The sequence below is a fragment of the Tachypleus tridentatus genome, chromosome 9, assembly GCF_004210375.1.
Source record: "Tachypleus tridentatus isolate NWPU-2018 chromosome 9, ASM421037v1, whole genome shotgun sequence".
Taxonomy (NCBI): Eukaryota; Metazoa; Arthropoda; class Merostomata; order Xiphosura; family Limulidae; genus Tachypleus; species Tachypleus tridentatus.
This window is the reverse complement of record NC_134833.1, coordinates 73852100-73970254: the sequence shown is the minus strand read 5'-3', so window position 1 is coordinate 73970254 and position 118155 is coordinate 73852100. Positions and strand designations below refer to the sequence as shown.

General features: G+C 32.4%; 1 protein-coding gene across 6 annotated transcripts; it reads right to left on the bottom strand.

The window, feature by feature from the left end:
- Positions 1–263: 263 nt before the first annotated feature.
- On the bottom strand, positions 264–82414 carry LOC143225503 (tyrosine-protein phosphatase 10D-like). Of its 6 annotated transcripts, XM_076455062.1 has the most exons (25): positions 81766–82414; positions 62358–63288; positions 59839–60168; positions 57188–57475; positions 56335–56631; positions 52235–52522; positions 49260–49577; positions 46387–46517; positions 43453–43675; positions 41147–41305; positions 37211–37327; positions 36622–36781; positions 32217–32281; positions 30981–31095; positions 29967–30113; positions 29248–29322; positions 27472–27553; positions 26866–26956; positions 24328–24404; positions 23971–24105; positions 19901–20023; positions 13561–13712; positions 8651–8786; positions 5161–5245; positions 264–2132 (listed from the first exon to the last, which is right to left on the bottom strand). In XM_076455062.1, exons 1-25 carry the CDS (start codon positions 81868–81870, stop codon positions 2080–2082), a joined length of 4683 nt encoding a protein of 1560 aa, XP_076311177.1. In that variant the 5' UTR covers positions 81871–82414; the 3' UTR covers positions 264–2079. The 6 variants fall into 6 exon arrangements, 4 of the variants coding, with proteins under 4 accessions (XP_076311177.1, XP_076311179.1, XP_076311180.1 ...); XR_013013885.1 differs by lacking the exon at positions 8651–8786; XR_013013886.1 differs by lacking the exon at positions 13561–13712.
- Between the last annotated feature and the right edge of the window lie 35741 nt (positions 82415–118155).

Here is a 118155-nt window from a genome sequence, read left to right as displayed (position 1 = left end):
TAAGTCAATTCTATTGCTGCAGAATTGTAAATTAAATCTTAACTCAAATATAATTTTATATTATTTAGTTCATGACGATTTGTTCGAACAGCTTCAAGTAAGATTAACGTCAGGTTTTTACAAATTTTCAGAAAGAGTTAAAAATATAAAGATTTACGTACTACATTTGGGTTCAACTAAGATGTATGACAGTGGCACGAAACGACTTAAACCTTAAAAACAAGTGCTCGATAGTATTCAAAATACACATGACTCACGAAACATTTAAGTATAAATAATCTTTATTATTAAACGTGTTTTAATCACTCATTTAAATCAACTATATAAATACTTCATTATATCACTGAAAGCTTGTTATTCATTTTAAAAAAGACTATATATATTTTACAATTTTACCCCATTTTAAAATAACCATTTTAATTCAAATATAAATATTTTAGATTATTGCTAACTCCAATACTTTAAATTTTAAAAGTCATTATTAAATATATTTTTGTCGAGCCTAGGAACAAGTGGGGCGTAACGTGAACAGCGGTACCATTTTTACACCTTTAGATGATTTGAAATATTACCATATACAGTCTTTTAAAAATTCCATTTTTGATTAATGTACAAAAGATGGGACTAAATATATAATATTTGGAAAGAAACTGGCCAAAAGTATCACTATCATAAGATGTATAAAACGTACTGGTGAACATGAAATGTCATAATAAAGTACTTTTAGTGAAAATGACCAAACAAAATGTCATAATGTAACACTTAATAAAATCGACTAATAACAAATAACATAAGGTAACATTTTCTGTGAAAAATACCAATAACAAATGTGCCATATGCTTGTTGTCCCAAATTTAATTTATGACTCAACAATAAGTTATATCATAACTACTGCAAACAAAATTTCCAAAATTAAAATATTTAAAATATATATTTCACCAACATAATTTTATTTTGAAATGTATGTATAGATTATTCTAGATGATATACGTGCAGTTCAGAAAGCACATTTAAAGTAATTTTGTAAAAATAACTATTTTTATCCAAAATACTAACTTTTTCTAATAAAATATTCCAAGTGATATTTATCTGGTAAGAATAGTTAATTATTTAATTGTAATTAATAATTAACGTTATAAAAAAATAATTAGCATGACGTACTGAAATTTTTGCTAATTTTATAGATTTTTAAAGAAAAAAGATATAATTTAGGAATTTTGAAGTTTCTTTCCTAATATATTTTTCAATATATGAAGCTTCAAAACTGAATGCATAGTTGTTGTTACTTCGTTATTATAATGCAGTTAGATCCTCGCACTTGGGTTTATAGCATAACTTTTTACATGTTTTAGCCTAACTTTCATTGTCACAGCTTTCACGCTATTTAGCATAATTCCATGTTGTGTTATGACTTTCATTATCTTCTTTACTCTTTAGATTGTAAAATATCATTTTACGTTATAGCGTAACATTCTTATTTAACTTATTTCATGTTATAGTATCACACTCTTCTGTAAAAGACATCACGTCGTAGTATTATATCCTTTCGTAATATATTTTATGTTGTAGCATTATTTTCTTATATCTTCGTCACGTTGTAGCATAATCTTCTTATACTATAATACACGTTTTTACATCATAGCTTTCCACACGGTGAAATAACCCTCTTGTGTCATAGCTTTTCCCATTGTAGTGTAAACCTTACATCTTGTGTCATAAGTGTTCACATGGCTTTTTACTGAAGCAACGCCGTTATTTCTTCAGATGAATTTCATTTTGAAGCTTGTCCCACATCTATATTCACATTGTGGCCTAACTCTTCCATAACATGAACTACATTTATGAATATTAAGGTTTCCTAGAGATAAAAATCGAATTTAAAATGCAACGGTTGTGTTCTAGTTAGTTTAGTCCCGTTTTATCACATGTTATTAAAGAAAATATATATATACACACAACACTCAGTTGTTTCTTTTTTTTTGGTGAAGCTATTGTTCCATCTACTGAGGTCAAACATGATGACTAGAATGGAGCACCTACTATTGCATCAAAGTAATTTCACTGCATATATATTCTTTCTTACTGCCTCGATTCAGACCCGTAGATGATATTAGAGTAGAGTTCTTCAGACTCTGAAATACAAGAAAAACAGCATGAACCATAAAACAGACATGCAATGTAAATATTTCACTACTGATTTAAAAAATGTGCTTCTTTTAAAGTCAGTAAATAGTTTTAGAGTATGACTACCATCTGAAAAATAATTATTATGTTGAACGTTAGAATTATATACACAGAAACAAAGTCAACAGTACTGTGTAAATAAAGTCGTTGCTAAAGTAAAATTTTCAATAGATGTTAATCTCTACTGTTACATATTTCATAAAATATGAAAGTTTATAAAATAAAAAGCGCTAATCAAAACAACGATTAAGTAAAATTTCATTTTTTGCTTAAACAAGCTGTATCATTTTTAACCGCAAATAGTAAACGTCTTCTCCACATAACATTTTTAGTTTTTTGCCCCGTGTTCTTATCCGTGTAAGTTTCCAGTGTATTGACGTCTCAGACTTAAAGTATCAGGTCATCCCATAAGTGATGTCCGAAAATTTAATACAGAAAGTGCATCATCATTTCTGTTTTTGTAGAAGACTTTAATGACTGAAATGTGTAGTAGCACGTGTATAAAAATGTTCAGACAAATAAAATAAACTAATTCAACTCCACTTTTTCAGATCATTAATCAAATAAACCCTTAAGAAGATGGATGTGTCTGAGGAGAACATTAGGCATATAATGCTTTATGATATTGAAAAGGCAATAGTGCAGCAGAAACTACACCAAACATTCAAGGTGTTTATGGTGCAGAGTCTCTCAATGAAATAAAAAGTCGAAGGTGGTTTTAGAAGTTCAGATCAGGTGACTACAGCGTAAGTTAAGGTCGCCCTGTTGAGTTTAATGATAACTTGCTGCTGGCTGCACTTGTGAAGGTTGTGCTGTAACAATTGAAGAACTTGCACAGAAGCTAAATTCAACCCATTCAATATTCACCGTCATCTGCAACAGCTTCGAAAGGTGTTAAAACTTGGAAAATGGGCTTCCCTATGATATGACAGAAGCTAACCTTAGAGCAAGAGTGGACATTTGCACTTCTCTGTACCCTCGTGAACGTAACTCACCTATTTTGGACAGGTTAGTGACCGAAAATGAAAATATATATATTATAAAAATGTTAAGCGCCGCAGACAACCTCTCAATGCAGGTAAACAGGCTAAAGCACAGCCTGTTCGGCTATGCCGAACCATTACACAGAACTGTTGGTTAATAAACACCTCTGACAAGAAGGGCCCGGTATGGCCAAGCGTGTTAAGGCGTGCGACTTGTAATCTGAGGGTCGCGGGTTCGCATCCCCATCGCGCCAAACATGTTCGCCCTTTCAGCCGTGGGGGCGTTATAATGTTACGGTCAATCCCACTATTTGTTGGTAAAAGAGTAGCCAAAGAGTTGGCTGTGGGTGGTGATGACTAGCTGCCTTCCCTCTAGTCTTACACTGCTAAATTAGGGACGGCTAGCACAGATAGCCCTCGAGTAGCTTTGTGCGAAATTCAAAAACAAACAAATCTCTGACAAGATATCTAATTCTTAAATGTTTTTGTCACACGCTCATAAACATTACTAACAATATAAAGTGTCTGACAGGGTGTATACGTCTGTCGGAACGATGATATTTGATGATTAAATTTATTGTTTGTGTTCCTAGTGCAAATGTACACAATGGGCTCGTTCATCGCGCGCAACCATCTCCGGAATTTTGAGTTGTTAGTCCGTAAACTTACCGTTGCCGACGGAGAGATAATAAGTAAAAATATATCTATTTAGCAGCAAAGTGATATTTGTCATGACTTTATTTCCATCATATATGCTAAAAAAATTCCAATTATTATAACATGTTGTTCAAGAAACGTGGTATTCTTAAGACTCTTAGGCCCGGCATGATCAGGTGGGTTAAGACGTGCGACTCGTAATCTGAGGGTCGCGGCTTCGAATCCTCGTCACACCAAACATGCTTGCCTTTTCAGTCGTGGGGGCGTTATAATGTATCGGTCAATCCCACTCTTCGTTGATAAAAGTGTAGCCCAAAAGCTGGCGGTGGGTGGTGATGACTAGTTGCCTTCCCTCTAGTCTTACACTGCTAAATTAGGGACGGCTAGCGCAGATAGCCCTCGAGTAGCTTTGTGCGAAATTCAAAAAACAAACTTAAGACTGTCGACTACTTACATATTTGTGTTTTGCATGTATTATATAAGCTGGACTTATTTTTAACATTTTGTGAAGAAAGAAAATAATAAAGAAGTGCTAGGATCTTTGTTGTGGAATTTCGCACAAAGCTACTCGAGGGCTATCTGTGCTAGCCGTCCCTAATTTAGCAGTGTAAGACTAGAGGGAAGGCAGCTAGTCATCACCACCCACCGCCAACTCTTGGGCTACTTTTTTAACCAACGAAAAGTGGGATTGACCGTCACATTATACACCCCACGGCTGGGAGGGCGAGCATGTTTAGCGCGACGCGGGCGCGAACCCGCGACCCTCGGATTATGAGTCGCACGCCTTACGCGCTCGGCCATGCCAAGCCCCACTAGGATCTTTAGTAGGTTTTCCATCCAAGTGTCTTTTATATTTCATTTTCTCTTATTAAGGAGTCAATGTTTACGATTTTCGTTTTTTTCACGATTCAAACTGCCCAAGAAATATTGATTACCAACACTAGAAACATTCATTTTATAAGTAAGTCGGTAATTTTTGTCTCACTAAGCATTCATCTTTGTTTGTCTTTTCAATTATTTTACATGTATTTTATAACTGAAAACAAATTAGATTTTATTTTGTAAACTGTTCTTCATCACTGGTGTAACGTTTCATTCGATATGATTATGTCATTGCACGTTATACGAAATAGTGATTCACTTACCTTATGACATGTTCATTGGATAATACACAGTGTACGGATTCATCAAAACTAATTTATCCACTATATGTTTTCATCACTCCACATTATATGGCATATTAATGCACTCAGCACAACACAAGAAACAGAAAGTTCATAAATATTTATATTTCCTTTCAGGATGTTGGTTTTCATTTAATGGCTTCAAAACTTACCCATATCACTTCCAAACGTCTGTTTCTCCTTCAACTGCTCAGAAATGAGGTCTTTCAAACAATCATGAATATAAATGTATTGGTCCTGCGTGGAACAAAGAGAAATGAAACTTTTATAAATGTGTTTGTTTGTAATTAGGTACAAAGCTACGGAATGAACTATCGTGGGAATCAAAATCTAATTTTTAGTCTTGAATTTTAGAACTAAATCTAAAAAACTTCAAAAATACGAAACTGTTTTTGCATTATTTTACATCCTAAAGTTGTTAAAACAGTTTTTTGGCATAGCAGTCCTATTGCTCTTCTCTGTGCTGCGACTGTCTTTATTTTAGTAAAACTACGTAATAAACTATCTGCAATGTACCCCTTAAGCATCAAAACCAAATGATAAGGTTGTAAGCCCACGTATATTGCTGAGTCACTGGAGAAATGTGTGATGAGACTGACATTAAAAGTTAACAGTTTCTCTAAAAGCTGTATCAACAGACAAAGAAAATAATACTGCTATCTTATATCGAGTTTCTCGATGGGACACCAGTACGTCTACGAACTTAAACTGCTACAATATGAGTTTTGATTCATAGAAGATAGCCCAACATGGCTTTAGTCTAAACAAACAAACACTATATATATGCAAAAACGGCTCGTTTGGGTTGAGAAAATATTTTACGTAGAAGAGCGAACAACGTTTCGACCTTCTTCGGTCATCGTCAGGTTCACAAAGAAAGAGGTAACTGACCGGAAGCTGACCACATGTTTGAAAGGGGTTGTGTAACTGAGTGTCGGAATGTAGAGGGCGGTGTTAGATGTTTGAATATATAATTTTATTTATTTTATTATATTAATGTAGGTATAAAGGCGTTCCTTTATATTGGTTTATTTTGGGTTTAAGTTGTTGTATAAGTAAGGCTTCTTTGATTTTGCGTTTGTTTATGTTTGTTTCTTTATTTAGTATTTGAGTGTTTTCTATGGTTATGTTGTGTTTATTTGACTTGCAGTGTTCGAAAACGTGTGAAGGTGACTTTTTTATGTTCTTTGACTCTGGTTTCTCTACAAGTGGGTTTCTCGACATCACTGAAACAAACACTATATTGAAATAATAATAATATTTTTAAAACATGAAACCCTTTTTTGACAAATTATGTTTCAGGAGTGGTGATACTTCGATTTTCAGTTTGGAGCATTCACTCAAGTGTTGAATTTTTCTGAAGGAAATAAATTCTCATATTACCGTTTATAGGTTTGTTTGTCTGAAAAGCACCTTCGATTTTTTTTTCATATTTAAAAGTTAAAGCGTTACTATGTCTAAGCGTAAATATATCCAAATTAAAACTGGTTCAAGTTGTTTCACTCATCACTCGACCTTGACATTTATGGGTCAAGGCAGCTAAATTAAAAAATAACCCACGTGCATTCCACGTCTCGCTTAAATGTGATTAATTTTTTCTTCTGATATAAAGAAGATACTATTGTGATTTTTACATATTTTATTTACTGTTATCAAAACTTAAAAATGTTTTTATATAATATTTAAACTTTTTGTTCAAAACGGTTTAATTCTATAAAACAATGTTTGAATAAACGTAGGATACGACTTGAATAGGTAATGAACGAAAGCGTATTAAAAGTACAGTTTCTTTCATTAACAATTCAATCGCCTCCAAACTTTATTTTCTAAAAGTGAGTTATTCATCACAACAAATGTTTGAGACAATTCACAATAAAATACAGATGGATTAAAAACACAAGTCTAGCGAACCTTGATTTTTTGGGAATAAATATTCTGTCAAGAAATTATCACGTATTTTTCAACAGTTCAACGGAAGTCAAAAGTAAAAAAATATGACATTTCAGGTGCAAACTAACATGTTTTTACGTTAGTTTGTCTTTTATTTAAAAATGTATCATAGATAATTTGTATTATTACAATAATAACTGAGTGTCATACATAGAGACTCAAAGAAAACTTTATCCAGTAAAAGTGTACTTTTAACAAACTTAAAGTTATCGATTTCTTGTCGTCCCGGCATGGCCAGGTGGGTTAAGGCGCTCGACTCGTAATCTGAGGGTCGCGGGTTTAAATCCCCGTCGCACCAAAGATGTTCGCTCTTTCAGTCGTGGAGGCGTTATATGCAATGGTTAATCCCACTATTTGTTGGTAAAAGATTAGCCCAAGAGTTGGAGGTAAGTGGTAATGACTAGCTGCCTTCCCTCTAGTCTTACATTGCTAAATTAGGATCGGCTAGCGCAGATAGCCCTCGTGTAGCTAGCTTTGCGCGAAATTCAAAAACAAACAAACAACTTCTTGTCACGTGATAATTTTTCGTGAGTGTTACTATGTGAGTAAGTATGTCTGAGTTTGATAGACGTGGCGTGATCATCATACGAAGACTTTAAACCATTAAAAACGCAATTCGGGACATCTCAGAAGGATATCTTGCAACATGTTTTGAGAAATGTTCACGTTTCATCATGTTTGGATTAATGGTTAAAATATTAGCTTTTTAAGCCAATATGTGCCCGAAATCTGATTATGAAGTACGTGTAAGAGTATTAAAGATTCTATGCTACATTTGTATTTGAGATTGCAATGTATTTTCTTTTAGAAAACATCCTCTAATTATATGTATATATATATATCGCATAACCAAGGTTGTCATTATGTTATACTACTGATTCTAGATAATTATGGTATTTCTAACGATCTGGATTTTTTCTACTGATACTGTCTTTGTTAACAGTATTTTTCTTTAATGAAAACAGGCACTGATATTTTAAAAGCATGTTCACAAGTCTACAATTTATTTGTTACTTATGTTTCTTAGAAATTAGCAATTTCTTTTTCTGTACTCAAATTTTTGTTTGAAGAATCCATCTTCCTAAGAAGAGTTAAGTTGAGTATGTCGAAACCTTAAAGACGTAAGGCACTCAGCTGATTAAACTAATGATGCAGTAAATTATTAATTATTGTTTTAAAGGTTAAATCTGTGACCCCAAACTCAACTTAATAGGCTTAACATGTATAGCAAATCGTATTACTAGTTTATTTCATTGAATTTTTATTATTTCAGTGGTCTGTAAAAATAGTGTTGGTCAAGAAAACCCTTGAAACTGTTTGTCACTAATGGAACTTATCATCTGTAAAGTAAAATTGAAATTTAATACGTGTTTTGAATAATTGACCACCAAACACGCTTAGTGAATGAATGATTAAAGGCACAAGATTTACATTAGGCAGTTTAACACCTAACTATTGTTTTGAATAAGTAAACACTTGATACTTGATTGGATCAGCTAAACACCGAACACTTTTAATTTACTTACAAAAACAACATGATACAAACAAAGTTTAAGATTTTTGCGTTTAATATTTCAAAATTAAATATCTCTTCTTTTTTAACCAAAAATTGAAAATGAACATGGATGTCTCTGTACTGCGCTAGTAATGTTTTCTTTACAATAAGATATAGAGAATAATACGCATACTTACTTCAGTCTGTACCAAGTTAGACCGATATTCGCGCATTTCCAGCACTGTCCAGAATACGTCGACGTAATCATGTACCCGGATGTGCTGCATCAGGCGATCCAGAGCTAAGAACGTTCCCGTCCGCCCTACTCCAGCACTAGACATCAGTGTATTAAGTATGTGTTAAACACATGATAACACTATTAAATATACTTAATACACGATTTTCATTTACGATTACTTGTCTAACCAACATTTCTTATATAATAATCTGTATCCATATAAACATAGTCATTATTTTTGCCTTGTATTGAGATGAATATGAAATTATGTAATATGTATTCATGATACTTAAAATATGAATAAATATTTGCCCACTAATTTGTATCATAATTGTAACTTCGGTTGTAAAAGAAATGAAATCGCAAAGTTAAGCTATTTTCTTTATTTTTTTAAATCTATTTTTTTATCCTTGTGAAACAAAGTAGCTTGAAAGCTTCATATTCATAAGTAGACATTTTAAATCAGTGATACCTACATATACTTCTGTTTACACAACTGTATACTACGTTAAAAATATTCATACTGTTTCTGTGTTACAACTGTATAGTATATTCAATTATTTGTAATTTTATCTATATCCATAATTAAGCACTGTATTATCTTTCTGTATCCTTCTGCTAATTCATAACTTAACGCAGATATCAGTACCTATCAGACTTTGTAATTATAAATAAATACTACTAATTGGCCACCAGTTTTTGTGCCCCTAACTAGACAGTAGACTACATAGCCCACCAGTTTTTGTGCCCCTAACTAGACAGTAGACTACACTGCCCACCAGTTTTTGTGCCCTTAATTAAACAGAAAACTAGACTGTCTACCGTTTTCAGTTTTCACAAACTATAAATATTCAAGAGTTTCCACTAGTTATTGTACCAAAGAGAAAATCTTGTGGTCAAGATGCCCACCAAAGATGTCGATCAAGACTTTTCACAATATCTTATATTTATAACAGAATCAGAGCCGTGAACACAACCTATTGTACAGATAGTCTCTCGTACAATTTTCTGCTAACATAAACAGGAAACTTTTAAAACTGAAAATCCACTTCACCTATAAAACTAAAGCTACGTAAAAATAAATCAGATAAAACAGGACCTTCACATATTTGATAATAAATGAAGCATGAGCAAAAAAATAAATTAATTGAAAAATATAAAATATTCAGGTCATGTAGTGACCATATTGAAATCGAGCGAATATAGTTTGGTTTGTTTGTTTTGAATTTCGCGCAAAGCTACTTTAGGGATATCTGCGCTAGCCATCCCTAATTTAGCAGTATAAGACTATATGGAAGGCAGCTAGTCATTACCACCCACCGCCAACTCTTGGGCTATTCTTTTACCAATGGATAGTGGGCTTGACCGTCACATTATAACGCCCTCACGGCTGAAGGAGTGAGCATATGTGGTGTAACGGGGATTGAAACCTGCGACCGTCGGATTACTGAGCGGATATAGAAGAAATATTTATCGAATCATCCAAAAATTAATTACGTTCTGAAGAACAACGCTTTCTCAAGTATACCTGTAAGCAGTACATTTCTTCTATATCTGGCAGATCGGGGGTGGCCTAGCGGTTAGCATGCCGCAAAAGTGAGCTCCAGCCATGAGTGCGTATAAGAGTAGCGGTTAAAACCCGCTATTGAATCAATGTATTTCAAGAGCGGGTGATGTATGTTGACTAGCTGCCTATCTTCTACTGTCTGTTCAAAACTATGGATAGCAAGCAAGACACTGTTTTGCTTTGCACGAATATTCGAAACAAAGTATTACTACCATCTTATCCTAACCCCTGTATAATTCTGAAAATTTCGTTTCCTTTTAGAGAATAAAAAATGACAAAATTGTGTGTTTGTTGTCTGTGTGTGTTTTCTTATATCAAAGCCACATTGGGCTATCTGCTGAGTCCAGCGAAGGGAATCGAACTCCTGATTTTAGCGTTGTTGACAAAATTAAATCAACCTTCCATACTGTTACACGAAGATTGGATCACAGTTTCTTATTGTAACTTGTACCAACAATTCTTGAGCGGTCAATTTCGATATAGTGTAAAAGACACCTTCATATACATACAGCTGTTGTATGATTTGAATATTCATTATCACTGAGAATTAATATAATTTTATTCGTTAACAGGCGTTGGTTTCTCGTTAAAGAACTAAAAAAGCGAGCTTATCCTGTTGTTAAAATGTTAATAAATTAAATTCTTAACCTGTTAAGAGTGATTTAAACTTTTTACTTGACCAAGCCCTCTTCAAACTGTTTTAGAGATTGTAGAACAGTATTTCATTTGAAATAATCAACAGTGAAATCACCAACGCTAGCATTTCTGATAAGCAGTACTTCAACTCTGAATACCCTCTCGATCACGTGCACTCGAAATGAGTGATAATTAAAGTCGCAAACTACATAAAGACAGTTTTTAACATGCATAAAGCTTTGGTTAATTTACTTGTTTCATCACATATCGAGAAATTTCATTTCATTGACATAATCATTGTAGAGTAATTTATTTGCTACTTATAGTTCAATATAAACCTTCCCTAGATTTAATTCAATTTACAAGCACACAATAATAAGTTAATATTTTCTGTCACATTTAACGTAGTTATTTTACTCTAATATATATCACAAAACCCGGCTCACTCATAAGACAAGCACGTGTCTGATATGTGATTTACTGAAGCATAGATTCGGTTTAATTATCGATGATGTAATAGATTATACAGAGTTGAAATAAGTGAATTATCGATTATTTTTTAATTAAATAAGCAAAGTAACGTGAAATACAGCTCTGGAAAATTCTCTTGTGCGTTATTCAAGAGGTATATAGAAATAGATCAAAGGTGAATTTAACTTACTTAAAGGACAAAGTTTTGTGGATGTTAGAGCAGCCTCAATGATCGTTACAGTGTTTATATGTATACGTTACATGCACGTGAAGTTATTACCATATGCTCAAATTCACATATCAAACACGTGTTTAAAAGTTTGTTTGTAATAGATTATAAGGTGATTTATACTATGGTTATGGTGGACATTGTGGCCGATTCTTCTTCTGAAATCTTCTTGATGACTAGCTAAAATGTAATTGAGAAACTTAAGACATCATAATAAAGCTGTGTTTCCTGTGATAAACTATTATTTATATTTTGTCTTTTAATTTTTAACTAATTCCTAAATAATCTCCTTTTAACTTAAACACCTACCTGTATCTTATGTACAATATACATATAAACGTTAAATGTAGCAAAAATATGCTCACTGATTTGAAAGTTAATGTAGTACATAAAATATCTATTCACAAAATAACTCTTCAATAATACACTTTAAAATTCCCATTTTTGACATTTATAGAAAAATGAGAATCATTCAAGTAGATATCAAAAAACAGAACTTTTCATGGAAAACTGTTAGCCTCGGCATAACGGTTCATAGATTAGTATGTTTTGAAATTCTCGTAGAGCTGTACTTAGGCAGTGAAAGACTAGAGACAAGGCAGTTATTCATCACCACCCACCGTCAGCTCTTGGGCTACTTATTTACCAACGAATGGTGAGAATGGTCGTCACATTACAGCGCTCTACGGGGGAAAGGGCGAGAATGTTTGGCGTGACGAGGATTCGAACCTGCGACACTCATATTACGAGTTGAGCACCCAAACTACCTGGCCATGCCAGGTCAGCAGTTCATGTAATGACTATGAGTTGTTTTTAAGTACAAACATTTAGCTCTTAGCTCTGTGATCTCTTGATCAATTTGAGATATAACATTTTTTTATTAAGAAGGTCAAACCCTTTCGATGATGTACTTGATCACGCCCAAGGTGTCATAGATTAATGTACTCTAACTCTGAGGGCAGGCTAGTGGAGATAATGATAAGTAATAAAATCGGGTATATGCGCGCCCCAGCCTTGATATTACTGGCGCACCAAAATATGTTTGTTTATTGTAGTTCAGCACAATTGTACACAAAGAGCTATCTGTGTTCTGGCAACCACATGTATTGGAATCTGGTTTCTAGCGTTGTAAGTACGCAGACATGCTGTTGTGCCACTAGGAAAGGAGGCACAAAAATATAACTGAAAAGAAAGGTAAAGAAGGTATCATAGAGTAGTTTACACTATCCTGTCTGAAATAATTTCAAGTGCTACGGCTAATAGGTATTCCCTCTTGTTTATATACATAGTGAATAAAAAAAAAATTAGGGTTAAATTGAGAAATACTTTCATATGTCGACTAGAAAATATCTTAAGATATACTTTTTTCACTAATATTAACTACTGATCAAATACTGAAAATAGCATGGTGTATGTACAGAATCAAAGTTACAAGTTTTTGTTGGTTTTTCAGTCGTCCACTGAATAATAGTTCACTCTGTTTTGGAAATATTCGTGTTTCAGCATTCTTAGAAACAATATACAAAATACATAATATCAATAACGGTTTAATTGACTAAAGGAAATAGTAGAAACTGCTAAAGTGATTTTTTGGAACAACGACTCATTCCCACGAATTCTCTCAGGAAACATTAAAAATCACAAACAACATATTTTGATTTTAGTACAACACGTCATCGGAACAGACCGTTATGCGCACATCAGCAAAACGACTACGTCTGTGATTCATAACACAACTGACAGAAATTCCCGCCGCTGCAAGGACTTTGAATAGAGTAACTGTCACTTATACAATATCCCCACGTCTCCCTCTGATATAGTGGTAAGTCTATGGATTTACAACGATAAAATCAGGGGTTCGATTCCCCTCGGTGGACTCAGTAGATAGCTTGATGTGGCTTTGCTATAATAATAATTAAAAAACACAATATTCCCACAAGCGATCCGCATCAGACGCAATACGTACCTACAGTGTACGATCAAAGGACCAGGACTGACGTGAGGGATGTGATCTCGGACAGCTCGAACGAAATTGATCATGACTTCGGTGTTTTCGGGACATCCAAAGTCTGGCCATCTTGTAAAATGCATCTGTTTCACCATTCTCTGACGATTACCCTAAATTTGTCAAAAGCAAATTATTTCGTTCGACAAATGCAATTTGCACACACGCTTAAGAACATATTTTCATGACGACGTTTAAAACTTTACATTGTTTTCAAATAAAATATTCATTTGAAGATCAGTTTTACACCCTGGAAGTCATAATTTTATTTAAACTAAAAAAACATTGTATTTAAACACTTTTATTTCTTTTATTTTTCTACAAATAAATGTAAGAGTTGGCGGTGGGTGGTGATCATTAGCTGGTTTCTCTTATTACATTGCTAAATTAGGGGCGATTAGTGAAGATATCCCTCGTGTACCTTTGCGCGAAATTCAAGAACAAACAAAAATAGTTATTCCTAAATAATAAAGCATATTTTTCTAATGCAACTACTCTCATTTATTGACTTACTTCCACGTAAACTAGAAACACATTTCTGTTATATATCAACAAAAGGGTCCACAGTGCAATACCGAATGTTAACAATCTCTATCGTTTTGAAACTATTGTTATAATTATAACCTTACAAGAAGTTGCAGTGAAATTATTACATTTTAATCTACGCTACACTACAGAGTGTCCAAAAGTAGGGTTTGTTTTGAAATTCGCGCAAAGCTATACGACGGAATATCTGCGCTAGCCGTCCCTAATTTAGCAATGTAAGACTAGAGGGAAAACAGCTAGCCATCACTACCCACTGCCAACGAATAGTTGGATTGACTGTACCATATGATGCCCCCACGGCTGAAAGGGCAAGCATGTTTGGTGTGACGGTAATTCGAACCGACGACCCTTGGATTGCGAGTCGAGTGCTTTAACCACCTGGTTATACCGACGTCCCAAAAACATAACCAACAGTAATTATTCACCTGTTTACTCAAAAATTACATTAGGAGGGATTTTTTCTACTAAATTCAACGTATAGAGATACTTGTTATTTCTTATTCATTCTTTGTTTCAATTTATTAGTAACTCACTTATTTATTTTCAATTTCACACACTTTCTTTATATATATATAACATGCTGTGGAAGAGAATTAAATATATATGGCATCTGTTAACCTTTCATTTGCTTTAAGTAAGTATTGTTAAATAATCGTATTTTTATTTATGGCGAAGCTATGGCTGTTTGTCGCTGTCCCTAATTTTGAACTACTAACCAAAGGAGTTCTTTGTTTTGAATTTCGCGCAAAGTTAGGGACGGCTGGTGTAGATAGCCCTTGTGTAACTCCCTAACCACCTGATCAAAAGAGAGGCAAACAGCCAATAGTACATTACCACATAATATCCACGTAAAGGATTGATTGTTATTTTTATGACGCTCCTACAGCTTCGAAATCCACAGCTTTATCAAATGACTAATCTACACTTATCTAATAAACTTTTAGCACATATATTGTCTCAAATGATTTAACGAAATTTCTGAATAATGCACCAGTAAACTTACTGGCTTCGACTTGTTTTGATCTCAAAAGTCTTTTAATGGCTGTGTTCTGCTATTATTTTTTTCTGGATTCTATATTAATTGAATATAATTATATTATATTTATTCAAATATGACCAAGATTTATTTTTACGTACTTTACAGTTAAGCGTAATAGTTTAAAAATAGAATACTATACTTTGTCTTATTTTAAAATATGTTGTTTTCGAACATAATTTATTGATGTTATCATTATTTTAGCACAAAAATATTCAATGTGTAACATTCGCTTTGTCCACCGCAAAACCTCGAGCCCCGGAATTTAGCTCTGTAAGCCTATGAATTTACTTCCGACCAGCCAAGGGACGTTTACTTTGTAGTACATAAATCTAAGTTTATTGATAAAATTAAAATTTTATTTTGAATAAAATTTCAGTTCAATTTTGAACTGGTATACTAGAGTGAAGGTTAATCAGTAGCATTGACCAACAACTTTTGCTACACTCGCCTGGCCGAATAGTGGAATTTGGCCGTAAACTTGTACGACACATCTATTGCTCAAAATGAGGAATGCGTTTTCATGCGGCAATGGATCGCGAACTATTAATCCTTGGTGTCAAAATCCTGGCACACTAGGTACACTCGACCAATGGTGGCAAGATTAAACAAGAATAAGTGGAATAGAACAATGTAACTAATTTTTTTAGATTTAGAAAATTTGCTGTATATTCGCTAGTAGACTCCTAAGTACTCAGCGATACAACAAATTTATCTCTTTTAGTATTTTAGAAACTAACAATTTTAATAACTAAATATCAAATACACGCTACAGTGTATTTCGATTATTTAATTATAAAGAGAAATGTGATGAAGTCTAAAAGACGTTTAATTGGTGATGTATGTTGATTAATTAAAGTTTTTTCTTTTTTTTTCAATTTGCGCAAATCTACAGAAGGGCTATCTACACTAGCTGTTCCTAATTTAGCAGTTTAAGACTAGAGGAAAGGCAGCTAGTCATCACTACCCACCGCCAACTCTTGCACTACTCTTTTAACAACGATTAGTGGGATTGACCGTCACATTATAACACCCCACGGCTGAAAGGGCAAGCATGTTTGGTGTGACGAGGATTCGAAGCCGCGACCATTAGATTACGAGTCGAATGCCTTAACCACCTAGCCATGCCGGGCCTTAAATAAAGATAATTTTAATTGTAAGTGAACTGTCATTGGGTCCAAGGTTTCACTCGATTTTTCAAGGAAATTTATTAGAAAAACTTCTGGGTGCGCACTAAGTTCGAAACATGCATGGTCGCAGAATTTATTTCAACAAAGTTTTATGAAACTGACAAATTCTCGTTTTTATGATAGTGTGAAGGACATAGAAATATTAAAAATATTTCTTTCATAATAAAACTTCTAACCTTCCATTTCAAGTTAATAGTTTTCAAAACTCCAATTTGCTATATTGAATAGTTTATACATAATAAGAAAGATAGTGTTTTTCAGTTACAGAAGCCACTTTTGTTTCTACTTTGCTGTACCAATTATAAATAAGGTAAACAAATAAATTTAACTTGTTAATCATCTGCGACAGAAACAACGCGAACGAAAAACTCATTATTTCGGTCATCATAAGTAATGAACTCTGCTTCAGTCATTATAACTGTCTCGGATGCTTTTTAATCAAGCACTCCTACGTTGCTGTGAAGCTACGACGTTCAGGAGTACAAAGAAACAAAGAACACTTACATGATGCTTTACAGTATCTAATTACTTTGAAATGTGATTTTTTTTCTCAGAAATAATTTTCACAGTAAACTCTACACTTTAATTTCTTCCATGCTCTTTCTTCCTGTTTAGCTGTTTCTTGTTATATCTTAACCATTCCAGTGATATAATATCACGTTCATTGTAAATTGAAGACGAAATACAAGGCGTGAAAATAAACGCATAAATTATTTCATGAAAATAATTTTATTTTAGCTGTTAAGTGATAAATATACAGCTAGGTTGTTGTTCTGTCCGTCGTGCAAAGCTACACAATATTACTCTCTCCAAATCGAGGAATCGGACCCCACATTTTAGTGTTGCAAGTCCGTAACCTTGCAACACTAAATCTCAAGGAAACTGACTATACAACCAACGGACATCAATGTACATATATGTATAAACTGTCAACTGTTATGGCTCACGAACAACCCAATGAATTTATTTTTCCAAATTTGAAAAATATAAATCATATATGAAAATATTTCATAAACTTTTCGCTGGAGCAGTAGGTCGACATGCAAACTGTGTTATACCCGTGATGGTAAAATAAAACACTTATTGAATCATTAAATATGAGGTGTGGGACACTATAGTGGTGTTTTAACGTACCGATAGAAACGCTGTATTTAAATACCTTGATATTAGTTGGTTAACCCAAGCATATTTGGGACAAACGATTCCACATAATTCCGTTTTATATTAATTCCACATTTTGCCGCCAGATAGCAGGGCATTATAGGTGTTTTCTTTTTAATATCGAATGTGATGTACCACTATGTGTAACACCTAGCTTCCACATCTACCATACTACAACAAAGATCTTGTTGAATATGTTATAGACTATATACTTTTCTGTTTGGTTGTTTTAATTACTTTTATAGCTGTATAATAATACTCTACAGATATAAGGTATTTCATTCAAATAAAACTTGATATAATGTAAATAATAATAATAGATATAGGTTTATTTTGCATAAAATTTCCTAGATATGATTAATTTTTTTTTAATTTTTCTTATGCTTCTTGAGATGTTCCAGATATATAATTAAATCTTTATTACACTTTTGTTGTTGTTTTGTTTATAATATAATTGATACCAAAATGTGACAAAACATTTTGTATTTCATTTCGCCTGTATACATGCATTCAAAAAAATGAAATATAAACATGATGTTTTTATGGCACTCTTAAGGAAAAAAAAGGTAAAGGAAGTGGTTAAAACGTTATCGTCACTACCCACCGCCAGGTGGTTAGGACGCTTGAGTCGCATTTCAAGGATGGCGGTTTCGAATCCTATTACGCCAAACATGCTCGCCCTTTCAGCCTTCGGAGCATTATAATGTGATAGTCTACCCCACTATTCGTTGGTAAAAGAGTAATCGAAAAGTTGGCAGTGTGTGGTTATGACTAACTGCCTTCCCTCTAGTCTTACACTGCTAAATTAGGGACGGCTAGCGAAGATATCCCTCATGTAACTTTGCGCGAAATTTAAAAAAAAAGATAATAAAACAGTTAATGAAATTGGAAACCGACTACAGTTATAACTCGTAAAAATATTATCAAAGATGATTTTTTTTCTTGTTTCTTCATTGGTTTAGCGGTAAATTTGTAGGTTTACAACGCTAAATAATGAGTTTCGATTGCCATAATGAGGATAGTCCAGGTAACCAATGGTATAGTTCAGTGTTCATAACAAACAAACTAATTTTTCTCGCGAATAATTTTATACATAATTCTTCCCATCTAGAAATATTCGCCACAAAGGTTGACCTAAATTTACTCGTTTGGTGCTTGAAACAATAAAGAAAACACAAATGTGAGACAAATATAAATAAATGTTTCAATGATATATAACAGTTAAACTGGAAAAGCTGCCAATAAATATTAGTAAGAAATTTATCCTTTTTTACTGCTAGTGCACATAATGTTAAGTGTAGGTTTCAACTAGAACCTACAGTATTATCTGCCCAACATTACTGTAAGCTAGCTGCACTGAAAGAGGTAGAGAACCATTTTTGATCAAGGTAATAAGAATTATCACACTGATACCAAGGCCAAGGTATTCGTAAACAAAGAATAATAACGGGAAAAAATAGACAAGAACACAAAAAACTATGCTTGATCGTAGCTAAGAGGCCTAGCGGGTAACTCAACAACACAACACGTACATTTTCTAAGTTTACTGCTGTGTATTATGGGAGTTAAACATTTGTGATAACGTCACTACATCTGCGATTTTTTCCGGAATGATGTTATATACTAAGATTTGTCATACAGCTCAAATCCTAGGTGCCTAGCCCGTGGAAGCACTGTAAACACGTTATGAAAATATAAAGGCTATTTGAGGTGAACTACCTACGATGGTCAGTTAGTTCTACGCTTACCTTCAGTTTATTAGCACACTTTCTGCACCTCTGCATCTTTCTCGCCTTGGTTTGTTTGTTTGTAGTTAAGCAGAAAGCTACACTATGGGCTGTCTGTGTTCTGTCCATCAAGGGTATCAAAACCCGGTTTCTAGAGTTGTGATTCAACAGACTGTGCCATTGTGGGGCACTATCCCTTGGACACGCTACACTACAAAATGATGCGATGTCTTCTGACAAATCATGACCTTATTTCTGATTTCGTGACCAGAAATAACACAGAAGTGTAGGCTACTAATACAGGCATGACTTTTAATAGTTCCCTGCAAGGAGAAGGTCAAGGTAGTTTTATTCAAAGAGAGGATTTTTGCGTTTATTTGTGAGTTGACGGCTTCAGAGGTTCAAGGTGAAGAGTATTATAACGTCTTCTAAGTTAAGGAACAGTTTGGCTTCTTCTTACGTGAAGATCATTATTATGAGCTTGACTTATACGATATCAAAACTGACTAAACTGATAACCATGAGATCAGATCCTTCGAAACCAGACTGTAAACAGCGTATGAATTTTGAAAGAATGAGTTTATAGTTTTTCTGTAGATAGAAAATTATATAATTCTTTATATAATAGATTAATCACTTACCAATTGTACATGAAATATTCTAATAACATATTCAGCTAAAATCGACTCCGACGTCATCTGTACTTCAAGGTCACCATATAGTTGAGTTTCTGTATCAGTTGGCCAATACACCTCACATTTGGTCTGAAGTTACAAAACATGGGATTAAAAAAATTAGATTTTTTATAATAATATATGCAACTTGACTATTTTTTGAAAAATCAGATTATAAATCTCATGGTTAATTTAATATTATATAATATACAAAAAATTACACATCGGTCAACACTATCAACAATTTTGATAGTAACTAAATTTAGTTAATATCAAAATTTAAGACATTTATACACAATTCTTAACATAGCACTGGTGCAAATCCGACTCTTAGGCCAATTTAAAGTGTTAGGAAAAGTCTGTTTGAAATTTAGCACAAAGATACATAAAGAGCTATCTGTGTTATACCCATCATGGTTACCGAAACCCGGGTTCCAGCCTTGCAAGTTTACATACATACCGCCATGCCAGACTTACTTGCTGGTACATCGCACATTAATGTGACTTGATCTACATACCTAACATTTAAGGTGACTGTACAAAAACAAGTTATATTTCGTACCCCGTTTACAATTCGTTTAACATGAAACTTCAAAGTCAATCATATCACCCCATATACTTCATATTTAACACGACACTAGCAAAACAAATTCAACATATTTGTCGGCACACTTCGCTAAAATATAAGAAAAATAAAATCCTAAATATTTAAATGAGTATACGTAACATTTAATGTAGTAGAAAAAATCTGACTGATTCTGACCGGTAAACTTATATTTCATATTACACTGAAATAACAAATGTCACTTAATTTTGCTATTTTTATTGAAGTAGTAAAAAAAACAAATCGACATTTTTAATTATAGAATTGTTTTAATTGCAAATACAAAAATGTTTGAAATACAGATACACTTAGCTCTGTTAAACTGAGATATACATGTTATATTAAACACTTATGTATGCAATTTGTATAGTGGGACAGATTCTGTTAAAATTGTAAACGATTTATTAGAAAAGTAAATAATTTTATCACACAGCTGGAGAAAAGGTAGAAATTCAGCATTTCATCTCTCACAACAAAACGTTACAAAATGTACATGATATAATATAACATTAAATTATTATAAATGGCGTCTGTAACCTTATATCAGTTTTATTAAACATTCAGTATTTGGTTGATCTTTCTCGTACCCCATTAGCCTCCACAAGGAGCCGTGGCATGCTGTCAATGAGTTTATTGATATAATCCGTCATTATTTCTTCTGAACTTGTCAGTAGAAGGCGCTGCAACTCAACTACAGTAGCTGATATAGGGTAGTGGTTAGAAATTTTCTGGCTAAGTTCTGTCCAACAGTTCTTAAGGGATTACAATCTAAGACTTTGTTACCACGACAATCTTGTTACGTTCTTCTGATCAAGATAATCCTGTCCAATACGTGCACTGTGTACAGTGGCATTGCCATTCATAAACTTTGCCAAACTTTGCCCTAGCATATGGCAGAAACACTATCTTATGTAATGCCTTTAAGATGCGCCACTGACATTTCTTTGGAGAGTATAAAAAAACTTTTTTCTTCACAATGAATAGCTGCGTAAACAGCTCCTGTGGGAAAGATAGTTGTTTCTCATCCGTTCTCCAGGCAAACGACTAACAAATATCCTACCATCAGTTTTAACAAGTCGGAATCAAGAATAATCTGAAAAAAAATTGACATGACACCATTATTTAACTATAAGTTGGCATGCTGGCTCCCTCAAGTAACACGGTGATGGTGGTGAATTCTGGTTAATATCGGTTAGCAAATAAGCTTCTTTAGTCAGTCTCGTATTCACTGTTCTTCTAGATGCCCTGGAATGAATGTGGTCGTGTCATCCTTGTCATAAGGTGTTATGACTTCTTTCGATCTTGACGTGTTAAACTAATTAAAACACAGTCATCTCAAGCAGTAGTTTTTGGTGTCTACCATTAGGCTTTTTTTAAAAAAGTTTTCTGTAATCCGATGACATATCAAGATCTAGAAGATACAGTAAATTTGTGGTATTCTACTATTCTGGCAAAGTCCATTTGTTCATGCCATTTTCGAACAACATAGTCGAACAAGTTGATTTTCTATAACTTCTGGCACATGACGAGGCATGACTCTATAAAAAGTACAGATAAATCGTATCAACAAAATATTGAACTGTTTCTGAAAAGAATTACACCAAATTCACGCCCTTTTATACAAAACAGGCGTGTATGTATGTTTTGACGAACAAATCCTCAAACCAACATATTATGACCTGATTAACAAGCCGTACCTGTTTGTCTGATCATACACTACTTTCTCTGTTACTACTTGAACATTTTCTGAATAACTACTCCATACGTGTAGACTACAACATTAGTATATAACAGTATACAAACATTTTACTCAGTAATGTATTAGACAACTTCTTTGATCAATTTTTAGATTCCTTGTTTTAAAGACAACTTTGCCGATGTTTAACATTATAAGTCCAGAAACTTGTTGCTCAGTCATCGAGAGACAATCCTTTTTCAGACATAAGTACAATGATAAAATATTATCTTTAGTATGAAATAATATCAAGATTAAACACAGTACATAGGTACTAGATATCCAAAAATATAGTGTTCAAGGATATAGAACATGGAAAATTGTGGTTGTTGTTTTAAACTGACTATCTTTGCTCTGCTCAAAATGTCTATCGAAACCTGATTTTTAGTGTGGTATGTCCGCAGACATGCCACTGTGTCACTGGAGGGGGAATACATGGAAAGACAGGTGCAGTAATTTCTTACATGCTGTTGAAAATAAAGTAACTTAAAAATAGATTAAAGTAACAAACCGACTGTCACGTGGTAAGACTATTGTGACTGAAATTTACACGAATGATTAAGTAATGTCAAGCAATTACGTGATCAGCAACTGCGACGGGTAAGACAACGACGACACTTCGCTTGCACTCATTGGCTCTTTCTCATCAGACATAAACTATATTTCACAAAAGTCGGAACAAAGCTGTCTCACATTCCTCAAAAGTCATAACGTTCTAAAGACAGATATTATAAGAATTGTTTGATCAGTTTTCAACGTACGAAGGGACATTTACCAAATACACACTCCCACTGTATTTGAGCAGTCAAGAAAAGACTCTGGACTGTGGAACTACATTTTCTTCATGTGTCGTTCGTGATGTAGCCCTCTATAGATAAAATGAAGTAGGATATAAATCAACTATCACACGTAGTTGGTGGACACCTTGAAACACAAGGAGAAATGCCTCAGCCTGAATTTATGACATGGCTCCAGCTGCCCTCTTCCAACATGTTTTGGATGCAATATGTATACTGTAGGTTTGGTTTGTTTTGAATTTCGCGCAAAGCTACATGAAGATCATCTGTATTAGCTGTCCCTAACTTACCAGTGTAAGACTAGAGAGAAGGCAGCTAGTCATCACCACCAACCGCCAACTTTTGGGCTACTCTTTTACCAACGAATAGTGGGATTGGCCTAACATTATAACGCCCCCACGGCTGAAAAGGCGAACATATTTGGTGTGACGTTGATTCGAACCCGTGATCCTCGGATTACGAGTCGAGTGCCTTAACCACCTGGTCATGCCGGGCCCGTATACTGTAGGAGAATTAGTATTTTGTAAAATATATTTATACTCTTTAGTTCTGGCTTATGCAGCTAATTTTCTTTTAGTTAGAAGTACTTAATTTGATATATAGTTAAACTACTATTGGTTAGAATAACTTATAAGGACTATAGAAAACCAGTTATATGATGCTTAATGTTTTAAAATAAAATTGTATGAATATAATTTGTTCATGAAAAAATGAACATTTTCTAGACTGATTTTAGCCAATCAAAAGGGTCATTAAAATATCTTTATTAAAACTTTAGATCGTCAGAAGTCCTAGTAAACTTTGTTTTTTTTTCTATCATTATTAACGAATTACTTGGTTAAACAAAAATATATTAATTATTAACAAAACCAGAAAAAAAAATTTCTGTGTAGAATCATACCTTCCCTCGTTCGACACATTGGGTAACCATTACAATTGTTTTTACATTCTGTTCCCAAACCATTCTCCAGAAATCATCTATAGTACCCGGAAGAGGCCCTTGGGTGGCGATGTATTCTCGAGGTGAATAGAATCCCTAGTAAAATAGTAAAATTTCAAAGTTGAAAAAAAAATTAAGTAAAATTAAATTAATTAAATACAGCTTAAAATTAAAAGGGTTGAAGATTATACATTTGCATTATTCTTTTAATTATGTAATTACTATTTATGGACTTGATGTGTAATAGTGTAATATTCTGTTAGAATGCAGGAACATTCTAATATTATTCAATTGTATTGATAACCACATAAGCCTTACAGGAATATAATTAGCGTTGATGTAATCCGAGCTGGGTTCGTCATCAATCGGAAGAAGTTTCACTCGAGAATGATCAACTGAAAGGAATAAAGTAAAACTTAGTTTTCTTGTAAAATTATGCGATTAATATATTTATTATATTTATCAAAAATATAACCAATATATCTAATACTTTTACAAGTTTTTGTTTTATTTTATTTTTTTGCAAATAAGGCAGTGTGATAATGAAATCACTTTGTGGATTATTATTTGAAATAATTAAACATCTTGAGCACTCACTTGTTTATCGTTCGATGTGTAACAACATTACACCAGTAAATAAAATGGTGTATATTGTCGTTGTGTTTGTATTTATTTTTACGTAGTTTCCATATTAGAAGAAAACGAAATTTCATGGGTGACGTCAGTTAAGTCATGTGTTTACTGATGTTGTGTTTCTGTAAAGCTAAATCAGTAACTTGGTTTACCTCTATTTGTTTAATACCAAATTTCAATACTTCTTTGACGAGAGAACAGGTAACATTATGGTACACTGAATTCAGTGCCGAGCCTTCAGGTGGTAAAGTGGTTTGACTCGTAATCTGGGGTCAGGAGTTCGAATTCCCGTCGCATCAGACATACTCGCCCTTTCAGCCGTGGGGGCGTTATAATGTGTCAGTTATTCGCTTGTAAGAGAGTAGCTCAAAAGTTACTAGTGGGTGGTGATGAATAGTTGCCTTCCTTCTAGTCTTACACTGCAAAATTAGGGACGGCTAGCGCAGATAGCTCTCGTGTAGCTTTGCGCGGATTTCAAACAATTAACCTGAAATATTCTAAATATCGAGATTGCTTAGAATTAGAATAATATGCTGAATTTAGTAAATTAGTAATATTATCTTTTTTGCAATTTTAATATTTGTGAATTGTGAAGTTTTAGAAACAGCATGCAACACTGTTATTTCCTGGATATTCAAGGCAGTGTAGATATGTTAGTGATTTGGTTTAAATTGGCTTCAACTGCATAGACCTCAGTACATATCTCGAAACGTCATTCTTCTCTACTATACATAGGCAGAAGCAGTCTATTTAAACCAAATCTCTACCATTATATGACACTGTTAGTTGTTATTTCAACTCTTGGAAAATAAGTAGTTGAAATTTCCTAAATAACATGAATAAATGGAAAACTACTTGTATTGAGGTCATGTTGATTTGTTGAAGTGGTGGTTATAAAAGTACAGCCTACTTATATTTGTTTCTATTGAGAATAATTACAGAAAAGGTCAACAGGAGTCAGAAGAAAACTAATACAGTGATGCATTTTTTTCTGACAGTTAATAAATATTCTAGTGTTAAAAACTTAGCAAGCTAGTTAAATTGAGACAAACAGAGGTAGAATTTACTACGTCTACTGATTAAAGTTTTATTATTATACTGCCTTTCAGTGTCATTAAATCTATTTAATGAGGTCAGTTGGATATTTGACTGATCATAAGTAATTACGCAAGCTGAATTTTAATGGTAGTCAGAGAGAATTCCTAGTAGTTACTTCTGTCATGAATTAAAAGTTAAATAGCTAATTGTGTGAAAAATGAAACTTTACAAGACCTTTTTCCTCCTAGTGAGACATTCGTCTATTGAATAAAATGGTATTTTTCATTTATTTCACAAAGTTGGAAAATGGTCTTAGAAGTAGCAATTAACTTGACAATCGTTTAGTTGTTGTGAAGTACGAAGCTGCAGAATAGGCGGTTTATGCTAAGCCTACTGAAGTTCGATGTTTAACGTTATAAGCTATCAGATATGCTGCTGATCCATCTGGGGACAATTTTATAATTAATGAAATACACCCCACTAGCATGTGAAATATAACTACGGCCTATCATGCCATTTAGTCATTTCTAGAAAAGATGTACAAAAAGAAGTTAGAAAGAGTAGAGCACTGATGCACATTTATCAACTGAAGTAGTCATGCAAAGATATTTTTGATCATGATAATTTACTGTGCTATTTTATAAGGACGAAACTATTATTAAATTTAAGTACTGTATGATATTTCTGGTAATATGGCTTTTGCTAAAGAAAATAAAATTATAGCACTATACTCGTGTTCTACTCACAATCGCATGTCACTTCCAATTTATGCATCGTAAGCTACTCGATCATAAATGAATTGTATACTTTTGTTTGCATGCTAAATTAATTACAGTTAAGTTTAAATCAATGAATCAGAGTAGAAATACATAACAGAGTTTTATGCTGTTTTCTTTTTACATAACCATTTTCTCGAACGAAGGAAGTGGTACGCTGACATTTCAATTACACAAGAAACAGTGGAGGAGTTTTGGGATATCATAAGTCCATCACAGAGAATGTATTATCAAGCTAATGCTACCATTCTCAATCATTTCTAGAAACAAAGAAAAAAAGTATTTATTTGTACATCTAAATTACAGTACAACAGAAAGAAAGAGAGAGAGAAGTGGAAGATAATTACTCTGTATCCTTACAATATTGATCTCAAAATAATTTAAAGTCAAGGGTGTTCAAGAAACTCACATGGAAGGATGTTAATCCACCGGTTCTTAGATCGATTTTCTTGTAACTCAGCTGCAGTCTGAGAATATTTTTTGCTTTTGTGATTCAGCTCCTGTGGAAAATATATTGATTCATAAGACTTCATTTTATACGTTAGATTTTAATTTGTTTTTAAAAGCTAACTTAATATATACATTTTTTTTTCAATTTTGGAGAATTGTAATTTACATTTTCTAGCATCTGATTTAATTCAGTTGATGTTTTGTGGGCGAATTTGCCTTTGAACCTTCTAATTTTAAAGCGTTTTCGTTAGAATGTTGTACTTATTGTAAAATGCAAAATTGTACATTTATAAAAAATAAATAAATACAACAAACAATTCTACATATTAATAACTCTGGCAATGTTAGCAATAGTTTTAAATAAGTGCTTAAAGCATCAACATTCTTTATTAGGTGTTTGCTTAAAGACTTAGTAGACATAACCAACAATTGTTTTCTATTTAATAAATCAGTTGAAAAATCAAAGCAAAACATAATGATAATTTTTACATGTAAAATCCACTTTGACTCTGTGTGTTTTTATCAAACAATAAAATATTGTGAAAAACAATGCTGAAATACGTACATCAAATTCTTTGGAGAATTTGAGAGCTGAATCAGAGATCATTTCTTCATAATGTTTATTAAAGTCTGCTAAATTCACTGACCTGAAAAAAGAAACAGGATTTTATTTAATCTTAGAAACAACTATTACAATTGTTATATATTGCTACAAACTGTTATACGATATACACGAAACTGTTACGTAAATTGCTTAAATATAAGCTATATGTCTCCGAAGCATAAGATCGGCTGAAATTTTGTTATATCTTAAAAGACGAATTATTTCAGTTCATATTGTATATTCTTTGTTTTACCGATGAAGTTCTCGTACCTAGAAGATTTAAATTAAAATCAAACTATTTCGTTATAAAGTTGTTAATTTTTGTGTAATCTGTTTGACGTTCTAAACTGAGCTGTATAAGGCAACCTTCAGATTTATTTCAAAAGGAAAACTGAATAATAAAATTATTCTGAAGAAACTGAAGCTGACAACCATCAGGTACAACACCCCCCCCCTCCCTGAAAGAGATAATTTGGGCCACATCTGATTTCATAAGTTGAACTTTTATAGAAGCAGTTGTGGTAAGTAAAATCATTACACTGATAAGTGTGTGTTTTCCTTATAGCAAAACCACATCTACGGAGTTCACCGCGAGAAATCGAGCCCCTGATTTTAGCGTTATAAATCCGTAGACTTACCTCTGCACCAGAGGGAGATCGCGGATAAGTTCATAAACGACAACAAGTAAAGTGTACTGTGAAAGTAACATTTCCGACCTTTCAAAGAGTTAGAGATTTACAATATTACTATTATTAACTTATATGACAATAGCTCAACAAGAAAAACGTATTCATATCGCACCTCCTGTATTCTTGAAAACTTGCTTTACATTAAAACTAAAATATCTTCCAAACAGTACAACAATTTTATCCAGAATGTTTAGGCGAAACAATTTTATTATTGTTTTAAATCAGAAGCTCAACTACTACGAATACCTTTATATACTAAACACATCGAAACAAAAATAATTTTTTAAACTATCTGTGATTTATATATCAAATACAAATAGCACATTCAACCAAAATTTATAAACAATTACTTGTTATGTTTGTAATTAATATTTCATACAACTGAGGAAAGCATTTAAAACTGGAATTTTATACATATCTATATATTTCTTCTCTTATTAGTAAACATAAAGAACCAGATATTAGTTTAAAATTTATGTTAAACCATTTATTTTTTGTAGCTCATGTTTTGCGTAGTCATGTTTTTATTGGTTATTATTAGCCAGTATTCGTTAGGGAAACGACCCGGCACGGCCAGGTGGGTTAAGGCGTTTAACTTGTAATCTGAGGGTCGCGGTTTCGAATTCCCGTCGTACCAAACATGCTCTCTTTTACAGCCGTGGAGACGTTGTAATGTTATGGTCAATCCCACTATTCGTTTGTAAAAGAGTAGCCCAAGAGTTGGCGGTGGGTGATGATGACTAGCTGCCTTCTCTCTAGTCTTACATTGCTAAATTAGGGACGGCTAGCGCAGACAGCCGTCGTATAGCTTTGCGCGAAATTCAAAACAAACAAACAAAAAATAGTCGTTAGGGAACCGTATTGGGAAGAATTATGTGGCTGTGTACTTAACACGATTAATTTATATTTATTGTTCTCTTTTAACGATATTCAGCAGTAAGACTGAAGGCTTATAACTTCAAAAATTGGGTTTTGGCGCTCGCAGTGGATGTATTACAGATAGCTCATTACTTAGCTTTCCTCTTAACAATAAACAGAACTTAATCACCTTGTTTTCAGTTCAAACGTCAGAGCAATTGAGTTCGCAGCGGATTGTTGCTTTTCCTTCCATGGTGGTGAGAGACTGCAAAACAAGAAAGAGCAAGATTTCGACAGAAGTTACGAAATACTAATAAACATATTTATTTCAATTAATAAATGAAAGATAAATGCTTTTTGTATTGACATGTATTTAAAAAGATAGAAAATAAAATACGTTCTTGGAACATATATAATGAAAATAAAGCAGAGTATGTTTAACCTATTAGAATGTTGTACAGAGCAAATTTGAACTCAACTTTTCTTGCGGGTTTTTAATGTATGTTTCCTGCAGTGAATCTGAAAACCCAAGCGTACACAGACAACGTATGTAGCCTAAAAAGCGTGGAGAATAAGCTACAATCGATAATCATTTGTGCTACAAATATTTTTTTCCTTTTCGTATGTTGGAATGGTACTGATACTTCAGATCATAAGATGTGTTGAGGAATAGGAAGTTTACAGTAACTCACTGGCCAGCAGACACGATTAAGAAATGCAGCTGATGTAATGAAGTGCTAGCGATTTTCTTAGTTTATTATGTTGTGTAGTGTAAGTCTTGCGAAGGTGAAACAGCAACAAAGAAACACCGATAAACAGGTTTATAAAACTTAGTACTTTATTGTTTCCTAGAAGCTATGCTTTGTCCCTAACGTTGTGAAGCTTTAACAACGAAACTGAAAATCTTACTTTTTATTATTTGTAATTGCACGGCTAAGTAGCTCCAAATCTCTTGGTGTTTCTTGAACCACTCGAAAGAGCCTCCTAAGCCTAGTATTGGCAGTAAAGGTTACTGTAGTTATCCCTGTTGCTAAGCGATGAACTTTCGTGGGATACCTGATAAAGAGATCTTCTAAGCTCTTGAAATAAAATTTTGTGAAAACTGTTGTTTTTATTTACTTAAATCAAGTTTCAGGACTAAAAAAATTGAATATTTCATACTATTAATAAATATATTTATATAAATATATACAGACATACAGGGAGAGGTCGAATGTCTTAAATTCTGATGCATTGAATCGCAAAATAAGACTTACTGATTCAATATCATGGCTTTTGAAAGGCGTCTAAGTGTTCGATTTTCATAGAATAATAACACGCAGACATATGAGAATCTATTTATACACTGAGCCACTTTGCTACTGCAACCCGTTAAAACTAACAAGTAAAAGTCACCGTAAAGTGTCAAGTATAGGTATGTTATTTGTAGACTTATTCAGGAATAAAATAGTTGTATTCAATGATTTTCAGTGCTTTACGATGTGTAAATAAATGCATGTACTACGCATATTTTTATCAGGTAGTACTTATTACTTCAGCAACATTTTTATCTATACCAGATGTTTGTGTATTCTTATGTATAAACGTATCAACAACTAAATTTTCCATGCTTCAAATGTTACTGTGAAACAAACTCTACTTCTTCAAAAATAAAGATTAGTTTTCTAATTCTAGCAGTAATAAGTATGATTTACTTCAAATATTTGTTCACATCATATTTTATTTTCATAAGGAGCTTATATTTACAGATCAGTTGTACATTTTGTTTTTCTTTAAATCATTGAGACGACTAGTCTAGCATTAATGTGCATGACGTTACTTCAGTGTTTGTTCACATCGTATTTTATTTTAGTAAGTAGCTTATTTTTACAGATCACTTGTAGTTTTTCTCTGTAAATCCTTGAGGCAACTAGTCCTACTTACAAGTATCCTTTTCTGTACAACAGAAACAACCCAGCACCGAGGAACACAATGAAGACCATGAGAGTCAGACCTATTGCAGCAGCATTAGACTTTTTATTTTCTGCTTTAGTTGATGCTATGCCAAAGAAATCAAGAAGCACATTAGCTATTTACATGTGGCATAACAATCAAATTCATATTGGTAGGAAGTTGTAAGAGTACGAATGAAAACAAAGGATATTTTAAGTAGAAAGATAAAAAATATGAACAGCTTTTATATATTTATATATATACATACATTGACATTAACTGTGAAATAATAATACATACACTTTTTATTGTTGAAGGTAAAACTATAAATAAGAACATGTGAATTCAAGTGTAATTACCAGAATTTTGAGCATTTTTCCTCATCTTCACATTATTTTAGGTGAATTTTATTCTTTTTTATGTTTAGAGTGTAATTTCTATTTTAAGATTTTATTATAAAAACTAACAATAAATAATAATAATGTCCAATCAGTGTAAGCTATATATTAAAAGCGAAACTGAAATCAACTATGCTGTTCTTACTTATCAACTTCTGAAAATTATTTCAATTCCTGGATATTCTCAGTGCTAATGACATTTTCGACCATAAACTAAACAATATCTACTAGGGTTCGGTTAATTAGTCCTAATTGTAAAAATCTAAGCTAAAAATGCAAATCAATATTTAAGATATAAATTTAATAATTAATGATAATCTAAAAATGGAATAAAAGTAAGTAATAATTAATATAGTCTATTTCATTAATGAAAGAAACAATAAAGTTAGAGCTTTGTTAATTCTCTCACATTAATATTTAAGTAGTGAAGACTAAAATGTGGTTTTATCCCAAATTATTTAGTAATTTACTTAATAAATATATATATCTTATAAACAATTAGAATACTAACATTTTGTTAGATTACAATATTAAAGAAGTAAAATAAGTATAATGAATAAATAAGTTGTCGAAAAAGTTATTATTCTATTTATTTTACACGTTGCTACAGTTTTGGAAAAGAGAAAGTATTATTCTTGTGCTTAGAGCACCTATTAAACATAATGTTGTACGCAAATGCCTACAAATCACTGAAAAACATGATGATTTTAATCTAAAATTTCGCTGATTTAATAGGCAAGTCTTTTCAATCGTTTCAGCTATATGTTTTATATTATCAATAAATTAAATCTTTATGCGACAGACCAAAGTATCCTCAAATATAACTCACCTGTTTGAATAAAAATAGGATATGTCTCAGAGTATCCCTTCCGAGTATAACCTCTTAATTTGATTCTGTAATAATATAGATGTTTTTATGTTGTTGACATGAGAAAAACATCCATTAAAGATTTCCTAAAAAAATTCGTTTCTGTATTTAATAATAGATTTGTAAGCAAAAAAAAATGTTTATTAGGCCTTACTTTTTGAAAATAGATGTAATAAAATATTTACATATGCGTTATTTGATATTCATATGAAATATTGCTAAAAATGTAATTCAAGTTTGTTTTTTAAATTTATCTTTAGTTCGAAACCATTAGCTAAGATCAAATATTCGAATCACATATACAAACTAGCTTGTCAAAAACGTGTATACTCGTTTCACATCTATAAACCATATTTTAATGCTGATATTGACAACTCTTTGAACTTATACAAATTTTACGTAAGTTTTTATAAGGTATTTTAAGCAACTAAAATAGGTATATAAGTTCTATATGAACGTTCTCTCGGTGAAACAGTAGCAAGTTTACAGATGTATAACTTTAACATCATGGGTTCAATTCTCCACGATGGACACAACGGATAAGTCAATGTGGCTTTATTCTAAAAGAAACAAACAAATAAATATGGCTCTGTTATAGGCACTTGAATTTTAAATAATTGATAAAAATGAAGTAAGAAGCTAGCAGCAACCATTACCGCCAAATCTATATCTATCTCTTTAAGCCATATAAAAAAATTAGCTATCACTTTCATAACTCACTCAGAGCTGAATTTGCAAACATGTTGAGCCACATCACAACTTGAACATGGATACTTAGATTAGTAGCCATATTGATAGACACTAGACCACAACTGATTCTATTTCTATGGAAAATTAATTTTTAATTAATTCCACGAAAAAAAGTAGTCACTTTTTATTTGAATAAAGATTGACTTTCGACAAGGCAGAATACTGGGCGTAGAGATGTAGAGAGACTGACTGTGCAGAGCAGCCTAAGGAAAGAGGTAGAAAGGAAGCTTTCACAGAAGCTGACGATCGTGTTCTGAAACACATGAGCATGTAATATCGTCGAACTTCGTACACAGGTTTTAAAAGATCATGGCAGGAATTTCAAGAATTATTCCCAAAGAAAAGACGTACCTTACGGTCTCATTTGTGTTCAGCCAGTGTCCAGTAAGAAAGCCAAGAAAGAAATTTCTCCTAACCCACAAGATGAGTCTCAACTGGGCCAATAAACATGATGACTGGACTGAAGCAACGTGAAGCAAAGTTACTTTCTCAGAAGATTAAAGTTCAAGATTCAGTTCCATCCAACGTGTTTGAATGCAACTGTCAAGTGATATAGAGATGCATTTCATGCAAGAATGAAGGAAGCCTGTATTTTATAAAAGGCACTTTCAATGCCGACAAGCACGTTGAGATCCCCGAGTCCCAGTTCGGTGTAACAGATTCGTGCAAGCTCCAGATGACTCTCATCCATGTCACAGTACTAAAAACGTTGGTGATATTTAGGTACTCTATGCCAAAGATGTGAAATAAAGAGAACATTTCACTCAATATGTATTGAAAAGTCATCTTAGGGTTTATTTTATTGTTTTAGCTGAAGGACTATTTTTAAGTGGAGAGACACGAGACACTGCATTGGTCAAAAAATAACTCAAATCTCAACCTTGTCGTAAACGATTGGAAGATATAGGTTACATAGTGCAAAAGAAGAAACTAAAAAGCACCTTGGAACTGCAGAAAGCTTTAATTGAAATATGGTGTCATGAAGCCATCACTGCCTACCTTCAGTCCCTCGTGCTTTCTAGCCATGGCAATGATAAGCAGTTATCAAAGCCAAAGGGAGCACAGTCAGATAGTAAAATAATAAAGAGACTCCGTGACTGCTTTTTGTCAATTACATCAGTGACGTTGTCCTTAAATCTAGGTTTTTTTTACTGAGGGAACATTTTCGTAACTGCCAGGTACTCCTCGATCATTTGTTGAAGCATATTTGACTCAGTTGGTTTGTTAATAAAGTTGCATATATGTATATTGATGACAGAAATATAAGCCAGCTTACACCGTTTTACTCTAATTATGATACTTTCTCAAGGCACAATCTCGTAAAAATTATAGAAACAAGGAAAGTGTGAAAAACTAATTGTATCTGGAATAATTTTCTTCACCTAAATAATGTGGCTAAAATGAAAGCGATTTTAACTTGATATTTTTTTTTACATCGAAAGTTTAATTGAAATATGTTTTTCTCACTATCGAATTTTTCTCTACCGAATGAAAGAGGGGCAGACAAGGAATATACCAAATTAAATTTAATGTCCTGGCATTTTTTCAGTGGCTTATGTTTGTATATATTTATTTGTCATGAGACAATGTCACCCACTTAGAGAAGAAAGGTTGGATTCCTTAATCGTCTTGTAATTAGATTAATAGTATATTTCATTTCCTATGACTTTAAGGCAAACAGTCTATTTGTCTAAATCAACACTGTTTCTCAGAAAGGAAGTTTAAATCAATTTCGATTACTTAATAAGGTGATTTTTTGCCAAGATTTAGATGATAAATATACTTTTTATAGCATAGAAAAGACACGTGAAATGATTTTTTATGTGAAAATAGCAGTTTTTTTTGTAAATACATCTGTAAGAGAGAAATTTATTGAACTTTTCATGTATTTTCTCCTTAGTTTCAATTACTGTTTTGGTTTCTTTTAAACATATCTTGACAAGTTATTTTCTCTTGTAGAATTATCTTCTATGAACTTGGCGCCATGGGGAAGAAAAGAATTATTAATATTGTTTGTTTGTTTTTGAATTTCGCTAGCCGTCCCTAATTTAGCAGTGTAAGACTACATTAAAGACAGTTAGTCATCACCACCCACCGCTAACTCTTGGGCTACTCTTTTACCACACGGCTGAAAGGGTGAGCATGTTTGGTGCGACGGGGAATCGAACCCGCGACCCTCGAATTACGAGTCGAATGCCTTAATCCACCTGGCCATGCGGGGACCATCATTAATATTTATTTCAAGTTTTTCGTATTTTTTAGTTAGAGATCTTAATAAACTAATTTTTGGTATATGAGAAGCAAAGCCATATTTTTCTCTTTGTGTTCTCTGACGTAGAACTAATTTTAGTTGAAGAATGCCTGGCATTTTACTGGAATATTGTCTCATTAAAACATATTTTATAAAATAAGGCCACATTCAGAATAAAGTATTTTTAAGTACTTGTGTCTGTGTTTGTGTCTGTACGAGGTGGTGTTAAACAGAACTTAACCTCAGGAAGGTTTTAAGACAATTCAGCTCAGGTTTTACGTAACATCCAACTTAATAGTAAACACTCATTTCATGAGATAGTTAGCGTTATCATAGTATTACACTCTCTTGGAATATTTTACGTGTTTATATATCCTTCATTCACCTGTTAACTTGTGCCATCATTTATGTGTTTATTTATTAAAGTCTACCTTAAATCCTAGTGAAAACGTATGAACTACTACAACTTGGACAAATAAACACTTTCATTCATTCATCTTCATTCGGATTTGCAACTGATGTATAAAAGTCACCGCTGAAATTTACAAAGAGTCAGAAACAGTTTATTTTTTATTCAGTTTCGTAGAAACCTACTCTATGTTATATGCGCAAGCTATCCCTGAATTAGAAGTGATAGATTAGAGGAAAAGTAGCTAGTCAACATCGCCCATCGCCAACTGTTGGGCTACTCTTTACCATAAAAATGATAATAACTGTCACTTTTAACGCCGTTGTATCAAAAAGGGGCGAATATTTTCGTTGACGAAACTTAAACATGAGACCCACAAATACCTAGTGAATACCTTAACCACCAGATTTGAAACAACATATATATATATATATGTTCATATTGAGCTCTTCTAAAATTTTGTCCCCCCAATCGCACAGTGAAATTTTAGCAGACTTACAATGCTAACGGTTTTGATACCCGTGATAGCAAGAGCACAAGTAGTCCATTGTATAGCTTTGTGCTTGCATCAAATCAAACTGTATCTAAAATGATGGTATATTAGTCATTAAACACCAGAAATGAAAGAGTGTTTAACTTTTACTTCGAAGTTTATTCGAAAGCTATATATGTTTATGTTCGTATCTCAAGCCTTATGAAACTAGTATGATATTTTTGAGATTTACAGATGTGATGAAGTGACACACATAACTTTAAACACATCGTTATTAATTAGCCTAGTAAGCATTTCCCTATCAAGTTATACACGCACAAATAAACTCGTTTAAAGGGTAGTTTTAGCACACTCTACACATTTTTCTTCATCTGTTAGTCATATATGTTTCAATAATAATATCTCTACGTTTCCGGCATTGATAACGAATTTTTTATCTACTTCAGAACTTACATGTACCTACCCGTAATTTGTCTCAGCTTGGAGAGGACCATTACAGTAAATAGTTTCCTCTTTCTGGAGACAATCAGTTTCAGTTCCCAGCAAGCACGTTTTTCCTGTAACTCCATTCTGCACGGAAGTTGAACACATACGTTCTCCATTTTTGGAATATTCAGAAGCTTCTGTAAAGAACGTGATCAGTATTGACCGAATCACTTTATAATTTTGGGTTATCTAATATTTGACAGAAGCATAACTTTACAGTTCTTGGCTGAAATGTTTGTTTCTATGCATTTCATTATCAATGATTAAGAGTAATTATTATACAACATTAAAAGTGGTAAAAACACAGTAAGTTAATCTCAACCAATGCGTATTTGCAGCCATAAGCATCTCGCATTGCTTCTCTATAATTGTATATTTTTAGTTAACTTCAATCATGTAAAATTCTTGCCATTTTCATAATACGGTGCTCTGACATAAATTAGAGACAACGTCTACATTACAGATATATTACTTTATCTAAATGGTGTACATAGATAACACAGTCTAATTGGATATGATGATATTTTTGGATAATTGTAGATTTAAATAACCATCCATGATCCAACCATTAAATGGGTTCCAAGACACCGGCGTAGCCTGGTATACTCCCTCTTTAGATAAGTGTCTCTGTTTCCATGTTGGTAAGGAACTCATGTTGTCAGTCAGATAACTTGAAGGTTCTCCTAGATTAAAAAGAAACAATCTGTTTATTTTGGACTAAACATAACATAATTCAACATAGGGCTATTAATTGAGGCAAGGCCTACAAATCCAGACTTTTACTCCATGTCTGAAGTACTTATCCATTTCAGTAGAGTTAAAACAGAAATTTGTAGCTTGAGAAAATAATGTAAACACTCTTCCCAGCCTTGTGTGTTTACTTTTGTGAGTCCCTAAGTGTAGACTTGAAAATATAATTTTTGCATTTTGATCCATCTTTTTCGTGTACGTTTTTGTAGAACCTTATTTCACCTTTTTAAGTTAATAATTTTTACTAATCTCATTTTTTAGCTTTTATGTCCATTTATGGAGAATAAATTTTAAGATACATACGTGTATATGCGTTTGGTTGAATGTTACATGTTTTTCAACACTGAACTTATTCAAAATAAATAACAAATGTACAACAATAAAAAACATGTACTGGTGCATAACTGCAACAAACAAAATGTGAAGTTGTTCTTAAAATACTATCTTGAAGGCAAAGATTGTGCCAACATAGATTTGATGATAAGCTTCCTTCAATGCCACAGTGTAATGCGACAAAAGACGAGCAGTAAAAAAATCACTGATATCAGGACAGAATAACGTTTCTTCTAAACTTATACAGCACAGATTATTGCTAGGTCTACATATCGCACATATATATAATTCAACAGCCTGCTGTGCAAAAGTGTTTGCCAGACTAAAGCGATACAAATAATACTTGCAAAATTTACAACAGTAACACACTTAGTTTAAATCTTCAATTATCGACTTAAAAATAGCAATAACCATATAAAATACTGTATATGCAGTATAAATACTGAATACTCACGACTTAAGTATACAAAACAGTCATCTGAGTAGAAAAATCTACTATGGTAATTGTTCATTGTTAAAAACTTATTAAACATAGTCACGGAAATCCGTATAAAGACAGCACACTCAAGTCACAATAAACAACTGCGGCTCGACCAATAACGATATGCAACAGGAAAATCGAGAACCTTTCGCGTGAGGGTTTCCAATTAATGTGATAGAACATAAATGACTTGTAGTTTCCAACTAATGGGCGCGCTTGGAAAACACTGGATTGTTTGGTGGCAGAAAGTGAAGGATTTGGAAAATTTTCCAGCATAACAAAATTAATAAGATTTAATTAATTTTAAAATTATTATCTCACGTGCTTTTATTTTATTCTTGTTCCTGATATCAAATGCGATAATTTTACAATGACGTCATAACAGGGATTTGTAGCTTGAGCAAACTATCAACATTAAATCTTCCTTGTTTACTTACGTTTTCGCAGGATCCCTACTTGCAGATTTTTATTTCGCAATTTTTATTTATCTCGTATGTTGACTTTGTTAACGCACTGCAGCAGGTGAGAGTATACCGAGAGTAAGACACAAGCCCCGTTAAACATTTACAGCATTTTACCAATAGTATTTATGTTCCTTATAATAAAGTTACATTTGACTATCTTTCGAGAGAATCGAACCTCTGATTTCAGCATCGTAAATCCAAAATTACGTATTTTTATTATCAATGCTTGGGTGGTCATAACTGTTGAAAAAGAAGGTTTTTAATGGTGTTTCAAAAATAAATATGCTTTATAAGATGGTTTTTGCATTACTTTTTTATTAGAGTTTTGTTCAAATTCCTGTGTAATCCACATTATGAACCAATATCGTGATTCATGATATATATACATATATAAATAAACTGTATATAATACGACACATATACGCAGAGAAATAATATAATATATCGCATATATACCGAAAAACACATATACATATGTATGTGTGTTTTGTAACATTCATTTCAAATGCTGATTTTTAAATGGACAGCTTTGAAATATTCCTATTCCTGTTTCCTTCATTTAGTTGTATTTACTAATTAGAATACTATTGTATAAATATTAGTTGTTATATGTTTAAGTTTTGAAAGCTTCAGTCTTTTCAATATTTGATGGAAGAAATCAAGATATATTACTTTCAACTTTTTTTATTTTCCAAGTCTACTAGAAATAATCTGATAATTGCCAATGAGTTACAACTCATTATATTATGTTTACACCAAACCTAAAAACGTGAGACATTTCTACAAATTGAGTTATGTTTTTTCGGTAGATAAACAGAAGCTGTATAAATAAGTATCTACTTAAGCTGAGTATAAACATACAAGTATTTTATAAACTCGCACGTTAGTTCTTAATTCAATAACATTATCAAAAACATTAAATTAGTTACTCCTAATTCTAGAGTTATCTTAAGCACATAATCTACCTAAGCTGTGATTAAAAACTATTATAATTATGTTTTTAGAACGCACTCGATGAGTTCAAATATGATCTCAAATACTAATTTTGGACAGTGGCTTTCATAAATAACGGATCTTTTTATGATTTAAGTTAATTTTGTTATAAAAGGTGTTGTACATCTGCTGTAGTTTCTTAGATTTTTCTAATTTCAATTAACTTACAAAATTATCAAGCACGTTTCTCTGCAGTTTTGGAGTCGTTAAAATATATCTCAGAAATAAGAGAATTGATGTTATGAAATGATCAGGTCAATCACCTGTTGTCAATACGATTGAAAATTTATGGACTGAGTTAAATCAATTAACGGAAGATCGCAAGTCAAATATGGAAGATGAACTTTTTGAAGTACGCAAAGAAGGATGGCAGTTAATCACTAAGGAATATCTGCACAAACTCATTGAAAACATACCACATTGATGTGAAGCAACACTGAAACCCATGGGAATGTCGACTAAATATTAACTTTGCGAAACTGGTTTGTGTTATTTTGAGTTTCATTTTTGCGTTTGATTATTGTAAAAGAAAAACTTGTTTGATCATTTTGTAGGCTTATTGGAATTAGAGGATCTAAAAAACTACAACAGGTTTACAACACTTTTTATGAGAATATGTAAATAAAATTATGAAATGTTCAGATATTTACAAAAGCCAATATTAAGATTAGGATTTAAAATAATATTTGAACAGATCTCGTTGAGTGTGTTCTAAAAGCATAGGTTTTACGTATTTATCTGTTAGCTAACAAAAAATTATAACAAATTAACAACATTTTCAAGGGGGCAACTTTTCTGCCCATCCCTGTATATTTCCTACTATTTCATTTAAATACCACATGTGACTGCCTTTGAGACCTTTCGTTGGATACAAGGACTCATCAATTAGCACAAACTATAACAACTAAAACGTATATCCAAAATTAATATCAGTGCAATTAATATACTGTACAGGCGATGTTTGTTTTCCTTATAGCAAAGCCACATCAAGCTGTCTGCTCTATACACCTAGGGGAATCGAACGCTGATTTTAGCGTTGTAAATCCGTAGACTTTCCTCTGTCCCAACAGAAGACATAAAAGGAATGAATCTTAAGCTTCCGAAATAAATGAGGCTATTAAGGTTTAAAATAAGATCTGCTGGTCAGTGATTTACAGCGGACAAGAAATGGTTCTTAAAGGTTAATTTCCATTCCTCTAATTCAAAATTCATAATAGATTAATTTAGATGTAAGAGTTACAGTTAATCCCTCACGGTGGATGATGGCTGACTGGTTGTAGTCCTTCTGGTTACTAGTTACAAATTAGGACCCGTCAGAAATAGTCTTAGTAGTTTTTGCAATAAATACAAAATACAAATAATACGAAAAATTCGCTTAACTCTATTGTATTTCTTGCTATTAATGCGTATTTATTAGCACTAGAAAAGGTTTCATGATAGCTAAAAAAATATATCTTACGATACACACGCATACGAATTACCGATTTCTGAATCTTCAGCAATGATCAGTGCATAGTGAGTTATATCTCCCATTTCGTCATCAAAGGTGTCCTTGTAAATGAAAACAGCAGCTTGGTCCTGTTTGTTGGTTATATTAGCTCTCTCGGGAATGGAAAGATTCATGGACGGGCGATGGGGAACTGTAAGAAAAAAACACATGATTACTATATGAGAAACCACTTAGAATTTCCACACAGATATCTGCTCTGAACTTTAAACTTAATACTAAAGTATTTTTTACCCTCTTTGATATGAATATTATGTTAATAATACACAGTATACAAGCAAAACAAGTTTTAGAATTTTCTAATGATTTTTTTTAAATGTTTGAAACAGCGTTTCATTTTATATTTCCAAATAAATACAAAAATATTTTTGTCTACCACTTGAAAATAAACTATTTTACACGTTAAAGGTTAAAAACGTAGATTGTTTACACACATGGTTAGATTGTTTACAGAAACACTTAAGGATAAACACCTTAGTGCAAGTCAATGATTTTCATTATAACCTTTATAAAAGCAAATAAAAATGGTGCAATATGAATAATAATATACAGTGAAAGTTAAATCCCTACAATATACTTTACTATCATTACTCAGAATTAAGAATAATCATTATTTTACCTAAGTAATTCTAAAAATACATTTAAAATCATTTTTTCAGATCTGAAATTACTGTTTAGCTAAAAACACCTTCAGCTGTTGAAAATATCAAAGTAGTTCTAATGAAATTTTGCATAATCAACCAAGACTAATCAAAATGAACATTATGTTTCTACATTGAAATCCATCAAATACAAATACAAATATAACAACACATCATATTTGTGAAATATATATATATAAAGGGCTACAAATATATATGACACCCAAGCTACTAAATACTTCGAGGTGAATTGACAGCTACTAACTTATCTTACGTAAGTGTGTTATTGAGAGTGTGTAGAGCAGATGTTTAGGAATACATTTTTTAATACAAGATATTCTAAATGGAAACGTTTTTAAACTACTAGAATGTATTCTTTATTTCTACAGTTCGGTTATTCGTCAATAATCAACATTATTGGTTATGAAAAAACAATAACCTTATATCTCAAATTAAAATACTGAATGGGTACACAATTTACGAAAAACATGTTGAGATCCATTAAGGCAACTATTATTTGCCAGAAGCATGCTGAGATCCATTAGAGGAACAACAATTTACCAGAGACATGTTGAGATCTACCAAGGTAACTAATAGTTATAAAAGCATGTTGATATCCATTTAAAACCTACAATTTAAAAATGGTATATTTAAAGCCAAAAGTTTTATCCACGAATGTTTGCACATAGGTTAAATAGGGATTTTAAAACTGTGGTACGTGTACCATTGATGATATATGGAAATAATGTCCATGGTATGCAACAAAATTAATGTAAAATTATAAAACAAATTAATAAGATCGATTTCAGCTTCATAAGTATATAGACACACTGTTTTCTTCATTTCTAGACTCACCCTTCGCATGCATGACTTGAAAATTGACAAAAACCACACCAGATATTTTCGGTCATTCCATGAAAAAACAGCCACATATTTCCTATTAATTGGCAAATGTTAAAAATATAAATTATTGCTACTAAGATTTTCGATTTGTTTTAATTAGGATCGGTATTATACTTCAAAAATCAACTTATTTAGACATAACAAAATGGTACACAGGCCTGAAAAGGTTGAGAACCACTGGTTTAGAGCGTTATACTTTACACCTCTATTCTTTTCACCAAACTAGTATTATGGCTTTTACTTTTTCACTGTGCTTTTCAATGACGGAAAAGGAACGATTTGAATAAAATATCCGAAGTTTGCAAAATGTTGCGAGATAAATGACAACTGTTCAGAATAAATGATGAATTCAGTAGCTTCATTTAGGGATCGACTTCGTATGCTTGTTGAAAGCATATTAAACGTGTATGATAGATTTTGAAACAAATACACAATAATAAAACTTTTCTGATTAATATTTATGATTCTCAACATGCCTCTGATGAAATTTAGTTATCCTGAACGCTACGTTTTAAGATATAATCATGTATTTTAAGTATGGAGTTTTTATTATATGTACTCTGATTCTGTATTTTTCTTTTAAATATTACAAAATAAATATTTTGTTAAAAATTTTCCCTCTAAATTTTAGATAGCTTTTTAGGTAAGTAATGTTTCCGCCGTAGCATAAGTCAGATATAAACAAGTTATGATACTCGCTGGTTAACAACTAAGTGACATATTTAAAGCTTGTTACCTCCAGCGGGAAGTTTGCAGAATGTTGAATTTGGAAAGACATATTCTTCGCCAAAATCTGAAACATTCATTGTCTTTGCTCTGACTGAAAACGTATAAATAAATTCTGGTTTAAGGTTATCAATCAATCCACCGCAAGTTATGTTACAAGATATGCTGGTTTCAATTTGTTTCGACTGAAGTACATCGATGGTTCTGTTTTCATTGTGAACTGGCTTTCCTGGCTATACGAAAAATACGAAAGTAAATTTAGTCAGTGTTTATTATTGTAATTAGTATCAATATTAATCTGTTTTTTATGTTATTATTATAAGTTGAAAATAAACTGACGATAATTAAGTGCTTTTGTATAAGTTTACTGTTTACATTCTGTGAAACTACAAGTTCAAATTTGACACTGATATTCAGTCACATTTCTTGCTTACAAAACCAATGATTAATCCAATCCGAAATTTTTAGATATAGAGTACTGTGCAAAAGTGTTAGAACAAAGTCAAAAATTAATTTCAGTATGTTTATATATTTGGAATTAAGCATAAAGCTACACAGCGAGCTATCTGTGATCTGCCCACCACAAGTATCGAAAACCAATTTTTTGCAGTGTGAGTCCAAAGACATACCGCTGCGCCACTGGGGGCTAATTTCAATTTACTTTCAAAGAACACTGGATGGTAAATCACAGGTGAAACATCAAAGTGTTGTTAATCTTCATATTTACTGCAACAGAAAGTTAGTTAAGAAAGCTAAGCAAACAGTTAATATTTTGTGTGTCTCTCTTTTCATTTAATGACTGCAGACAATCCTTCAGGCATTGTTGCAACATATTAATCGAAGTGTCCTTTGGTCCTTTGGTTTTTGCTCCAAATGTCACTAATACACTTTAAAAGTTTCTTTGAAAGCAACTTTTGATTTTTCAAGTTTTGGATCTATCAAATTTCAGATCTGCTCAACTGGGTTGGAACCGGATGAGCTTTGCATCATTTGAATGATTCCAACAGCTTTTTTCTTAGTTAAGTAATTTCTGCATTGTATGGATGAGTGTTTGTGGTTATTATCTTATTGGTAGTAGAATCCTTTACCAATAATACGTAAACCACTGGGTACATCATGATGAATCATTAACTGATGGTACTTCTGCTGGTCCGTTAGTCCATCAATTTGTAAATATTTCCTATCGCTTCAGCAGAACCTCCCCCAAGCCATCACATTGTCACACCTTCATGGTAGGTGTGATATAATGAGGTAAATATTTTTCCTGTCTCCCTCTGGTGCAGCGGTAAGTCAGGAGTTCGATACCCCTCGGTGGACTCAGCAGGTAGCCTAATGTGGTTTTACTATAAGAAAAAAAAGTATTTTCCGTCTTCTTCCGCCAAACTTACAACCCACACTTTGAACAAAATATTTCAAACTTGAATTCATCCGACCATAATACCATTTTTCTATTCTAACTAAGTTTTGCACTTTTTGGAAAATTTCAATCCGTCCACAATGTCTGGAGATCAAAAGGTTTTTTTTTAACTACTACATAAATAAGTATTTTATTCTTCTTGAGTCTTCTTGACACTGTATATCTGGACGCTTTTCTGTCATTTAGTACATAGTTGTTTATCTCATGCTTGAGATCAGTGACAGTTTTTCTTTTGTCCCGAGACTACATAAACAAAAATTCTTAACATCATTATCATTAAGTTCAGGTACCTTGTCTCTTCCTAACAGTGTTTGGGGGGAGCATTTAAAGTCTACAGCAATTTGTTGGAGAGTCCAACCAGCACCACGTAAAGCTTTAATTTGAACTCTTTACTGACAGTTTTCTACGCTTTTTGGGACCGTGGCACGATAGCATAATTTAATATATAGTGTTAAACACTGTTTCTATCAAGGTGTTTTTGTAAAGTGCTATTAACTTAATTTCTTCCAAAATAAGGTACCATATCCTAGTCTCTTGTTAGCTTCTTTCTATATAATTAAGAGACAGCATAGGATACTATGACAGTTACTTCAGACCTTAAATTTGATCAGTATGTTCATTAAAGCAAAACCCTTATGACATGCTCTTTATACAAGTATATTGGAATTCTAAAGAATTCTCACCCTGTTTCATTCAGTTGTCAACATGTATCAGTGAATCATTACCATTACTGTAATGGCATAGAATAATCAGCCACATAAAGTGGGAAGAATGAGAAAATATCCTCTTGTCCCAATAATTTTGCACAGTATTGTATAATTTCAGTTTGTCAGTCATTCATAAAATACGTGGCGTTTGTGCAATTGTTGCTGTTATCACGTTTGTTAAATGCTACTATAACGAATCATTTATACACTAAACCAAGCTTCAAATTACATATTAATATATTTATTAACAATTAATACAAAACAATAATATTTTCAAATAAAACTATTTACAAATTGTGTGTTTGTAATTAAGCACAAAGCTATACATCATTTTTTATGCTGTGCCTACCACATCTATTGAAACTCGTTATTTCAGCCAAATAAGCCTTTAAACTCAACTATCCAATAAACCATTAGGGGACTATGAATAAACGACACAAATGAAATTTTGAAACTTCACCTGTGAATCCTGTTTTTGTGCAATGTATTTTTGGAAAGATGTATTATTTTATGAAGATAATAAATAGTGAACCCATGCTTACGAATCAAGAGCACTTTATTTGCAGCTGAAAGAAACAATATTTCAACATTTCTATATATTCTATGAATTTTTAATTGAAAACTGAAAATAGAAAGAAAAACAAATCCAAAAAAATGGTAACTTCTAAGCTAATCGTGTTTTCTTATTTCATACAAATTTCTAAAACATCCTTATTTATATACTTCAAATAATTTAAAAACATCAAAAAATAAATAACTTACGAAATATTTGAAATTGCCACAATTAATAGAGACGACATTTGTAGTAAAGAAAGCAAACCTTTTGTCCAGTAAACTCTAGGAAATAAATTTCGATCACTCCATTTGTTTCGTTTGGTAAACTCCAACGAATCCAAGCCTTTGTCGAATTTATGTTGCAGTCTAGTTCGCCTCTAGTTGGTGGACCGGGTACTAAAATATTAAAATCACAATTATATATTTATTTCAAATTGTAAAAAAAAAATATCTACCAAGTTTTCTTATTCAAATCAAAAACTCCAACCCCTCTTTATGGTGATCTAAAGTCGTCTAATAATAATTCATATTACTTGACATTCTCCTTTCCATGCAACGCTAAAAACTAGGTTTTGATGCCCATTGTGAGCATAGACCATCAACTGTGTTGTTTCGTGCTTAACAACAAAAAAAGTTACTCAGGATGATTCTAATCTTACGTATTATTTTTATTTTATAGTAAATACAGAATATTTACAAAAAAACTACAGCTAAAAATTAAAAAGCATTAATAAAATATATTTTACACAGAAGAAATTTTGAGTTAAATTATTAAAAGGGCACACGAAACTCAAATTCAATACTTTCATATTCCTAAATAACATAAACTATATTTTTAGTATAATTTTAAGAGAAAAGATAAATGAGTATTACACCACTGTACTTTAACTTTCAACACTGAAGTTTTAGCTTGATCTGAATACTTAATTTTTAATATGCCTTTTAGTATCGCAATACTTAACCATTACTTTAGCTCTATTGAAATAAAATTTTATTTTTTATCGTTTAACAGAAAGCCACAGCAGATAATAAAGAAAATAATTTTCTCTTAAGACTAACTAAGAGTATTCGTTAAGGGAGAAAAAATTGTATAAAGCACAATTTTAAATAACGTTCCCCTTTTTCCTTTTGTAATTGTCCCCACTAGTACAGCAGTAGATCTATGGATCTATAACGCTAAAATCAGGGGATCGATTCCCCTCAGTGGACTTAGCAGATAGCCCAATGTGGCTTTGCTATAATAAAACAAATAACATACACAAATCTTTTGCAATTAAATTCCTAATAACGTCGTACAATGCTTATTGCATACTTTGTTTTGTGTAAGGTAATAATTGATTTATTTAATTGAATAACTGTTTACTATTTTAAGATCAAAACCAAAAAGTTGTAAAAATGTGGAAATATGCTCTATTTTGAGGGCGTTTTATCCCTCTCTTTGGTCAAAAATCAAAAATGAAAATATCTCATTCACACTTTCGGGCTGTTTCCAGTTACCACACAAAAGGTTACAGTACTCGAGCCACTTAATTCTGGATAATGGATGCTAACAAATACACACACATAATGGATCATTTTTATAATATTTTTAATAATGAAATAAAACTCCATCAATTCACGGTTTTTGAATGTACGATTCCCCAAAATTTGACATTGAATTATTCTATCAAGGTGTATATAGAAATTGTTATAATTCTGATATGTGGCTTCTGGAAATGATCTTATTATTTATTAATACAGTAATACAGACTTTATATTTCATAAAAATTGCAACTTAAATTTGTCCATTTTATTCGTTAGGACCAAATATGTACTGGAAATACTGCAAACATGGACATTTGGTTATTATCTAAACACATTTAGATATCGCATAGCTTTGATGAATATACTAAAAGAGTTAACTATTAAACTACAGAAATATCTCTTTCTTCGTATGATTTGGGATCCTTTAATGAGAAAGTGAAGTATAGATTTGCTTCCTTGCAGTTATAAATACAGCGTGATTGTAAATAAAACCGTATACTTGGAATGATTGTCTCTAAAATATTTTCCTTAGGAAAACAATATTCGCCAGAGGCACATTGAGAACTATAAGTTTTCTCCAGGAAAGATCATTCTCCTCTCTCAATCCGGTTCAGCAGTAACTTTGAAGATTTACGGCGTTACACTTTAGAGTTTAATACCCGCAATAGTATAATGCAGACAGCTTATTGAAATAAAGAAATTTTCGAACTTTCTTCTATGGTGAATCAAAGATATATTGTAATGTATATCCAAGTGCTTTTCTTCCAAAGCTGCTGTGCTTTCTTCTAACAACTTTCTCTCTCTCCTCCAATAAGACTTTTGGCGCAGATAGCCTAGCCGCTTTGTGCCATAAAACACTAAATCAACCAACCAACCAATAAGAATTTCCCCTCAGTAGTACAGCGATATGTCTGCGAGCTCACACCGCTAAAAGCAGGGATTCGACATTCATGGTGGGCAGAGCACAGGTAGCCCCTTATGTAGCTTTGTGCTTAATTCCAAACAAACAAACAAACAAACAATAATTGGTGGTGTGAGTAAAACACGCGTCAATGAAAATGATCTTATAAGGATCAACGAACAGGCACTGTCCAGCTTAGATAAAGTCATCACTAAGTTCCGTCACGTATAGGCTTTGTATGCTGATTGAGAACGACAAAACACATACTGACGATCATTTCTAACAATTTCTTTAAGATCGTTTAATGTGTGGAAGTTTTCCTAAATAAAATATATAATATCGTAAGTGTGCCTCTGATAAACTTCAGTTCATGAAATATAACTTTAAATATGAAATTATTTTCTTTATAATCACTCTAAAAGTTAAAGTTAGTTTGATATCCAGTTCACATGACGCAAATCAATATTCTTTTTTTGACTGTATTAAGTGTAAATTACGTTCATTTCATGAAGGGCGCGTTCAGAATATAATGCTTTCGTGGCTCTTCTATCTTATCCGTTCACAAATGAGTTTTTAATGAACATGTTGAGCTATAATGTAATTTGAACACAAAATTAAATTATTTCTTTTACAATGAGAAGTTAATTTTTTCTAAATGAAATATCATCTTCATAATAAACATTTTACGGGACATTTCCTTTTTTTTCACTTACTGTCCATTTCTGTCAGCACGGGAATAGATGGTATACTTGAATTTCTACCGGCTAAAGTAATTGCTATTACAATAAAACGGTAACAGTGGAACGGTTTCAAGTCCGATATTTCCAAAGAAGTAGAGTTGTCACATGTAAAACTATCTTCCAAAACGACGTAGTTTTTATCTGGACATAGTCTACTGCTAATAGGTTTTGAAATTCCTATTTGTACAGTGTAGTTAGTAGGTCCAGTAAATACCTCCGATGTGATCCAATGAAGCAAGACATGTCTGGCCGTTACATTGGTCACCTTTACATCACGTGGTTGGTAAGGAACTGTAAAAATACAATTTTACAATAAATACATCTTATTTTAGCACAGACAGTATTGAAGACTTCTTTTGACCAATCGTAACATTAATTACATATATATATACAAAATCACATTAAAACAAAAGTTAACGTGATTTTCTGTGGCTGCTAATACACGGGAAACAAAAATTCAGGTTCTCCGTTACCGTATTTATCAAGTTATAATTTCAGTTAAAAACAGTAACCGTTTGTGATTGCATAACTTTTCAACGTTAAAGCTACATCGCAACCAAAGTAATATTTTTCCGGGCATTTCCGAAACTTAGAAATATTAAAAACGACATCTTAACTTTATTTAGTATTTTTTTGCTCGAACTAAAACAGAAACTGGTTTATAATAGTAAATTCATAATCAATAGTAATTTCCTCATACACTAGTGGTTTTGATTTGTTTTTAATGTTTATTTGAATGATTTCGAGAATTTTTATCACAAAGAAATGGTTATAATTGGAACAGATTAATTTTCTTTGCATGAAGACTCAGAGAATTTCAGTCCCTCGCTGGTATAGACGTAAGTTACGGATTTATGACGCAAAAATTAGGAGGTCGATTCCCCTCAGTGGACACAGCAGATAGTCCAATAGGACTTTGCTATATGAAAATACACATACATCCTAAAATTCCAATGAACTTTCTTTCCTACTCACATGAAGATACGTTAAAATCTACTATCAGCATTCAGAGTTGCCATCTGTTGGCAAGTTAATACACTTTAAACATGTAGATGATTTGTTTGTTTGTTTCAAAATTTCGTGCAAAGCTACACAATGACTATCTGCACTAGCCGTTCCTAATTTAGCAGTGTAAGACTAGATGGAAGGCGGATAGTCATCACCACCCACCGACAACTCTTGGGCTATTCTTTTACCAACGAATAGTGGGATTGACCGTAACGTTATAACGCCCCCACGGCTGAAGGGCAAGCGTGTTTGATATGACGAGTATTCGAACCCGCGACACTCGGATTTCGAGTCGAGTGCCTTAACCACCTGGCCATGCCGGGCCAATGTAGATGAACCCAATCTTCACAGTTTCTGCTGCAAAAATACGTAATGAATGAGGCTCAGTATAGCCGAGTGGTTAGGGCACTCGACTCGTAATCTGAGGGTCGTAGGTTCGAATCCCCGACATACCAAACATGCTCGCGGTCTTTCAGCCGAGGGGGCTTGTTAATGTGACGGTCCCTCCCAGTATTCGTTAGCAAAGAGTAGCCCAAGAGTTGGCGGTGGGTGGTGATGACTAGCTGCCTTCCCTCTAGCCTTACACTGCTAACTTAGGGACAGCCAGCGCAGATAGCTCTCGTGTAGCTTTGCACGAAATCCAGAAACAAACAAATTTAATGAATGTGCATACAAAAGTATTTATTACGTTTGATTAAAACTGTTGTTGATTCTTAATAGAAGATATGAACATTTAGCAAGTGTATAAGAAACTAGAGTAGAGATGTAATTTTAAACTTTTCTCTGGCGGAAAAATACCATTCTATTTTCATTAGTTACCTTAAAACATTTTTTTTTTCTTTCTAACTTTATTAGTGATGTCATATGTTTGTTTTTAAAATAAGTGTAAGCTATGAAAATTTTATGCACATTGAACTACAAAATTTAAATTCACACCGCACTTTGTTCTTGGTTCTTTGTTTTTTATATAAGTCAAAACAAGTTAAGGGTATACTTTTACACAATTTCTTTTATATATATATATGTATGTATATAGCACTGTTAAGAAACATTTATTACACTGTATGGACTACAAACAAAAAATATTGGTTTTGTACAGGTATACAGAACTTTACAAGATACACACATGATTTCAAATCAACTTTCAATGAACATTGTGTTTCATAAAGTTCAAGTACATCATAAAAATCAAAGTAATGATTTTGACATCTATCTTAGACTTTGGAATCAGTTATCAAATCTATTTTAAATCTTTCACACTTTGTACCTCTCATTATCAGAGGCTCCCCCAGTGACACAGCGGAATGTCTGCTGACCCACATCGCTAAAAACCAGTTTTTCGATACCCATGGTGGGCAGAGGGAAAATAGATTATTGTGTAGCTTTGTGCTTAATTTTAAACAAACAGCTAAAATGAAATTGAAAATATAACTTTTCTTCAAGAGTACTGTTGTATGTTATATCCAGGTTTCCGTCATATTTATACATCTGCATAAGTACCAACTTCAAGAAATATACTTAAAAATCTCATACGCCGTACTTATCCTAGTCCGTCGGTTTATGGCCCCATCCCGTTGCTGCAAGTCATGCTTCGCGTTATGGGGTGTGAATGCGATATAAGAGTGATAATCACATACCACTATTCTGTCAAACAAATGTTGTTCATAGATCGTCTACTTCTAATTAACATTAAGAACAATATGTTAAAATTGCTTTCTCATCGAGCCTTCCCACTCATACCGTTAAGTTTAGCTGTTGTTCGTTACTAATTACAAAGCTACAAAACTCCAGATTCCAAGGCCAATATACTATAATTATTGTTTAAGAAATTAAAAATTAATTAATGTAAGAAGCTAAACAAATTAATAAACTAGAAATAAATGTGTTTTACTTTGAAAACCGAAAAATTATATTAAATAATATTTTAGAAAAATACATACCTCCAATGCGAGTCCTTTCAATAAGCACTGCAGCCCATTTTCCAGGTCCAACTGAAGTCCAAGCTGCTACAGACAAATTATACGAGGTATAAGCACAAAGGTTGTTCAGTACAAACCAAGTATTATTAGTAACTAATTTATCAAGGTCATCACTGCAATGTTTATAGAAACTTGTACAGACGCTGTAGTGCGTGATTATTCCATTGGATTTTAATGGTACAGACCAAGTGAGTTCAATGGAGTTTGAAGTAACATTGTCAGTCTTCAGATTTTGCGGCTCTTCTGGATCTAACAAAAACAAAACAGTGTTTAACGTTCTACTGATATATAAACTCATTTTCTCATACCAGTTTCAACACTTAATAGAATATATTCGTTAAGAACCTTAAAAAACTATAAATACAAAATCAAAATTGAGCTTTTTGAAACTAACTATACTCTAAGTCAGTGGCTTTTGCTTATCATCCATTAGGTAAATTCTCTCTTTTAAAAGAGACCGACATATAAAGAATAAAAATAAGTTCATATTAAAATAAAAAGTAGTCACGTCGTTTGACGTAGTTTCTGGACATTTACATCGGTTATATTAAACTTTTTTGAAAGACATTTCAAAGGCTTTATAAAATCCAAAAATTAAATATATAATATACACACATTAATAAATGACACATGTTTACTATATCATAATGACGTGGACATTTTAAGAGAATAGGTTAAATTACAACAAATTTTATATTACCTAGATTATATGCTTTACCTAATGTCCATAAAACTGGGGACAGTTCCACATATCATGTAGCAAAATTCACATTTAAAAAGATTCCCATTCTAAATGTTAAAAATAAATGCTCAGTTAGTAATATGTTATAATTTGTCGAAAGAATTGAGCATATAAAACGAGATCAAATGGTATTTTAGCGTTGCTCTATTGTTGACTTACGAACTTGTGGTGAAGTTCAGTGTATGTTTTAAGAATAAATTAAAAAAAAACAGGAAATCAGCTTTAGTTTATATGATTGTCCTTGTTGAAGCGTGTTAAGAGTCATTATTTTCAAATTAAGAGTAAATTTTATAAACATAAACAAAGTTTAGCCATAGGTTCTCCTTATCTCCATTATCTTGCCGCCACCTTCAATAGCACAACAGTATTTCTACGGACTTGCAACACTAGAAACCGGGTTTCAGTACCCGTGGTGGGCATAGCACAGGTAGTCCTTTGTGTAGTTGTGTGCTTAACTATAAATAAACAAAATCTTTATCATGTGATTCATTCATTGACAGTTTTGAAACCGAAGCGTTAGGAACAGTGAAAAAGAAATAAATCTGGTTAAGGTATGTTGACGACATGTCAACATGGTAAAGAAAACTTATGTGGTTTTGTTAATTACCTTAATAACATTGATAATTCTATTAAATTTACATATGAAACTGAGGAAAATAAGATGTTCCTCTTGTTTCGATTTTTATTCATTATGTAAAAATAAGAGAAAATCAGAAATGGCGATTTACCGAAAACAATTCCTGGTAATCATGTCAACACCGATTTATCAAAATATAACTTCTTTTTATTCTTATATGAATAGAATTATAAATTATATTCTCAACAGAGAGATATCTATAATGAATTATTATTAACCAAGTATGTAGCAATAGAAAGAGGCATTAGTCCTGATATTATTGACAGAGCTGTCAAGTAATTAAAAAAGGGAGAACAAAAATAATGCGGTAAAACCTACTCCTGAAGGAAAGACGTGTATTACCATTTATACCAGATATACCTTTTCAAACAATGTAACGATTTAGAACACAGCAAAATATGTTTTCGTTATATAGACCGATTAACAAGATCAGTCATGTTATTAATGGAACTAAAGGTACAATTGATTTAATGGAAAAAAAATTGGTATATATAAAATAACATGCAAATGTGAAAATATGTATACTGGACAAATTAGAAGAAAATTAAAGTACAAACTGATGAACATGGAAGAAATATTAAAAATAATAAAGCAAAGATCTCACCTTCAGCTGAACAAATTAATTGAATAGGAAGAAAAACTGTTATTTTAGCATGTCCTGCAAACACAAATGGTAATAATATTCTTGATTGTATTGAGATAATCAAATGTAATAAAAGTAGTTTTAAAGCTTTGTATAGCGATGAAAGACAATAGGAAAACCTTGTTATTAGATGAAAATAAATTTTAAACCAAATTGTGTGTAAATCTGGTCATACGATTCTTGAAATTGTTTATATGTCTTATATCTTGCTGTTATATTCAAAGACTGGCGACAATTTCATTTTAAATATCTATTTTGTACTATTTAATTAATATATCTGTGTGAAAACGTACACAAGTGTCGTATTAATCTTAAATAAAATGTGTTAATATTTTAAATAATTTTCGAAAATATCTTCCTAAATAACTTACGCAAACTAGGCTACTTTCAGGTTCTACATGTACAAATTTAACAAGGAAAGTAATGTCTTCCGTACAGTTCATCGTGCACAGTATCACATGAGAATGTGCCCATCTTTGCTGATTGTACAATCTCAATAGACCTTTATCCACCATATTGCAATAATTTGCTATTCATGTCTTCGAAAACATAGTTTTATAGTGGATGATTTCGAAGACCAGATTAAGCGTTTTATTGGCTCTTGGCTTTTAAACTTATAAAGACTTCCTCGAGACAGAAACTCTACGTACAATGCATTTTAGTAATAGCTTAAAGCCCCATAATTAGTGTGAGGCCCTGGATTTCAGCCAGGTAAGGCCATGCCTTAATTCGGGGTTGTTGATTTCAAGTATTCCACAAAAGTGTTCATAGGCTATTGCACAATAGTTGATTTACTTTCCTGTGTAAATAAATTAGTGTAATACTATGTACCAGGTGTTTCAAAAGTACTTCTGTTGTCTTCAACTGCCTTCAGGAAACCGTTGAATACAATTTTATGAAAGCTGTTGTTCACTATGTGGAAGACATACATAATTCGTGACCTATTATAATAACATCGCTGTACTACATAGGATAGTTTTTCTTCACGTGGCCAAATTGGTCAAGAGTAACAATAATGTATACCTTGGTTTCCAGGAATCTGTCGTTTGACCAGCAAAAGTGATTTTTCAAACACCAATATAGCATATAATTTTAATAAAATCTAAAAAAATAAAAGCAACATTTCGCTTTAATTCTGAAATGAGAAAATATGTACTAAAACAAACGCTTAAATTTGGCAGTTACGCATATTAAGCTGAAAATTTATCAATTATACCATCAACCCAGTTAGTTTATTTTTCAAATCACGCTCCTTTACGCTCATGGTGCGAAACAGGTTTATAAATATTCATTTGTTCATATAAATAGAGTTTTTGGTGTGTTTTGAGCTGAAATGTCTAAACTACCTATTTTTTTTCATTTTCAAAAATTCTGCTAAAGATTCAAGGCTCGGTAATCATCTCATATACAAGATAATAAGGTTAAACCTACATAATGAGTTAGGGACACTATCTGATCGTGAAGCAGATGAAATTGTGTGAATATATAAAAAATACAAGCCAAGCTCTTCATTTAAAGCCATATAAACCTACATTTGGAGGTATTCATTTATCGACAAACAAGCATTATTAACCTAGCTAGAAAACACTGTGCTCAGTTAATGACGCTAAACATTTGTTATCTGACGCGAGTAGTATGTTTCATATTTATCAGTGGTACAGTCGTATCTAACAGGGGCGTCACTCCAATATTTGAAACGTAGATTGTATGTCGCGTTACTTTCCTCTGCACTCGATGGATCGATGAAATATAATTATGTTTCTGTTATGGAATACTTTATGTAGAACGAAGATTATCATCAGCTAAAGATCTGAGAACTTAAATGTACTACTACGTTACAAAAATATACATCAAGCGATGATTTTTTCGAATTTCTAATTAGTTATTTAGCAATAGCCGTATTAAATAAACAGTTTGCTAATCAGTTTTAACTGTAGCACTGCATCACTAATTATAATAGTGTAAAACATAATTATTTTAATTAAAAATATATTCTACGTACGAAAGGCCTACTTTCTTATGAGTTATTTTTTACTTACAGTCTTCCTTAGTTTCTGTATCAATGCATTCTTTCTCTCCAAAAATGTCCTCTCCGTTGAACTTGGTAAGAGCTTTTATACAAAAGCTATAATTAGTAAAGGGCTTTAATTCAAAAACATCGAAACACGTATCGTTGAAAGGCGTAACTTTTGTAAAAACACTGGAGTTGTCTTTTTCAGAACCAACAAGGTAAAATTCTGAAATATCTCCATTTGGTTGAGAAGGAACTTTCCATATTAATCGAAGAGACTTTGAAGTCAAGTTTCGAACTTCAAGATCTTCTGGCTTGCTGGCAGCTATTCCGGTTTATATTCGAAAAATAAACTATAATTACATAGTATCCTTTGTTTTAACACTTAAGCTAACGAGGCAAATACATTGACGAATTATCTGCCTTTACACTAATTAGTATTGTATATTGCTATATGTTAATGCATTATAAAAATTAGAAATAGGAGTAAATTCGAACATAAATATGATATTTCTTTCTTGTTATATCCTATTTTAAAAATAATATATTAATATAATTCAGATCACAAGTTTGCCGAATGTTTAGTTTTTACAACAAATTATCCCCAAATCAAGTGAAATTGGTGAACGGCACAAAAATAAACTTAGAATTACCTAGAAAGAATAATTGTAAGAATACACCTGAATACAATAGAACATTAATGTATTTTCAAATCATAACAATTTAAACAAAAAAATATATATTTTTTAAGCAAACAGAATTGTCCAACTTCCAAAAAAATCACTATTTTCCGTATAAGTACTTATAACTATGAAAATATAAAATATTTCTATTCGGTAAATATTAATATGATCCCTAAATAGAAAGAGTAAAATACCTACCAGCAGGATGTGTTCTTTCAGACGTTGATACAATTTCACTTTTAAACTGGCTATCATTTTCAACAGATATTGTAAGGTTGTAATGAGACCATGGTTTCAGATTGTTCACGTCGTATTCTGTTATGTTTATATCTTCGATAACTCGAAATGTAACATCGTGATCTCCTAAACTCCAACTGATATTATAATGTACGATAGTTCCATAAGGACATTTGGGGTCTTTCCATCGTAACCTTATAGCGCTAGAATTCAAGGCCTTAGCTGTAAAATTTCTCGGCTTACTTGGGTCTAAGAAATAAAGTGAATGTTAAATACATTGACCCAGTAACTCTTCACTTTTCACTTTTAATAAGCTTCTCTTAGAAAGTAAATTAGTAATATTTATAAACGCTTCGTAGTTTACTCAATACACGCGTAAAATATTGCATTTCCTCTTAACAATACAACATAAAAAACGAACAGATATTATTTTAAACAATAAACTACTCAAATAGTTATAACTCACAAAAAGACACAAGACTTATAATACTTACAATCAACAAAGTAAACATTCAAGATGCAAATAGAACATATGCATTATTACAAATTTACCCCACGTGATACGAAAACGTACTGTGCAAATTAAGAGTTACAGAATAATAATCAAAAACTTAAAGTATTGTAAGCATTACAACATATAAGGTGAGCCGTGATTATACGAAAAGTTTTAACATTAACTGCTGTGAAAAATGAATGCACCGCGTAAAAGTAAGGTCCTTTCAATTTTTTGACATAAAGAAAACAATAAATCCTGTAAAGGATAAAACACGGATTGAGCAGAAAATGCAATAAGCAAAAGCAATATAAAAGTAAATACATCATAAACGCATATAAATTCCAGTAGACTTGCTATACAGGATGAATAAACATAAATGTAACCGTTACAACTCACGAGGAAAATAAAGTTTAGCAAACACTACAACACATGGTAAATAGAAAGTGTAATATACGTTATAAAATATGGTGACAGACGGTGTAGTAACATTATTGTTGTAACACATGGTGAGAAGATAGTGTAGTAAAATTATAACACATGATTAACAGAAGGTAAAGTAAAGTTGGAACTTACGGTGAACAGAAATTTTTCTGTTTTATGTATCATTTGTAAGTGTATTTGTTTCAGGGAAAACTATTGCACGTTATATATATATATTATTACAGTTTACGGCTTTTACAGTTAGATTAGTTTTTAGAACAGGTACGATCAGTGGTGCGATCATTATACACAAGTGTTTATTAAAAAATAAAATCATTGTAAATTACATTGGTAAATTCTCCGATTTTATCCTTATTGTATCTTTTCTAACTCAGTTTTAATTCAGAATGATGTAGATGTTTAGCTGTAAGGTCTTCTTTTTTTACTTATTTATCAGTAAAAAAGGAAGGAGTTAACAGAACCACGAAAGTTCTACTTTAATTTCTGTTACTAAAATAAATGGTTAATGAACTATGTTAATAAAGATTTACATAATGCTTTGCAGTTTCTCAAATTGAAATTATTTTAAATAATAGATAATCGTATAAATCTGTGGAAAAAGTTGATAAAAACTTGTACAATATTTGTCATAGATAGCAAATGTATCTACGTTATCACATTATAGTGAAATTAAATAATTATATCTAAATGAAGATAAATGAATAAACATAATCACGAGAAAAAACTGCCTTAAAAACAGCAAATTCCAACCTCTGATTAATTATATTATAACCATAACATTTTCAAACCATAAATCAAAACACATTAACGTGAATAGTTTTAAAAAAGGTAATCTGAGAACGTGGCACTTCTTTATGCGGATGCACACCTTTAGCCGCGTATAAAACCACGACACTCACAGAAGATGACTATCTGCAGACTGATAAGTACTTATAACTGAGTAAGAACTTTTGTAACTTTTGTAAAAACACTGGAGTTGCCTTTTTCAGAACCTACAATAAACAATATTTATGCTGATGTCGTGTTAATTAGTGCCTCTACCATATTAGGGGCAGGAATGCTAACTTCAAAGAGGTGCGTTTTATCTTACGTACCCCCAAATGGTAGTACCTTATTTTCCTTTTTTATTTTTTGTCTTTTTATACCTATCTTTTCCTTACTTTAACTTGGGAGAGTAGTCACCTTCCCACAATTGTCTGCAGACAGTGAAGGATGATATAGATGTGGGGCATTGTGGGCTTGAGCCCCAACATCTCGCTCTGCTAATTTTTAATTTTCTTATGTGAGACTAGCGAATTGGAGTTTAAGACTAATAGACGGTGTATTCCCACTGGAATGTAGGTCCTATTCCGCAGTCACCTCCAAAACCAAGGACACATTTTATAATCTCACGTTGTAGCCTGTACCCTATGACCATTTTTTTAAAAATGTGCAGCGTATTTTAACAAAAAAGTTTTAAAATTTTCGTGTTAATGTGTTTTGGTTTATGGGTTGAAAATTTTATGGTTATAATACGTATATATAAGTGATAAATCCAACTATATATATATTGGTGTAGGGCATAGTAGTAATTTCTTTATAATGCGAATACTTTCAGGACGTTGTGGGTTAAAGCACCTGATGTTTTATGCATAAATAATAGTATGACTGTGGGATGTATACCTGGAATACTTACAGTATGAGCCAGTTGTTATATTCCGGGTGGTTTCCTTCCCTTCACGTGTTACATTATTTTTGTTTTTGTTGAACGCCTTAATTGTTATTTCATAGTTGGTCCACGGAATTAGTCCACCAATTGCATAGTGAAATGTATTTCCTAAAATAACTTCCCCCTTTTTACCAAAAGATGATTCTATGGAACAATTTGAATGTTGAGTGGCTTCCAACATCCACTTTATCTGATATCCATCAACTGGTCCGTTTTTTATTTTAGGTTCTTTCCACTTCAGTGCAACAAAAGTGTAATTCATAAGCTCTAAGGTGAAGTTTTGTGGTGCACTCGGTTCTATCAAAGAAAGATAAATTGATAAATTGTGAAAAGGAGACTCTCCAAACTTATAATATCATCTGTTAGTTAGGCAGACTCAGTGTCTTTAAATACACAGGCCTGCGATGATTTTATTGTTTTGAAATTTTTACATGTTCTACTTTAATTCCTGTATGCTGAATCTGAAACGTGTATATATTTTTTTCTGCATCATGTACAGATCTTTTCCACAAAACGTGATATATGCTTTTACATAAATGAATTATTTTCAATAAAATCGGGTCACATTTTATTACGCTTGAAATGTTGACAACCACTGGTTATAGATTTCTCTAGATCAATCGTGACATGAGAATCTTATCGTTCGTTTTAGAACCCGAACATAACAAACGCAATAATACGTTTCACTATGGTAAACGAAATAATAATTGATTAAGCAAGAGTTTTTCTTCCCATTTGTAAAAAAAAAAAAAAAAAAATCTTATGCGATAGCAAAAATAATATTGTTTTCGAAATCTGTGTAGCTGAATCATGGAAACTCTGTTATTAAAACAAAAATAACTTTTATTAAGTTTAAATTCGCAGGCCTGTGATGTTAGCGGCCTTATGACAAAAATGATGAATATGTAATACATTATTAAGCAGAAAATCAAGTTGATCATAACAGTTTTCATAAACAAAATGAGATATACCAAACGTTTAAAAGCTGTTTTACTTAACATATTATATAATTTATTTCTTTGCACAAAGTTACTCAATGAGTTATCTGTGCCTACACTAGGGTATTATAACATGATTTTTTAATTTTATAAACTCTCAGACTAGTGGCTGAAATACAGGGAACGGTAAAATATAGTTTAAACTTATATTTAAATATAATTTAAATTAGATTATATTGAAATTTGTAGGATATCTTATGGTATTATGACAGATTACGATAAGTAACTGTAACGATATAGTATATATATATATATATCACTAAAATCAGAGTCCCAAGGTGAGAGAGCGGTAAGTTTACAGAGTTACACCCCAAGGTCTGAGGTTTCATTCCTGCAGTGAAAACAGCAGATAGCCCAGTGTAACTTTAAAGCAAAAAATAAAAAGTCAGCAAATTTTTATTAGGAAAATAGTAACATCAAAACTTTCTCTTACTATTTTTTTATTATTTATTACTTGCATATTATTCACTCAAAATAACATTTTTTTATCTCAGTTTTTTTCAGTTACTTTGTACTTAACCCCATAATATTACAGCAGCAAATTAAGCTATGTGTTTTATTGTTCTGCTACTAAGTTTATCGACTTGTTTTAATTAGGCCCGAATTTGTATTAGACAAAATGTAGCACACAGGATTGAAAAGATTTAGAGCTAGTGACTTAGAGAGTTATACTTTATACCTATATTTGTCGTCAAACCAGTAGCATAGTGTTAAATATGACTAGGTGTTGCTTTTGAACTAAATGATTACATTCTATATCTTATAGCAAAACGTCAAAATAAAATTGTTTCCATCAACAGAGCCACGTTTTCAAAATAAATTCGAAACGTTTAGTCTTTGGGTTTGATATCTCAAAGTCCTGATTCATATTAGAAATAATTTTGTACCATTAGAACCTGACCTTGTACAAAACATTTAATAAAACATTAAACTTAAGTTCTTATAGATAATGAAATAGTTGATGTATTTGATATAAATAGTCATAATTTTATAGTTATTGGAAATATCATTATTTATTAAATAATCACTTTCTATTTCCTTAATAAAAAACAGTTTGAAAATAAATATTCTGATTACGATTTTATAATTAAGCAATACAGATATAAAATAAACCGAATAAAAATTAATGTTTTTGCAATCAAAACTGGAGAAAATATACATAATATGCTTTCAGAAGATAGGTTTTGTTATACTGGCTTGTCTTTGCTTCTGAGACACATTAATTTTTCTTTATATAATATAGAATATGTTTAAACATAAGAACAGTGTCGTATGCTTATTTCATTTGAAGAAATAATTCACGCTTGTCTAACAATGTATGACATTATTCATTACATCACAGAAACTGATAGTCGTGTCATATTTGTATTTAAAGGGGAGAAGCATATTTTTCCTGGAAATTCAATTACCAACGAAGATCTAATATATTTATGTTCAGCTATGTTCAGTCCCTGCGTCAAGTAGATCATTCTGTTCCGTTCAACTTACCTCCTACATCAGTTTGAACATTCACAAAATCGCTTGGGCCACAGAATTGGTTGGAACACAAAACTTGCACAAAAATTGAATAATTTGTAAAAGGAGATAAATTATCTAATGTGGTAAAATTTGAGCAAATAAAATCTTCTAAGACGTCGTGTATGCACTCTATAGTCTTGATAAGAGTTCCACTTTGAGAATCGATATTCTTTTGGTAACACATAAGAACGCTATAATTTAAATTATAAGTTATAATTTCTGACAAATTGAGTAATTCCAGTTTCACTTGACTGTCTTTTATTGAATGTACAGTGGAGATATTGACACCAGGACAAATGGGTATTTCTGTTAACGTAGATATTGTTGTAGTGCCTTCTGTGAAATTGTTTCTGTTGTTGTAAGTAGTTTGAAGAAATTCTGATGTAGTCTCAGGATTAATTGTCTGTTTTTTAATATCAGAATACAATGGGGTTGCGTCTGTCAAGGTTGAGTTCATTAACATTGATAACGACACATCCACAGACACTGTCGTAGTAACAGCACTTTGAATATCACCTGTAAAATTTGAAACATCGGAAACGGAAGTGAAAGATGGTGATGTAGGCAAATTAGGAACAGGAGAATTAACATTATTATCCGAATGAGGCATATAAATATCTAACGCTTTGGTTGTGACTGTATTATTTGATGAAACAGAATCAGTGACGTTATCGACTTCCAAGTTTATTAAATCATCTACTGGCGTAATTTGACTAATATTATAAAGGTCGTTTTGTATTTTCGTTGTGTTCTTATCCATCGAGATTGTGGTGATATTTAAAGCAACGCGTCGGAATCTCTTTCCACTCGAAACCCTTTTCTGGTCACGGTATGTTTTAAGATTCAGTGTTCTATGATTTGTTTCGAGATGAACTTCATCACCTGCTTGGAAATCTTCTTTCTGAAACAGAATGATGAATATCAATAAAATATTATTCTTCACAGCTTAAATAGGATTTCAAAATCTAAATAAAATCCTTAGTTTCGAGTTTCAGTAAATGCAAAATATATCTTATTAATTAAATTTTTTCCGATTTGCTCATAATTTCTGCACTTTCTTTTTAGGATCTGATAGTTTTTGTAAACATTTTATAATTCCTGTGAAACAATGTTTTTGTTAATTGACTATCATAACCCACAAAAATTAAAACTAGGATCAGCAGGAATAATTAGTGCCACAATCTCCTAACTGGGTATCAGAACAGAGTAGAAATATTGTGGTTTATAATCTTTGTTACTGTTTGTTATTTCATGTTATAATAGCTCACATTATGTGATATAAAACTACTTAACTACAACTATTAACTGCTGATAACATATTGAAAAAACGCTTTTGTTTGCTTAAAGCGCAAAGTTACACAATGGATTATCAATGTCCATTACTGGAAATCAAACCTTGAAAACACAGTCTTTAAACACACTTTACCAAGATTCTGAGTATTCGTCATGCATCAATACAGCAAATAAAATATGTGTATGTCAAAAAATTTTTCAAATATATAAATATTAATAGTTTTAATTAGTTTTTAAAAATTTTGTCTTTTCTTTTAGTTTTAGCTGTATCATTGCAGCGCATAGCATTACTCAGATTTTTTTTTAAGTGCACCCTTTTAACTCATAGTTCCATCATCTCTTGATAGATTTGAGATACAATTACAGTTTTGGACTTAGAAGTTCAGATCCTATAGATTGATGTATCTGACGAAGCCCAAGGTCTCAAAAATTAATTTATTCTAATTCTGCCTCAAAAAGCATTCAATTTGAGGGTAGCCTGGTAAAAATCCTAATGAGTACTAAAATCAAATCAAGTATACGCGCGTCCCACACTTCGTGTTGCTGGCGCACAAAAATATGGCTAATAAAAAGAAGGGAAGGCCTCATAGATTAATTTACTTTAATCTATCTATTTGTTTGTAGTTAAGCACAAAGTTACACAAAGATCTAATTGTGCTCTGTCCATCACGGGTATCTAAACCCATTTTCTAGCGCTGTAGGTCCGAAGGCAGTTGCTGTGGCAGCGGAAGGCCTAATCCTCTCTAATATAAATTCAAGTTCCTCGGCTATTGAGGATTCCCTCTTGTTACGAATAGGCTGGTTCTGAACGTTGTCCAGGTAAACGTATCGACCTGGGGATCTGAAAGTCTCATATTTCAGTCATGGTGCTATCAAACACGAGGTTCTCAAGTTCAGCTTTTGTGCTTTATAAGAGCTACTCTTTGGTTAAGAGTGCCCTTTTCAAGAGATGAACGCTGTTGACTAATTGTTCTACCTCTGATCACACCTCAAAATTAGAGGCAACTATGCCTGATCTTGAACGTTTCTGATCTGGCCGCTCATTTCATATGTGCATAAGTTGTCGCTTAGGTGAACAAAGGGGTTTCTTTTTATAAAAATGTTTCTAAAACTAATGGAAACTTGGTAATTTAAAACTGTTACCATCCAGTTATGGATAATTTCGAAAACTGACCAATCAGTTTCCTTCTTTCTTTTCAATCTCATTTTTCGAATTGCGAGTACTCAAGTTCCTGTAAATGTTAATCATACTTTAGGAAAACATCAGGGAACAAAATATTGAATAAAGGTTTTATAAATGCAAGTTATCAGAAATTTTAAACATAGTGTAAAACAGCTGTAAGGAAACCAGATGTACCTCCGCAAGTTCTCCGAAGGTTTTCTGTTTGAAGAATAAATAAAAACGAAATTAAAACTAACAAATAGTTTTATTTCTTGCTTTCGAAGTTCATGTGTTATGCTGCGTTGTAGGCTACACAGTGCATAATTTTTCTTGCGATTCACGGTGTGTGAACGCATTAGCGACGTTACGATAGTGCAAACAGTAACGTTAAGCGTCCCTAATGTGACGTCATTTTAGTGTGACCCGTATACAAATTGGCTGCAATCTTTAAAAAAGAGAACAGCCTTTTTTATCAAAAAAATAAGAGAAGAAAAATATACATCTCTTCTGCAGAAACATGCTGACTTGTCAACAAAATAATAATTAACTTAGAGAAAACTAACTGTATAGAGTAATATTGAAGGTCTTATGAAAATATCCTCTCTCAGATATTAATTTTCTATATAAGTTGTTTGTTGTTGTTCGTAATTATGCACAAAGCTGTCTGTACTCTGCCCAACACTGGTATCAATACCCGAATTCTGGTACTGTAAGTGCTAACATACCACTGGTTAGCGCGTAATACAGAAGTGCAGAAACAAATTTATATGTGGTGAATTGTATGCATAATCTACATGTTATGAAGATTACATTTTTCTCTTTAATAACAGTACGTCTAAAAATCAAATTTGATTTTAACAACTGCAAAAAAAAACAAAAACGGTACTGGAATAATGCGAATAAAATTTTGCACATCTTACCTTACATTCTGCACCTATCATTCACTTGTGTAAATATATTAGGTGCTTGTATAATATGTTACATATCGTCACAATTAATTGTTTATTTATTCGTTGTTATTCAGCTGACTACATGACTAACTCATTTGTTTATTTCTTCTTTTCACCAAAACGTGAATTTTGTGAAAAAAAGATGATACTCATTTTGATGAAGAAAAGGGATTAACAAATATACAAAACATTTATCATACTGTTAATGTGTTTACTGTGAACCATACTTCGTCTTCTTTCAAAATTCATTGCAGTGTTGAAAGTAGATTTAGAATTTTTGCGGATGCAAGAAACGACTTGACTATAGATGCAATGAAATGATAAATAACCAAGGTTTTTGGTTCTGTATGGCAAGTGGTTAGGGCTCTTAACTAGTAATCTGAGGGTCGTGTGTTCGAATCACCGTCCCACCAAACGCGCTCACCCTTTCAGCCATGAGAGCATTATAATGTGAAGATCAATCTCTCTATCCGTTGGTAAAAGAGTAGCCCAAGAGTTGGCAGCAGGTGGTGATTACTGGCCGCCTATCTTCTAGTCTTTCACTGCTAAATTAGAGACGACTAGAACAGATAGCCTCGAATAGTTTTGCGTAAATTAAAAAACAAACAAAACTGTGTTCAAATTTACCGAAATAAGTAAACACAGGAGTTCTAGCCCCCCTTTATCTCAAGATTCACCTCTTTAAACAATCTCAAATTTTGTTTCACATGTGCTTTCTCAAATAAACAAATCCAACAAAACGAGTTTAAATTCGCTTCAAGTTTCAACTTGGCAAGTTTATAGTTGGTAAACAGTAATGAAACCTTGAAATAAAGCTGCCAAAGCACGTTTCTTGTGCGGAAAAACTGGTTTTCTTATATTTGGTTTTGTTCATTAAACGTCTAGCTTATTTACCTTAATAATTTAAAAAAAAACTAAGACTTTTTCTCTCAAAGAAATTGAATAAGAAAACATTCATCAGTCATAAATCTAGTTGAACTTCTTATTTTCTGCCTTTAAAGTTCGTGTTTCGTGCTATAGTGTAGCCTACGGAGTGTATAATTCTTTTCATCATTCATGACATGCTCACGTTTTGGTAACATCACAACAGTACAAATTGCAATATTTAGCTTCCCTTATGTGCCTCTCTCTCCATTTTTTTCAGACCTATTGTCTCTTACTGTACTGCCGAAAAAATAAACATATTTTTTCGTTAGTTAAAGGGAAGACATTGAAATGTTAATATATTGCGATAGGTCAAGTGGTGACGCCATCAAGACAAAGAAACTGAAGATTTCGTGCAGGCATGATACCTAACTTTTAGGGACGCTCCTACTGGACTTTTCTCATAATTGGTTTTGCAGCGGTTGATCTCAAGGGCTAAAAAGCTTAAGATCTAGTTAATGATCCAGTAGGGTAAATCATCTACTTTACTACATAGTACGTATTCCTGTTGATATTGTTGTGTTGATAATAAAAAATATTGATTTCACTGTCCCTAAAATGTATCTACTCTGTTTCTCGCCCAACTTACAAACTCAGTTGAGTTAACAGATTCAGATTACTCATAAAATTTCCCATACAACCTTGCTGTTATTAGCGGATCTATCTTATAAGGAAATCAGCTTATCTGAAAATACCATAATATTGCTTACAGTTAATGGTTTGGAACTTTTTATCATTATCATTACTAAACGGTTATATTTATATTGAAAGAACAAAAATTTAGAAAGTGTTTGCCAAACAGAGTTTAATGTTGCCAATTTGTCTATATTTTGTTGTTGTTGTTTTTAATTTATTATAAAAGCGATATCAGACAGCAAATAAGACATTATTAAATCACGATTGAGTTAATTTCGTTTTATACATGATCTTCACGTCATGCATTCTTAAGTCTATCAGTCATGGACACGTTGGTTAAAGTATCAGTTCTGGACCTTGGACAACTGTCATCTAAAAACAACACACGAATATTTGACATTATTATAGACTTTGCTCCATGTTGTGATAGCATATATACATAGTATGCGAAGTGTTTAAAACAAAAGGTTTCAATGTGTTTAAGAAAGGTTGCACTACCTCCATCGTTAAGCACACATGCTCCGTTCCTAAACTTTTACCTACAAACTAACGATTTCAGTGCAAGTAAAGCATTACTTAGTATCTGTAGTGTACATTGGTGTGTATAACACATCTAGTACTAGAAATAAACGACATTATAACAGCAAAATGTTGTTGACTGTTTAATTAATTAGAAACAACATTTTGGTGTTATAGGGTGGTATATTTGTAATAACGTAAGCTTTGTATGGACATTACTAGTATTATGCAATTTTGTTTCAACATCTACAATAATTTTACTCGGGGACTGTGTTAACTAAGCTTAAATTAGCCCGTGGAAATAGGCAAGGTATGTTCCGATATCAAATATGTTCTGACTGTGAATCCTATGGTTCATGTCCCATTGCCGTAAAAATTCACTCCGTACTTTGAAGCTGTCATTATGTCATAATAATAACAGTCAAATCGTAATATTTAATTAGAGAAGAACAGCTATCAGTAGAAGTTGTTGACTACTTTCGTTCTTGTTAACCGGTTGAAAATTAAAGACGGCATGTACAATTAGCCCTTTGTATAGCTTAACTCAATCATTCTGAAACAAACCTATGAAACATTTCGGAAATATATTGTTGGAAAATTTGTATCAAATTTAAAATAAATCCAGTAACATTCATTTTCATATATCTTACGTATGAAATGGCTGACAGCTAGCAGTCGCTACCAAAATCTTTCAACTTTCCTGTTACGTTTCTAAATTTTCGTTTTCACACCTCACTCTGACAAGAATCTTTATCGAGGTATCACGAACAACATCACATAATGCTCAGTAATGTCTAATTTAGTAACGGTGCCTTAAAATGTTACACAACAATGTGGTTTTAACATCCTTCTACGAAGTATTGGTAGATTCGGGTCCGGTTGTCTATCTACCAGTTTGTATTTTTGTATCCCGAAAACTATTATACCGATGTAAACGAATTTTTTACAAAAAAGGAAAAGTCGATATGGTATACTTCTCTCCAGATATGGTCCATATCTAAATCTGGATCCTGATTCTGCTTCACTTTGAGAAACGTTTGCTGTTTGAGGTTATTAACTCTGTAATTTCTTATCTCATGGACACATAAAGTTGAGACTCCTCTTCACACTATTAAAAATGATTCGATTTTTTAATTATTCTGGATCCGAGAAGTAGCTTCTAATTTATCGAAAGTGAAATCTGTCGTTATCCAGTTTAAACATACCACCCTCGAATAGGACCAAAGGGAGAAGATATACAATCCAATGATTGTTCTTGTTTCATCTGTAAATAGGCCCGGCATGGCCTAGCGCGTAAGGCGTGCGACTCGTAATTCGCGGGTTCGCGCCCGCGTCGCGCTAAACATGCTCGCCCTCCCAGCCGTGGGGGTGTATAATGTGACGGTCAATCCCACTATTCGTTGGTAAAGAGTAGCCCAAGAGTTGGCGGTGGGTGGTGATGACTAGCTGCCTTCCCTCTAGTCTTACACTGCTAAATTAGGGACGGCTAGCACAGATAGCCCTCGAGTAGCTTTGTGCGAAATTTCCAAACAAACAAATCATCTGTAAATAATACAACCTTAGTGTATATATATTTATTATTATTATTTTCTGATTACCTTTTCAGGAATGACGTAAAACTACATAACGTAACATTATACGCTACATATATTATTAATTGTTTCTACTTATCAATTTAACAGTGTATAATCACATATGTATACAACTTTTTTTCCATTGACCTACACTTTTGAAAATCTAGAAAGGAGAAAAAAGAAATGCTTATTTTTCGTTAAAAATGATTAATGTTTTTAAGTGTAGTGTTGTGTTTTAGGGCAAAAAAATGTGAAGATAGTTATACATATATTACATGAACACAAACTGGGCCATTTTTTCTTCGCGTCGAAAATGCTTTAATATCATAAATGAGCACTAAAATTATTTAACACCTTAGCAAACGGAAATCACTTTTTATCTTTGTTTACCTTTTCACCTAAAGAACTGTGGTTTACATATAAGAAAAACAGTTCTTGCCATTTTGGGTAAAACTGAAAGAACCTAAATACTTACTGATGTAACATATAGTTAAATGTAAATGTAATTTGAAATAGGCCAGACAAACATTTATTAAACTAATGAGCAGCAACAAGGTTAAAAAAGTAATGTCTAACTTGTTTGCTTGGTTGTCCCTATATGTTTGATATAGTATTGTATTACATTATTTATGATCCTAATTATGGTTGACAAGTTGCCACTATATGTATAGTTTCTACATGTTCTTGGACTTTAACATCTTTTATACAGAAGCAGCCATATTACTTTATTATAAGGAATTTTCGACCTCTTTGATAGCCTGCTATATATTAATGAGAATTTTTTCGTGACTCCATTTTTTTTTTTAATATCCGGAGAATGTAACCAAGAAACATATTTACTCGCTTTAATGAGCTCTTCGACTATATGCGCATATCTACTTGACGCCAGAATTTGTGTGTTACGTTTCGGGTATTATGTCAGGTGATCTGAAGCAGCTTTGTGTTTCGTACGTTTCACTCAAAGAGTCATATTTCACTTGTTCACTTCCAACTGGACAAGGACGTCCAATGTATTTCACGTGCCTCATTATAGTTTCCCTTTCGTCCTTGTTGCTTGTACTAAGAAACTGTTCGGTCCAGCTCACTGTTATAGCACATAATACTAAATAACTGCTTGTTTCGTAGAATAAATAGTTCATAATGGTGGTCATATAATAGCTAAATCGGTTACAAAATATCATGGGAAAATAGAAACGAGGTGTTTAAAATTAAGCTTCCAAATTGTAATTCATTTTATTAAACAACAAAAATCACACAATCTTCTAAATGTGTTTGTTTTGAATTTCGCGTTAGCAGTCTCTAATTTAGCAGTTCAAGACTAGAGGGAAGGCAGCTAATCATTACCATGCACCGCCTACTCTTGGACTACTCTTTTACCAACAAATAGTGGGATTGACCGTTACTTTATAACGCCCCTACGGTTGAAAGGGCGAGCATGATTGGTGTGAATAGATTCGAACTCGCGACCCTCAGGTTTACGAGTCGAGCGCTTTAACCACCTGACCATGCTGGGCCTTTTAAATGTGATAAAGTCAGAAATAATTTTAACTTAAATTTCATGTCAAAAATATCTTTCAACATGTAGCAAATGTCACGTATAAGAACTTCAGTACGCACTTTCCAATTTTAACTCGAGAAAACTTGTACACCAATCAACATAATAATGTTTTAAGACGTGTCAAAATCTGATGTTTATTCCATTCAACCAAACATTAAAATATTCAGTATTTTGCTTAATCACAAATGAGAATGATCTAATGTCGTGAATACTATGGCGAGAAACGGAAATCCATAAGGAGTTCTCGATTGTTCTATTGCACTGTAGCATGAAATAAATGCAGGTGCCGGTTTGTGTTAGCCCACAAAATATGTCAGCACACTGTAATAAGCGATAAAAAGCTACCCAGTTTTGCTACATACGAGACAATATCAAAAAAACTGCATATACAACAGGGGAAGACTTTAAATAAAAAGCAGTTGGACAAGGAAATATACAGATTTACTAACTAAATGCAAGACAAAGGCTCATGTGATAATTGAAGAATGGCCACTGCTAAGTCTAGACAATGAGATAAATGATATTTCTTGTGGGACTTCGTACTTAACCTTGCAGGTCTAAGTCCAGTCTTTGGGAAAAACTAAGTGTGACAAGCAGTCAATGTCCTACTCACACTATTCACAAAAGATATGATTTCAACACACTTAACATAGACTCTGTTAGATTGATACCCAGTTGGTGTCGGATTCAATGTTCACTTTCATGCCATATCTTCATGTGTGTTTATATCATTTTGTTCTTCGTGTATTTATTAGAACTTTTGTTTTTATTTATTTAAATACTTATACTTTTTTTCTTTAATTTTATATGTAAAGATTAAAATTTCGGAGAGTTCAAAATAAAAATATCGTAAAGTATGGTTATGTTTAATAATATATTCCAGCTTATGTTAGCAGCAAATAACAACTGTTTGGTGTTAGATATTTATCGAAGGTAGTAGTTTCATTGTTTAACCTCTAACATATTTTTATGGACTTAATTACATGCCAATTCAATCCTGATCCTTCAAAAGTTTCCCACAGGCACACTGAGACAGAGTTCATATATCTTTCCCTTTCTTATGTTGAAATATAATTAAAATGTATTTTGCTACTCATGAACAACACTATTTCTCCTGATTTTCTCTAGCATTACATTATTATCTTTCTTTATCTACTGAGGCTCCTAAGTTGTGTTTTTCTTTTGCATCTTCAAGTTGATGATCATAGATACCACAGAATCTTTTAGATTTTTTTATGTTTATTAAATCAATACAAGTAAAGAAAAAAATGCTTTAGATAATTTAGAACGTTTGACTATAATAATGCTTCTAGTCATTAAACTAGCGGCCCGGCATGGCCAAGCGTGTTAAGGCGTCCGAGTCGTAATCTGAGGGTCGCGGATTCGCATCCCCGTTGCGCCAAACATGCTCGCCCTCCCAGCCGTGGGGGCGTTATAATGTGACGGTCAATCCCACTATTTGTTGGTAAAAGAGTAGCCCAAGAGTTGGCGGTGGGTGGTGATGACTAGCCGCCTTCCCTCTAGTCTTACACTGCTAAATTAGGGACGGCTAGCACAGATAGCCCTCGAGTAGCTTTGTGCGACATTCCAAAACAAACAAAACATTAAACTAGAGAGCGTGTTTGACCGAAGAGAGCATTCTTAAACAGAAAGATAAAGGTAAACAAACTCCTATTACATTTAATGGCTTAGCTATTTCGTGATTTTTCTTACCTCAACTGTTGTCAAGAAGATAAGAGTAAAGCAATTTTCTTACTTTTTGTATGTTGTACCAAAAACACATGTTTGTCAGTGTAAAATCTAAATATTTACATTGCATAAAAAACTTTTAACAAAATTACTGTAACTTACATGTTCTAAAATAACATGTGAAAGTAACGGAAAGATAAGTATAAAGACAAACGAAAGATAAAATTTCAGAAAAATCTAAGTGATGCTTGTAATTATCTGAATACTCGAATAACTTCAATGGTTGAGGTAAGTAATTGTATCCACCCCAGGGTGAACTACAGACCAAAAAGTAATACGTTTCTGTAAATGTTTTGCTTTCAAATATATGCGTCCATCAATTTAAAATCATGGGTTTGATTCCCCTCGTTCCACCAAACGTGCTCGCCTTTTCAGTCTTGGGGGCGTTATAATGTTACGTTCATCCCACTATTCGTTGTTAAAAGAGTAGCCCAAGAGTTGGCGGTGGGTGGTGATTACTAGATGCCTTCCCTCTAGTCTTACACTGCTTAATTAGGGATGGCTAGTGCAGATAACCCTCGAGTAGCTTTGCGCGAAATTCAAAACAAACCAAACCAATCGATTTCCCTCGGCGGACTCTGCAGATAGCCCGTTTGTGGCTTTGTTATAAGAAAACACAAACAATCAATACAAATTAGAAAAGCTTTCACAATATCACTGGGAATACTGTGCTTAATTCAAAGTTTTCTCATGCTATGTCTTAAGCTTATACGATTGCTAATGTTCTAAACTACCATATGTCAAGCATGAAAATATATATACATATAGACATTTATCAAACTGAGTACATATTTCGTGCTCCCCAAAGGCACAATGGTATGTCTAAGGATTTATACTGCTCTACAAAATATTTCACGTGTTCAGTAAGAATATTATTACAGAGTCTCCTGATTCCGAGTTTTCATATTTAAAAAAAAAACTGCTTTTTTTCGTTTAATTGTCGAAATCTTGTTAACTATTGCTGCTCATAAACTTGCAATCACAAAACACACACTGCTTGGTTGCTATAGAAACAACACGAAGCGCTAAGGCGCTCAACTAATAGACTTTTAATCATCCGTAACAATTTTCGTTCGTTAAATCAGGAAAAGAACGACGTGTACGTCAACCAGAAATATTTACAGATAAAATCAAGGAAAAAAAGCTTATAATTTAGAAGCGGAACAAAAGTTTGAAAATTGCCAAACAACTGAAGCCAGTGTAAATCGAAAGTGCAAATAGTTTCGCCGCTTCTCCTAATTTATAACTTTGTTCCTGTTGCATTTAAGCATTACACAGATATTTACGTTCTTGGTATATCACTTATTGTAACTTATAAGAAAATGAACATATTTATGTTGGGGTGAACCACTTTTGTGCAGAGGGTAGAGTTGCAATTTGTATTTCTATCTTAATAAAATATTTTACTGATTATTATTTTTTGCTAAAATTAACTTTAAATCTTGGTAAACGTTTAACAAACTCATATTTTGCACGTAACACTGTATATTTATTATTTCGTGCTGTATTTTGTTTTTCCACTTTCTCAAGGACCATAACGTAGATTGATTTTAACTACTTGGGTATTATTTACTTAGGTCCGGCATGGCCAAGCGTGTTAAGGCGTGCGACTCGTAATCTGACGGTGGCGGGTTCGCATCCCCATCGCGCCAAATATGCTCGCCCTTTCAGCCGTAGGAGCGTCATAATGTGACAGTCAATCCCACTATTCGTTGGTAAAAGAATAGCCCAAGAGTTGGCGGTGGGTGGTGATGACTAGCTGCCTTCCCTCTAGTCTTACACTGCTAAATTAGGGACGGCTAGCACAGATAGCCCTCGAGTAGCTTTGTGCGATATTTCAAAACAAACAATTATTTACTTAGCAATGATCCCAAGAATTACGGGATGTGCTGAAATCTAAATTTATTTTCTATTTCTTAGCACGACGTATAACGATACTGGCTTAACCCAAATACTATTATTGCTGAATACAAAATGAAATTTTAAAATTCCCAAAATGGCTTTAAAGAAACATTCTGTAAACGCTTGACACCTTTGTACACACAGAGATATGAAAATAAAGTAGGTGCACGACAAATTCATCATATTATATTTCTGAAGACAATTGATTTCTACCATATCGTCATATGGTGTCCTAGATAAAGTACTTTAAGCAAAGAATATCTTACATCTTTTTTCTTTTTTTAAATCATTGTAAAACTACACAAATGTTCGCCATATCTAAGACAGCTAGACAACACCATCCGCCGCCAGCTCTTGGCCTTGAATAGTCAAATAGTGGGACTAGCATCATTATTGTAGCGAATTCTTAACTCCATTTTGCAGCAACGGGACGCAAGCATTGGGCCCTAAGTTTCACAGCCAGGTAAGCTATAAGAGTTTCGCACTTTATCTATATGATATAATACGCAAATAATATTATGTCAGTACTATGTAGTAAGTAACATAAGTAATCTGAAGTTAAATTATTACTGCTCAAGTTTCGTTGATGTATATATTGTTTTCTATGTGCGTGAACATAAAATTACTCCTGTTGTATTTTATTTTTTGTTTAAAAGCCCGCCACAACTTGAGAATAGCAATACACAGTGTATCGTTGATTTTACGAAAGAAATAAAATAATGTTTTTATATGAATGTATTGTTTGTTTGTTTGAAGATAAGCACGAAGCTACACAATGGTCTATCCATGCTCTGCTCACCACGTTATCGAAATCCGATTTCCAAAGTTGTAAGTCCACAAACATATCGATGTGCCACAAAACTCAAACTGAGCTAAAAGTAGCAAACTACGTATATGCTAAAACTACCGAGTTGATTTAGCTAATCAGTAACAAAAATATTATTATTATGTGTTTGTGAGTTTTTAATTGTTTATTTTATTATTTCTGTTGCAATGTCACGTCTTTATTGTGAATTTACAGACAAGACCTTCAGGAGAGAAAAAATATGAATAGATTGTCTAAACAATGTAAAAAAAAATCAATGTATTTTCTTATTCAAATTCTTTGAGTTACAAAAAGTAGATATAAGAAGTAGTTTATTAGAGCAAGTTTCAATAAACTACTTTTTGAACACGCACAAAAAATATATTAAGAGGTGTTTCTTAATTATCTTCACTATTTTTGGTAAATACAAGCTTTAAATACTACAAAAAAACTGTAACAATTTGTAGGTAAAACCTTTTTCCCAAGTCAAGCATACTATGTTTTTTTTTCTTTTGAGGGGCCAACTTATAATTATCTTTCGTCTAGCTTTCAGGCTTGCACTTTTTTGTCTGTAATAACACATTAGAAACACTTTTATTAGTGACTGCTTTATGCTGTTCCAAAACAAAACAAATTATTGGACAAATTATAAAGAACATTATTTAATTGAAAGTAAAGATTTTTCCAAACGGTTTCTGACAATTAAGTAATTGAATTTTGAGCCTGAATGTATCATCTCAAATTCAAACTTAATATCTAAATAAGACTAAATGTATTCTAGTAATGTACTTTTTAAAGTATGTGAATTTTTTTTACTTCTTGTAAAATAACTTATAAATACCTTTAACATTTTATTTTTCATAAGGTGCTTCAGCTGTGATATATTTTAATAATAAACACTGAGATGCAATTGAAATTAAAAATGATGTTTGTAAACGAAGCATTGTAGCAAAGTTTAAATGAATTTTGAGTTTTCAAAATTTTAAACTGTCTCAAAATATGTTGCTAAAAAACAAGTTTCTTCGTTAATGTTTCTCAAACAAAGCATGTTATGAGCTATTTTATAGTTAGAGTAAAACAAAAAAGGGTAAAAACTATTTAAGCTTATTGAATAAAATAGAATGTTTTTATGGATTTTCAGGTTTCCTTGCTTTCCTCAATATTTTTTTTGTTCAATTGATAAAAGATACGAGATGGTCCAAAAAATTCGTAATCATAGGAACATGAAAACTGTTTCTGAGATAAATAAAACAAATTGTCATTACGTAACAAAACTTTAAAGGCTTCTTACCGGTAAAATCATGTTTAGCTTAAAAACACATTGTTTGTCAAGAAGGCAAGAGATTTAAAATATTATTTAAAGGTAAATGGATAGTTATAATACCATAAATTATCCTTCTATTTCAATATCTTGCGTGTGGTGATATAAGCTCTCTAGGTTAACACTAGGGGACAACAGCATTTTGACACTCTAGATACAGCTGTTGTGAGCCCGTATTATTCAGAGAGAAAAGAGAAAGAGATAAAATAAATCAAGATAAATATGGTAAACACACTAAACTATCAGCTGAAAGTGTCATTTCAATTGTTACAGTCGTTTGTTTTCCAGAAACTTTAATATTGATGTAACTAAATAATTTGTATTATGTTCGCCTTAAAGCTTGTTATCAAAAAAAAAAGGGAAAGCAAAACGTTTTATAGTATTTTCATACATTAGGAGACTAGCCTAGTCCCAATTTGTTTTTGTTCTACACTTAAATATTAAAACACGTAATTAGTCCTGCTGATAAAATGAGCTACACCGAATGTTTTTGTTGTTGTTTTTTTATATGTATAATTTCACCTTGAACTTTTCTCACTTAAGACTAGTACGTGATTTCTTTATAACGAAGTCATTTATTCTATAGCCTGTTTATTCCATTGAAACAGTATAATAGGAACTAGGTAGATTTTTATCTCACTAGTAGACTTACGTAAGACCAAACAGATTGGTGAGCTCGTGAACAGAAACAATGGTTAACCATATTCGTATATACCTCGAAAGCAGAGTATGTTTTAAGGTATGTATTTCTGAGTAACGCACCGTTATCCTTAATACATTTATATTAAAATAATCCAAGTACACTTTCTGGTGACAAACGATATATATTTTTTACAACTTTCAATAATACTGAATGTCTTAAAAAAAAAACTTAGGTTTCCTTTATCGAAACCCGGCATGGCCAGGTGGTTAAGGCATTCGACTCGTAATCTAAGAGTCGCTGGCTCAAATCCCCGCCACACCAAACATGCTTGCCCTTTCAGCCGTGTAAGCGTTATAATATGACGGTCAATCCCTCTATTCGTTAGTAAAAGAGTAGCCTAAAAGTTGGCGGTGGTTGGTGATGGCTAGCTGCCTTCCCTTTAGTTTTACACTGCTAAATTAGGGAAGGCTAGCGCAGATAACCCTTGTGTAGCTTTGGGCGAAATTCAAAAACAGAACTTTTGCTCGTTTCGCGGTGGGGGAGTATTTTCTGTGTATAAGAGGTTGTATTACTAAATTAAGTGTTTTAATTCATATACATATAATTTTATTTAATTGCGAATCTCTCCTTGTGTATATCGAGATTCGTTGAACTCAGTTGGAGAAGCACTGGTTTGTTGTTGTTGTTGTTTGTACTTTTTTAGCAAAATCTGAAACTTTCTGATACTTTAGTTGTGTGGACAATAACATTATTTGAAAGAAATATTGATTTCTGTTTTATTTGTTTTAGGGCAAAGGTACATTGAGCTATTTATAGTGTCTACTGCACGGAAATGAACCCGCATTTTAGCTTTGTAATTTCGTAGACTTACAGTTGTTCTACCGAGGGACTAAAGTCGTGTTGTTGACCTTATACAATGTATTTACTTGTCATCTGCGTTGATATTTAAATATAAACATCCAAAGTCCTTCTTTTGTTAATCGTACAAACCTGCAAGGTAGTTAATTAGAAAATTATTTCAAGGTTGGGTTGTTGTGTTAATAAGCGAATGGAATAATAACTAATAACTCAGCCATCTGTAAGGTTCTTACTCTATCATAGGGTATAAATCAGTATCTATATCTGTGTTCACCTATCAGCCATCATTTTAGTTGTTTGTGTGTTTGAAATTAAACACAAAGCTACAGAATGGGCTATCTGTGCTCTGCCCACCACAGTATCGAAACCTGGTTTCTAGCGGTGTGACTCCGCAGAAATGCCGCTGTGCCACTGGGAGGTGTTCGTCTTTGAATAACCTCAATGGTAAGTCCACGGACACACAGCACTAAAATCCAAAACTCGATTTCCCATGATGAACAGAGCGCAGATGGCCTATCGTGTAGCTCTGGGCTAAGACAAATAAATGTTTATGAATGTGTGCACTCTATATTGTACTGAATATAATCATTAAACTGCGCGAGAGGCACATATACCGTATACAGGAACCAAAATAATTACTTCTGGTCAGTTTAACATTGGAACAGCTTATTAGCACAAAAAATACAAAATTAAACGGGATGGATTATATAATTTTGGTTTGAATTTCGCGCAAAGCTACACTAGAGCTATCTATGCTAGCCATGTCTAATTCAGCAGTGAAAGACTAGAGGGAAGACAGCTAGTCATCACCACCAACCGCTAACTCTTGAGCTTACCAACGAATAGTAGAATTCACCGTTACTTTTCAAAAGCCCCCAAGACTGAAAGGATGTGCATGTTTGGTAAAATGAAGAATCGAGCCCGCGACCCTCAAATTGTCAGTCAAGTGCTTTGATCAACAACTGCCTATGATAGGTTATACAATTCACTTCTTTTATGTCGTTGCTTGATTTTATGTTACACGTTTTTCAATATGTAATTGTAAAATATTGTTCTAAATGTCGTGTGTTTTTCCCCATAATTCAGTAAGGTTGTTTGCTTGCCATTTGTCCTTATCAGTTTAAATGTAAGATCATAAATACTTCATTATTTTTCATGAGTGGACTTTGCGCACACCAAGCCATAACTGCGAGTGTTCCATTGGCCTCTTCTTTATTTCAAATATATTTTATCACATTTACTGTGTGTTTTAGAAGGAGGACGAATCTTTGTCCAACAACTCTTATTCTTGATATAGTGAATATTAATTTTGTGTAAATATCCAATGACATTGGTGGATAACTCTTGCGTTGATGTCAGCATGCTTTTCTAGATACGATATTCGTTGGCCACGGTATCGTTTTCTTCTTTACCATTGAACAACCTAACATTGATTTTTCTCTTACAATTTGTACTTGAATTCCTCCAGAAACAGCACCGTCTTCCAATTAGTCTTGTCCGATTTGTTGAAGTCTAATGTTATTGTAAACATTTGATTTGACTATATCTCCTAATCAGCAGTTTGTGAGTAGCTACACATCAATTAAGACCACTTCGTGGTACTTACATATACTCACGTCACATCTCTTTTAAAGAGTTTGACTTTCTTCGTTGACTGTTCTATTATTAATAATTCTAGTTTCACAAACTTTCGATTCCCCTCGGTGTGCTCAGCAGATAGCCTGATGTGGCTTTGCTCTAAGAAAACACACAAACACACGCCTCACAAACTTTCTCCAGAACTTCCATATGACTACTATTAAAAAATAAAATTTGCCTCAGCCAACACTAAGTTTTATAGGTTTACCATATGGTATTTTTGTCTTCGAAATCATGTATACAATACCACACTACTGCTGGGAATAGTATGACTATGTGTGGAGTAGTGTCTAATTTATCGCAAACTGTCAAAACGTGGCTGTACAATTACTTTTCATACACAAGGAAATTTCATAATATTTGCATTTTATAAACATTGTATTCACTGTTTCCTTGATGATTTCCTGTACTGTATCTTAATTTTGAAAAACAAAAAAACATAATGTGTAAACATAATGTATTATATGCAGATTTGAGCATGTACTTCTGAATAACCATTTTGTTCTGCTTGTAATTCAGTTTAAGTGTGTCGTTAGTTTACTTTCAATATGTCAAGTAATAATAGTAGTTAACTTACACTGTAAGCCATGAGACTACAGGGAATTCCCCCTTCTGGAAGAGGAAAATTTGGTTTGAATTAAACTACGAAATTATGTTTGCGTAATTAGATTCCACTGTGTTAACTGTAAGTTAAAGTAAGCGTCGTATTTATGTGGGCGTAAATAAACAATGAACCAATGTTTATTATACGTATATGATGGATACGCCTTGTTACACCACCAAACTGTTAATTAGATATTACACACGAAGTACGCAATATTATAGAGCACATAGATGTAAATTCGAGCAGCACGTTTTGGGTTCCATATGAAATATCGTTGTCGACTGAATCTGGGACAAGGAGAAATAATAAAGATAAGGCTTTAGTTACGTAACTGGTTGCATTTCTCACTGAGACTCGAACATTTTACATTTTATTGGATTATTTTTCACTTTAGTTTTTGATATTTGGTTTCTTGAAAACGTTATAACACTAAAGTAGGATTAATACTTTGTATCAATTTTTGACTAGTTTTATAAGAAAAAGTTCAATATTTGAACAGTTAACACAACTGGATATTACGACTTCTAGGATTAAAACATCTAAGCTAATTATCCTTTTATTTCTCTGGGTAATATCACAAAAGTCTGTCATTCTGCTCTTTCAAATACAAAATGTTGAAAACCAGCAAAACTAATCGGTCATGCAAACATTTCAATATTGGTTAGGTGAAATACGAAATGACTTTCGAGAAATAAGATTTTTAAAATCTAAATGTAGTCTTCGTCTAAAATAAAATTTGTTAACGTGTATGAAAAAAATACTGATAAACGATAAACTAATTACTCATAGAAAAATATATTTATACATTATAATAGTGTCTAAATAGACGCTGCATTTATATGCTTTTCTAGGGGTTAACCATTTTTTCTTAGTTTAAGTTATTTTAGTTTTCAATTATTCTTTTAGCATTAGTTTATTTTTCTGGAAGGAATTTATATTTAAGTAAAAGAAATACTTATAGTTTATTACCAACAGTTTAAAAACAATGAAACAAAAGAAAATATAAAATAACTTAAAACAGTCAATTTTGATCTGTTTGTTCTGATCGTACAAGTCTGTTTAGTCTGAAAGAAAACCAGTTTTTTACACAAAAGATACATTTACTGAAGTAAGTTATTCTATTCTACATATGCATTCAACAGACTACACTGCACCAACTTGTTTTATAAGTTTGATTATTACGTAGGCCAGTAAACCTGCTTTACTACTTGATGTAGGAAATAAGGAAATTATATAATGTACCTGATTTAAATCGCTGGCAAGCTTGTTGACTGAGAATAAGACAACTACCATAACCATGACCACAGCACATGATGTAAAGTAGACTTTGTTAGCTCGCACCGACATTGAAACTGGCAGTGAGTTGCTGAAATACACACTACTTTCTTCTACACGAGCAATTTACACGCGAACACGCCCACATCTAGGTTTTTTCACAGTGGTTTTACTGAATCTCACAAAATTTGATTTGTAATCGTGATCATACAAGTTCAACTTTAGTGGAACGAGGAGATACATAATTCTCATATCATCTGTAACACATAATGAATTAAAATTGCACAGTCTCTGATAAAGCTTTTTTGTGGCAGATTTAGAGTTCTATCTGGAGTACCTGATAAAACAAAAATATATGCTGATAAAACCTTGAACATGTAGCGAATATACGATTTGAACCTTTGAACAAAATGACATAAACGTCACTAAGTATATATTTCCTGTACGATAAGTTGAGAAGTAGATTTCCTCTTTAATTAATTAGCAGTCACAAAATTTAGTCGAGATACAATTACTCATCACAGCACACATAAACTTTGGTCATAAAAATCCGCCAAAACTATATACGCAGAAAATTAAAACTGAAAACAATTCTATCCAAACGTGCTTCACCACTGAAAAGGCGGAAGTTACACAGGATGAAGTTTCGCCTCTTCCTGAGAAATCTAAACGTCACTTCCGTCAGAAACAAAGAACGTCCTGTTTTTTAATCCTGTAGTAGTTAAAAGTTTCAGTTTAATAACAACAACTACAAATAATTCACACAACTGTTAAGTAACTATTATACACTATAGAAAATCTCTTATTGATCAGACAAGTTTGAAGTGAAAACAAAATACGCTATAACCTCAACATATTTTTTTAAAACTCGTATGTTTTGTTTGTTATTGGCTATGTTAATAGACTTAAATTATTTTTAATATTATATTTCAGAAAAATTCCTCTAACCATTTTACAGTTTTAACTTTTTTAGTCTATTTTTAAATAACATTAATTTTACGAGTTCTAGCTTTGCTTAATGATTGGAGTTTGTAACTGAAAACGTGGGAAAGAAAAACCATATTCTCCAAATATGAGGAAGGAAAAGCCTCATATTTACTTTATAAAAAAAGCAAACATGATAAAAATTAACGAATACTGAATTTAACCTATGAACTTTACGTTCATGGGTACTTTAATTTTAAAGGTTTATTGCTGAATAGTATTGATACTTTAAACGTATATCAGTCACGCTTTGCATTTTTTAAAACAACTATTAAATGTTTAGGAACAGAGTATCTTTTTTTAAATTTCTCTCAACCATTATCTAAGGTTGTCAGTGCCGTTGGTTGACCTAAATTTTATTACTGGCACATGAAACTTAAAACAGTGACAACAAATAAATGATTAAGCCTGAGATGCGAGTAAAGAGAACCTGTAGTCAAATAAACTATTTCAAATACAAGATATCAGCAACAGTTTAGTAATGAAGTACTTATACCTATTTAGTTATAGTTTAAAACGAAACCCCTTTCACAACAAGTTGATTAAAATCACATCTTTATTAGTCTAGCTTTTAACCTGCCTTTCTTCGGAAAGGGGGTCGAAGGCCGCTTGGAGGAGTCACCTGTTTTAACCACTCGCATTCGTGTGTTGTCACATAAGGAATTAAGAGATGCATAACTTAGTAGTTTGTACTGATATGGCGTTACTAAAATATGTACATATCATAAATTGCGAGACGAATTAGGCACTCTTAAAGTACAACACAGCATTGCATGTAAACTTCAAAAGCAAGAAAAATTGCTACTATAAATTTTTGTTTCATTTACTCTTAAAACAGAACAATTTCATATAATATAACTATTATAAACTTACTAAATTAATAATTTACTTGTAAAATAACATTTAATACTTTCTTAACGGAAGTTAATAACTATTTAAAAATAATGTTTCATGTCTGAAAATTTCGACAACGCAAATCATTAAGAGTTTGCACTTTTTCAAACCTTCATACGATTATAAATCAATAAATAATTATGAGTTAAGGTTTACACATTACAGTTATCAGTTACTAAAAAACTTTATAGCGGAATCTTTCCAGTTGGAGGAACTTCTTTAATAATGAGTTTTTTTTCTTTTGTACTAAAGGTTGTTGACGTTACACAACAATCATTGTTATGTTTATATTTGTTCGTTTGTTGTCCAAAACCACAACTAGTCCCATTTATAACTTCGACTTATGTTTTTGTTGTATTAGGTATTTTGAGCTTTTACTACCTATATCAGACGTAACTGAGCAATTTAACATGTGTCATGCATTGCCAGTTGATATAGTAGCTTAAAAGCATAGCACTTCAAATATTAAGCATCTCGAAGGTGCGACACAATGTGAAGCTTAAACATTAATATTCAAATAAGACACACTGTTGTACATAGCCAATTAGTTGAAATATTTGACCAATAGATGTCAGGCCATCGCAGCACTTCCTATGTAGGTAACGGCTTGCTTGGCTTAAAAGATAATGAAAATACACATCATCTCATATTTTTAAATTTAAAAATTAACCCAGTTTAATTTAATAATAGATTTTATTGGTAAAAAACTTGGAAATAATGAAACTGCAAAAGATTAATGAATTACATAAATCAATATATTTAAATACAAGCCTACAACTGTAAAATCGGAGTTGACACGTTGCAATTCAAAGCTGATCTAGTAAGGGTTCAGTTGAAGTTATTAAGTGAAGCTCAGTTTCATGGCTCCTATATGAAGCGGAGAGAGGGTTCAGGGAAAGCCATAACCTCTTATTTCAATTATTTGATAACGTTACAATATATATTGACATAAAATTAACTCAAATGTAGCAATATGGTATGTTGCAAAGTAGGCCTACAATGAAAGAGGCCTGCATAAACGTTATCAAATAGTAACATTGTGATAACTTATTTTTACATTTAAGCACGTCTTTGGACATTGTACAAAAGGAACGTTTTCATAAAACTTTCTAAGAACAGAAGCGTTTTTATGACAATTTCTCACAAGAGGAACGGCGTTCCAGCTCGCTCTACCTCAACTCAAGCTTGTACTCGAAGACAATCTGAGCTAACTGTCTCAAATGTCGCAGTGATAGACTAGAAGGAAGACAGCTAGTCAACATTACCCACCTTTACGTCTTGGGCTACTTGCTTATTAAGAAATAGTTGGATTAATTGTCACATTGTAAATTCCCCGTGGCTGAAACTAGAGCATGTTCAGTGACGGGGATTCAAACTTGCGCCCGCAGGTTGCCAGTCCAGCGTCCTAAGCGTCAGGGTGTACGAGGTCAGTCATTACGCTTCAAGCACAAAAAATTATAATAATTTACTGTTGTAATCATTTACATTTTACAAATTAACAAAAATAGACGTGTTAAATCTCGCATCAGTGTTAAACATTAATTTTTGCAATGCTGTTTTCGAGAACTTACAACAAAAATCGTGTAAAATAGCACTGAGACCTAACTATAACCTTAATATATATTTGCAGTAAATGTTATTAATTTGTCACTGGCATGTAGAATCAGGGCTTGGATTTTAGCATTATAAGTACAGAAGGTCCCCACAACGGCATGTCTGCGCACTTTTACCGCTAGAAACCTGACTTCGATACTCGTGGTAGGCGGAACGCAGATAGCCATTTGTGTAGCTTTGTGCTAAATAACAAACAATAACAACAACAAGTTTGGAAAGGAAACAATGAACCTGGATATTAACGTCTTTTGAAAATACTTCATAAATATAGATAGAAGCACGTGTAACGGAACACATACATGGTTTTATCTTAGCAAGCAGCTTCATAGAATTGAATACAGACAATGAACAATTATACATCTCTACTAGTCCTCCGGTGGGAAAGCAATAAGTTTGCGGAATTTTAACACTAAAATCCGGTGCTCCATTCTTTACAGTAGACACGGTTCTGCAATAAAAAAGATAAACAAATATTTCTAATAATTTATTAAATTTCATCAAAAAACAAACTACACATTCCTTGTGCAACTGAATATATAATTATACGAATTTACATTTACTTACTAGTGACAAAAGAATAACAAAAGTAAATTTGTCTGCTGAATTCCTGATTGGTAAATCAAATTGCGATTATGCATTGTTTGTCCAGCTAAAGTATAGGTTTAATATAAAATGTTGTCTTACGAAACCAACACCAGGAGGATTCAGCAGAATAAATCTACTAGTTTCAGATCTCGTTCGTTTTCTATTAATGTAATCGAAATTCATCATAATAATACCCACTGTACTCGAAAAACAAATTGTCGATTAAAACATGCACTTAAAAGCAAAGCTTAGTTATACTTTGAAGTCCTAAGCCTGAACTCAACCTAAATATATTTGATTCCCTGTCCAAAAAAGTGAATGGAAACAAATATTTTCATCTTCTAGCAAGGTTGATAACAGTGCTCGTTTTTTATAACCTCACTAGACTTGGAATTAAATCTCGTAAGATACATCAATTGAGATACTTAAGGGATGTTTGAGTCAAGTAAAAGATGTTTTTCAGAGTGAAGGAATATAGTAATTGGATACTTTAGAAATGTTTCATTAGCTAGTGGATTAACCTCTTTGGTTATACTTAAAATATTGAATAATTAAATATAGCGCTATAAATGTGAAACAAACAAGTTACATATTATCACTTTGGTTTTAATTGCAATAAAACCAACAGTCACGAAAATAACCTACGTTATATTTGAAATACAGTTAAAATTTACAGTATAAAAATAAAACATCAAAACAACTCAAATTTTTGTTAGAGTTTATTTTTCTAATTGTTTTTAGTGATGAAAGCTCCATATATTTCCCGATGTCCGATTTTTATGAAATAAATAAAAAAGCTAAAAGACAGGGCAGTGTTCCAAGTTCTTGCAGTAGATAAGTCTTGTTTAGCCATTTTACACTTTTTTACTTATTCTGTTGTCCATCCAACAGAAAAGTTTAGGTTATTTAACCACATGATCAACAAAAGACCCTTGTAATAGCTGTCTTCCTTTATTGCATGGCAACTATTTATAGTAAAAAGTAGTACAAACATTTTTTATCATTCTGTTTAAACACTGTAGGTTTTCACGAAAATTAAAGATTTCTGACTGTTGGTCATCGGCATAGCACACCGAATAGTCACGATACTCATTCCCTTGGCTGACCATCGAACTGGAGTAGAACTGACTTGTCTTAACACAACAGGCTTACATTAGCAAGCGACCTTGATAATGATGGCGTCTTTTTGACAACGTCTTTGGGTAGCTTTCATTGAAATCTTCTGTTTCTGGTCTGAAACTTCCAAAGATTTTTTAATGAAAGAGACTGAAAATTAGATGCATGTCCACCTGGGTAGCATGAGGCCATACAGCCATTGGAGAATTCTGTCCAAACACCCTCTTCCCATCCAAGAATTCATAATTTAGTCTTTTAACAGTTTTTTTTAACTTTTGACTCTAACCGAAATAAAACTGTTTTTTGTTGTTCTTTTGAGAGAGGTGGAGTAGTTATATCATATAACCGAAAGAAGTATCTTCAGTGAGACTAGAAGTTGGGTTGAATGGTAGTTTCTGATCTATGCAAAGAAAGTATAAAGTAATTTTAGTTTTTTTCCTCAACTAATAATGGAAAAATGGAGAGAGACAGACTTCTCAAATAGCATAGCACTCGAACCATAATCTGAGGTCACGAGTTCGAATCCCCGTCACACCAAATATGGTCACCCTTTCAGCCGTGGGGGCATTATACAGTGACGGTCAATCACACTATTCCTTGGTAAAAGAGTAGCCCAGGAGTTGGAGGTGGATGGTGATGATTATCTGCCTTCTCTCTAGTCTTACACTGCAAAATTAGGGACGGCTAGCGCAGATAGCCCTTGTGTTGCTTTGCGCGATATTAAAAAAAAACAGACAGACAAACAAACAAGCATAGTACTGTATTAAAACTAATTTAAAAGTTTTGAATAACATTTCTATTTCTCTATTCGATATCGCTGATAGTATTATTTTTATATGTGGGTTTCTGTAGACAATATTTTTTCAAGAGCTTCGGCAGCAGCTACTCAGCGGTTTCGTTTGTTTGTTTTTTTAGTGCAAAGACACAAAATGGGCTACATTCGTTCTGTCCATCACAAATATACAAAATATACTGGGCCTTCAAGTAAGAAATTCACGATATGTAGAATTATATCACATCCAAATTAAATCTCTCCCAACTGACTGATTCTGTGGAACATTTTGTATTTAGCTGCAGCTTGATTCATTTGCTTTGTATGGAGCCTGGTATGAAGAGGAACAACATTTTAAATTATTATTATTTCGCAAATGAAGAGGTCAAAGTTTTACAGATTGAGACGAAAGAGAAAACTGATCCGGAAAATCAATATTCTAATTACTGTCTCTGGTTTTGTTGAACACAACTCACATGAATTTAGAACTTACAACGGTCCTTTTTTGTTTGTTTGTTTAAAATAGTCAAAATAGTATATTTTACACGAAACATAATTGAAAAATTGTATTTGTAAAATCAGGACTGTGTGAATCAGAATGGATCTGCACAAGTCTTTGAAAGACTGCTTAATGCAGATAACTGTATGGTGAGGATAGTTAGTATTCTGCCTGTCTGTTTTATTCATATTCCTCTGTTAATCTAGGTTCATGTCTAAACTCTGTATCACCCACATGTGATTTATATAGCAAAACCAGGTCCTTGTATTATTAAATAACAGGTCATATTTTTAACATGTACAATGCAAAGAGGACATGATTTTGTTTATTGAGCTCACTTTTGAAAGATTTATTAATACATGTACGTCGTTATCCGATTATTTTATAATTTATTTTTAATATTGATTTTGTCATGATTTTCCTAAATTTTAAATTAAATGGAAATTTTATGACATCCTTTTACTATATCTTTACCATATTTCAAACTTATAACTGCGTCAATAAATAGTGTACTTATAAGTCGAAACTATTAATCAATTTCTAAATCACGACAGTAAATCGTATCAGCGCAATGAAAGAAAACCTCCAAATAATTCAAATGGGATTTTAGTGATACTATTGTTACTACTGTTGTATCTGAAGGTCGCGAGTTCGAATCTCTATCGTACCAAACATGCTCGCCCTTTCAGTCATGGGAGCGTTAAAATGTGACAGCCAATCCCACTATTCGGTGGTAAAAGAGTAGTCCAAGAGTTGGCGGTGGGTGATGATGACTAGTTGTCTCCCCTCTGGTCTTACACTGCTAAATTAGGGACGGCTTGCTCAGAAGATCCTCTTGTATCTGGATAAACTGATGCGAAGAAAGACTTTGAGTAACATAAAGAAACTCAAATTAAGAAGCAGTCGCTATCCAAGAAGTAAAAATTATCATTCTTATAAGAAAAAATCCCTGAATAAATCAAAGTTAGTTGTGAATTGAGATGAATGTCCCTCACAATTAACAAAATAGAGATCGACATTAAAGTCTAATCAAAGTTTATTAACAATCACCAATTCTTATTTTGAAAATGTGAGTTAAATTCAAAGAGTTTAATAAAAGATGTTGAAATCAGGGAGTGTTTTTGGGTTCAAAATATAAAATCGGAGGAAAAAAGCAGCGTATGTTTAGAGTTTTTTTTTCTGTAAATAATGGTAATAATAATACGTTTTGATGAACTAGATGAATAGGAAGACAGAATGAAAGAGCAAACTCATTCTTTAAATAAGACATAAACTTACTCTAGTGCTTACTTCATACCAACTATAATTCACTGTGCAATTATTTATGAATTCTAAATTTTAAAAAGCGTAAATACAGAAAAAAATTATTCAACCTCACAAATCTAAAGTATGCAACAGATAGATTTAAATTCGTGTCTAAATCTAATGGATAATTTTTATGGACTTGTGTTTTCAATCATCTGCCCTTCAGTTGCTCAGCAGTAAACTTAAGCAATTATAATGCAATCAGTTTTAGTCATTACAAATATACGCGATTAGCAACATACAAGATGTTTTATATCATTTGAATTTTATGTATCTTGAAGAGTTAAAGGAAAAGAAAGACTTAGCTTTTCGTTACGATTTTTTATATATGTAAAAATTCTAAGCATATCGCTGTTTGTCATACACATGTCTAGTGATTATTTGATTGCTTAGCGTCACTGCCTCAAAACGCCTTTTTTGTGAAATATAAACAGTTTTAAGTATTTCAAATAGATTTATTTCTCTCTATGACTCTAGTGAAAACTATTTCTTCTTCAGCAACATTTTACAGATTATATTACATTTTTATTGCAGCTAAAGACATGGCTTTCCACTGAATCACCATATAAAGACACTGAAATATTAAACACGTACAAAAAAAACAAAAACTAACAACTAATATTTGAATGCTCAAGAAAACTAAATCTCAAATAACTATTGCATAAAACATCTTAATCAGAGAAATAATACAAATTTCTGAGTAGCAACTGTTTTCTTTAAGTACGTTCCTTTTATTTTTCAAAAATATACAAGAAAAGAGGCTCACGATTTGTTATAATGATGGCAAGGCACGCTATTTCATGACTATTCAAATTACAAGGAACTGCATGTGGCGTTATTAAGCCTTGTTCATTCGTAATCTTCCCTATGTAGCTGCCGCCATTAGTTACTTTGTACATCAAAACAGTTATTAGAGAAGAGCAAAGCCCTGTGTTTACAGAAAGTAATGAACTTTCGAGAGCAAAAAAACTGAAAAATTATAGTTTACACAGTTTCATGCATATTTAATAAAGACTTTACAATTCCAATTGTGATTCTTAAAAAAATTGACTATATTTTAGTAGTGTTTTTCATTTTTATTAATCATTTTCTAAACACTTACCTGCATGATAACAAAAAAGATACCTTGCCAGAAAACATCTTTTCTACACATTAATCCGTCTAAACCTTCTTCGGATCAGGCAATTACGATTGGTATTAAAACATTATCTTTTTACCTTTAATTTGGAGGATTTTCATAAATAAATCTTAATATTTTAATCTCTAAGTTCTAATCATATCATTTACAGAATATAACATTCATATTTACAGCAAGAAACATCTTGTACAATAACATGTTTCTAAAATCTAGGATGTTACACTGAAAATGTTAATATTAAAGATATAGCAGACGTTCCTTCGTGTGATATTTTATTTCAAATGAAACAATAACATAATTATTACAGGAGATCATTGTAAAAATCTTACTCAAAATATTTATGTTAGGGCTGTTATCTAAACAAAGCGAACGAATGTACTTAATATAAAATATTGTATTATTTAATGCCCAGCAACGTGTACTTAGAATGTTAAAACCAACCTACATCTTTCACTTCTGTTACAGCACCATTATTCTGTTTTATTAAGTTCGTTAGTATTTTATATCGTATTGTATAAAAGTCATTTTATCTAAGTACAATTAGTAACTTGCACAGTATACGAGGCTAAAAGTTTGGTTTCGATACTCGTGGTGGACAAATTGCAGGTTGCTCATAGTGTAACTTTGTGCTAAATAACAAACAAACAAAAAATTTCATCTTGAGTTTCACAATCAAGTGAAAAAAATAAATCTACTGAATGGTTAATTTCTTTGATGTAACAATTTGTTAGAAAATTCAAAATGTTACTTAGAATTTCAAATGTTTTTTGAGAGAATATTTGTGACATTTCTTGAAAATTAAGAGATTAAACAACTATCAAAACGCTCTGAGCCTCGTTACACAATAACATAAATTTCTGGAAACAGGTTCATCGATTTAGTTTTAAACCCAACAAGTAAATAACAACTCTTTTTTATGTATGTTATTTTCAGTGCTAATTATTACGTCGAACAAAGCAAAAGAAGTATACAAAATATATGTGCCAGTAATTATAGTAAATTTAAAAATATTTTCTCCGTTCTACAACCCTGTAACCTTCCTTCAATATGGAATGCTTATAAACACTTATTAAATTTTTAATAAAACACAAGTACTTATGAGAGTGGCTAAGTTTTCTAAATATCTGTTGTAAACAATACACATATACTCCAAATACTTGTTGTAAACAATACACGTATACTCCAAATACTTGTTGAAAACAATACACATACACTCGAAGTACTTGTTGAAAACAAAACACATATACTCCAAATACTTGTTGTATACAATACACGTATTTTCTGAATACTTGTTGAAATTAACAACTATACCTCGATGTATTTGGTTCTAGTTTTTTGTGAGTGAGCTATTGAAATTTCCACCTGAGATTTATGGCCTTGAACTTGTAATGAAATATTTCCTCGTGAACTCGTGATTCTCTCTCCTCCTTTATTTCTTATTAAGTGATCTTCATTCCTACGCCTTTCTCATAGAGTCATGAAGAAAGAAAAGTTCCAGTGGGTGTTGTAAAGCAGGACAAGTTTCGTAGACAACTAAAACTAATTATACTACATTCCTAAAACCTGAACGTTGTAGTACATGTAACACACTTATGAAGTTAAAAATATAAAAAATATCATGAAAAAAACGTTAAATAACACCTGAAAATCTTTCGTGAATTAGGTTGTTATTTCATATCTTATCTCTAATTTTATAACGTTCCGCTGTGATAAGTAGAAGAGCTTTTGACACTAGAAATTGGGTTTCAATACTTATAGTGCGTCCATCACAAATAGCAGCACTGTGTAGTTCCTCGCTTAACAAGAAACAAACACTTTTCTGAAATAATTGTGCAGTTAACTATTTTGATACACCACTTAATAAATACAAATTAAACGGTTACAAAGCTTCTTAGGAAATTAATAGGTGTTTATTCCAATTCGTAAGTATTTCACACTAAATTATTTCATTTTTTACACAATTGTAATGTGCCTGAGACAAAAATTAATTTAATATAAGGGACAGATGTAGTCTAGGGGGTTGTGTATCAAAGGTTTCATGGTTCTCTTCCGGTTGTCGCAAAACCATGTTTTCACTTGAAGCTGTCTGTGAGAGCTTTATGAAAATAACAGTCAAATTTGGCTATCCATTCAAACAATAACTGTCCATGAACTGATGGTGGGAGCTATCTCCTAGCTGTCTTGTATATCAGTTCATTATTAGAAAGGTCTATGCGCAGATTGTCTTTGTGTAGCCATGCACAAATACTGTGACATAGAAAAACATTTAATATATATATACAGGTGTATTGTTGGCATCCAATAAAATTCTCTGTTTCTAATATATATATTGAAGGGATATGTATATACACACACATATCCCTTCAAAATGAAAAAAATAAAAATAATTTGTTTAACCTAGGATGAAAGGTAATACTTGAGATCAACTTGCACCAAGCTGTACTTGGTACAAGCTGTACAAATATAGAGAGTTACATCAGACAGATAGATGAATAATTGTGGCAACTATAATAAACATCTTCTGCAGATAAAATCGTTGGACTTCAATATAGTACCTATAAGTGCCGTCAATAAATTAATATATATAACCAAACGACAAAGTTCGGATACAGAAGGAATAATAAGAAAACAAATATATATTGTATTATGCGAACGTACAAATACAAAAATCATTAATATGTCAAACTTTTGAAATTTTCGTGCGTGTTATTATTTGATAGGTAGTAACTGGTATTGAGGAAACCCAGAAAATATACCTAATTTGAGGATAATTTTCGTTTTCTTACATTCAGCTTTAAAAGTAGGTGCGAAACTTCGTCTGTTGGGTACGGTTTGTCTCTGGTTTATAATTCTATAAGACACTTAGCTACGAACCTTGATTTGAGATTTATAAGTTTTGTTTGTTCTTTTTCGTTTATAGTTAAACACAATTCGTCTCAACGGACTATTCGTATTCTGCCCACCACGGTTATTGAAACCTGGTTTCCAGCGTTGTAAGTCCACAGACATACCGCTATGCCACTGGGGTGTGGTATCTCTCAATATCTCATTGTGTGTCTTTAGATGGATATCAATTAGTTAAATAACAAATATTTTTACACTATATGCACAACCCCACCTTCATAAATATTGAAGCATTTTAATTTCTTAATTAAGACATGCTTTGTTTGAACATCAGTTTCTTTAGTTTACAATTCTATTGCAATAAGCTGTGACCTTTGGTCATGAAGTGGCCCCACCATGTAATATGATCCATAAAATCATGAATCACTCACGTGGAGATAAAATGTTGAACTTGGTAGGGTTTTTCTTTCTCTTTCTTTTTTTCTGTTGGGGGTTAAGGTTACCATGCAACGGAAATTGTCGTTAATCAGGAGGGCGCCACTGGAATCGACAGTAGAAATCCACGTAGTGAAGTAAGCACCATGCATATTTTTTTTCCGGGCCCTCTCTGGAAACGTGATGAAGACGGAGTCTCAAAACCAACCACAAGCATGTGTAACCTGTTTGGGACGAGACTAAAGTTAAGACGAGTCAGTGACTCAAATCGCGGGTATGCACTCTCGAGGCTCAGCTGTTTCTAAACTTCAATAATATTTAACCCACTGAAGGATTACGTTCGTTTATTTGCTGCCAAAACTCGCACTGTATTAGCTGCGTGGCGACCGAACTATGCTAATTTAACTGCACATAGTGAATATTGGTTGCTATATTTGATGCCGGACAGCATAACAGTTTGATTTGTCCAATATTCGAAAAGTAGATTAAAGAAAACCTGTCATGACAAACTTGACCTCTGTTCGTGTCGTTGTTCTGGGTAGCAAGCATGTAGGTAAAACAGGTAAGTTTGGGGATCAGGTTTTGTCAACAAAGCAACATGAAGAGTTAACAAATAACATGCTGATATCTATTTACTATTAATGAACTCTCTTCTATTATAGCGTTCGAATTTAAAACTTTGACTTCATTTTTCTGAAAATGATACGTTAGACCCTACGAATGCTGAATTAATTGCTATAATAATTTAAACAGATAAAACTATCAGCACCGTGTTCGTGCAAAAAACATCGCGTAATAATTCAAAGCTTTAGAATATAGTATTTTGTGTTAGAAAATATTATTAAACTGAGAGAAAATGTAAAATGGAATATTCATCAAGTTTGCTACTTCAATAGCTTAACTACTTGTTACATGTTTTATAAATATTACAAAACACTTTCATTTCTCTTATATTACAACAATACTGAAGTAATTAATTCAGACAGTAGAAAAATATTGGTAGAAATATTTTATGGAATAAAGTTACATATTTTATTATTTCGTTTACATATTTTTGTATAAGTAAGAGAAAATACAAATGTCATATACATTTTGGCTTGTGAATACAGATCTCCTTACTATTTTATCCCCCCCCCCAAGTGGCACAGCGGATGTCTACGGGACTTACAATGCTAAAATCAGGGTTTCGATACCCGTAGTGGGCAGTGTATAGATAGCTCATTCTATAGCTTTGTGCTTAGTTACAAACAACATTTTAGTTTTATTACTCGTGTGCGCAAAATGTAATATAAAATAATTATATAAATCTAAATATATTTTTAACTTTAAAAAATAATCAAAATCACCTTTTCAGTGTTTGTACATGTAATTTTTTTATCAAAATTTTGTATATTTAGAACGTAACATATAACATAAAAGTCGTTGTAAAATATAAAATAAAAAATATTAGTGGTATTTTAGCTTATATAATGAGATTAGTCTTGAAAATGAAGTTGAGAGTTTAGACTGGATCAAGCGAAAAAACAGTGAAATACCTGCTATGGCTATTTTTGTAAAAATTTTAAAGAAATTTGAAAACGCTGTGTAAATAAATATTAAAAACGAACTGTTAGAAAGTCTATCTTGACAAAATAAAATTAGCTACATAATTGACTGGTTATCTAAACTCTCTACACTTCAGGGAATCGAACCTCGGATTTTTGCATTGTAAGTTGGTAAAGTAGAAAATTGAATTATTGTGTGCGAATAGTAAATTAGCAAACGTATACTTTAATAAGATACATAAAAATCTAGATTAACTGTTAACATGCTCAGTTTCGTACTTCAAAAATTTAAGTAAAAATTCATACATGTAAAATAAATTATCGGAAAACATGTTCCTATGAAATGAAAGTTATACTTGAACGAAAGAAAGAATAAATTTCTAAAAATTACCAAGCAATTTCAGAACGCGTTACGTGATATTCAACGAGTGGTTTTGTAGTATTGGTACAAATCTAAATAGTAAAAATATTTTACTTATGTTATAGCTAACACTTCTACATACTGAGTTTCTTAGGTCTGATTCTGTGAAATGAAGTATCTTTAAAACTTCAAAACTGTAAAGAAATAATAAATTTACTGATATAGATAATATTTGTGTAACAGTAACTGGGAATGCCGCTGACTTAATATTGAACCAGTTTTGAAACATATTTAAAAATATTTATTTTGTATATACATAAAAGTCATTATGTTATTTTCTTTATTCATCTAAATAATGAGGTTAATTAGTTGTTTTTTTTTCGAATACCTTTTGTTCTCGATTTTATAATTAAATATGATGTTATTGTAAAATTGTTTTAGAATTTTCGTGCAAGGCGAAACAAAACAATATATACACATAACCTTCTTTAATTTCAATAGGCAACAACACTCTCCGGAAATTCTTGAACCTCTCTTGATTTGGGGGCCTGGCATGTGCTGATGGTTAGGATGGTCGACTTGTAATCTGTAGGTTGCAGGCTAAAATCTCATCAACGAGCAAGCTCAATCGTTCATCCAGTAGGATATTATAATGTAAAAATTAATCCCACTTTCCATTGGTAAAAATGCCCAAGAGTTGGGGTGAATAGTGTTGACTAGCTGCATTTCCTCTAGTCTATCACTTGAGAATTTGGGGACAGTTATCTTATGAAGATAGTTAGAGTTGGGTGAAGTTTAAAACTAAAAATTGTTTCAGGAAAACGTAAATAGTTCTACATATCATGTCTAAATTCCTATAATCTTTTGTAAATAAAATGTTGGTCACATTTTTGAACGAAATTCTTCATATATCAATGTTATTTCTCTAAATCAATATCGATTAAACTTGCTTTATTATAGAGAAGTAATTAAGGCTAAAGTGGACAAAAAAACTGAATATTAATGTAGAAATACTTATAACTTTGACGAAAATTTCTTACATTATGAATTGTGATGCTTTTCATGAGAAACTTCAACAATATAAATTGCTTATGTAGATTAGGGTAAAGGTGTAGGTTTTGTCTATCTAGATTTTCAGAAAACCTTTGACATGATTTCACCTAAAAGACTTGTAAAAGTATCTCTATAAGTGTTGGGAGATAAGTTAGCTAATTGGATAGAAGAACTGGCCGGATAGAATAAAAGAAATAGTTGTTATAAATGGAGTTCAGTCAAACTAAATTAATGTCTGAAAAGAAGTAGGACCTTTGCTTTTTTATTGACATCAATAACATAGATAAAGAAATAGTCAATAAGTTACTTAAATATTCTAACGATATTAAGGTCTTGGGTGTTGCTTGTTTGAAGAGAATGCTGCTGCTTTACAAAAGGATTTAGATCATTTAGTGAGTTGGATAGATAAATGGAAAACGAGTTTTGATTACAATAAATGCAAGGTGGACTATCGTAATATTAATTATAAGTATAATATGGATGTAAATAATCTTAAGAGTCTCTTAAATTATTCAAAAAGTGTGCTGTTGCTAGAGATAGGGGAAACGAGATTTTTGTTCGAAAGAGTTCAGAAGAGGGTTACTAGAATGGTGTTTGGGATGGAGAGTGTTTCATACGAGAGAGATTAAGATAATTGAACCTGTTCCCTTTTGAAATAAAGAAGTTAGAGTGGGTCTGACTGAGGTGTTTAAGTTCTGATACATCGTATTGTTTTCATGCTTAACAGTGAGAATAATATGTTTATTGTACACAAATGTAAATTTTGGCAAAGTATGAGTCATTTTCAGCTAAGATAATTTTATTTTTTTCCAACAGAGTGGTTGACTTTTATAATGGGTTACCTCCAGATGTCATGGAGACAAGAAAGTTTAGTGATAACTATATAAATGAGAAGGGGTGGCTGTGTCAGTATTTGTGGTGATATCAATGTTAGATGTCATATCACGGAAAGTCCTCCATAGATTCAAAATTGATGGACAGCGACTTGTTTAAGACAAAACAAAAGGTACAGGATTGCAAAGGAAGAGAACTTTACAGGAATGTAGTTGAATGAAATTTCGATTTTTTTTAATTTTTCTGAAGAAATTTTTTGTTCATTTTAAAAGATAAGATTTGGCATAGACTGTTTTTAAGGCACTCGCAATCAGCTGTGGAGGAGTTATAATGTGACAGTCAGTCACACTATTAAGTTGTAAAAGAATAGCCCAAGAGTTAACGGTGGACATCGTTGATTATCTGTCTTCCTTCTATTCTCTCATTGCTCAGTTAGGTATGGCTAGCGCGGATAGTTCTCGTGTATCTATTCACAAATATCAAAACAAACCAAACCAGTTTAAATTGTAGCTGAAAGCTGGCAAAGTTTAGCTTGTGAACATTCATCAACTTTAGCTCCTTATTCATTATCTCGATAAAACTGTCAGGAGACATTCCTAGCTTTTTTGCAGTTACTTTCTAGGTCAGAGAGCTCTCATTCTTAACCACAGTCTTATTTCTACAAATAGAGACGTTAGAGTGAATTGGTTTAAAGATGTGTATTTATATAGAGAGCTATTTGCTCTCTTAAACGATCTGCTATGTATGTTTTTCCGTTAGAGTCAGAGAAATATCCCTTCTCTGAAATGTATCCTTTGGTTATACATTGTTTTAAATCTCACCAAACCAATTTATTTACTTAGAAAAGTTTTTGACGTTTTCCACGGCTACAAGTTCCATGAGAGAAAGATACTGTCCAATGGTCGGGAAACGGCTAACTAAATACATTACTACTAAGAATGGCTCTGTGTTTCACATTGGTAGATGGATGCCATTGCGTTGGCATATGTAGATCATTCTTTTAAAATACGTTTAACTTTTTGTACTCATGAATAGACTTTAGGTTCAAAGTACGTGTTTAATTTAGAGTGAAAGAAGACATAAGCTATGGAAACACAGTTAAATAAAGATTTAATGTTTTAATAAAGTGATTTTGAATTAAAAATCAAATAATACTGAAACAAAGTCGTGTGTGTTGAAAACGTCTCAGTAATGTTCAACGTTCAATATGAAATTTATTTTAAATACAAATGTGAGAAAATATATTCAAATAATAAAAAAATATTTTGTAGTAAAAGTTTATGAAAATTAGAATAAGCATGAACATATAGTTTTGAAAATAATTATGGAAACAGAGAATAGAAAGCAAATATGAAAATAGCTTCCCTTATTATATGAGAATTCAGTAATGTTTTGATAGTTTACACTGTAGTTAGCTCTTATTCAACCAATTATAGTGTGTCACTCCAGCATATTGGCTATAAAATTACGGGAAATCATATTATTTTCAGCAGTAGAATGTTGCATAAACTCACAGTAAGTGCGCGAAAGTCAAACGTTTCGTTGATAAATTCTGTTTTTTGTGACAAATTGACGCACAATTTCGTGTTTTACTCATAATTATATAGAACCTCTGAAGCAAATGAACGAAACTATTACTTTTGATAATAAAGAGGCAAACTTATATGAAACTCAGAGTGTCCAAAAGAAATATTACTTAACCCAGCGTACGATCTTCACGTAATATAAGATAATTCATTGGAGATTTGATGTAAGTACAAGTGTATGTGTTATCTCTAAAATAGTAAGACGCGCATTAACATGAAGTGGCATCACTGTATCACTAAGTACTCAAACATCACTACTTAGGAGACTAAAGCTGAAATAGATATCAAACCTCAATGTGATGAGAAAAAAACATGTTTAGAAATGTTTGATGTCAGAGAGCAGAATGGCATTACGATCAACGTGTAATGTTTACAGCGAAGCCTATTTGGAAATAAGCACAAGTGTTGGTTGCATCTTGCATCTTATTTGAGAAATGTATACGAAACTTGATAGCACTCTGGTAAAAGCAGATTTGTATCCATCATTTAATTCTCTCACGATCAAGGTGATTCACCTTCTAGCAAGAAAGCTGTCTATATCATGGAACGTATATGACAATGAAAAAGAGACTGTTAGAATACTTACACCTGGCGTAGACTCCACAAAGTTCCAGTATGAATATTATTAAAGCTATGTGTGCTTATGTAGAAATTAAGAAGGTGAAAAGGAAATCACACAGTATGACTCTCAAAACGGCTAGTATGGGTATGAACACTTTTACCAATATAAGGCAGAGAACACGTTTCGACCTTCTTAGGTCATCTTCATACTCATATCAGCCGTCCTGAGATACATGTTTACTTCAGGTGGGCTTTTTTGTCATCACAAACAATATGACTCTATTGCAGGAGTAATACAGAACATTTTTAACAATATTCCACAATCATACACTCATAAACATAAAATTATCAAATACAAATTACTAGTGCATTGTACAACTTATATGCTTTTCGTTTGTATTTCGTGTATTAACGTATTTTATTAATGGTGAATTCTCCATTTACTTGCAATAACTCATTGCCTTAATGTTAGATTACTTTTACCAAAATGTATTTTATATATATCATATATATATATATATTCGTATCTGCTCTTATGTTATGGGAAAAATAGTCTAGGAATTCAAAGGAATGAAGCTTGAAATAAAAATCAATAAAGAAAAAATAGTTACAAAATATTTTTTATGAAACCTGTATTTATCAATATTCTTTCTGAATGTTTGAAATTTAATTTATTTGTGAAAATTTTAAAGTCATAAACGTTATAAAACATGTAAAACCAATAATGTTCGCAGTATTAATAAACGAGATTCGTCTTTCTTGGGTCCTTGATCTTACATTAAGACATATATATATATATATTTAAATGCTCGTAGCCTACAGTACTATAGTTTTGAAGCTAAAATAATTATATCATTTATTATACTACTAGAATAGTAATATATATTGTGTTATATTTCTTCATATTTGAATACTTCGTTAATGTCCCGCTTTTAATTGTAGCATGCTTAAAATAAAATAAAATTATAGCTTTGTAAGTTACTGGAAATTTCATGGTAATACCATAGACTGTGAAACATCGGTAACTGCTTGAGAGTAACAAACTTGTTTTGTGTTTATTCGTTAAGTTTTAACTACTTATCGGATTATTCCTATTAACACACACACAAAAAGTAAAAATTTAACTAACGTGACTAATTGTGAATCCATATGTTTATATCGAGGTAATTAAAATTGCAGTTTTCAGTTGAAGGTAAATATACTTTTGACTCGTTCACTTCTTTTGGCATGTACAGTTGTGAAATGTTGGAAATCAGGTGACATAAGGCATTTAGGTATACTAAAAAACCATTTATTACTTGACATTATGCCAAATCATAGTTACCGTATTTTCCGGTTAATAAGCCGAGGCCAATTTTCAGCTCTGAAAATGAGGGTTTTTGCTTATTACCGCCCAATAAGCCGAAGCCATTTTTAAGAAGTGATAAGTTTCTTCAAAATGATTTCTTAGTCTCGTTTCAGCGTCAGCATGCATGTTGTGTGTGATCATTGGCGTTCTGTAGTAAAGCAGAACGTGTCGTATTGAGTTAGAGATGGAATCAATATGTCATTCGTTATTGGCTCCACTCACTGTAATTAGGTAACCAATGAAATTCCAGAAACAACGTTTCACTGTAGTCGAAACGTGCTTTGCTGATGGGACAAAATTACCGCCTATGGTAATTTTCAAAAGAAAAACATTTCCTAAGAAGAAGAAATTTCCGAAAGGAGTGATCGGCCATAAGCCGACCCCCAAAAATCAGGTCCAAAATTTAGGGCCAGAAATTCGGCTTATTAGGCGGAAAATACGGTAATCAAATGCATAAATTGCTTAATTTCATAGTTTATTCTGTACTAAAGCGAAATATTTTCGATTCAAAAACTTATACAACAGTAAGAAAAAAAACGTTTCTATGGTAATGTGGTTGTGCGCTACAAATTTTATAGTGACACATTGTGCCTCAGACTGACACTTTTAGAAATAGCATTTGATTAACCTTAATATGAACATCATTTCTTGACATTTCATCATATAATGAGTATCCAATATGCTTAATCACCATATGTCAGTAGAAGTTCAATATTCTTCGCCCACTTTATAACAATAGAGGCTTTTGATTTACCCGATGTATGTGTACTTATCAAACTTCATCTGTTTCAGACCAATCATGAAATAATTAAACGCTTCTTTCTATATTACGTACTGAGAGAGTTGTTTATTAATGAGCATGATAATTAAATTGTTAAATAAACTGCCGGTATTTGGTTTGAATTTTCTTTATTTTAAATTATAAACCCACGCAAAAGTTTCAAATATTTTTTTTAAATCATTCCATCTAGCAGATGACCGTACTTTGAAAGTATTACTTCACAGAAAGGGATTTGATGTTATTGAAGAATAACTTGACATGTTACTGGAAAAGATCACTATTTCTGTACAGTATGCTCGACATTACGGCAGTCTTTTCCACAAGGAAGTACATGTGACACCATTCATGAATGATACTTCTGTGAGTAACTAGGACGAGAAAAACGTAGTGGCTCCCTTTATCAAGCCCCTGGCATGGCCTAGCGCGTTAAGGCGTGCGCTTCGTAATCTGAGGGTCGCGGGTTCGCGCCCGAGTCGCGCCAAACATGCTCGCCCTCCCAGCCGTGGGGGCGTTATAATGTAACGGTCAATCCCACTATTCGTTGGTAAAAGAGTAGCCCAAGAGTTGGCGGTGGGTGGTGATGACTAGCTGCCTTCCCTCTAGTCTTACACTGCTAAATTAGGGACGGCTAGCACAGATAGCCCTCGAGTTGCTTTGTGCGAAATTCCAAAACAAACAAACAAACAAACAAAACCCTTTATCAACCTTCTATATTAAACATAAATCCATGTACGCTATATAACCACCATTGCTTTATGGTTTAGATTAAGTTGTTAAAAACTCTTTTCTCTTGCTTAGTGAAGGTGATACTAGCAGTGAAATGTCTCGTAATGTATCTAACAAGTTTTATTGTTTTTTTTTAAAGTTATTCCATAAATTAAACTTAACTGATAGAAAGGTCACATTTTGTAAAAGTGTTTGATATTTTCAACCTGAAAGATACTTCATGCAACATTTGTTCTAAAACGGTCGAGTCAGAGACCCCAAAGTTCTGACATAGCCATTTTTAACTTAGAAATTGTGACCAAAGTGAAGACAATCGATCAGTAGTACTAATACGTAGCTACACTTATTCGTAATGCAAGAATAGATTTCACTGTCCTAATGTCCCTATAGCTGACAGTGCAGAGTCTTCAGTAGGATGTTACAACTCGAACCTTGGATCTTTCGATCCTTGAACAGGCTATCTTCAAAAACTAAATTATTAAGGTTGATGAGTGGTAGGCTATGCACTCTTTTTAAAGTCATTTCCCTTTACTGAAACGTTAATACACATCGTTGTTCTAGCATCAAATAATCAAATCTGTTGATTGAATAAAATCGCTGTCAACCTGAATCACCAGTTTCGAAACAGTGATAGACGTTTAATATTACGAAATTTATAAATCTATATTTAAAGAAAAGAATGTATTTGAGTTACAAATCTTGCAAGTATAGACATTTAGCTGTATTTTGGAGCTTTCGATTTAGTTTTAATGTTTAAATCTTATTTTCCAGAACTTTATAAGGTTTTAAAACTAGAAGTTACTATACAACGTGTATTAATTATTTGAAGATAAAAAAAATTACGACTATTCTGATTCACAATTTATTTATTTATATTATCCAATACAGTAAAGTATTAGAATATGTAACATTAAATAATAACCCGCAATCTTACGTGTATAAGTTGAAGGCTCCTCTTAAATTCATAAAAAAACACTCATATAAACCTACAGACAGACGACATGATCTTTATATAAATGCGATTTTAATCTGATACAAAGGAAACATAGAAGAAGCTTTTAAAAATACCTTTACCACTTCTCACCTTGTATTTATAAAACAGACTTACATCCACCACGTTTAGTGAAGATACTTTAGGAAAGAACTACAAAGTTGAAATTGTTAAACTTGTAACGCACTGAACCGTGGCTGTTATATGCGCACTATGTGATAGGAAACTAGGTTTGCAGTGACATACGGTGAGACTTTACATGAATGTAAACATGTCTGAATCATCTTGAAACTCAAAAAACTTGTGATTATTGCAAATATTTAAATGCTTCATGTTAATATCATCAAATAAATTATTCAAAGAGGTTTGTTTAGTTTCAACGAAGTACGCGAAGTGATACAGTCAAAAGCGCAAATAAATACTAAATCATAGAAATATGGATTTAAATAAGGAATTATAATGAGCCCACTTTTTGCATCCAAATTTTGTGAATAAATGTGTTCTTTTTTTTGCATAAAATAATCCACAGCTAACTAGCTACATTATGAATGTTCCTCTACGGAATGCTTCCCGCTAGTACAGCAGTATGTTTCCGGATTTACAACGCTACAATCAAGAGTTCGATTCCCCTCGGTGGGTTCAGCAGATAACCCGCTGTGGCTTTGCTGTAAGAAAACACACTCCTCTACGAATTTATCTCGCATTACTTTACTACACGCTGAATTTTTAAAGCTGTCTATATCCTTGTTGCTAATAAGCTAAGTGCACTACAGCCGGATCAAAATTCATGAACAGTTGATAGCTGTCATGTTCGAAACCAGGAGCTGATGACAAACGTGAGCTTTCTGTTTCCTAATATACTTGGCGCTAATTTTGTTTTTTCTTCATGTCCAGTACAAATTAGAATTTACTTAAGAGGAGTAGTTAGTTACTGATTATGATTGTCACAGTGAAAACATAGTTTTTGATATTTTATTTGTTTAGTTTTAAGTTATAGATAGTCGAGCGCGTATCTAAGTCATTATTTCACAAAAGTCTGCGTGTGCCATTTATAACGGACGAATAGCTGGACCAACTAGTTTTAACTTGACATGTACCTCTAGAGCTCCCAGAGAGCGAGGTAGGGGGTCGGTGCTTCTATGACTTCACATAGCTCCTACATCTCACTTGCGCTCAATGGGTTTGCCAACTAATAAATAAGTAACTTTTATAAACATTTATCAAATTATTGTATTTTTAAAAATCCTGTGCTATTTTATTTATTAAATCAATAATAATAGTTCAAGTAATGTAAGGATGTAGCTTATTGTGCAGTCCCGAGCATAGTTCAGTGGTTAGCTTACCGTAATAGGGATCTGAGGGTATTAGGTTTGAGATGGGGCGGTACCAATCTCAATTTGTACTTCTAGCTTTGGATGCATTGTAAAGGAATCAGTCAGAACCGTTGAACTTTATGAATCATCGTTTAGCCGACTGTGTGTATGATGTCAAGTTCAATTGACTGAATGAGCTCATCGGTGAAAACATCAAAGCTGGAGTTGTGTTCTTAGAATTGTAAACCTTGGAGTAAACCATAGACCTATTTGGATGTAGAATATTGTATCATAAAACATTAAACAAGAAACAACAAAAGACAAAATAATAATTTATTACAACGTGGGGAATAAAATGAAACAATAGCATGACCGCCATTTTTAATAAACTGAAAACTGACTTAAGAAGAACTTTGATAAATGATAATTAAAAAAAAAAATTCTAGGTTAGTTTCTACAAGGTGTCGAGAAAACGCCCTTCATTAGGCAATAAAGACCGTGTTACAATGGAATTAAGGTTAAAAATAATCTTTAAAAATTAATATAAGCAAAGAAATAATTATTTTATTTTATTTTATTTAACTAATAATTGTAGGTTAAACTGAACCTTTCTTCAAGAAGTTTATTGTCCCTCTGTTTAATCAATATATATTTCCTTCCTCTGACTTATTTTAACATTTCAAGATTAAATGTGTCAATAAATTGCTAAAGATCCGTTTCGGACGAGGGAGTTAAAAACATTCAAAGATATTAAGAAGGAAAAACAAGTTACTTCCCTCCAAAATAGGAGGACAACATGTGTAAACATCTTACAAATTCTCTTTCGTCCCTTACCGCTGGCACTTAAAAACTCTCTCTCTTCCACGATAAAGTAGGACAGAGAAGTTTGAGGTGGCTCAAATCTAAATATAGACGAAATTATCCGAAAAGTTTGGAACTCTTTTTTTTTTTTCTTATAATGAAAAAAATTTCCTATAAACTTAAATGAAACTTACAAAACTAGCCAGCTTCTTCTAAAATGAACTGATATCACTACAAAACAAAACTACAGCGTGTTTTCGAACTACGTCAAATTCAAAGTAAATCAACAATAAATATAATATGTAGATAGATAAAGCTTTTTTTCGAAAACAACAATAATTATTGATTAATTATAAAGCATTCAAAATCGACGTGCTTTATTTAATTAATATATCTTTAAACATATTAAAATTTGAAGTTGAAATTGTCTTACGTAATGAAACACTTTTTTTTATATTTTAATAAGCAGTTTGTATGTCTAGGTAAGGAATAACAAAAGTTTTCTATAACAAAGAAAGACCAGGCAATAAAGTAATAGCTGAAACTACTATACTGTGCAGTAAATAAAAGTTAAGAATAGTGGAAAAACTTTCCTTCCATCAAAAATGAAACATACATTGAAGAAACAATGTAGCATTTATTGAATTCATCAGGCGGTCTCATAACTTCAAATGAAATTTAAGGAAAAGTATGTACTTTGTCCAAAACCATTTGTAAAATCAATACATGATTATAATAACATAAAAGCAGCAAGAAAAAATGACTATTTATACTAGAAGTAATACACGTTGCTGCCATACAGAAAAACAAAAGTAAAGTTTACGTCCTTTGTTTCTTTGGCAACGTTTGTAAAAATTAAAATTTTTATGACTCAGTCATAATCTTTAAACTCCCTTATCTTCAGTATAGACGTTGGCATGTTTTGTAAGTTTAAATTTAATAGTCAAGAATATTATATATACATACACACACACCCTTTTAAATGTTATTTATAAAAATGTATGCACGCTGTGTGGAATACAGTAAATATATTCCAATAATCATCAGCTTATCTACTGATGAGAGCATAGCTTTGACATTAAAAACAGCACAACAGGTATAATTAAATTATTTCACCAATTTCATCATACACACTCAGAGTTTATTAAATTGTCCTAAAATTATTTAATCAATTAAGTTTAATAATAAAGCTAGAACTTATTCTGTTACAGGAACTAAATTGTTACTGCAGTGAGTGTGTGTTTTAAACTTCGCTTATCTGCGCTAGCCGTCCTAATTTAGCAGTGAAAAACTAAAGAGAAGTCATTACCGCTTACCACAAACCCTTGGACTGCTCTTTTATCAACGAACAGTAAAATTGACTCGCACATTATAACGTTCCTAAGGCTTAAACGGCGTTTAACGACGAGAATGTTTAGTGGGATGAAGATTCGAATCCACCAACCACAGATGGAGAGTCGTATGTTCTAACTACCTAGCCATGCCAGGGATACTTCAGTGACTCAAAGAGTCAAGAATTAGGATAATCCCTGAAATAGTCATCACTCTAAGTTAATAAGTAGTAAACACCGTAAGGAAATTAAATCATAACTCTTGTCTGACAACTCAAACGCGAATTGAATTGCATCATTACGCTAACTAACCCACAAAGTTTAAAGATAAACTTAAAACATTCTGTAAAATAATTATCTTTAAGTCTATTGACACTCCCGAAAATGTAAAAACCCAAGGTTATAGAACATCATTTCAATCTAATCACGCGTTTAGAAGTTAGAAACCTCTATAATATCGCACTAATTAAAAATTAAAACCTTCTGATAATTAATTTACATTAAGTTTAATCATCATCCTGAGATATTAAAGAACACTAGCATTAAATCATAGTGGCAATCAAATTGTTGTGAAGTTGGAACACTTTTGAATTCAAGTCATTACCAATAGTACTGAGCGAAACTCACCTTTGACCTATGGTTTTAAATTTAGCCCTTACGAAAAGTCGTACTGGGTGATCTATAACCTCAAGCTCATAGTACTCACAATGGATAAGAACTCTGACTGTGGGACAATTCGTTACAAGTTTGTTCTTTCATTTTTTTTCAAATTTAAATAATGCTGATATTCAGACAAGTCCTAACAAATCTAGTCATTTGTTGCTTCAGACAGGTATTATTTTTTTCATTTTCAAAGTTTGTTAATAATTTAATATCATTTGATATTAAATTATCAAGGGAAAACATATCTCATGACAACCAGAAGTTTCAATTTAAAACCTTAATGACACATCAAGCCGATACTTTTATGTCCAATCAACTATTTTTGTCTTAGAAGGTTGAAAGAGGAAACATTATTGATAGATAGTAGTCACTAAGTACAGAAAAAAACTAACCACGTATAAGATAGTTCATGAAATTTTCATCCACATCAGAATCTTCGATCCCATTTGCACCCTAAACCTAGTTTTATTGTGCATTTTATATGTTTAATAATAGTAAAACGTATACGAAACGCGTGTCAGTTTCATTGTGCGTGGTTATATGTATCATTATATGATTTATTTGTTGGTAGATAAATTACATCTTCATTACTTTATGCTTTGATCCAAATTCAACTGAGCAATTGCTTTTTGGTTTGTTTTTTTATTACAGCGACTGTAACATTTTTATTTTGTCATATCCTTCCTCATCCCATAAGTTATGATTTTTTTCAAACGCATATATAATTAAATAAAAAAATATATACTTAGTATTTCTAAGGAATACAATATGTTGAAAATAACATGTAGTATGAATATAGTTTGAATCCAAATTGTTATTGGTTTCTCGATCAAAGTAATATGAACCATTCTTATTTTTACCACCGAGATATATACTTATACGGGTTCTTAAGTACTTGTTATTAATCACAGACCATGTCATGTGTTTTGTGACGTCAGAAATATTATATAAAAGACCGTCTGAATATTTATGGTTGTCGTATTTAATATATGACGCTCAGTATTCTAAATAATTTGTTTCTTTTTTAATTTTGCGCAAAGCTACATGAGGGCTGTCTGAGCTAGCCTTGCCTATTTTAGCAGTATAAAACTAGAGATAAGGCAGCTAGTCATCACCACCCACCGCCAACTCTTGGACTACTTTTTTACCAACGAAAGAGCGAGAATGTGTGATGTGGCGGGGATTCGAACTCACGACCCTCAGATTACGGGTCGATTGCTTCAATTTGTTTTGAATATCGCGCAAAACTACACGAAGGCTATCTACTATCCGTTAAAACATTTTGTAACATATTTCACGTAGTAATCCATGTGTTGATAGCTTAACTTGATATGTTTGTGAAAATCCGAAAACCTACCATCTCTAAGTATTGCATTTATCTGAATTTCAAGGTTCAAAAAATATGTGTATAATACCTTTTTGTGCTTTAAGATAATAAATAAGAAAGCGACACCTAATTAAAACAGCGTGTCTGTCCAGTATCCTTATTTAATGTAGAAACATATTTAATGGCTGCCACCTATAATTTTATTTTTCCCAGTAGGGCATGTTTAACCAATCCAGCTGTCAATCCAAATTGACATAGTACAAAAGTATACTACTTTCTTACATTTTAATGAAAGAAAATCCAAAAATTAAATAGCCACCTCTAAGAAATTAATATTCTTAACTAGACTTCATTTACTTTGTTTAATAGATAGCAAAACCGAAAATAATTTAAACATGATTTAACTGATTTGTTTGTATTGTTACGTTTGATTTGTTTTGAATTTCGCGCAAAGCTACACGAAGGCTATCTGCGCTAGCTGTCCCTAATTTAGCAGTGTAAGACTAGAGAGAAGGCAGCTAGTCATCACCACCCACCGCCAACCCTTGGGCTACTCTATTACCAATGGATAGCGGGATTGTCCGTCACATTATAACGCCCCCAAGGCTGAAAGGACGAGCATGTTTGGTGTGACAGGGAGTTGAACCCGTGACTCTCAGATTACGAGTCGAATGTCTTAACACCTGGCCTTGCTGGGCCTTATTGTTACGTTTATTGAGTAATCAAGATAATGTATTATGTAGTCTAAACTATCAGATGAAGAATGTTGTTGTGTGGCGTTGGTTTTTTGAATGAGTTACATCATTTGAATGAAGAAAGTAAAACTTAGGGTCTTTAATGTTAAATTTCCCGAAGGAAGAAAGTAATAATTCGGTTTATCGAATGATGAAAATATTATTAGTTTATCAGGTGAAAAAAATGTTATTTTAGTCGGGTGAGAAGAATAGTTAAATTTCATCAAGTGTTAAATTTATCAGGAAATTCTAGTGCAATATTATGTTGCAATGACCAAGTGAATAATATAGTCATTTTAGGCTCAGCAAGTGAAAAAAAGCAATAGGTTTCTGAAAACGGATATTCAGCTGCTTGTAGTAATATCGTACAAGTAAATGTTTGAAGTTTGTGAATTAGATTGAAGTTGGTAATTATAGATATATTTAATATATCATTAAATAAATAGCAAACACTTCATGACACGTCAGTGTTAAATAATAAGGAGATTTAGGTCAGTAGTAGTTATACTTTAAGAATATTTTTCACTTGCTAATAATGAAAACAATAGGTTTACGTAGAATAAGTATATTCAGACATTAACATGCATTAAATAAACAAATGTGTTTATTACTACTTTTTATAGATACATGGAACCAATATCATAAGAAACTGAGAAAATTTAAAACTAGCTGTTATCCTTTAACGTGTCTTATTAATATTAATTGATCGAAATAAGCTACTGACACATATCAGAAATAAAATATTAACATAGTAAAGAATGTATGTAATTGAATACAATCTTACGTTCTAACTAATAACGACTAAAACATTATTTCATCTGACGTGTACTATTGTTGTTAGCGTTATTTTCATCCGTAATCCCATTAATACAGCTGGTTCGGCTGTATTAGATAAATCCAGTAATAGAGTTATAACACCAATAAACTGCCTGCTGGCTGTGATTTATAAAGAACAAAGTTTTTTTGAAATAAATATTAAAGTAACAATGGTGAATATTTTTCTTCTGTTAACAAACTTTGCTTTTCTTAGTTTAGATAGTTTAAAACTGTAGTTCTGACTACCGTACGTTTTATACATAAATACCTTACGTATTGGTAGTGAAACTGTTGTGTTGCTCGTATTCACGCATATATGATGCTATTCCAGAAGAATGGAAAGACTTGCTTGAAAGAGAAATTCCCCCAGTTACAGGTACGACACAATTTATTTTTGAGATGTGTGATTCAGATGGTGAAAATGTTATCCACGTAAGTGATCTTCCTGGTAAAAAACTGATTAAGTTAATGTACCAGAACTCCATCCCCACTACTGAAGAAATTACTGCATGGAATGATATTTTCAAAGATACTAACTTGAAAAAAATACATAAATATGCTTATCACCCATCTTAAAACTTTGTCATTGCTGATGTGGATTATTTATTTTATCACAATGCTTTAATGACGAACAATAAACTTGTTCATATGCAAAAACATGGTACTGGCTTATGTACACTTTGTGGTAAAGACACTGAAACAGTAAGACATTTATATTGCTTGTGTTTAACGGTTCAACCCTTATGGACATTAGTTTTCGACACTATTTCTTTTATCATTCAAAAATCAGTTCCAGTGAATCAGAAACGGCGAATTCTTGTACAGGGCTTCCTATAAGGATTAAGAAAAGACGACAGCTTACAGTGTATGTTTTTGATTACATTAGCTAAATATTGTATTATGATGTTGTTATGAAAATTTGTTTAGCCAAAAATATCCATTTAAATCTGTTGTCATTTTATAAGGGTCAGTTAAGAAAGAAATAAGTTTTGATTATCTCAGGTATGTTATTCGTAATGATGTCGATTCTTTCTTTCAATTTTATTCTAAATTTGTTCGTCCTTGTTCAGAACGTAACATTATTGTGTGTCCTTTGATATGAGCAATAACAGATAGTATTAGGTGCATTCAATTGTATATAACTGTGTATTTGATTTTTGTATTTGTTTTGTATATAATATATGTGATTATGAGGCCTCTTCAAGAGGTTTGTAAATAAAAAAAACAAAAAAACGGGAGGGCGGTGTCGATTTTTCGTTTTTGTTGCTTGCTCATGATCCTAATGTCATTATCATCAGGATGATTTTGTTTTACTTCACATCTTTTTTTTTTTTCGGGTCGCTCGATCAAACTCTCAAATTAAGAGCGGGACGAAGAGAAAGAGCATCTTTCTGAGCGCCCCCGGTTAACTCTATCTCCTCAGGAGATAGATAATTTAAATCAGCTACAGTATTTTGTTTGTTTGTTTTAGAGAAACTGAAGATAAATAAGGTGGAACGTTTATTAATGGGTAAATAAATATTACCTACTCAACTCTGTATAACGAACATATAAACACGAAACATTTTTGGTAGTCACGTAGTGTTTATCGTGCCTGGACTTGATTCTAAGATTCGTGATTCCCAACTTGTTGCCGCAAACACGCGCTCCAGCACTTTGAATCTGTGGGTGCGCTATAAGAGTGGCAGTCAAATCAGACTATTCGATTAGTCAAGAGCATCATAAGAAATAGCGGTATGCGCTGTTGACTATTTGATTCCCTCTTGTTTGTCAGCTCAAAATGTTTGCATGGAATCATTTGTTTCCTGATTTTTCTTAGAGTTGAATTAGATTAATATTCTACAATATTTTATTTTCCAGAAACACAGAAAGTAATACGAGCTACACATCTGTATAACTGCAGCGAAATTCACTCATTCTTCTTGCTAACTAAATGTTATTAAATTACATATATTTACTTGAAATTATTAAAACGTTAAGTTAATTTCCACAATAAAGAGTGAGATTACGTCCATTCATTTTAAAAATAAGTTGATGTATTTCTAAACAGAGTGCTCAAGAAGCGAATGAGAGTAGGTATAAATTATTTGAAAAATCTTTTTTCCCAAGACACGCACCGATTGTCTGAGAACGTATTTTTGGTGAATTATACACATAACTCCTATTTAACTTCTTGTTATTTTACTAAATGTCAGGAAATGTTGTAAAGAACATGAAATAACGCCCACTTCGCAGTTTTAGCAGCTCAGGATTCTCTGTTTCAAGTAGGTGTAGTATTAGATTGATCCTCACATATTTTACGTACTTGGAGCGCAGGTAAAGGAAAAATGACATTTCCCAAGAGAGTATTTTGTTCTAACTTTTAGAACAAGTAGCACTTCTTTTGTTTGTTAAGAAGACATGGCTGTTACATCACAGTGATCAACACAGTTTTTCAAAAATTAAACTTAGTTGTTGTAGTTGTTTACAGTCAGGTGTGTATAGTTTACTTTTTCTGTGCTTTACATGTTTATATTTACTTCTGTTCTAAAGGCTACTGGATTTCTTTTCTTAAATGGGTTATTCACATAATTTTGTGCTTGTACAATTTTTCATGAGAGAAACAGTTGATTTGGAACATATTTTTTGGTAAATAAGAAAATTACACATGAAGAAGAAATACAATGAAATATACAACGTGTTAATGTTTAACTAAAACATCCATTACGTTCTTAGGTTTCGTAGTTACAGAGTTAAAAGCCCTTGTTGTGTATGAGATTTCAAGAGAATAATTTATATTAAAAACTTTTTTTTATCTTTAGTTGTCATCGGGATTTTTATAAACTGTCACATCGATATAAAATTACAATATATCACAATGACGATGACAATTAATTTTGTTCCTTTGGGCCCATTGTCGGATAGTTCTAAGTTTGAGTCTGGCTCGCGTCATGCCGTTGTGTCCTTGAGCAAGACACTTTCTCCAGTCTAACCAACTATATGAAGACTATCCACTTGTTGGCAGGAGCTTAACCTACGATAGAGTGGCATCTTGTTCAAGATGAGTGGATCACCTGATTGTATTATTGGAGCCAGAGTTTGAAAGCTCCCGTAAAGAATTTTATCTGTGAATAGGAAAGTTTGTAATGCTTTGTGTTTTTGTCTTCAGGCAACCAGGTGGTTGATTTACCAACACCCAACGAAATTAAAGAAGTCAGGTTCAGCAATGGGTCTTCGATACTTCATTTAAACAGATTCCTAACCTTTTAACCAAAGGTCCTGAGTGTGTTTGGTTATTCAATAATCTCTGTAAGAAAATTTATTCTCATTGATTCATAACATAAGTTAAATAACAGCAGTAAATAATGTGTACGTGGGTATAATCAGTCTTTATTGATTTAGTTGGATTGCTTAACCACAACAACACAATGTAGTAGGAAATTCACACTCGTAGTTAAAATACTTATGGGTGAAAGAAGAGAGCGAAACGGTTTGTATTTTTTGAATATATCAATTGGATAGAACGTTCTCCCTGCTAGCCAAACGCTTTAACTTCAAGCTTCAGTCCTACAGTTTCTTTAACTTATCGGCTTCATTCACCTATAATAATGTTTGTTAGAAAGTTTAATTCATATTAGCTTATCTCACATCACGCTATAAATCCCATATTATGATCAACAAATAACTTATAACCAATATGATAATTTATCGTCTGATTAAAACTGATACTATTTGATGTTACTAAAGCTTCTTCGGAATGAAAGGGTTTAGTTAAATTTATTAATAAATCACTCAACATTAATATAGTTAGTTAGTTAGTTATCACCATTAGATTCCATCAAGGAACATAGGGCCGCAATCGCTTGCGGATTCTTCAACAGGTATTTAAGTGAGTAGGTTGTTAACCCGCTGCACCGAGCCGTCCCTAATTTAGTAGTGTAAGACTAGAGGGAAGGCAGCTAGTCATCACCACCCACCGCCAACTCTTGGGCTACTCTTGTACAAACGAATAGTGGGATTGATCGTGACATTATAACGTCCCCACGGCTGGGAGGGCGAGCATGTTTAGCGCGACGCGGGCTCGAACCCGCGACCCTCGGATTACGAGTCGCACGCCTTACGCGCTTGGCCATGCCAGGCCAATATTAATACACGTATTCATTTATTTTAGAATATAATGTGCTTAACTTGTGAAAGCTATAAAGCTTTCAACGAACGTATAAACAATACAGGGTACTAAAGTTAACTCTACATCAACAATTCTCTTTCATTTGACCCATTCTGTTTCTTAACTATAAAATGAATAGAAGATGTAAGTATTGCTAAAGACTTCAAACTTTCCGATCAATCACTGGGTGAGGGACTTACGTCAAAATAATTTATATTTAACGGAGCTTGTCATTTTACTGATATTTTCAACCATGTAATCCAAGAAAATGTAGTTATTATCACAGTTTGCTCTCCACAATTGTAATAGATGTTTTGTCCTTCTTACACTTTTTGTTCGTTATATACAGGTTTCGTAAACCCTAAAATATCTAGGAGAATTTAAATATATGTTTATACAGTATCCGTTAAGAATATCTGCTACACGTGTCAAAGGATTTATTTGGAAATTGTCATCACGCTATCGTCCTGTTTTCAGTCACTTTTTCATGTTTAGAGCTGTGTGGTCACAATACATCTTGGTTTGACATAATAGTTAAAAACATGCCTAAATAAGTGTTGGCTGTTACTTAGCATTGCTCTTCATATCTTTATTTGTCTTGTTTCTTGAGGTAAAAAATCGTTAAATTAGCTTGTCGTGAATGGGTAATACTGTTTTTATTAAAACAACATTAATATATATTATCACGAAACTTATTCTGAGCTTGGTCTCTCGTGATAATTGTCTAAGTATTTTTTATGTTTCATTATGAAAATTGAGTATCTTCTTGTGTGTGTTCTCGTTAATTAATATCAGCTTTCGATCAGAGCAAGCTACTTACTTAAATCAAAACTCAAAATCAACCCACTAATGGATATAGCTAATTAAATATACATTTTTAGCTGTCCTCTTATAGGGTTTAGAATGAATTGCTTTATCAGTTGTATACCTTGATACTTTCGGCTGTTAACTTATACTTTTAATTTAATTAATTCCTTATTTTAGTTCATATGACTGTCATTTTAATCCATTATATTCTGAAGGAATTATTAAATTCTACAACAAGCACAATTTGTTTATCACATTTGATAAAAAAAATGTTTCTCCATCTAGACATGTTTATTAATTCACTCTCATACAACATTCACAGATGATGAGGTATTCACTAGTAGAGTATATTAGTTTGAGCGACTCACCTTCCAGTGATGGCTAGTCAAGTGGTTCGTATTCTCTCAGTACTCGTAAGGCGAATCTTTTTAATAAGTTTAATCGAGATGATTTAAATGGTCCTTCACATTGTGCTTTATTTAAAGTTTTTATCCAGTTTTATAAGAATAAAAATAAATCTGTTTGATTTGACTGTTTCTCAGATGTTTCTTTTCAAACTAATACTTTACGATATATTTTTTTTTAATTTTTGTTTTGCTGAAAGGACAAAGAACTAATTGTTGACTTGCTCATCTATTTCCAACAATAATTTGTCTCAGCTGCTTATTTTAATGTAACAAGAGATCATTTACCTCCCACCCCAAATGTTATAGTGGATTTTCTTTCAAGTTTTGGTGAGAGAGTAATATTGCAAAGCAACATCTCAATCGGCCCAGCATGGCCAGGTGGGTTAAGGCGAGCGACTCGTAATCTGAGGATCGCGGGTTCGCATCCCCGTCGCGCCAAACATGCTAACCCTTTCAGCCGTGGGGGCGTTATAATGTTACAATCAATCCCACTATTCGTTGGTAAAAGAGTAGCCTAAGAATTGGCGGTGGGTGGTGATGACTAGATGCCTTCCCTCTAGTCTTACACTACTAAATTAGGGACAGCTAGCACAAATAGCCCTCGTGTAGCTTTGTGCGAGATTCAAAAACAAACAAACAAAGCAGCATCTCAAATATCAACATTTTCCATAGTGGTTCACGAAAAGACCTCAGGCATAGCAGTTTTACATGTTAGCAAACATGTATAACTCTTTATTGCTTGATAGAAACTTTTCGAAACAATTCACATACATTCATCATTGAAAATATATTGTTTTTGAAAACCCGCTGTGTACTGCAAGAGAAAGGTTGCTTGTGTCAGAGTGGCAATTCATTTCTTTTTGCGTGTTTTAATATTTCTTGAAGTGATTTTAAACAAATTATCGCTTGTTTACAAATTAATAAACCGGTACCTCAGTCTAATGACTCGTCAAACTTTCATGAAAAGGGTACATGAAAACATTATAATTAATACATAATGAATTTTTATGTATGATAATATTGGTCAGTAAAAAGGCCAAGTGATTTTCGCTTGAAGAGAAAAATATCGATTCTATATATCTAAAACCAGTGAATCAAAGCATCTGTATACCGCATAAACGAACTTTTTACGACTTTTAAAAAATAATCTTTTTTTTTACAGTGAAAAAATGGCTGTCGTGACTTTCACCTTTGGATTGAGAATTGTAAACACATTATGCAGACAAGTTGTAGGTCTTGTTGTCTCCGGGAGCTAGACAGATGCACACGACATTTATTACATGAGTCTTCTTGTCTACAGACAAGATGGATAAAACACCCCACAACACGTTCAACAACACCAAATATATATGTTATTCTTCACGGTAACCTCTAGAGAACTCAACAAGGTTATTTAAAAACGTTTATATAAAATAAATAAAATTTCGTATCATCTTCAAGCATTATAATTACGTTAAATCTACTATAATTATTCTAAACTGTTATATTGATTATATTTGAGGCGATTGGATCTAGCACAATTCAGTACATAGCGTGCCGTAATGTGAATTCGAGAGTCTAGGGTTTGTTTCCTGCTGACGCTTAAACCTACCACACACTTTAAGGCCGTAAGTGCTTTATACAAATGAGAGCTAAATCCCACTATTCGGTTAGAGTAGTTTAAGCGTTGACAGTGAGTGCTGTTGATTAGCTAGTTCCTTCTAGTCTATCGGCTCAAATTTAAAGACAACTAAAGTACATAGTCCTTGTGTAAATTTGCAAGAATGTCCGAAACAAACTCAAGTGATTAAATATCGTTAGTGAAGATATAATGAGTATGAGAATTGTTTGATGTTATGCTAATATTAACCACAAATCAATCATATGTTTATAAAAATCAGTGAAAATAGTTAAAAACTCTAAGAAAATTGAGTTTGGTTCGCGCCATACTGTTCTGGCCTTGAGAAATACACTTTACCTCACTTTCTCCAGTTTAAACAGCTCCATAATGGATACCTTGCTGTTAGCTAGAGGTTAATTTTCACTGGAGTGGTACTCCTT

Excerpts from the sequence above, each read along its gene's own strand:
- LOC143225503 (XM_076455062.1), bottom strand. The coding sequence starts at position 81,870 with ATGTCGGTGCGAGCTAACAAAGTCTACTTTACATCATGTGCTGTGGTC. Across the intron at positions 36,782-37,210 it reads GTCTTGGAACCCATTTAATG|AAGCTTCTGAATATTCCAAA; the intron begins GTTGGATCATGG and ends CGTTCTTTACAG. Across the intron at positions 13,713-19,900 it reads GAATATTTCATGTACAATTG|GGTAATCGTCAGAGAATGGT; the intron begins GTAAGTGATTAA and ends TGACAAATTTAG.